Source organism: Acanthopagrus latus, chromosome 5, assembly GCF_904848185.1.
Source record: "Acanthopagrus latus isolate v.2019 chromosome 5, fAcaLat1.1, whole genome shotgun sequence".
Taxonomy (NCBI): Eukaryota; Metazoa; Chordata; class Actinopteri; order Spariformes; family Sparidae; genus Acanthopagrus; species Acanthopagrus latus.
In genome coordinates, this window is record NC_051043.1 from 23,712,582 (window position 1) to 23,830,809 (window position 118,228).

At 43.8% G+C, this 118,228-nt stretch overlaps 3 protein-coding genes and 1 long non-coding RNA gene across 15 annotated transcripts in view; 3 read left to right on the forward strand and 1 right to left on the reverse strand.

Moving 5' to 3' along the window:
* The first annotated feature begins 347 nt into the window (after positions 1 to 347).
* Positions 348 to 55,982, forward strand: ptch1 (patched 1). Of its 3 annotated transcripts, none has more exons than XM_037098730.1 (24): positions 348 to 539; positions 4,752 to 4,944; positions 20,310 to 20,499; positions 21,364 to 21,433; positions 21,556 to 21,647; positions 23,230 to 23,428; positions 23,572 to 23,693; positions 26,419 to 26,566; positions 28,572 to 28,703; positions 28,878 to 29,033; positions 29,897 to 29,995; positions 31,161 to 31,286; positions 34,710 to 34,828; positions 35,402 to 36,086; positions 37,007 to 37,316; positions 38,520 to 38,662; positions 43,362 to 43,545; positions 45,478 to 45,758; positions 47,574 to 47,711; positions 47,880 to 48,022; positions 51,949 to 52,048; positions 52,181 to 52,537; positions 52,622 to 53,168; positions 53,269 to 55,982. In XM_037098730.1, the coding sequence occupies exons 1-23, from the start codon at positions 537 to 539 to the stop codon at positions 53,165 to 53,167; spliced, it is 4,536 nt and encodes a 1,511-aa protein (XP_036954625.1). In that variant the 5' UTR covers positions 348 to 536; the 3' UTR covers position 53,168; positions 53,269 to 55,982. The 3 variants fall into 3 exon arrangements, with proteins under 3 accessions (XP_036954625.1, XP_036954627.1, XP_036954624.1); XM_037098729.1 differs by lacking the exon at positions 348 to 539 and adding an exon at positions 576 to 3,128; XM_037098732.1 differs by lacking the exons at positions 348 to 539; positions 52,181 to 52,537; positions 52,622 to 53,168; positions 53,269 to 55,982 and adding exons at positions 573 to 3,128; positions 51,507 to 51,542.
* A 4,764-nt stretch (positions 55,983 to 60,746) lies between these two features.
* On the forward strand, positions 60,747 to 62,348 carry LOC119019831. The gene is made up of 2 exons (XR_005075164.1): positions 60,747 to 61,467; positions 62,111 to 62,348. It is a non-coding gene; the product is annotated as an uncharacterized LOC119019831 (long non-coding RNA).
* An 11,044-nt stretch (positions 62,349 to 73,392) lies between these two features.
* On the forward strand, positions 73,393 to 102,565 carry fancc (FA complementation group C). Of its 4 annotated transcripts, none has more exons than XM_037099350.1 (15): positions 73,396 to 73,554; positions 75,929 to 76,159; positions 81,258 to 81,345; positions 81,504 to 81,598; positions 87,479 to 87,586; positions 87,691 to 87,755; positions 88,301 to 88,465; positions 88,591 to 88,747; positions 92,930 to 92,985; positions 93,113 to 93,212; positions 94,807 to 94,882; positions 97,112 to 97,220; positions 99,544 to 99,718; positions 100,834 to 101,049; positions 101,630 to 102,565. In XM_037099350.1, exons 2-15 carry the CDS (start codon positions 75,962 to 75,964, stop codon positions 101,780 to 101,782), a joined length of 1,761 nt encoding a protein of 586 aa, XP_036955245.1. In that variant the 5' UTR covers positions 73,396 to 73,554; positions 75,929 to 75,961; the 3' UTR covers positions 101,783 to 102,565. The 4 variants fall into 4 exon arrangements, with proteins under 4 accessions (XP_036955248.1, XP_036955245.1, XP_036955246.1 ...); XM_037099351.1 differs by having other exon boundaries at positions 88,301 to 88,460; positions 88,586 to 88,747; XM_037099352.1 differs by having other exon boundaries at positions 73,401 to 73,537.
* A 492-nt stretch (positions 102,566 to 103,057) lies between these two features.
* LOC119019843 (aminopeptidase O (putative)) overlaps positions 103,058 to 118,228 on the reverse strand; it is a 76,421-nt gene continuing 61,250 nt past the window's right edge. For all 7 annotated transcript variants that reach the window (XM_037098763.1, XM_037098760.1, XM_037098761.1 and 4 more), the window contains 4 exons: positions 117,192 to 117,308; positions 111,877 to 111,963; positions 111,603 to 111,751; positions 103,058 to 103,709 (listed from right to left, as the gene is read on the reverse strand). In XM_037098763.1, coding sequence (XP_036954658.1) covers positions 111,611 to 111,751; positions 111,877 to 111,963; positions 117,192 to 117,308 — 345 coding nt within the window. In that variant the 3' untranslated portion in view covers positions 103,058 to 103,709; positions 111,603 to 111,610. The remainder of the gene's footprint in view (positions 103,710 to 111,602; positions 111,752 to 111,876; positions 111,964 to 117,191; positions 117,309 to 118,228) is intronic.

Genomic DNA, 118,228 nt, shown 5'->3' on the forward strand with positions numbered 1-118,228 from the left:
TCTGGTCTCAGCATGTAGCTAAATGTGAGCGTGCACTTATCTGCACACTGCATGTGCATGCGCACCTGTGCACACACAGGTGTGTGTTTTATAACAAAGGTGTTGTTGCGCAATGTGTAAATCTCTCTCTCTCTCTCTCTTTCTGTGTGTGTGTGTGTGTGTGTGTGTGTGTGTGTGTCACTCTCTGACCCGGACACGGGATGCTGCTGTGCATGAGTTGGTACCGTTTACAATTTTTAAGGCTAATCACGTGACGGAGTCAGAGCGTCCTGCCTACGGAGCGAACGGGACCACCCACGTGGCCCGAGAGGGAGCAGCCATGTAATTGTGAGTGAACCTTTCTTTTTTTTTTTTCCTTTCCTCGACACAGAGCAGGATGCCCGCGACCAAGACGGATTACGATGCGCCTTTTTTTTCTCTCCTCGCAACAATAAAGCAGTTCTTTTTATCTTCATCATAACTGACACGTTGCGGACTCGGCGGGGGGCGGATATCACGGATTTGTTCGGGAACAGCTCTCCCCACCTGGACCGAAGATGGTAAGTGCGCGGCTGGCAGCCAGACGAGTCGTTTGGCTGCCGGGCTCGGGACGGCTCAGGTGTGAAGTCTGGGCTGCTGAGAGACGAAGAGACTGTGGTCCATCAAGTGGCGGCACGGGCTAATTACCACTCAGCTCCTATTGTTGTGTTATAACCGCTTTATTCTCCATATTCGCTAGGCTTTGTTTACTGAAGGTGAATGAGGTGAAATTAGCTTGTTAATGGGCAAAAGTTTAAATTCTGGCCAGAATGTTTATCTTTGTCATTTTTATTTTAAAGATGGAAAGGACCAATAGAAAGGAGAATGTCGTTTTGAACATATTCGAATACGTTTATGTCTATTTGTTTAACCTGGCAAACATTTAATTCCCTGTCAGTGCGCTTGTTTTTCTGCAAGACTTGGCGCAGGTAACAAAATCGTCATGCAAAACAGTCATCAAATCAATCTTATCCGACTACTGCATTAGGGGACCTGATCAAGGAAGAGTGAGGGGACATGGTGTGACAGCATGATAACCCCATATAGATGAATAATGGTAAAGATATTGGTGAAAATCACAAGTCTGCGTGGCTGAATTTCAGGACTCCGAGTTTACATCTTTAGGTGCGTAATTGCGCGGAGATTGCATCTTGGGCTTTCGTCTCTGCAGCTGGTCCACGAGGAATATATAGGTTACTGTGTGAGGTTCTGTATTTTTCAAGTACATACACGCACAATTGTGATAGTGTGACCCTGTACAATAAAAGGCTCTGTCAATTTATTACGAAGCCAACAAAGAGGAAAAGTAAGCGTTTCCATGCGTAATTGCGGGTAAATCACACACCTTTAATCCACTGCGATTCAAGAAGGTCACTAATACCTTACTTGTAGTTGTTTGTGAATAATATTTTTGCATCTTATATGTTATAAATAGTTTGAGATGTGAGTGGGGGTGGGCAAAACTAAATTACAAGTTGAGCTTTTATTGAGAGAAGTGATCAGTTTAAAGGTGCAATCCGTAGTTTTGGGGAAAGACATTTTATTCAGAAGACAAAGATCTTCATTGACCGACTTTTTTAAAATGTCAAAACAAACTAAATAATAACAAAAACCCTCTTTGTTTCATGCCTGAATACACTTAATAATTAAACTTAAACCTTAAAAGACCACTCAATTTCATCCTGTGTTACTTTGTTTATATTTGGCGGACCCTGCCACCTTTCTATCGGCTGGGGACCGTATTTTCCTCTGAGAATAGCTTGTTTAATGATGTGTGGATAAAATAAATATTTCGGAGTTTGTGTTATTACCTCATTAATATTGTAAATATTAAAAGTCTGACTTTTAATTCCTCCTCCAAAACTACACAATGCCCCTCTAACCATAACTTTGATTACTGAAATCCAATTACATTTTAAATTCATTCATTCAGTCATTGGCCCAATGATCAGAATTTACAAAAAGAAAAACAAAACACCACTCGTTATTTTTCAACTGCCCTGCACGAGGAGCAGCCTACTCACTACAATGAGTGTGACATTGTAACACCACCGCGCCGTAGGACCTCCCCTTGAACCGCTGTAATTTGAGGCTCAACTACCACCATGATGGTGGTGGTAGGGAAAAAAAAAAATCAAAGTTAAAAACTGCAGTTCTGACATTCCACGGCCCCTTCCGACGCACAGACCGTGCACCTCGCCTCAGACTTCCAGCTCGTCTCGGCGCTTCTGTCCAGCGACGGGACTCGGTGCGGAAACCCAAAACACCAAACGCGTCGAGCGGGTTTGGCTCTCAGCGAGCCTCCCCTGAAGTTGGAGATGCATACATGAGGTCCCTCGGCCTGGGTGGTCTCTCTCTACTTTAGTGAGCTGTTGCTAAGCAGCTAATAATAGTCGTGTTTGCTGAGTAATTTTTGCCCTTCTGGAACCAATCAGATGCAAGAAAGTCCTGCAATCTGACAGCCCCAGAGGCGGGATCTCGAGTCCTTTTTTTTTTTTTTCGATTTTCACCCCTCCTCCTTCTCTGCCTCCAAATGGAGAGAGGTCTTTTTCTCCTCTTCTATTGAATCTCAGAGTTGGCCGTGACGCGCGGCCCAGGGGAAGACCACATAGATCTCACCAGAATGCTACGACCCATCGAGGTTTCCTACCCGACGACTTGTGTATGGGAATCGCTTTGCGCACGTCGCTTTTTGAGAGAAACACACTTTTTTTAAGAGGCACGGTGAATGCGGTGAGAGCGGTGGAGACCTCCGGATCGCGAAATGTTGGGATGGAAGGCGCAGACTTTGACTCGCCGTCTCCAACAGGAGTATGAAGTCCTACTTCGCGGGTGTGAGATCTCCGAGAGTGAAACTTTGTTGCCTTGGGATATCGCTACACGCTTTCGGGGAGATACTATAAAGTGGGAAACGGTAACCATCTCGCAGTCCCCGCAACATGGCCTCGGCTGCTAATGCGCCCTCCGAGCAGGAAAACAGAGACCCCGATCGGCCGAGGATAACGCGGAGGAACAGGGGGGACTATACCCGCAGCACACCGCTGGATTTGGAGTATTTGCAGCGGCCGAGCTACTGCGATGCGGGCTTCGCTCTGGAGCAAATAACCGAGGTGCTTATTTGTCATCTTTGCCTTTGGGGGGGAAAAATTAGCTTTTTTAAAGATCTTGGTTTCATTGTGTTCACCGACCAAGAAAGTGGCCAGAAACTATGTCCAGTCGCTGCTAGGTAACGGGACGGGCTGGGCGAGGGGGACGCAGGGGTAAGGCAAGGTTGTAGCGAGCCCGAGAGTTGTTTTTGTTTCGCTTCGTGCACCATTCACACTCCTCCGGCGCGACCGGCTTCTGTTTGTGTGTGTGTGTGTGTGTGTGTGTGTGTGTGTGTGTGTGTGTGTGTGTGTGTGTGTGTGTGTGTGTGTGTGTGTGTTAGTTTTTTCTTCGTGGATCCGTGTTGGGGTTTTGGTTGCATTTGTATTTGCAAAACACACAGCCGGCTCGATCGTCTCCCCCCCTCCCTCCCTCCAAACATCCCCGACACTCTTAACGGTGCGAGACGGGGCAGAACATGGAGCCCTCGGTCACAGGCGAGCACCGCCGCTCGCTGCCTCCCAACATCCAGCCACTGCATAAAAAAAAGTTTTAAGAACCAAAAATAAAAAGGGTTTGCATGACAGGATCTGATCTACTGAAGAGGGTGAGGAGAGAGAAGAAGAATGAAAATCCATGTGGCTGCCCCTCTTCCCCTCACAGATACTGTGAGTCCCCCCGTGATGGCTCCTCCGATCCCCCATCGAGGCCGGAACACACGGGCTGCTGCCGGACGGGGAGTGGAGTGGTGGTGGTGCCGCCGGTGGTGGCATTTGTGGGTTTTTCACCACATGCATGCACCTTTTCAGGGTATTTAACATCATGGTTTGATGTGTGGGGTGGTGCGTAGGGGGGGGGGTGGGTGGGTTAATGTAGTCAGCTTCAATGACAGATTACACTGCCTCCCTAAGTATATGTGGACTTTTATTAAGGTATCCTGCAGGATCTTTGGACCCTGCAGGCTATATTTTGTGCATGTGGACGTCTGTGTTTGAGACGCAAAGGGAGGCTTATTATCGCAGAGGCCACCCACTATATAATTCTGCCTTGACAGCTGCCCTCCCTTGTACTTTACTTCCATCCACTCCGGAGGTTCAGCTGCAGACCCATTTTGGAGACGTTTCAGCACCAGAGTGTCAGTCAGTCAGCCTGCCCTGCCTCGTCTTTAACGTCTCCATGACTTCTGGCTGTAGCAGTGAAATGACAGACGTGCATCAGGAGGCTGTGTGTGTGTGTGTGGTGCCCTGCAGGGGAGATGGAGATATCTTCCTCCTGCATGTATCCTGCTAAGGTTACAGTTTATACATGTTACTGATATGACAGAACCTGTGGCTCTCGCTCCAGGCAGTCCTCAGCGGTTCCTTGGCGGTCATCCGGGCAGATGTGTGTCTTTCATTCAATCGCAGGTTGGCGCGGCGAGACTGTGGATGTGTTTTTGTTATTTTGATCACAGCCCCCCCCCCCTCCCCCTCGGAGATTGACACTGTTTGACATGAGCACACCGGGACCACCGGTGGTGTGTCTTTTGCCTGTGTAAACTTTCTTCTCTTATAACCCCCCTGCAGATCTACCTGGCCAGGTAAGTGCTTTTTGCATGTGATGTTGTGTTGCAGCAGATCAGTAACATCAGGACTCTTGTCTCATCATAGGGGAAGGCGACTGGGAGGAAAGCACCTCTATGGCTGAGAGCGAAGTTCCAGAGACTTTTATTTAGGCTGGGCTGTTACATACAAAAGAACTGCGGAAAGTTTTTGGTTGTGGGCCTCATGATTTTCGGAGCTTTCGCTGTGGGCTTACGGGCAGCTAATTTGGAGACGGACGTGGAGAAACTGTGGGTGGAAGGTAAGTCAAGCTCACTTATTATTGACTGTATTCCTTGTCTGTGTTGTTCCCTCTCTAAAGTTTTTGATATTGCATGTTTTGGAAGGAGCACACACTGGAAAAGGGGGAGTTGTTGGTGGGTGCTGTTAAAACAAGCCAGGGGGATTGTTTATTGTTTAGACCCTTGGCGAGAGGCCAAATGAAACTTGTAAACAATTAAATTCATTCCGTTTATTACATCCACGCAGCTTCTCAAAACTGTATCGGATGCACACACGAGATGTGCAGGAGGTGACTGTGACTGTGCGCTGCAAAGGTGGTAATTAAGTTCATAAGCAGCTTTTGGGGGAGAGGAAATTTTTGTCAAAGCCGCCATTTTGTGAGAGAGTGTGTGAGCGAGTGTGTGCGAGTGTGTGTGTGTGTGTGTCTGCCTGCCCCCAGCAGTTGAATGCTCGGAGGCTGTGTGTGGTCCCGTTTTGGACAGCTCTCAACTTTCCAAAAAGATTTGTCTCCGGCTGCAGGGAAAAAGCGGAGCGAGGACGGGAACTGGTGTTTTCTGCGGAGCGAGGGTGGGGGGGAGGCTGCTCACTTGTTGTTTTTGTCAGAAGCGACTTATGAAAAAATTTTGAAGGGCAAGAAAGGGAACCGAGCGTATGGGTGGTGCTGTGGTGGTGGGGGTTAAGGGGAAGGGGCTGTGCTTTTTTCCCTTTCCCTTTGATCCGCATTCCTGCACTTGGGGCTAGAGTTGGCTGCAGGAGTCATGAATGGAGGAGCAGATTTTTGGTGCTGAGTTATTGAGTAGTATTTTTTATTATATATATATATATATATATATAAGAAAACCCGATGTGTGTTTGTGGCTGGTTGATGTTGTCACATTTGTGCGGCTACCTTTTTCCCATCTCTCCCGCTCTCCCCTCAAAAACAAAAGACGTGCGGCTCATGAGATCAGACTTGAGAGCAGAGCGGGTCCTGTGCAGATCAAACGCCCCCCACCTCCTCACCGGGTTGGCTGTTCTCTCCTTGCGTGCTGCTGCAGGGGTCTGACAGACAGCGTGTTGGTCTGATCTGCGGCGCAGGCGCAGTTGGCAGCGGGGTTTAGGCTGAGGGGAGCCTCTTTAGCACGGGGCTCCTGATTGGAGTTGGAGGAGCACACTGTTTTTTTTTACATCCTTCTTTTTTCGCATGTCAGGCCACAGTCACGTGTGCCACAGAGAGGGGGCACCTCATGAAAACTGAACGGTAACGGCGAAGGTAGATTAAGAATTCGAAGGACGTAACCTTGCGCCCTGGTAACTTATGATTAACTTTATTTACTCCTCCATGTCACAGTGCCCTTCGGAGAGCTCCTCTGGAAACATTGCATTCAGTCATATTTTGGCAAACCTGTTATTTTGGAGCTTTCGAGCATGCAGCAGAGAGTCATGCTGTCGCAGTTGTTGGAGTCTCTGTGGATGCTTCTCCAGTGTGAGAGAAAGTTGCCGTTCCATGAGATTTCTATCATCATAAATACTTTTTTTTAGTTGAAGTACCATGTCAGCACCTTCTTGTGCACGCCAAGATTAAAACACTGTTTCCACTCGAGTTGAATCAAAGTCATCTGCACATAACTGATGCTTTCGTTGTTGTGTAGCCTTTAGTTTTTTTGGGCATCAGTGTTTTGGCGCAGCTTTATGTCGAACCTGACACGCAGCTGAACCGAGACCAGTGACCTCTAGTAGACGTCTACGCTGTGGGCTCGTGCACACAGACCTACGCTGACAAAGAGCCTGGGCCGCGGTGGTTTCCTAGGTCCCCGGTACATGAGGGGATCCAGATGTTGATAGGGAGAGATCTGTTTGTTTAGATTAGACTGCACAGCTGAGGGATAGATTAGTTCTGCCTGGACCGTGGAACGCTGTGCTGGGCCGTGCTGGGGGACTGGCCCATCGTCTGAGAGGAAAAAAGGAGAGAGGAGGAGAGGACAGAGCTGGCTGTTTATGTTTCATTTGGAACTGCCCTCCGCAGGCGACCCGTGGACGACCCCGCCTGGAAGCTGTGTGGCCCGTTGACGCACTCGCATGCACATCCACACACCACAACACGCCCAGCTCGCGTCGGACCCCCCCCCCGCCCGATTCAAGAGCATTTTATTGTAATTTTTTTTTTCATCCGTGATCTCGTAGTGTGTCTGTCGTCACCTGCTCTCCGGTCTCCGGACCACCATTAGCCGCGCACCAGAGCCGGCTCGTGTGTTTATTCTGCACGCCGTCACGTGCCGCAGCTTTCGCAGGGATCGTCTCCTCTCACACAGTGCTCACTCAGCTCTGTTTATAAACACTCAGACACAGGAAGTTCTGTTCATTAGACAAAGCGACAGAGACCAATGGGGAGTGAGATGGCGTGCCTGCTCAAAGAGGCGATTGTGGCGACCTGCACAGCGGCGGAGGGGTTGGGAGGGCGTTGTGTTTTGCTCAACATTTCAGGAATGATTGTCGTATTTTTTCGTTTTCCCACCTCGTATTTAGGGCATATCTCATCCACACACTGTAGATAACCGCCGTGTGTATGTCCACTGTGACGCTGACAGGAAATTATTAGCTCGGACAGGAAGTTGTAGTATTGTGCGCTCCTATCGCCACACAAACGTGGCTCGCTGCCCTCTTTGTGCTTCCCCTCGATACCCGTGTTCAACTCCGCATACGTCCTCAGTTTCGAACGGCAGATGATTCCAGATGATCTTGCGCTGATTAACTGTAAGCCACGTACAGCGAGCGGAGACCAGAAGAAAAGAATAAGACCCCTTCAAAGGTTCTCCTGGCCACAAATGGAAAACGGAGCCATCCCTTGGCATTCTGGGTTAAGGCAAACATAGGCCAAATTGTAAAGAAAATAGCAGCACCGGCTGCCCCTAATTAAAACAGTATCGCGTAAACATTGGTCTTCCTGTAGGACGGCCCCTCACTCTTTCGCTCTGTTTCCATGCTGAGAGAGGGGCTGGAGATGTGGCGGCGGTTGAGGGGCTGCGATGATGGGCAAAGGAGGGTACAGGCAGGAAAGGTCAGGCTCTGGGCTGGAGGTTGAAGTTTAAACTGGGGGTTAAGCAGATGAGATGGAGCTGGAGTGTAACCTGGCGCTGGGTTGTTGTTCCGTCTATAGGTTGAGCATAGAGCGGAGTGCAGAGGAAGTCTTCATGTGTTTTCGTGGAGCTACACTGAGAAACGTGAGTGATTTGAGTTGGAATAAGTTTACGGCATGGACCGGGGCACAGGGTTTTGGGTCGGAGTCTCAAGGCCACAGACTGAGGGAGAGGCCCCTGGGTTCTGGAGCACTTTCTTGGGGGACATAAGTGTAGAGGCCAGGGGCCTATGGGGGTAGACCCCTGGGACCCTGAGGTCATCTCGTAGGGGCCCACGCTATTTAAAACCTCACCTGATACTCACCCTGTGGCCTGGGTGCAGAGTGAAGACTCACAGCAGAGGGAGGTGGTGGGTGGGGTGGGGTGGGGTAGGGGGTTGGTTGGGGGGGTGATAGGAGTGGAAGAAATGCAGCAGAGGTCGCAGCTGTCACCAAGCCTTGTTTGTGTCCTGGATATTTTCACGTGTATGCCTGTGTGCATGCATCTCATGAGCCAGATGTTGGTAGCTGGAGTGTGTGCATCGCTCTCCTGTGTCAGGGTTCCATGTATGATTCTGTGTTTAACCTTTTTGACATCGGTCCTCCAGCAGAGGGCAGTGAATCTGACATCATTTGTGCTCTAATCTCTGGATCACTGTGTAATGATAACTCTTAATAAAAGATTTTTTTAAAAAAAAGCTGAATCCTTCATTAGTGCGGGACATTATTCCAGATTTAATGACTTGATAAATGTCGAATTAACTCCCCGAATGTTCGAGATTTAACGGCTGAGGTTTGACAGCTTATCCGTGATATCAACGTTGTCACTGTTAAAATGGAGCCAATCCATGTTTGTTAGAATCCCGAGCCTGATTTAAGGTCTCAGAATCCGGCCCCTCCCTCCCCCTTGCATGTCTGTTTTGTATCTAGTGTGATTAAGAGCTGAGTTGACAGAGTTGGTGGTTGTTTTGTTGTTTTGCTGGTAATGGCAGCGGGGAGAAGGGGAGCGGTATAATGTATAAAGTGCATGCGGAAGAAGCCTCGACATCCTTTCTTGTGGACTAGGACGAGGAGGAGGAGTGCCCCGAAATGTGGCGTCTCCACTGAGAGGATTGTGGTTTTGCATGATTGAATTATCCAGCTTTTTTGATGCGCATGGGAGCGCTGATACATGCACACACACACACATTCACATGTGCAGAGAGTTTTTGGTTCTGTGAATGAGGAGGTGGTTGACCAGGGCTGGCATGGCAGGCTATTTTGATGGGCCTTCTTTTTTCTTTTTTGTTGCTATTTTCTCTCCTTCATCTTCCATCCTTTTCATCTGTTTTCCTCCTCTTACTCTCCTCCTCTCCTCTCCTCTCCTCTCGCTCACGCTCTATCTCCCGCCGCTTTCATTCGGCAGCCGCAAGTAATCACATACGCAAAACGCGCCCACACCCAATCACTTTTCCTTGTTTGCGCAGAATACGCTGCATAGAGTCATCCGTCTCTCTCCCTCCATCTAACGTGAGCATGAACACACACACACACACACACACCTTTTTGCTTTCCTTCCAAACTGGACTCAATTAAGTTTGTGTTTATCAGTTTCACTACAAACAGGATTAAACCTCTATAGAAGGAATAACATTCCAGCGTGTTGTGTTAAACTTTACGAGTTGATGAAAAGTGCAGGCAAGCTGGTGAGGGATTTAGTGTGGGGAAACATTGCGCCTCTGGTACTGTACACAGACTTACAGCGCTGTTTTCTCAAGCGGCTCTCCCCTCGCTTGAAGGCCGTTTTGTGTATATTAGCCCGTACTTGGCGAAAGCAAAAAATGCAAAATAACTTTTTTCGTGTGTGCGCCTGCCTGCGTGTGTGTGCTCCCCCATTCACAAACGACATCCTGAGATGCCTCCAAGCTCTCTGTTTACATTTTGCATTCTTTCAGGCGCTCTTATTCAAAAACCAGAGCCCTGCGAATGACCGACCACAGGAGACTGTGGAGAGAATTACCCTCCCCCTTCTACCTCCTTCTCTCTCTCTCTCTCTCTCTCTCTCTCTCTCTCTCTCTCTCTCTCTCTCTCTCTCTCTCTCTCTCTCTCTCTCTCTCCTATCCCTCTCTTTTCCTCTCTGCCAGAAAGGTCCCTCTCTTTTACCCGAGCCCCCCACCCTCACCCCTACCTCCTCCTCCTTCTCCTTCTCCACCACTCCCCCGTCCCTGGCTGAAGAGAGTGGCCTCAGAATGCCAGATGTATTACAGAGTGAGCCACGGCAATGTAAACACTCAGCCCTGCCATGAGAGCAGGGTGGTCTGGCCTCCCTCCTTCCCTTCCCTCCCCTCCTATCCCTCCCTCCCCTCTTCCCCTTTCCTCTCTTCCCTCCCTCACAGCACTGACTGCCAGAGGGGTGGAGAAAGTACAAAACAGCAGAGGGGAGAGTGTGTGTGTGTGTGTGTGTGTGTGTGTGTGTGTGTGTGTGTGTGTGTGTGTGTTGGAGGGGGGTGTAAACGGAGCAAGGAAAGAAGCAGGAGCATAGTAGCTGTAGTGTGTTTGTGTTTTGGCTGCGGGTGCCTACCGTACAACCAGGAGAGAGATTGCGGTGCGGAGTGATGCTTTTCAGGCTTACAGCACCGAGAATTTTTTCAGTGCAAACACGCCATCAACATCTCAAATTGTGTGTGTCGCTGGTGTTTTATTATATTTTTTTTTCAGCCCCTCTGGCACGCACGGGTTACATACGTAGCGGTATAGTTCATTGCAATTCCTGCGGCGCAACGTCACCGAAAGAAAATCTGGCAGCGACGGCGATTACACAAGTACCACACATGCACACACGCAAAGGCATAAAGATAGAGAGATATAAAACGTTTCCTCTCTCGGATGATTGAGGGTGTTCGGAGCCTCCAGATTGAGTCAGTATGCGTCAGAGACGACCAGTCTCAGACCGCCCGGCGAGTCTGACTGAGGTCACAGGAACGCTTGTTTTTTTGACACAGCAGGTTGTTGTGTTGCGAAGTGCAGCGGGGCCCGACGGGTGTCTCTCCTTCCCTGTCACCGTGTCATTGTTCTCTCTGTTTGCACGTTGAAAAAGAGATGAGCATCTGTGCACTGGATTCAAACTTCACTGGATGGAAAAAGGCATTGTTTCAACCCCTCCGGGTCGTCATCAGGCGCGCTGCCCAAAATATCGCCTTTTTCAGTTCAGATTTTTTAGTTTGAGTCTAGTTTTCTAGCTCGACGGTAGACTAGGTTTCAGTAGCACTTGGTCAGATTCTCAGGCTTGATTGCTTGTCAGTATTTTTAATTTAAAGCTCCTCATATTGATCATTTTACATTGGCAATGGCTCAAATTGTGTGACATGAAAGTGGTAGCTAGAAAGTGACAAACCCACAAAGAATTATTACCCAGCACTTGAGCGTCTTTGAGCTCAGTGTTTTGGTTTTCTGGCTCGCAGCTTTGCTGTCTTATATTGCTGTCGCCGCTCTCGCCAGTGCAGTTTTCAGCCATGGCGTGCTGCTCCTTCAGCAAACGACCTCGGATAAAACCTGCCGCTCACTGCCTCCCCGACAACAGGCAGCAGACAAAGTTAGCGACCAGCTGATTAACAAAGCGGAGCATTTACTGTCTAGAGATCTGGATAATTCCCCGAGGAGTTGGCGGATACCAAAAAATAGCTTTAACTTTTAACTAGTAAGGTTGTAGAAAAATGACGATGGCGATTCGTTCTGCCACTGGACTGGGCTCTATGTTCTGCCTTTATGCATCCAAAACAGGAAGAGGCGTTGTTTTGCCCAGTTGCGGTCCCCAGGCAACTGTCGGACAACTGGAATATCTGTGGAAACTTTACGCTGCAAAAACCTAAGAACCTTGCTGATGGAAGAGGCAGAGAAGGCGAAGAGGGAGAGCGATAGAAACCGAGGTAGAACAAGAATGAACAGACAGGCATTCGCTCGATGAAGAGCGCCGGTGTTATTGCAAAGGTTGTTCTCCCGATACCTGGTCCCAGTGACCACGACATTCTAAGTGCAAAGGTAGCTATAGGAAATTAAAGCAAGAATGAACTTCTTTTGTCCATTCTCTCCCTCTCTCTCCCTCTCTCTCTCTCTCCCTCTCTCTCTCTCTCTTTCTTCTGTTCCACACTTCGGAATGTGTGATTTTGGGATACCTGGAATCACGGGGCCATCTTTCCAGGAAATGACAGAGAGATGGCTGGTTGAGATTGGCTGTTCAAGCTCATGTCACGGTCTGCTATGGCTGGGCCGTGGGCCAATCACAGGGCAGTATAATGCAGCGGGGGGGAGATGGCTCACCTGGCTTACATTGGACAGGCACCGGCAGGAGAGATAGGACGAGATTTTTTTTCCCCCTTTCCAATGGAACTGTAGCTAATTGATGAGGTGATGCAAGGTTTTTATTTTTTTTTCATGCATTTTTAGAGGGTTTCATATGTTGCAGCAGCATCAGATCTCACACATCTCTCTCGGTCTCATGCACCATTAATACATTCTTTTTTCTTGAGTATTTTTAATTGAACCACAACCACTACTCACATGCATGCACATGCTACAAGCACACTTTCTGTCAGTATTTTCTTGCCCTACTACTCTTTCCACTGCTCTGAGAATCCATTGGCATTGAATAGAATTTCTTTTTTTTTTTTTTTTTTGGGGTGGTGGAGGTGGGGGGTTGGGAGGGGAAAGTGGGACCTGAATGAAGGCAGCAACGTGGAAGAATCTGCCCATTGAGGAGTGTGTGAATATACACCTCGGGCCCAGGGGAAGCTGCATTGGGAGCCAGCCGACTGCTAAATACACCCATTTTAGGGGCTGCAGGGGCCGGACAGGTGATTAGCATAATCAGGGGCGAGGGGAGCCATACATATGGTAATGCTGGAGTTGGGGGGTGAGGGTTGGTGGTATGGGTGGGGGTTCGGAGAGGGGTGGGGGCGCAGGGGTTGGCAGCTGGGGTGTCACATTTGTGTCAGGGGTCGGGGTTCTCGGGGGGGTGTCGCTGCGTGAGGGGACACTCTCTGCTCCAGCTGCACGTCAGAGCACCTCCGCTCCCTGTTTCTTATCTTCTCCCTCTCCTTTCTATCAGCCCTCTCGCTTCTACCCTATTCTCTCGGAGTCTCACACTCTCTTACCTTGCTCGGTGCACCCTTCCTCTGTGTGGGAGCCCCCAGCCCTCCTCTTTGAGAGCTGAAAGGAGAGGGAAAGAGAGAGAAAGAGAGAGAGTGAGGGAAGGAGGGGGCTCGCCGTGGGTCAGACAGGGTCTCAGCTCTCAGTGAGGCCTTTCATCACATATTTGTGGCTGTGTGCACACCTGCATTGCAGAGCCCGCATTCAAAACTACTATTACTGCTTTGCATACCGCTGTGTATGGTGCCACCACAACCAATGAAACATGTACTTCGACTACTTTCGCCACTGCTGCTGCATCCGAGAGAGAGCGAATGCAAAGCACCCTATAAAAGCAGTTAAAAATGAGTGGACTCCTAAGAATATTCACACATGGGAATTCGAATGTTTAACAAATACTGAAATATCCCAAATGAAGACAAAACATTAACATAACAACACACAACAAAAACAATAAATGAAATCGAGCCTCGAGCTCTGCTTACAAAAGCTGCATGTAAACACTGTGGGCAATATCAAGATCAGCAAAAATGATCGAGGTCATGTCTGCATTGATAAAGTCCAGAAGATAAAATGTGTTCAGTGTGAGGATAACCAAGAAAATTCAGTAGTATAGCTAACGTGGGAAGCTTATAGACAGCAAATGCATTGAGATTGATTCTTCATAGATTTCAAGAAACCACATTGGTCAAGCGTAACCCATCATTTTCCTTGGTTTCTTGCTGTTTATTTTCATGCGATTTGACTGAAAAAAAAAAAACATGTACTTGCAACGTTATCCCTGTTAACAATCATTTAGGTAATGTGTTTGATGAAATGAAATCAAAACGTATTATTGGATGCACCCAAATGAAGTGCTGTCGATGTGAAAAAAGTTTGTCTGGAGCCCCGATTCATTAGTGAAAGTGGAAAAAACCCAAAGTTTGATCTGGGCAATCAAACTTTGAAAATGCCAAAGTCACGCTCTTGCTCTTCAACTAATGCAATCCAGCAGACGATAAAAGGCTCGGGATATTCTCCTGATACCAGAAAACGTGAAAGACGTCCAAGTTGTAAGACAAATTCTGTAAACAATTCAAGCTGATTGTTTCTTTCAAAAGCTGTGGTACATTACATTTTGTTTTTAAGCAATTATTGAATATTCATAATTAGCAGTGACAGATGCAGCTCATCAATTGTTGACATTCTCCCAGATCTCGCGCAGGACAATCAAGATGCAGCAGCAGTAATGTAACGCGGCAGACTCCCAGATGGAGTTAGGGACAGACACAAAGTGACAGCAGATGGTAGAAGGTAGAAGCAGATGAGTGTTGGAGGAAGGCAACAGGTGGGTTCTTCTAAGTGATCAAAGCTTTTGTCAGGTGATTGGCAACAGCAGCTGAGTAGAAGATGAGCAGGAAGGAGGTGGTGACATGAGGAGAGGACTCTAGTGTGGGAAACCTAACTGGAACAGACTGAGCAGGGAGTAAATAAGGCCCAATGAGAGGCGTTTGAGAAAAAGATGCCACTTAGATTTGTCATAACACAAATGCATCATTAGTTTATCTTCTGCACATTCTTCTCTAACTTCAAACATCACCTGGATATCTGATTTCCTTTATGAATATACTGTATCTGTTTGAGTGAGGTTGTGATACTTGCTTTGGAAAAGTGGTACTTGAAAGACATGACTGCTCATGAGGACCAAGATTTGACCGATTGAATGATGGCTTTATCAGGGCTGATACTGATTATAAGTAATGGAGTAGATCACTCATATTTGGTTATATACAAATATGCAAACATACGTTCACAGTGACAGTGAAAGTCCTTTTTTCCTTCTTTTTCTTTCCAGCACAAAAAAACAGACTGCGATGATCAGAAAAATGTTGGTAATCGGCCAGACCCCCTAATCAGTCAGTCCTTATTTATAACAAAGGAAATGCATCTCGACTTTCATTGCTAAAGCTCATAAGTAACTTTGAAATCAGTCTTCGCAGAAGCAGCTGTGTTCGATTTTCCATACGAAGCCTTTAATTTCAGGGTTTGTTTTTTTTTAAACAAAGAAACGATGGAACTTCTCTCTCAACATTTGTGTTATCTGAAAACAGTCATGTGAAAATACGCATCGTTAAAGCAGCGTTATTATTTTCACATATCACTCATGTGAAAGGTAATAGGGACAAATACTGATAATACATTTGCAGTAAAGACAAGTTGTAGTAGAACAACCCGTGAAGGAATGTAAGTGACCACAATTTACCCAAGCACGGTACATAAATACTATTGTGAGGTACTTTACTTCAGCATTTCCATTTTTTGCTACTTTATACTTCCACTCTTTTACATTTATTTGCGAATAAAGCTTAGTTACTAGTTACTTTGCAAACTTATATTGTTCAGTGTAAAAGGCTACTTGTGATGTGTAAACAATCAGATGGTGGAATGATGACTACAGACAGAAAGATTGGGCATCAGAGCATTGATTTGAATGTATTTACTGATACCAGTACTTGTGCTTCAAAGTCACGTGTAATTTAGAATAAAGTTGGGAATGATCTGATCTAATTTCAATATTTTGTACCATTACTGATACAATTCTATCATCGGATATGGAACCGACTTCACCGATCCACCTGCCACTCCAGATTCAGTCGTCCATAGCCAAAATGTGTAGCACACTTAAATGTATTAATTAATCAATAATTAAGCACTGCTACAAAGATATCTAACAGGCTCCATATTTTTGTTTTTCATAGTTTCCTCGAATTCTACGTTGGAAGTACAAGGCCGAGCTTGTCCTCGACCATTAACCTGCTTTAACATAACAGGACACTGAGTGAGCTACCAGTTGTCTAACTCAACACATCCTTAGATAGATACTCTAGTCTTGAATGCAGAAGAGCAAGACAGCGACTGGTTGGAGTACCGGCTGGTATCCAGATTCAGGTATCAGAATTTGATCAGCTTTTTTCGTATGTGTTGACTTGACAAGTCGCTTCCTTGAAGAAGCTTTTTGGAGTTTCTGGGAATGTTCTACCAGACTGGATCCTCGCGTCGCTGTCCTGCGTCGTCCTCCTCGTCCCTCTGGCGGTGTAGAGGCCTCAGGGTATGGGAGGTTGCTTTAGTAGACTTGGTGGTAGAGCGATGACCTGGTTTTGGGGGGCTTCCTCCTCACCACAGGGGGTCCCTGCTGAGAGGGGACTTAATCCAGCTAATCCTCTCTCTGCACACACACAAGCACACACACAAAGATGTGTTTAGCCACATGCAAGTACATACAGTATATTCACATATGCACACTTGAGGTCCTGCACAGTAACGGATCTCTTTTGGCGGCAGTGAAAGTGACGGGGGGCTTCAGACTGGAAGGAGGGAAGCACTATTTTTTATGATTGATCAGTTATATATGTGGATATATTCAAGTATACATGCACTGCTTTTTTGTTTCTGTACAGTACAGTATGAGTAATATGTGTATGTGTATGTTTTTAGTAGCCATATCACACTGGAGAGTTGTAGGAGTTGTTTGCCGCCGGTGGTGTGTGTTTTCCTTGAAAGTGCGGGATGCTTCCGTTGTCAGGCGTGAGAGATGTGCAGGGGTGGGGCCATGCTGTTGTGTGTGTGTGTTGCATGGAAAAGGGAGAAAGTTGGCGAGGGGAAGGGGGGGTGGGCTGGCTTTGACAGAGGGGCTGGGCTGATTGCCATCATGATCTGGCCAATCACAGCGTAGAGCTGAATAGAGCAAAGAGAGAGAAAACGAGAGTATAAAGAGGAGGGGGAGTTCTGGACTGAAAGGAGGGAGGGGGTGATGTCAGTTCCTTAGAAACCTACTTTCTCTCCTTTCGTCCCCACCGCCCCCCGTTCCCCTACTTTGAGAATAGGGGGGACCAGGGGTTAATGTTATGCAACACACTGAATACCCGCACTGAGCGCTCCAATACAGTGACACATATAGTCTTGCCTTCTTCTTCTTCTTCGGTTCTGTGCAGGTCTGTTTTTAAGAAAGTGCTTAGATTTATAGTTTGTAGCGGTAATGCTTACGAATATATACAGATATAACACACATGCACAGGTGGTCGTACACGTGACCCCGCTCCCCACAGGTGCAGTATAGGACAGTTGGCTGGTAGAGGGCAGTGCTGACATGACTGATTCACAACTGCACTGATTAACCTGAAGATTAATTTTCTTGATTGATTTATCAGTTGTTTGCTCTATGAAGTGTCAGACTGATAAATGCCCATCACATGTTGCAAGACATGTGATGGGCACATGTTGTTCCAAGTTGGCATTCGTGTTGTTTGGTGCCTAAATCAAAGTCTGCTTAATTTGCACAGAAGACAAAGAAAAAAACAGCAAACGCCGACATTTGAGAAAACTGAAACCGCTGATGGTATTTACATTACTGTGATAGACTATTTTTATCTCTTTGAATGATAGTGTTGTGAAGGAATTGTTTTGATGGCACATCTTCCCGTGAGGGGGTCGGACCCTGGCAGTAAAATGCCTTTTTTGTGTCACGAAGGGACAGGCACTTTGAATGGTAACACGTGGATATAGTCTGCTATTGGCAGGCTTATACCAACAGCATACGTCCCGTGGGTCGGCATACTGTAGGTTAATATAATTGCATTTCTGGCCATATTTCAGAGCAATTGAGCCATTTTCAGGTCTTATTTGGGCTGTGGTGACCGGTGATCAGGTGGGCATTGTGTATGTGAATAACCCAAAGAATAGTTAACAACCACAATACATTTGTTGAAATAGAAGAAAGTGATGTCGAGTGAGGAGTGAGTGACAAAACGGAGCCGGTATGGGAAGCATGTAAAAGTCAGTGACACTTTGTTTTAGGTCACAGCAGCTGAGGCTGGAGCGGGACACCTCCAAGATATCAACACATGCCGGGGTCAACCAGTTTTCTTAGGGGAAGGAATATGGGAATATGTGTCATTGAAGAAACACAGCTGTGTGTACACACACACTCACACGCACATGCTCGCACGTACACCAGTGCGCTCGCACACACTCGCACACATTTTCTTGGTCCAGCTGGGGTGTTAATTTCACCCCGAGGCTGCGCGAGTGTTGACCCCAAAACGCTGTAACCTCGTGAAGTGTGGAATTCTCTAAGCCCGAGGCCGTGATGTGCTGTTTCCTGTAGAGAGAGAGTACATTCCTTTGACTTGTCCCATTCCTCACTGCTCGCTGTAAACTCATGGTCTTTGGGTGGCAGTCCACAATGTGGAATGTGTTCAAAACAGACAGCGAGTCCTTTCTACACTCGTCCCCCCCTTTTTTTTACCAATCAATCTTCCCTCGTCTCCTCGCACACGTAGAAGCTGAAAATCGATGCGTCCATTGCCCCACAATCGTGTTCCCATTTCTCCTCTTGGCACTCTAGCCAAGCCTCGGGGCTAGCTTTGCCTCTGAGCGCTGAGTGTACCAGACAAGTTGACTTGTTAGTGCACTGTCAGTGTGCGTAGGGTCTAAATCAGTTCCATGCGTGCTCTTCTGCAGGCAGGGCTGGTGTAACGTAGCCGTGTAGCTGGCCTAGCAGTGGAAAGCATGTCGCTCCGGTTAGCCTGGGCCTGCTATTAATGATGAGTATTATAAACATGCCTTCAGACAGGATCAGATGGGAATGCCGTTTGGGTCCAGAAAAAAAGAAATCAAGTGTGTTTTCCTAATGCCCCAAGACATGGCCCCCTCCCTCCCTGTTCCATTGGTCTGACTGGGTGGTCCGGCTCAGCAGAACAGGCATGCTTATGTTCAACTTTAATGCCATTACAATGGGCTGAAAATATTCAATCTATGCCTGCTGTTGCACGAATCGAGCGGAATTGTTAAATTGGATTAAGGCATGATAAAATGTTACAGATTTTTCACACAGTCGGCTCTCTCACTGGGCATTTTTCCGTGTTGTGTGTGTGTTTGTGTGAGCGCGCGTGTGTGTGTGAGCAAGGGAAAAGAAGATGACTATAAATTGCCCAAGCTTTCACTGAGCTTTCAGTCACTGATGATTGAAGGGCTCTGCTTGTAAATCAGACAAAGATACACTGAACCGAGGGACGCGCCTGCAGACGCACGCACACAAAACTTTCATATGGCTTCACATTTTTGAGATTCATTCGTTTCATCTTGTGTCTGACTGAAAATGTAAGACTTTGTCCGCGCTTGCATGACTGCAGTTGCCTGCATTTGTTCGTGTGTGTTTGAGAGAGGGACTTTGCCAGACTTGCCTCGGCTGTACCGGGGTGGAGCGGGGCAGCTAAAGGGCCTGAAAGGCTGCTTTTGTAGCTCGGGCTAGCTGAGAAGCTCAGAGCGCACGCACAGGGCTTAGTCCCACCACGATACTGGGAGCGAAGCCTGGAAGAGAGCCTCCCTCTCTTTATCAAACACACACACACACACACACACACGAACTGTCGCTCACATATGCAGTCAATGTGGTCTGGCGCTGCCGACTTGTTAGCAAATTTGAGTAGAAACGCTGAGCTTGTTTTAGCGAGAGGTGGATTTGTTGAGGTGAAGTCGCTGCTGTGGATTCAAAGGAGGCCGGGTTGTTTGGCGTTGTAGCGGTACAAGCTCACTGTTAGCGGAGTGCTTTTGTTCAAGATACAAGTCCGATAGTGCGGTGGCCAGGCTGGGACGACTTTGGGTCTGCTTTGCACAGAGGATCACTTCTTGAGCCGCAGATGTTTCAGCGCATGATGCTGCTCGTGTGTTTGAGTGATACAGCTGTGTTCAGGCTGTCTTACCTTCTGTATTGGGGAAAAAGATATTTGTACCTGTGATAAATATATTCTTTTTATTAAAGGTTTTTCATGTATTAACTGAAGTAAATTTAGCTTTTGAAGCGCATATTCAAGGCCAGCCATGTAGCTGATTCCTCTTTGATTGACTTTGGGGCATTTTCTCTCCATTTTTCTCTGACCTGTCAGCAAACTGTTGAATGAGGAATTTATTCACCACAAAATGTGTCAGTTAGTAGCAGAAACACAACTTTTGTGTACATGTTGTCATGAAACCTGAGTTAAAATATGCTTACACCTGAAAAAAGGTATGTTTTGGGGTTAAACATGTTAACACAATGAGCCCTGAATAATCAAATATACATATGCAATGTGTGTGGATATATGCACAGAGGGTGAAGTTATGCAGCAGGTACGCTCCTCTTTCTGCAGTTGGTGGGCGTGTGAACCAGGAGCTGAGGTACACGCGACAGAAGATAGGCGAGGAGGCCATGTTTAACCCTCAGCTGATGATCCAGACGCCGCGGGAGGAGGGAGCCAATGTTCTAACGGTGGAGGCTCTCCTGCAGCACCTGGAGTCAGCTCTCCGAGCCAGCAGAGTTCATGTTTACCTATATAACAGGTAACGAAATGTTTCGTGTCTAAATGTGTCCCAGTCTGTATTTAAGCGTCATGTTTTCCATTTCTGGACAATTAGAGTCAATTTCTTCCTCCAAAACAAAATTGTGTCAACGGGCAGGTTAATTACAAATAAACACCAACTAAAGCCGAGCAGTGAATATGCGAATCTTGTGTCAATTTTTCCACAGAGTCAACATTTGTGACTTTTGAGTTAGTTTTTTGTGGCGTTGTTGTATTGCATTGCTCTATATGTCTGATTCAGGGTTCGTACAAAGTCTTGAAAGTTAGAAAAATGCTTCATTGGAACTGTTTCTTTTAAAGGTATGAATCCATTTGAATATAATCTGCAATATAATAGGGTTTTTCGTGTAACTCATGTAAACAATCGCTAAATCAGACCAAAACATTTCAAGTCTTTAAAATGAATCAGTCCCATCGTCATATTTGCTTGTCCCCTCCTGATATATCTCACCAGATACGTGGCGGAGCAGGCCAGAGAATTACAAAATGTACAATCGTAGTTGATATAAATTGATAAAGTAAACACATTGATGATAGATGCTGATTGCTGTGGGTATAAAGGATTTTATTATGTGCAGTTAATCACATCTGTGGTAGCTGAATGTGATGATAAAGAGTCCTTGTAACTTCAAAGTTCTTGAGTTTCACTCTGTAACAATATTTTCTCCATTCCATCTATGTCAATTATGCTGGATATACAGATATATAGCATACCTGTACATCATGTATCCAGCTTTATTCTTGCTAGCATGACCTTATAATGATGAAAGATATTTTATCATATATAATCGATCAATTCTTTGAAAAGAAACTGAATGGAAACTCCTTTGTTCTCCTTTTTCAGACAATGGAAATTAGAAGACTTATGCTACAAATCAGGAGAACTAGTCACAGAAACTCATGTTATGAATCAGGTAAGATGCAAATGTTTTTCTCACTCTCATGTTGAATTTACTTTTTTTTTTCTCTGTATATGCTTGCTGTTGTCAATGTGTGTCAACCCTGCTGTGTGTGGTCATGTTGTTTGTCCAATTAGATCATAGAAGAGCTACATCCCTGCCTCATCATCACCCCTTTGGACTGTTTCTGGGAGGGAGCCAAGCTCCAGTCTGGAATGGTCTATCTCCCGTAAGCACACGAAACTCCTTTTTTTTCTCTTTTTTTTAGTGGACAGAATCTGCATTTTATGATGTGTCATCACAATTGCAACACGGCCAACACTATATCATCAGTTTGACTGCTGTCTCTCAAACGTGTGTTCAGATGTAGTTAGAAATGAACCTTAATGGGCACATGTGGGGCTTTCCTCTTTGATTAAAGTGAGGTTAAGGAATTAGTGTATATGTGAACAGAATTTTGTTCTCAAGAGAGAGATGTTGAGGAAAAGGAGGATCTCTGGATCTTGTTTTTGCCCCTTTCGTAGAGGCGGCCCGAACACGCTCAACCCATCCAAAGACACACCACAGAGGAACAAGAGTGTGTGTGTGTGTATGTGCATGTTAGTGTGAGTGTGTGTGTGTCCTGAACTCGTCCCCTCTGAAGGCTCTATTGTAGTGGTTGCTGGCATGCGTATCGCTGGCGATAGTTTCTCTCCAGCCCTGGGCCTCACACCATTGTCTGGCCCTTCTGTTGCTAATGGCCTGCTGCTACAGTAATACTCAGCAGACCTTTACCTCCACAAGTGTGTGTGCATGCACATAGTGTGCGCCATTGCCATCAGTGCACACATGTGTTTTGTCGACGTGTGAAGGTGCATCAGCTCGAGCCTGGTTCATCGGAGTATGTGAATGTGTGTGTGTGTGTGTGTCTGTATGTGTGTGTGTGCATTGCCCGTTGGTCTCAGATGGTAAATAAGGTTTTTACTATGTTCTGGTTGGGAGGCTGGGAATAATAACCCAAGCCTGGTTAAGCACATACAATGTGGTCTGAATGACAGAGGGAGAGAGAGAGATTCAGAGAAAGAGAGACTGGAATGTGTGAGGCGAAGGGAGACAAGGACCGGTTCGGAGCAGGAATTCAGAACTGTGCCGTTGCATGATGGGAACTGGACTCCATTTATTGTGTTCCATCACCTAGCAAGAAAGAAGAGATCATTTTGTGCTCTCGAAAAATGTGGCCGTTTGGTGAGGTAAAGATTTGGAGGCGGTCCCAGCCAAACTTCTGACAAGTGTTGATCTTCTTTGAACACTTTACAGTTCTGTTAACGACTGGAGTGTCTGATAAAACAGGTTTCATTCAATGTTACATTGTGGGTAGTGTAAGCATCTGGTTGGGACAGCGGTCTAATATTGCACTCCTGTAACACTGCTGGACTCATTAGGGACAGTTTAAAAACACTTGATCAAATCGATCTGCCAGAGCCAGAGATACCGCCTTTTTTTATTCCACGCACTCTTTTTTCTTTTCAAAACCTTGTGTCAACATTACCCACAATGCAACTTGGCCACTGAGGGACATCCCTGGAGATTATTTATAAGATTACTGTGGTTCCTCTGGTTTTCTCTTCTGTATAAGTTTGGCACACTTGTTTTTTTTTAGTACAGTCATGTTATTGCCAATAAGAAGGATGGCTTCTATGTGTGATAAAAGTAGTAACAGACTTTTTCTGAAAATACACTTGAAAAGTGCCCGTAAACAGAAACATGGGAACCTCAAAGCATTATTAAAGTCACAGTTTAACACTACCCTTTGTTTGATTTGAACTACACAGAGGTAAAGCCCCTCTCCAGTGGACCAACTTTGACCCGAAGGAGTTCCTCGAGGACTTGCGAAAGGCAAACTTCCCCGTGGAAAGCTTCGAGGACATGTTGGAGAAGGCAGACGTCGGACACGGGTACATGGACAGACCGTGTCTGAACCCCGCTGACCCCGACTGCCCCCTCACCGCGCCCAATAAGAACTCAACTAAGGTAAGGGCTCGAAGTTTTTGGCTGTTGAAATATCTATGTACACAATGTTGCAATGTTGATAGGTTTTGGTAAAACATCAAGCCTTTAGTTTGAAGCGAGCTGCTGACAGTTATTTTTCTCGCCTGTTGCTTTTATTGCACCAGCCATTTGACGTGGCGCGGGCCCTGAGTGGCGGCTGCCATGGTCTGTCCAGGAAGTACATGCACTGGCAGGAGGAACTGATCGTAGGAGGGACCACCAAGAACGGCAGCGGACCCCTGCTCAGGTAACATACCCACACTTACACATACACACCCTCATAAACACTGCTGTGATCACTGCAGGGCTTATTCTGGAAAGAGTGTGTGTTTTTTGTTCTTTTATGCTCCCCGAAAGCGGCGCATGCATGCGTGCGTGTGCGCTGTGTGCTGTAAATCTTGCAGTCATTAGCAGATTCCAGTGAAATCTTAGAGCTCCAGCTGTTCCTGCTCAGCTCTGGCTGCTCTGCTTGGACACTACCTACTCACACACACACACACACACACGCACACACACACACACACACACACACACACACACGTGCACAGAGTGATCTATTGCTTGGCTAGTTTGTCCAAATATACAGTGGTTTTGGGGTACATGGACTTAATTCCAGCTCAAGTACCAGGACAAAGCTTATAGATTATGTTGTATACCCGTGGATATATAGTATACACTGTTTTGTGTGTGAATAAGCTGTTTGCCTTCCATGATAGGACACACAGTATTCAGTCATCTATGCTATGAGACACATAAAAATATTATGTTTTATATGTAAATATGAAAACATGAAACACACACAGGAATTTAAAACATGAACATTTTATTAAGCAACAAGAAGCTGCACAAATTATCCAACACTTTGTTCACGGACCACTTACTTTAATGTGAAATTACCGTTTTTGGGTGGTGCACGCACATGCATGTGATACACACAAAGGCAAACCCCCCCACCTCACACGCGCATTCACACACATACCGGTCACAGAGTACAGTGGGGTGCGTTGTTTGTTTTGCGGTCGTGTTTTTTCCTGGCAAAGTTGGGTCATTAGGGTGTCTGTGCGTGCCTGCCTGCCTGTTTGTGTGTGTGTGTGTGTGTGTGTGTGCGTGTGTGTGTGTGTGTGTCTGTGTGAACATGTGTGTATGCGGCTTGGTTTGCTCTATCCGTCGGGCTGTTACTGCTGGCACTCAGTTTCTACATCTTGTTTGCTAACTGCCACCATTACCGTGATTATCACCGCATTACAGGCATCACATTCATAGAGGGAACAACTAGCAAATGTCTGGTCCTTCGCTTCGTAAAATTTGACGATTTGAGATCACACGTGGCTGAGTCGACCAGTGTTTCTGGAGCTGCAATCTGTTCCAGGGTTATTCCTTAATGACTGATCGGCTGTATTTCTTTACAGCCTTCATCGTGTTCTCACCGGGACTGTCTTTTGAATTCTTCAGCACACAAAATCTGTCAGGACATGATCAGGAGTTTTATAGATTGGGACCAGATGTCCGTTATTTTTTTATGGGATCAGATTCTTCGTTTGCCACTAAGCTAATCCAGTCTATACGTTTTCTGAAATCCAATTTTTCGGCCATTTTAACATGATTTGTTTGATTTGGAATAAGAACAAGAGACAGCACAGCCGTCCAATGTAAAAGGTACAACAACAACAACACTGTTATCCAGCTCTGCCTGTTTCTTTGGATGCCTTCCGATGCCATATCTTGTGATTGCAAGGAGCATCAGCAGTAATGTAGTAATGCACCTGAGAGGTATCAACCTGAAGGTCCTAGCGGAGGATTAGAACAATTTACACATTCAGCCAAATATTTCAGTTCACTTTGTTACAGATTAGAAAGGTTATTTGTATGTTAGGGATATTTGGGGCTTGGGCGTCCAGAATAGTCGCACCCTGGAGCCCTGCACACACACAGATCTGATACTAAAAACCTGGAGTTAGTAAATGCATCAGCTTTATCGCCTTGTCTTGTTTCCCCAACTGCTGTAAAAGTGAAAGGAGTCACCCCTGAAGCGGGCTGGTAGCAACCCTGTCCATTACCCGGGTTACTACGTATGGTTCAAAGGGTACCATACCGAAAGCATGTTGGTGGAAGCACAACTCAAGTGAGGAGCTGAGATCAACAGGGAAATGCCTTCTCCACTCCACTATATCATTTGTGTGATTCCACTGCTGCTAATGTGTGATAGCTCTGTGAATTATGTTTTTTTTTCCAAGTGTTTTAACAGGGTTAGGGTTACTGGTCTGTTATTATGAGGAGATTATTCTGGACATTTTTCATTGTTTTCTTTCATCAGATAGACTAAACTATTCATCTGTTGATCGGAATACCATCACCAGAGTAATTGAAGTGAAAACAATGGTTGTGTGTAGCCCCAGCATCAAAACTGTAGGCGGCTGAAACGAGTGGATGTTTGTGTTGTGTGGTGTATGAGGCAAGTCTCATGGCTGTGGGCATCTGTGTTCTTGGCTCGAACATTCACGTCAGATGGAACAATATTATTCCTATGCAGCAGGTGTGCCTAACACACCATTGTTTATGATGTCTGAGGTCCAATACGCCCCGGGCGCTGTGGTTTGGATGTATTTCTTTTTCACTCTTTCTTTAGTGGTTAAATTAGCAGCCTCTCTGTGTTGGGTTAGAAATTAGGGGAATTTTTTTCCTTCTTCTTTGGGTTGATGAGTTTAAGACTTTAAGACCAATTTTCCTGCTTCTCCTGCCGTAGTTCTAATAACCAGAGCGTTTAATGCTCGTAGTTTGTCTTGTACGTTTTAAAATATAAGCTTCTTCAATGTCATCAGCTCATCAACGCATCGCCTTGTTGATCTTCTTGTGTAAACATAACGCATCACTCCTTTCATCCTTCTTCTCCCTCTTTCGTCTTTTCCTCCCCTTTTCTCCTCCCTTACACCCTGCCACACTCCCCCCCACCCCTTTCCTTCCCTCCTCTCCAGTGCCCAGGCCTTACAGACCATGTTCCAGCTGATGACTCCCAAGCAGATGTTCGAGCACTTTCGGGCCTACCACGAGGTTTCTCAGATCAACTGGAATGAAGAGAAGGCTGCAGCTATACTGGAAGCCTGGCAGAGGAGATACGCTGAGGTGAGGGCCAAAACACTCGAGAAACGGGAGAGGGAGAGAGAGAGAGAGAGAGAGAGAGATCCAGAAAAGAGGGCAAGGAAAGAGAAAAGCGAAAAGAAATCTACTCTAAATCCTCTGCAACCACATTGTAAATCACCGGCCGGAGACAGGTGAACATGGAAAGGCCCCATCCAAAAGCCGGGGCCCCTGATAGATACTAGAACCACTGTTGGTGTGTGGTAAAGGGCTAAAGCTCTCCTCTCACTGCTCTGCAGAGAGGAGCAATCAAGAAACAGGGTGAGCATGTCTGGAATACATTAAGGGAGTGCTGGATCTCTCTCTCTCTCTCTCTCTCTCTCTCTCTCTCTCTCTCTCTCTCTCTCTCTCTCTCTCTCTCTCTCTCTCTCTCTAGCGCGTGTACAAACACTCACGCAAACACACACTCAAACGTTCACACACAATCGCTTTCCCAGCTGTGGCCCCATTGGTGGCTCATGTGTGACATCATCTGGTCTTTGTTTTGGGGGCCCCAACCTCTGTTCGACATGGTGTGACCTTGTGTGTGTGTGTGTGCATGTGTGTGTGCTTGTGAGTGTGCACCATTCATCTTGAGGCCCGGCAGATCACTGATAGAAAAGAGGTGCGATTCCCCCCCATCCAAATACAGTGTTTTTATCAATGGAAAACAGAAAAGATGCCAAATATTGTTAACTGCGTGCATGTGTGTGTGTGTGTGTGTGTGTGTGTGTGTGTGTGTGTGTGTGTGTGTGTGTGTGTGTGTGTGTGTGTGTGTGTGTGCATGCGTGCGCGTTCTGCACGATTAGGCGTGTCTGCGAGAATAGTATGTGCGTGCATGTCGGTATGTGCCGGACACATGTGCGAGTTCACACGTGGGTGCGAGTGTGTGTGTGATCTAGTGCGTGTTTCCTAATGTGTGTCAGCCAGCATTGCTCCCAACTGAGCTGTAACTGCAGTTCAATGTTGAAGCCATCTGTCTGCCCCGAGATAGTGAGAGAGGGAGAGGATGGGTCATGGTACTGTCTGCAGATTCTCCCAAATACCTCCCGCTGCAGAGGCAGAGGCTCGTTACTCAGGGCTGTGATCGGCCTCTGCTGGGTGAGATGTACTTACTCTACACCCGGTGTTGTTACACGTTATTTATTACATGGGCTGGAAAAGAGGCAGCCATAGAGGAAGGATCATGTAAGTGGAAGGCGCGATAATACGAGGCTCGATTGCACGTTCTGCTGGAAATCAGGCAGTTTGCAAGGGTCAGTCATACTTAATTCACATTAGAAACCCACCAACACCCAGTAACATATGGCTTTTGCCTTCAGTGTGAATGTGTATAAACTCACCCTGCAGCAGTCACAGGTATTTATCGGCTCCAGCTTCAATATGCTGTGATTTGAACAGAACACCCAGGGGTACACGCTAATATTCGCTCCTGTTCAGGCTCGATGTCCGGATGTGTGTAGACGTTAAGGCTTCTGGCTTGTTGATACTTATTAATTTGTCTCTTGTCAGGCAGTGCATGAATATCATTCAGTCAGTGCAGAGTTTGAAAGAGAGATTGAATTCAAAGATATTAAAAAGTTTTTCATGGCCTGCATGTTTGTCTGCTGCCTGGTCGGTGCTGGGCATGTGCGGCTCTTATCAGAGATGATTATCAGCTATGGAAAAAACCAGTGCGTCTCATTAAAAATTTACTTTACGTCGACCGAATGCAATCAGATTATGTAGCTGTTTGATCTGCTGCTTTCTACAGTTCTTTTCAATTTCTGGCACATTTGTGATGAAAAATGTGACACACAAGGTGAACAAAACAAGAAAAACATCTCCAGGCAAGGACCTTAGCTGGTTTTCATAGAGCAAATTAAAAAGGAAGCTTAAATTTACTGAGTGCTTAAACTATATCTTCAAGAACTGATTCGGTTCACTTCTGTATTGATCTTTCACTTTTCTCCAGTCACATTTAATGTAACTTCCTTCCCCCTCTGCCTCTCTCTGTGTGTCTCTCTTGCAGGCGGTGCTGCAGAGTGTTGCAGCAAATTCATCTCAGAAGGTCTTGTCTTTCACTACCACCACTCTGGAAGACATCCTCAAGTCTTTCTCTGACATCAGCGTCATCCGTGTGGCCAGTGGATACCTGCTGATGGTGAGAGCAGAGCCAGGGAAAAAAGGAAAACGTTCTATTTGTCAAGTGCATTTTGTTAACAGCTTTAAGCCTGAAGTGGATGTAGTTAGCAGTCGAAAAGAGGAAGTTTAATGGCTTTCGAACCCGACAGGTTGATTAATAGACAGATTGCTTGTGTGCTATTTTTGTAACCAGCTGGCCTATGCGTGTCTGACCATGCTGCGGTGGGACTGTGCCAAGTCTCAGGGGGCTGTGGGGCTGGCAGGTGTCCTGCTGGTGACATTGTCTGTGGCAGCTGGCCTGGGCCTCTGCTCCCTCCTGGGCATCTCCTTCAATGCTGCAACCACACAGGTAACACCACACACACACACACACACACACACATCGACAGCTGCCCTCGTCTGTCACTTAGTAAAGGTCAGGATCTACTAATTCAAACTAATAAGACACTAAACATCAGCAAGTGACCCGTTTTATATGGACAGTCTGTTGGGCAAAATAACATTTCAATAGAAGAACATTTAATTTTCAGATTATATAATTGCAAAATCTATGTTATAGGCCCACCTCTTTGATGCCTATGAGGATCTTATGTTAAGTATTATATTAACATGTATTTATTTCCCAAAAGAAGTCAAAGATCTCACTTTGATTTCATCACTAATGAATCTGCCAATTATTTTCATGATTACTAAATTAACTGCTCAGTTCATAAATGTAAGTGAAGTAAAGTGATGTTAGAAACCAACAGACTCTTCATTTTGCGATCACAAATGACAAAAAAAAGCTGCAAATCCTTCCGTTTAATTAGCTGGAACCAGTGTTTTTACTTGGAAATTGACTGAAACAATCAATCAGTTACTAAAATATTTGACAGTCTAATTGACTTATCGTGCAGCTCTAATGTAGAATGTCAAAAGGAAAGATTTACATCAATAAAAGTGTCTACAACTGGCAAAATGTTTGGATTAAAGACCAGCCAGGGTGATGAGTCCCACCAAATTTGGATTTTAACGCTGCAAACACATTTCATTCAGCACAATTACTTTAAATGTTGATTACTCTGCCATTATTTTCAAATGTAAAATGTGAAAAAATGATCACTTCCGACCTAAACTGTGACAGAAGTACATTTAACATTTAACGTACCCAACTAAACACCACTGAAACACTTTCCCTGGCCCAAGTTCACAGAGTCTGTCTGTGTGGAACAGGTGCTACCCTTCTTGGCTCTGGGCGTCGGAGTGGACGATGTTTTCCTCCTCGCTCATGCCTTCAGCGAGACCGGTCAGAACAAGAGGATCCCATTCGAGGTGAGGCCAACATCCCACGCTTGCCCGTTCTTCACTATGCTTGACACACACACACACACACACACACCCTCCCTGTCTTATCTCCTCCATAGAGGAATGTGTGAAAGCCTGTCTCTGCCTGTGATGTAGCATCAAACAAGCCATGTGCCACACACTCGGCCCACATATCCGAGCAGTGCTCCATATTAAAAATGTTGCTTTTGAAAACACAAAGTAGATGATTATATAGTGTTTCATTTGACGGAACAACCCAACCTCAGATACCTTTCCCTCTGCTTCACACACTTCAATGAATATTAAGTCTTCGGACTAAATATGTGCTTTATGAGTTGTTATTAAACACTTTAGAGCTCAGATTTGTGTATTCTTATCAACTCATTGTCTACATTGTCACAATATCAAGAAAAATGTCCCTACAAACAGATTGAGGCACGTACAGGTTTGAACGCAACAAAAAGGGAAAATAAAGTGTACGTCTCTAGAATCTCATGAGGCTATATGTGTGTGTGTGTGTGTGTGTGTGTTTTGTTTGCACAGGGTAACTTTTCACCTCCACAGTGGGGAAAACACAGGCATGTATTTGCTTGTGTTTGTTTTCCCCTGCTCTCCTCCCCTCAGAGCCTTTGTCTCTATGCCTCCCTCATCCCCCAGCTTCCTTTGTGTGGCTGAGATGAAAACTAAACAGAGCCGAACCTGATCTCTCCTGTCTGATATGCACACACACACACACACATAAACACACAGATGGACACGCCTGCAAACACACTCCCTGTGTGGTCCTGCACGTCCTCAAATCTTCACACGATTGCCGACAAAAACTTCCAGGGGGATGTTTGCGTTGCTCACCGCCGCTCTGTTTTTGCGTATTTCAAAGATTGAATCAGTCAATCGGTGGCGATGTGAAAAGCCTATTTGTGCCGTTCAGTTCCTTTTTTCCTTTCCAAGTTTGCTTTCTGTTCTTCAAACAGAAGTAGACAGGCCCAGCTGGATGAGAGCACTTCAGGGCCTTCAAAAAAGAAAACGCTGCAATCACTGTCAATCACATCAGTGTTGTGATCATTGTACGCCGTCTCAAGTATTACACGTTCGCCTTCGGCTACAGTCGGATCAAAAGAGTCGAGTTTCAGTGCTTTTGCTTTTATCTGCCTCTCTCGTCTCTCGTCAGGATCGTACGGGCGAGTGTCTGAAGAGGACCGGGGCCAGCGTGGCTCTCACCTCCATCAGCAACGTCACAGCATTCTTCATGGCCGCCCTCATCCCCATCCCAGCGCTCAGAGCCTTTTCCCTACAGGTATGTCCGGCAGTGTTTGTGTGTGTGTGTGTGTGTGTGTGTGTGTGTGTGTGTGTGTGTGTGTGTGTGTGTGTGTGTGTGTGTGTGTGTGTGTGTGTGTGTGTGTGTGTGTGTGTGTTTGTGTGTGAGAGAGAGTTCAGTCGTGTGCGGCCTCACTCTCTCTCACTAATAGTCCTGTTCCAGTCCTCATTGGCTCCAGATTTCTCCAGACCGTTGTTTTATTGATTTCATTCATCAAACTGAAAGTCTGTGTGTGTGTGTGCATGTGTGTGTGTGTGAGAGAAAGAGAGAGAGAGAGAGAGGAGTGTGTGTTTTGTTAAATCCATCCAGCCCTCTCCCTCCCTCTTTGAGGCTGTTTAGTGGTGGGCCCGGTGTCTGTCCAGATTGTGGCTGAGGTCCATGTAACTGAATCCCTCTGTCCGTATGTGTGTGTGTGTGTGCGTGCGTATCCTCATGCTCTTATATATGCGTGTGTGTGTGAGTGCAGGAGAGTTGTAGTATCTGTGTGGGAGGTTTGAAAAGCACCGGTCGAGCTGGGTTTTTTTCGTGTGTGCGTGTCCCAATCTGCGTGTGTGTGTAAAGGTGGTGGGGGGATCCAGAGGGGGAGCGCTGACTTCTCTAACATCTGTCAGTAATTATAGACGTCACCAGGAACAGTGAAAACTGGGACAGAACGAGACGTCTGTCAGTCTGACAAAATGCTTCCAATAAACCACTGAATTGTTAATTCATGGAGACGCTCGAGCTCAGCCGCGGTGACTCAGCCTGCGAGGAGGAGACAGTGTCAGATTTTTTTGTTTTAAAAGCCTCCGCTGGCTCCTGTGTTAGAAGTGTGAAGCAAGATAGTGGAACATAAATGCAAAAACTGAATTGAAACAGTCGAGTCAATGGGGCAGTTTGATACAGTAAAGGATGGAAAACACAATCATTAAACAAATAAAATAGAAAATATATGTAGGTGCTCGTCATACCGAACACTTACAAGAGGTACTGGTTGAAATCTGCCCCATCAAATGGAAAAAGTAGTAGTGGTTGTTTGACGCTTGCTATGGATAAAACCGCCAAACTTTGTAACAGCAGAGTTGTTGTATCCCTCGATTAGAAGTGTGTCCCCATTCTGAGGGTCATATAGAATGGGGACACCCTACCCCCAGGTGTGAACACGCAAAATGGAGTGGGTGCGCTGGGACTGAGCCACGGTTTGATTATGAAGGAAGGCTGCTGTCAGTACAGTGGATGCACTGTTCATAGTCGTGGTGCTGCAACCATCACATCAGATGCTTTTAGCATCTCACCAAATTTGTCTTTGTCAGAAATGTTTTGGTTTCAGCTCTCTGTGTTTGTTACTATCTACGCTTTCCGAAATACCACTTCTTAGGTGCCCATGAGCAAAGCTGCAGAGGTGTATGAAGCAAATTCTTACTTATGACATGTGATGACCAGAAGTTAATTGTGTAGTCCTGTTTCAGAGGCTTTCTCTTCTGATTCTCTTACTACATTCTGGGAGAATAACATTGAAAGCTTGCAACTGGTCATCTACCAACAGCTGGGATGCTAAAGTTGTCTTTTGGAAACAAACACAAGTTAAAAGTTCAACAGGAAAGTTGATATGAAGACTAGAATTTAGTTTTTGCGGTTACATAAGTGACGTTTGTATGGTAAGTACTCTGTACACTGCTGTAGTTGAGCAAAATGGTGATCCCGCTCTCGCTTTCTCTCTCTCTCTCTCTCTCTCACCCTCCCTCCTCTTTACTCTCTTTCTCACACACCTACACACACACACACACACACACACACCCACATAGTGAGGCAAGATGTCGCCACAGTGAGTACGATATTAGCATGTGTGGATAGATGGCTTTAGTACAGCGGGTCTGTCAAACATGATCCATTTACCCCATGGGTCTAATCCATGCAGCGCCGCTTAATACACACACATGCACACACACACACACCACACACACACACACATGCACATAGCATGCATTCTTTACACTTGTGGTTTTTTGTGACTGGTGGAGGGCAGGCTCGCAGCGAGGCAGACGATCATGCTGATACCTATCTTTTTTTTTTATTATGGAACACACACGTCCCGACCACAATCGCTGGTACTCATGCGTGCAGGGATGTGCGTTATCGCGTGCGTGCGTGTCTCTTTATCACCATTAACAACTTCCTGCGGTCGACTCCTCCATGGACTCATCTCCTTCTCTCTCTCACTTATTCTTTTCCTTCCATCGGTATTGACAAAAAAAAAACGAAACAAAAAAAACGGGAATCTTGCCCGGATAACAACACGAAAAACACACACAGGAACACACACATTCATGCGCGGAGGACAGATGTGATGATAAATCTTCTCACTCTGGGGTCAGCTAGCGGTCGCTATGCGTGTGTGTCTGTGTGTGAGTGCTGTAGTCATACTGTATCTGTCTGGACGTTAGTGGGCCAATTGAGAATTAATTGTTCTCATCTCCTCGCAGAGCTTTCTTCTCTCTTTTCTCTCACATTATTTCTCTCACTTGATGACTGAGTAGTGAGCTGAGGAATGAGGGAGGGCGAGGAAGTGTGTGTGTGTGTGTGTGTGTGTATGTGTGTGTGTGCGTGTGCGTGTGTGTGTGTGTGTATGTATGTGTGTCTGTTTGGTGTTAAGGTGTGGTTTAAGTAGGAGGCTACACAGTTTTTTTTAAGCTGGCAGTAGATGCATGTGTGTATGTGTGAGTGTGTAAGGGGTGTGTGTTGTCTGTACAGCCACAGCGCCTGCTCATCACCTCAGGCCCCGCGGGCCTCCGGCTCCTTGGGTGGTCTGGCAAACACACAAGATTGTGTGCGTGTGTGTGTGTGTCTGCATGTGTGTAGTGGTCTGGCAACTACGCAAGATCCAGATTGTACTCTGGGCAGGGCCCCAACCTTACCCCGAACCCCCACCCTCTGCTCCAGTGCACCAACTTCAAATACTTAACCACAACACTGTACTGGCTTCTATTACACACACACACACACACACACACACACACACACACATACACACACACATCTTGCCTTTTCCCTGCACACTCAGTGTTTTTGTCTTGAAAGGAATTGAAAATGTGTTGAAAGGCAATTTTTTCCTCGACGCCAGCTTATTCAGATCGTGTTATTTTAAGAGTATATTTAAGACTTCCTCGTGTTTGTGTTAAGAGACAGTAATTCTTTGAGGCCGTGCAACATCTTCACAATCGTTTTGCTATTTGGAACTTGTGCACGGATGGAAGTGCGGGAATATTTATAGAGAAATACTTTTCGTTACGTTGGAAAAAAATGTCCTTTGTTTTTCTTTTTTTCTGTTTTCATTGGATTTGAATCCTTTACATAGCTGCATACTGGACAGCACCAACCGCTTTTTTCCATAGGTAGCATCGTGTTTTCTGTGTTTCCTTCCAGGCCGCAGTCGTGGTAGTGTTCAACTTCGCCATGGTGCTGCTCATCTTCCCCGCCATCCTCAGCATGGACCTCTACCGACGAGAAGACAGACGTTTCGACATTTTCTGCTGCTTCTACAGGTGCGCTCACACCTACAGACACGTCCTGTTGTTTTCTGATGAAGCTCATTCATCTGCTGCTCATTAAGTCTTCCTTTTTTACGTGTTCCTCTGATCTCTGATCTGGCAGCGAATGACTGTAAAGCACACAGTTATCTCTTGAGATATCTCCACCTCAATCCCCCTAAGTCAAAACCTAATTACTGTTTAAGCTCTCTGTTTTTGTCTGGCTGCTCAGTTGTCTGACTGTCTGTTTATCTGTCACAGTCTTTATTAAACTCTGCCTGTCTGCCTGCCAGTTCGGGCATGCTTTCTGGCACGGCGATCGTACAGATGTGCACACACACTATTAAATTCCCTTGTTGCGTCTCAGCTTTATATTTTTTCATGCTGCTGGCAAAGATAAAGAAGATTCACAATATTTTTTTTAACAGATTTAATGCACTTGACCTTGAAAATGTAGACGTATTTCTGCAGAGGCTTTTCAAGTATAGTACAACCTCGAAAGTTTTGATTTCTTCAACTGATGTTTTAGCAAATCTGATGATTTTCATGTTCCACAATCTGACACTCTCCCACTGCTTATCTCCTCAGCCCGTGTGCCAATCGCGTGATCCAAATCGAGCCTCATGCGTACCTCGATGGGGCGGACGGGAGTCGCTACAGCCCTCCCCCGTCCTACCACACCCCTCCGCCCTCATATCGCACGCCTCCCCCGAGCTACAGCAGCCCCCCTCCCTCCTACAGCAGCCACGGCTTTGCCCAGCAGACCCAGATCACCATGCAGTCCACAGTGCAGCTGAGGACAGAGTACGACCCCCGCACTCAGGCCTTCTACACCACCGCCGAGCCCAGATCCCAGATCTCTGTGCAGCCCATCAACCCAGCACCGACGAGGGGCAACCCCAACAGCGACTATTACAGCAGCAACGCCGGCGGCAGCAGAAGCGGCAGCAGCAATCACGGCAATCTCAACAACAACAACAGCGGGAGCAGAGGTAATGGGGGATCTCGAGGCTCTGCCACCTTCTCCCATCACCATCCTGCACCTCCTTCTGCACCTGCCCCAACCTCAAGCGCCAGCTCAGTTCCTCAGGGAGACGCGGCCTCAACGACCGGCCAGAGCCCAGAGAACAACAGCTCCACCCGGGACCTGCTGTCCCAGTACGGAGAAGGCTCGCTGGGCCTGCGCTGCCTCGAGCCTCCCTGCTCCCGCTGGACCCTGGCCTCGTTTGCTGAGAGGCACTACGCTCCATTCCTCCTGAAGCCCACCACCAAGGTGAGTGTGGGTGTTTGCGGAAAAGAGAGTCAGAGAACAAGAGGGGGGAAAGCTTCTCGGTGAGGTCAGAGCGCCTGTGCTGACTCACTGTGGTGATAATTTGAATGGGAGGATTAGTCACCAACGCGAATAGTAGGAGGAAATCTCGGGTGGGATTGTGGTTGCGTCCTATCTGAGTCACACACAAGTATGCACACACACTCAGACAGTTTGATCTCAGTCCTGTGGGTGGCCTGCACTTGACATTATTAGAAAAACTTAGTGGTTTCATTACACTGTCAGATGTTTTTCCACTTATTGCTTCATGACTTGAAGGAAAGTTCTCTATTACAGCCCACATTTTACTTTCTTATTATTGGCCATGATGACAACATCAACAAAAGACTAACAGGGCAACGATCACTGTGTGCACGCACGTTAAAGCAGAGCCAGGAAGCCTGTAAACTTTTGATAACAGCTTTTTCCTTGTTTATGTCTTCTGATAAAAATTGGCTGATCTTGGAGTTTGTCTAAAACCTGCAAAACCTGCAACGTCTGAATGCTTGTGCTCCTTGCAGTGTCAGTACGGCTTGATGGTATTTTAAATGTAGACTTAAATTCCACCTGTGCAGCTTTTGAAATATGTTACTGAAATGTGCCTAAGATCATGCAATTTATCCAACTTTTTTTGTCTTCACTCATTCAGAAAAAAAGGATTAACCTACTGGTCTGGCTGATTGTTGGATCTAGTATTCCACATATCCGTTATCAGTCTTATATCAGCTTATAACCATTATGGTACTAGAGTCTGAATTTAAACGTGTCGTTTAAAGTCAGAATATGCAGCATCGCCTTAAGTAGTAATTATTGCAAGCTGAGGCCGTCCTGCCGTCACCCTGTTGCAATGATTTGATTGATGAAGCTTCATCTTCTGTCTCCAGATGGTTGTGATCGGGCTGTTCCTCTGCCTGCTGGGTGTCAGCTTATACGGGACCACCCAGGTGAGGGACGGCCTGGAGCTGACGGACATCGTGCCCAGGGAGACCAGCGAGTACGACTTCATCGGCGCCCAGTTCAAGTTCTTCTCCTTCTACAACATGTATGTGGTGACGCAGCGGGCCGACTACGCCCAGAACCAGCCTCTGCTGCACCAGCTCCACCAGAGGTTTCACACCATCCGCTACGTGCTGAAGGAGGACAACGGACAGCTGCCCCACATGTGGCTGCACTACTTGAGGGACTGGCTGCAAGGTAGATAAAAGCTTGACGTGTCAGTATTGGCAGTAACGATATAATTGAGATTTATTCTGAGATCACTTCAGTCTATGCAACACTGGTGTCATGGACAGATTTTGTTAGTAATACCTCATTTAACATCGCTATTCAAGATAGTTCAGGCATGGGAATAATTGACTTTGTCATGAAACAGTTTTGAGATCACATTTTTCGTCCATGTTTTGACATGAATCTGTAGGAAAGAAGATGTCGGGCGGGAGTTCAGAAGTAGGTGGGACTGCGAAATGTACACTGACAGTAGCCTGATTAAAATCACTTGTGTCTTCCGTAAGTGGGGCTGATAGAGGAGGACGGAGCGGGAGGCCATGTTTTTTTTTTGTCTGCTTGGCAGCATACAGCATGTGGGTGTAGATGTAGTCGGATGTAGTTTTGCTAGTTTCTGCCCTTTTTAATGAAAATCTTTTACACGAAAACGTTAAACATCGTTAAATGGATTCCGTATGACAGCAGGGGCTCACTCTGAGATGTTTGCTGACAGGCCCTGAGCATCTTAAAGTGCCGCTGAAGAGGAATATTGTCTCCCGCACGTCAACCCAATCCAAGAATGGGTCAGGTTTTTTGGGGGCGAGGGAGGCGCGCACGCTGACTCGCCCCCGATGATAACACACATTGTGCGAGTCTGTGTGTGAGCCGGCTGGGAGCCACACAGAGAGTGTGTGGGTGAGAGAGAGAGAGAGAGAGAGAGAACTGTGTCTGATATTGCTCTCTGCAATGGTGGGACAAATTGGAGCCAGACAGGCCAAGGAACGAGACCCAAAACAACATCTCCCACAGACGGACCACAGCGTGGGCCTTGGGGGAGAGCTGAGAGGAGGGGAGTCATGCACATATGGATCAGAAGTGGAGGGGTATAGAGACAAAGACACATGTTGCTGATATATTCCCTAATGATCGCTTTGAATCGAAAGCAGCAGATTTTTTTAGGCTTTTGAAGTCTCGTTTGGTGGTTGGAGGATAAAACTGAGTGGTCTTATTAAATCAATCAGGCTTATTACAGGGTTAGTGTTAGGTTGCGGTGTTGTGTTATGCTGGGTTGCCTTGTGTTGTGTGTCCTCTCCGTGTAAGGGCGATGCAGAGGGAGAATGAATGTAACAGTGGACGTAACCTTTCCAAACACCCGCGTCTAACCAATCTGCGTTTGTTGTGCTTTTCCTGCAGGTCTCCAGCAGGCGTTCGACAAGGACTGGGAGGCCGGCCGCATCACCCTCAACAGCTACAGGAACGGCTCTGACGATGGCGTCCTGGCGTACAAGCTTCTGGTGCAGACGGGACGCAGGGACAAGCCCATCAACTTTAACCAGGTAACACTCTGGATATGAGCCTGGTTACTGTTCCCACAATTAGAATGAAAAAGAATGAATTTTTGAGATTATCCAGTTGGTATTCAGTTGATTATTTGGTCAAAAACATCAAGGCGATGAATGATATTATGAAAGAATTCCCATAGGGCATGACACCCAGTGCCTATCTGTTTATTCCCACTGAGTGTGCGATCGCCGCTGGAAGAGCCACACAAGGCTTAAAAACTGTCATCTCTCAATCCCTCTTCTTTACCCCCCCCCCGCCCCCCGCGTCTGTCTTCATCTTCTGTCTGTGATGACTTTACCGAGCCCAGGAATTTAAAGCTCTCGCCGGGGCTGCAGCCCGCCTCTGAAAAACCTATTAACTCTTCATTTAAACCATTTGTCCCACTCAGTAGTGCTGTGTGTGAGATGTGCACACACACGGAGCCTTGACAGCGAGATGTCTGAGCATCAAGCCTGTCAGTTTGATTCTCTGTCAGTGATTCCAGACACAGTTTCGTAGTATGAATACTTGGAAGGCTTAAAAGAAAACTCCTGCACGTCCCAGTGGGACTATAAATAATTAGCCTGTATTCTGCAGCCCTGCGGTAAATAACGATTAGCACAGTCGAAATGAACTGGTGTCGCTATGAAGTACATTTATGAAAACAATTTACAGCATATTTGTTGCATAATTTGACGAATGATGAATTTGAGCTAGTTGGCTCCATGGTGCAGCCGAGTGAGTTAGTAGTGTGTCGATAGTGTGTCAAATGCACATTGACGACATTGAAAAATCAGGGCTCTCCGAAAGTAAGTCGATAGTTGCGATCATAAACTGCAATGGCAGTGGTAGATTGCATACCTTCGCCAAGGCTCACCAGTCCCCTTTTAAATAACAGTCGCCTAAATTCACTTGTTTTTTTCATCAAGATCCATTAATACCGTAGTTTGAAATGTCACAGAAAGTGAGCAAAAAAGTCTCGGATCCTCGACCCTTTATCCAGATCCACACCAGAAGTTAATGGGGTCTGTTCTGGGCTGAGACGCCTCCTCCATCCAACTTTAGTGGAAATCCATTCATTACTTTCTGAGTAATCCCAGTAGCACATGGACACGGGGACAAACAATAACCCCCTTGGTGATAGTAAAAAAAGAATCCACAGCATCATGTAAAAGTTGTGTATTATGTAACATATTACAACAAGCTGTTTACATTACATGCACAACAAATGCCTGAACCTGGTATTTGCTCTTGTAATTTGCCCATTGTGGCTTGGAAGTCTGTGCGCACATGACTTCTGTTTGGAAAGATCACCCAGGTTTCATCACGCGTTCTAAACAGAGCTACGAGAAGTGCATGGCATTGTGTTTCCACAAAAGGTTCCGCCTGCGCTGGAGCTGTTGACATCGTGCCTAAGCCGGAGTCAGAAGAAGGAAAATAAAAGCGCAGTGTACAACAGAGTCACTGTAATCTTAATCATCTGACACACTCCAGTTCAGCTTTTAAAGTGAGGCCTGTCTCCACTGTGGAACTGGAGGAGTGTTTGACATTCAACAATGACATACAGGAAGCGAGCGAGCCGATAAGGTCTCAGAAGGGGGTCCAGAAAAGAACTTACTGGAAGTTCCGCTCAAGTCTCTCTATGTCAGCAGACGGACGCCAATCAGCTGATAATGAGAAAGAGTGAAGGATAAGCAGGAGGAAATGAGGGGAAACGTTGGGTTTTTTGGGAGCTGGGGGAAAGTTGCACAGCTTCAGCAGGGCACCGCAGACCGCTGTTAGTGTAGTATCACCTCCAGAAAACAACATACATGGATGCACGGCTGCATTCTTTGGCAGGAGGCAGCGAAGACGGAAGATAAGGCGCTGGAGAAATATAAAAACAAAATTCTTGGCCAGGATTTGTGCAAACACAAAACAAGCCGCACGCTTTTCAGCGCTGAGATCGTTTTCCTCAAGAATAATTAATGTTGACATGTAGCTCCACTGTGTTCTGGTGCTGTATTTGTGTTTGCAATTTATAGTGTATGGTCTGTGTTCAAGTCGTGCATGTCGCTTTTCCCCCCTCAGTCCACCCATAGCCGTTTGTTGTGTAGACCATTTCTCTTCCCAACGTGCTCCACTGCAGCAGCACGATACTCTTCCCATCCCTTCCACCAGCCCTGCAGGAAGTCAGAGGCAGTCCTGGTGTGCGGCCCTGTGACATCACTTCCTGTGCCTGTGAGGGAAGTGTATTTGCCGTGGGGCGTGGGGGCCGCCGGCAGAGCTGCCTGGGCTTCCTGTGACAGCTTGAAGACATACAGTTGTTGCGTATCCCGCTGTTAAATTCAATCCAGATCCTCTGGAATCCGCCTTGCATCCCCCCCCTCCCCTCCTCACAGACTCCTGCTTGCACTACCACTCTCTCTCTGTCTCCCCCCCTCTCTTTCTTTCCCTCCCTCCGTGCTCCTCTGCTGTGTCCTCTTTCAATGAGGGGAGCTGAAACACGTGGGTTTTCTTTGAGGCAGCTCCGTGTGTGCATTTGTATGTTTTCAGTGTGCGTCCTGCTTTTGTTTGTTGTGCGTGCAACTTCGCTGCAGTAGCTGTCTTTTGTGCGTGTGTGCGCCTTGAAATGAGGACCAGATCTTTTCCAACCCTGGCAAATTGCAAGCGAGATGTTTTATTTTGATATGCCACTCCATGGATCTGTGCAGAGGTGTTCTTGCCTTTGATCTGTCGCTGCTAACATTTCTCTCCGTGCTGGGCGACCATTCGTTCCTTATGGCCTTATGTCTGGGAGTCATATGGGCACTGTGTGTGTGTGTGTGTGTGTGTGTGTGTGTGTGTGTGTGTGTGTGTGTGTGTGTGTGTGTGTGTGTGTGTGTGTGTGGTTTGAAAATGGAAAGATAAAGCTTTGGAGGAGGAGGCGGGCATGGAGAGAAGGAAAGGGGTAGAAAGTGCTAAAGGGAGGCCGTGCTAAAGCTATCAAGAGCACTTTTCTTCTCAGGCCTGGGTTGGTCTGTGGCGCCGGGCATTCTGGGTACCCGTAGGGGTCAGGAGAAGCAAGTGTGAGCAACATTTGTACAGATGTTGTGTTATTTTTATAGCTCTCCTCCATTTGCTGGGTGGCATTTCCTTCAGTGTTAACAACCAGGTTAACTGCACACAGACGCGCTCAGGGACTCCAGCCAATTTTTTTATTGTTACGCTAACTCAAGCAATTTTTTTTTCCCCTCCCCACCCCCCCATCACCAAAAAAAAAAAAAAAAAAAGCCCCACTCCTTTCTTCATCCACCTAACCCCATGAGTCCGGCTTCACTCCCGAAAACCTCTCCCTGCCTCCATGAAGGAGGGATTTATGTTTCCTAGAAGGGAGAGTGGCAGAGCGGTGCGCAGTAATGGTTTTACCTCCCGAGAGGTAAGCGAGGCTGGGCTGCAGTCCTCTGTTTCCACATGGGAAGGCGAGACAGCCATTCTTGTCTACCTGCTGACCACAATGCTCGCGGCGAAATCCACCAACCGAAACAGAGTTTGGGAACAATTTGCAAGAAAGACAGAAACACTCTGCAAATGTGGGTGGATGTCAGGAGTTTTGCTCAGAGCTAGCAGAGTCTCTGTGACATATATTTTTTTTTTTACAACCCAGCCATGCTAGCAGCCCTGTGATGCCGTACTTTAGCTAAATGTGTACCGTGTTCACATAACAGGAATACTGACAGGAATCTCAATCGTCGCCAAAGTTATTGCAGTTCATCCTCAGGGGGATGCAAACGTCTTCACCAAATTTCATAGCCGATCAACCAAAAGCTGTTGAGAACTGTTGTGAGCTGTTTCACTCCATAAACACACATTTCAACCTCATGTTGGTGCAGGAACCAAAGTCAGGGGACCACCAAAGACATCAGGGTTCATCCTCTAAGCACCATCAATGTCTGTATGAAGAAGTGTCTGTATCCACTAGTTGTTGTGATCACGCTGGACCCTCATAATCCGGCATTTAAGCAACAGCACAGTCACCAGATTGTCCCTCATACCATAAATATCAATATATTGGTACACTTCACAGTGTTGGCATTAAGAGGACATTTATCTTCTGCTGCTGCTTCTTGACAGAAAAGTGCTGCAAGGCTTCCTTCATAAATTTATTCAGAGCGGTCAGAACGTCGGGCCCGAGGTTGGCCAGCCAATATCTACTGTATGTAAAGGGAGAAGCTGATTCAACATTTTCCATGTTTTAATGTGGCATGATAATTCTGGGAAGCTGTGATGAGAAGTACGGGAATTTTCAGAAAGGCGACCAGTGTTTGACTTGTTGATTTTTCTTTGGTTGGAAAGAGAGAGAGGGACTAATATTTGACTCTTATTTTGAAAGCTGCTCCGTTCTCTTGCACTCATGCGTGTGTATAAATAAGCATTTCTGTGGTCGGCTCACCTGTAGAATGTTTTGGTTGAACATGTCCTATTTCCACAATACCTTTTCGTGTCCAACGGCAGCAGTGCGATTTCCAACGCAAGCTCCACCTGATTTTTTTTATCTTAATTGCATTTTTTTTTCCCATTCACTTCTTATTCCATTTACAAATTTCCAATATGTGGCGCGGCCTAATAAAAATGACGGATGTCATTTTTCCCTCTGAAGTGCGTGCAATTATGTGTCAGAATGTCGTGTTTTATTAAAATATAACTGATGTATGTGGAACCATCATTCATTTGTCTCCTCTCCTGGTTTTGCAGCTGACTCGTCAGAGGCTGGTGGATGCAGACGGCATCATAAACCCCGGGGCTTTCTACATCTACCTAACCGCCTGGGTCAGCAATGATCCTGTGGCGTACGCCGCCTCGCAGGCCAACATTCGCCCACACCCTCCCGAGTGGCTCCACGACCGTACCGACTCCATGCCCGAGACACGCCTCAGCAGTAAGTCAACACACTACGCAAAATATGCTAGAATAAAAAAAGCAGGAAAAAAACAAGATGCCTTTTACAGTAATGGAGTGGACTTTTGCTTCAACGCAAGGAAGGAAATCTCAGTAATAATGTTTGCTCTGACAAATGAAGCTAATTTGGAATGTTAAAGTTCAAACCTGCTTCTCGCTGCAGTTCAACAAATTGCATTTACTCGCTGCTGACTGAAATCTGAAGCCAAACTTTTGTGGGGTTCACTGGTCTTGGCTGAGACTTTTTTTTTCAGGTTCCACAAGGCGGCTGCTACATGTGAGCAGTGTTTACCTCTTGTGGTTTGAGTTATTGCTCCTTGTCTGCCTCTTAGCTTTAAGTGAGGTAGTAGACTTTACTATACCACTGCGGTGTGTGAGTGTGTGTGTGTGTGCGTGTGCGTGTGCGTGTGTGTGTGTGTGTGTGTGTGTGTGTGTGTGTGTGTGTGTGTGTGTGTGTGTGTGGGTGCGAGCGTTTGTGTATGTGTGAGCTCAGGTTGCAAGGCTGAGGACCAAGACATGGCTCGCTGTGGTTCCTCTAATGGTGCCTGTGGTGAATGCTATAATCCCGACTACCATGGGGCCCAAGCATCACACACACATACACATACACACACACACGCACATTATTAAAACTCAGTGACCCCAAACACTACACACACCCTGTTCTCATTTCCCCGCCACACACACAGACTGTAACTCACATAAAAAAAAAAAGTACAGTCATGTTGTTGTTTGATTCTAGCCTGTGATTTGGTACAAGTCAGGAAGTGCTCCACGGGGGAGGAAAATGATTGGATAACAAGGAGAGACTGGGTTTGGGTGGGAAGCACAATTGGATAACAAGCAGGAAGTCCTTTACGGGGGGGAATATGATTGGATAAGCAGCGTGAAGTGCTTGGCTGTGCGGGAGTCCCCCGGAGCAGATCTGTGTTGGCCGAGAGCCAACTGGTGTCCTAATGGAAATTTATAGTTGAGATTATAATGGGCCAAACCATGTTAGCAAGTGCTCCTGTCTGACCCTGCAGGCACTGTGGAATACACACACACACTCACACCAACTCCAGACGGTCCGAAAACAAGTAATTTTAAGGAGAAAGATCAGTGGATAGCGAGTTTGATGTGGTGTCTCAGAGCAAGTTCGATCTGCCACACGCAGCAATGTGCCGCTAATTACTCTGCAAGCAAAAGAAATCTGAATGAATATGCCATTTTGTCAGCACCAAGTATGACTTCATAGCAGAGTGACGGGCAGGTATGCGTGTTTATGCATCTATATTATGCTTTATGTGGCAGCGCTAACTTAAGGGTGTGGTAATGGCGGCGATTCTGACATTGTAATTACCGTGAATCAACGTTAGCTCTGACACTCTGCTGTGTCTGGAACTGATAGGCCCTCATTAGCCAGGCTGGGCCACGGAGCGGCTGGGTTGAGTCAATGGAGCTCTGTTTCATGCTGCTCCGCCCACCCCCACCCCACACACAGACACACACACACACACACACACACACACACGCACGCTCGGCCACAGATGTAGCTGCTCTTGGACCATGGTTGGATTAGGGAGGAAAAGCCTTGATAGTGGTGGTTTGGCTGAGGAGCCTGAAATTATTTCTGCAGATACACCAAATGTTTAGAAGGTAACGCTTGTTAATCAGAATGGACAAATTTCATTTGCAGATGTCATCATTGCCATTGTTGATTTATCTGATTACCCCCTTAATGTTCCTCAGTAATCCGCTTCTCTGAATTAAAGTTGCATCGTCTCGCAAAAGCCCATGTGCCTTCTGAGGCCCCCGAAGTTCAAAATCATCATGAATTGCTGCATAATGTCTAATAAAGAATGATGTGACGATAACAGCTGAAAGTTATCTTCCAACAAATCGACCTTTCTCTCATTGTCTCTCCATCCAGTCCCGGCTGCTGAGCCCATCGAATACGCACAGTTCCCCTTCTACCTCAACGGGCTCCGGGAGACGCCACAGTTTGTGGAGGCCATCGAGAGCGTGCGGGCCATCTGCAGCAACTACAGCCGACAAGGCCTGCCCTCCTACCCCAACGGCTACCCTTTCCTGTTCTGGGAACAGTATGTTAGTCTGCGCCACTGGCTCCTGCTGTCCATCAGTGTCGTGCTCGCCTGCACCTTCCTGGTCTGTGCCCTCTTCCTGCTCAACCCGTGGACAGCCGGCATCATAGTGAGTGCTTCGAACCGTGATATGATGAACCCGCCCACTCTTTCTTGCCCTTTATAGGTGTAATATATTGCTGGTTATAAAGGTTAATAGACTACGCTATACAAATAGGCCAACTCCTTAATGAAAAAAACCCAACATTCAGTTATTAAAAAATCGCTTTTCCTGCTCTCCTCCCTCTTATTTCCTGGTTTTTATGTGTGGTCTTCTCAGGCATCTCGGAGAGCAGAGAGTTGGACATGAGAAGGGGCTGCTGTGTGTTATTGTAGCCCCAGTCACCAGTGTTTATCTTGTGCTGTTTTGTTAGGGCCAGTCTGTTTAGTCTAGTCCAACACTCCCAGACACCAATGCTGAAATAAATGGGCAGAGGACACAAAGTTGCTCAGGCAACTTGCTCCCACTCTAAACCTATTTAAAAAAAAAAGTTTGATTTTATTTCCATCCTGCACACTGCTCCTCTCCCCCTTCCTCACACAAGTTTCCAAGGCTACATGCAAACACGCAACGCACGCACACACACATGCACTTTGTGCACACGTGCAGATATGTATATATTCACACACATGCAGTTTGAACGTGTAAACACGCAGGTACATAATTCACACAGAAACACATACACAGGGTGCTCTGGTTTTTCTCTCTGGTGGGTTGTATTTTACGACAGGCAGCGGCCAGGCCACCCGAGCCCTTAAACAGAGGAGGAGGGGACCTCGTGTTCATCTTTCAGGCTTTACTAGCGCGATCAAAAGACAAGTTATGGAGAGGCGTCGAGTTTAACCATTTGGTCTTTCCAGGAGCAGACCACCGCCAGCCCAACAACGTCAGAAGCTCTCAGCTACTTGCCCAGAAATCCATCTTAACCACATTCACAGAGGCCTGTTTTAAACCTCATGCCTTGTGTTTAGTATTATACAGATGTTTCTATTCCATTTGATATGGACTGTTGTTCACATTTGGCATCACAACCGCATTTACAGTGCCTGCTTATGATCTGGCTTCCCTGTCATGGGATATCTAGAAGTACAAAGTCTACCATGATCTTAGATGAGTTTATTTCCCTGAAAGTCCCTAAATGCGATCAGGACCAAACTTTCTTTCAATATATCTGTCCACTTCTGATCAGAGCGCCCCAAGATGCACTTGAAAGTGTAACCCACCCTCATGGACACATGCACATACTTGCTTATTGTATAGACACCCACCTCCCTCCCCTGCCCACCTCAGCCCTCTTCAAAGGATTCGGGCCCCATGTAACCGGACACCTGTCAGCTGATAATGGCATTTTCTCCCGGCTCCTGTCCCACTCCGGACATGCACACACACATATTTAACACACATGTATGATCACTATTTAACACATCAATACGATGGAGATCCTCCTGTATTATGTCCTTCATCGGTCTTGTGTATATTTAAGGAGCAGGTCAACTGTAAATCTAGTTCATCATAGAACAATAAAGACGAAGATTATTTCCTTTTAAGGTCATTTCATCCACGGTTATTGCGCATGTTTTTCAGCTCTGTCAGCTGGCAAATGTGTTTTATAATACCAGGTTGGTCGGTATTTTCTTACCACTTTGCAAAGAAGGTTTTATCATTGTCTTTTTGGCTCAAACACAGAATGAAAATAACACATTTGTGACATGAAAACTCTACAGGAAATAATGTATTTCCCTCCAAAAGTTTTCTGCAAAAAGGAAGAATGGCTATTTTTCTTTTATAAATCGGCTATACCGTCCCAACTGCCTGATTAGATGTATAAAAACACTTTATCACTCAGCTTTGTTTCTAACAGAAGCTCCTCCTCTCCCCCTTCAGGTGTTGGTGCTTTCTCTCATGACTGTGGAGCTGTTTGGCTTCATGGGGCTGATGGGAATCAAGCTGAGCGCCGTTCCTGTGGTCATCCTCATCGCTTCTGTCGGCATTGGAGTGGAGTTCACCGTCCATGTGGCCCTGGTAGGTCACCTGTAAAATTATTTTCAGCGGTAATCCAAAATCTGAAAAATGTGGCCTTTTTCACGGCAGTGCTAACTTCTGGTTTGGCTACAAGAGCACTCATTGTCTATCGTTAATTTTGTTTTTCCTCGTTGAATGAAACATGTATGATGTTTGTGTGTGTTGTAGGCATTCCTGACAGCCATAGGGGATCGTCACAAGCGGGCAGTGCTGGCACTGGAGCACATGTTTGCTCCAGTGCTCGATGGAGCCTTCTCCACCTTATTAGGTGTCCTGATGCTCGCTGGCTCAGAGTTTGACTTCATCGTCAGGTGAGTGCGGACACCAAACCTCATAAAAAAAAATGCTGCTTTCATTTAGCGGAATATATAAGCACACACATAGGTTATCCTGTGGCGTCTGTGTGGCGTCAGTAGACCGTTGAGACCGTGCCTCAACCTGTATGTCACACAGGAATCTACCTGGGACACCAATCATGCATGAAGGCTCTTCGCTTTCTTCCTCAGTTCCCTCCCTCAATCTCTTTCTCATCTTCCACCCACATCTTCATTTCATGTCCTCTCTCTTTAAACCTCATCCCTTTTCCAGCTACCAGTGACATACCTGTTTTTTTTTTTTTTTCTTTCTGGGGGATTGCTCTCTGAGAAACGTCATAAACGAGGCCTTTATCTTCATCCACCCTCCTCTCTCCCCCCCTTGTGTCTTTTCTTTCATCCTCCTCTTCTCCCCCCATAGTGTCTCTCATGCCTGAAATTTTAGGGGAAACCAGGGGAAGGATGAAGAGTTGAAGGTCAGGAGAAAAAGAGAAGAGAGTGGATGGAGCGGCAGAGGGGGAAGCAGAGTGAAAGTGCGTGGGGGTGAGGGGGAGCAGAAAAAAGTCTTCTGGCTTTTGTAATCTCCTTCAGCCAGTTTAACTGCCCTCACTAGACATTTATAAGCATGGGAAGGAGTAACGGGGTGGGGGGGCAAGAGGGCAGTTGTGGAAAGACAGGAGAAGTGGAAATTAAAGCAGACACACTGTGGGGGCTCTGCATCGGTGGCTCCTTTTTATAAAAGAAAAAGACAGAAAGGTAGCGACCAGCTGCCGCACGAGGGAGGAAAATTAATGATTCTATACATTCTCGAGGCCCGCAGTCTTATGAGAAGTTTCCAGTGAGCTCAGTGAATAACTTAAAAGTGGCCGAGGTAGCTGTGTAATTCTGTCGACATGCTCCTTTAAGAAAAGGGAGCACTGAAATCCATGTGATCTGCAACCACACAAACTCTGTCATGTGCACAGGCCTTGCGCTCACACATACACCCCCCGACAGTAACACACCAACCTGCTCCCCGACCTTGTAATCATGGGGGTCAATGATGGCGTGCCTGCCAGTGAGAGCACACACACACATGCACACGCACAAACACACACACACTCTGAGACACACATACAAACACACACAAGCACAGGGAGGCCTATAGACCTTCTCTCCTCACCTCCAGTGGTGTGCTCTGGTTTCTGGCTCGGTCCCGGGCCTCCATTTAAAGGTTCTGCTGTTGTCTGAGCAAACAAAGCTGCGGCCCAAGACGGCGCAATAACAACAGGCCCGGCTCGTATTTTTCTGCTTGCGCCGAAAGAAATGGTTCCCCGTCTTTCCCCCCGTCAGCCCTGTGAATGTTTTCACTCTAAACAGCCCAGCGGGGCACTCGGCCCGGTATGTGGGCCGCACGCGTGCATGAGTACGTGTGTGTGCATATACGTGGGTACAAAGGTGACGTGGCGTTTACCCCTCCTGGTGTGTATGGAAATGCTAAACGTAGTGATGACACAGTTACTTCAGTTCCACTTATAGAAACAGTTCTGATAATCTAATTCAAGTGAGTGAAAGAGGGTTGGGCAGGCTGGAAAGACTGTATATTGTATGTATGTATGATGTGTGTGTGTGTGTGTGTGTGTGTGTGTGTGTGTGTGTGTGTGTGTGTGGATTGACTCCCTCTGTTGTAAAGCTAAATCATGGGTCCTTACATTCAGGACCCATTTACCACCATGGGCGCCAAGTTTAAAATTAAATTTGGCATGTTTTTTTTCTTTTTAGTTTGTAATATATCAGCACATTTCAAGTCAAACATAACATATACATTTCTATTGATTGCCAGTACTTCCACCATAATCATGGCCAGTGCTAAGTGCCCCTGTGGGGCTTTGGGTACACATGTGCTGGCTCGGCTTGACTCGGTTTTCATCAGCGCACCATCTCCATTAGAACAGGGCTACCTGCCTGAGGGACAGTCTTTAACTAATGACACCCTGGTCTTGAGAAGTGGTCAGTGAAGCGGCTGCACAGTGCTGATCATGTCCTTTCTGTCACTGTTCTTCAGTGTCTTCTTGAAGTCACCCTCCCGCACAGGTACCTTAGGACTTTTTTTGCAAGTTGAACCTGCTTGGAAAACGGCAGTTGCTGTATACATCAGGGTTGTGACTTCAAAGTGGGAAACAATGAGAAATCGTAGATCCTTGTGTGTTTGTATAACTTATGAAGAGGATTTTTTTTCAAGTGTCCTGGAACTGATTCCTTAAGCGACAATCGGTCTGTATCCAGTGTACCGTCGGCTTAGAAAAATGTCTTGTCATTGGATACCAATGGGTTCACAACCCAAGAAGTTAATCTCACCGGCGTCAGTGAGCCAATAAACATGCAGCCTGCTCGTTGTGCCAATATCTAATCGCACTGGTGATTGGCTGCTTCTAGGCTTGCAGGAAAAAGACGAGGTTACAACCAGAGACATGGCTCACCACCTGTATGTGTAAAATTGATATCATAAAATTGGTATTGTTAAAGTATCACACTGGTGTCTTCGCATAGCCCAGTCTAGTTTGGAGCAGCAGAAGTGTGTCTCCATACTAGCGCTCCCAACTTATCTTAAGAGCTAAGTTCCCACAATCAGGCAGAGTGTACCGGTATTGTGAAGGGGAGGCCACCCATGCTCGGAAGACGAGGACCAGCTTGCCTCACTTGTGGTTCCTCTGTACAATGTCTGCCTCCATGCGCACACACACACACACACACACACACACTGATATAAACACACGTGCGCACATTAGTTAGTGCCGGAGTCCGGAGTCAGGCGAAGGGGTTTCATGGTTCATCAATGCGTCCTTGATAACCTGAGAGCTTCCACTGGAGGACCAAGAGAGGAGGAAAGCCGTCCCTAATGAAGGGAGCCGGATTGGTGCGAGAGGAGGGGAGGGTTGGGCGGATTTAGAGTGGAGATTGGGGGGTCTTACCTGATACATTGGAGATTTAATTAGACGGAGGGGATTGCAGAGTGGCCGGGAATTTCACAGGGGCTTAGCTGGAAAGGAGGGAGAGAGAAGCGAGGCAGAGGAGAGGGAGAAAAGAAATGAAAGAGAGGGAGAGAGAAAGGCCAGGGAGGGGTGGCACTCCGAGGGTCCCCTTCTCTTCTTCCTAGACTAAATTGTTTAAATTCTATACCCTTCACTTCATTTGTTTGCCTCTCCCTCTCTCTTTTTTAGAGCTGGAGAGGAGAGAGAGGCCCCTGTCCTCTTGTGCCCCCCCCCCCCCCCACTCCTCCCTCCAACGTCCCCCTCACTCGCCTCTCCTCTCCTCCCCCCTTCCTTACCCCCCCCCACCCCTTCACATTCCTCACTGCTTTGTTTTCTCCATGTTTGCTTATACACCACACACCCAAGAGAGAGTACCCTCCCCCCCCCACCCTTCCCTCCCATGCCTTTGAATTAACCAGCTCTGGCTAATTATGCTTCCCCTTTTCTTTTCTCTCTGCGGCTTCTTTAAGACTAACCCTCTTTGGCAGGACTTAGAAACACACAAGGTACATTTCTGTTTTGCTTCTCCAAACCACAGTGCATGCCTGCCTGTCTGTGGGGGGTTTACATATATATGCGCATGTGTGTGTTTGGGGAGTGGCCGGGTGTCTTTGTTGGATGTATTATTTTCGGGCATGTGTAATGGTTGATCTTGCACATGTCTCCCCACGTCTAAACCTCTGTGGTTTGCGCAGGTATTTTATTTGTCTCTCCGCCTGCTCTGTTTCTCTTCTTGTCCGTCTGTGTTGGTGGGTTTTCTTTTGTTATTTTTTTCCAGCTATAGAAATATTTCAATTGTATCGTGGTCTCGTTTGCAATATCTGGTATTTTTACTCACACATACTGTGTGTTAAATGTTTATTGAGATTAAAGTTTATTCCCTATATTCAACCTATTTTGTGTGTGTTGCAGGTATTTCTTTGCAGTGTTGGCCATCCTAACAGTTCTTGGAGTGCTCAATGGATTGGTCCTTCTCCCAGTATTACTGTCATACTTTGGGCCCTACCCAGAGGTAAGATCTAAAAAAACACAACTGCAAGAAAGTGGAGTGTGAAGTTGTCAGTATTGTTCTTCTCCAGCTCGTGATAAGAAAGGCTCCTCTGTGGAGTTACTCTCTGATGCCCTCTCCATTTTCACCCCTCAGGTGACTCCAGTCGATGGCCGTAGCCGGCTGCCCACCCCGTCCCCGGAGGCCCCTCCTCACGTGGTCCACTTCTCGGTCCGTCCTCACCACACCACCACGGCCACCACCACCTCTGGTGCAGCTTCGGACTCATCGGACTCGGAGTACAGCTCTAACACCACAGTATCTGGTATCAGTCAGGAGCTGCAGAACTATAACCTGCCCTCACACAGAGGACAAACTCGAGCGGAGGCGCAGCAGTACCACCTCCAGACCAGCAGGGGCAGAGCAGCCAGGACAGAGGAGGAAAGGAGAGCAGGATCCGGGCATAGACGCTCAGCTAGACAGCCTGATCCTCCAGCCTATACCATGTCCTCGGTAAGAGATATTACCCGATATGTTCCAAGTATGATAATCTATTTCTTCTTCTAGAAAACAATATCTTATTGTCTTGCTCTACAGTCTGTCCCCTCTCAGGGTTGTGATTCTGGGCCCCAGCCCAGGGCTACTCAGCGCAACAGCAGGGACCCCAAGACCCAGCTGCACTGGCAGGTCCCACCCCCAGCCCGCCCGCGCATGGACGCTTTTGAAACTGCTACTGAGGCTGGGGGCCATTATGGCTCACACTGCCATAGAGAACACTCAGCAGGCCACAGGGCCCGCTCTTCCCACAACCCACAGCCTAATCACCACCTCCCGCACCACCAACCCAACCCCACCCCGTATTGCCAACCCATCACCACGGTAACGGCGTCAGCCTCCGTCACTGTCGCTGTCCACCCAGCCCCCTTGTCCAACCAGAGCCCCCCAGCTTCCTCTTACCCAGGATACACTGCAACAGACAGTTACTGCCAATCAGGGCCAGAGGAGCCAGAGCCTGTCTTCCAGGACCCACATGTGCCACTGGACACCCACACGGGGGCCAGAGGAGACAAGGTGGAGGCCATGGAGCTTCAAGATTTGGAGTTTGAGGCAGCTGAGAGCAACAGTGGCAGACGGGCAAGCTGAGGTGAGCTCTCTACTGCATCAGTAGACACATAAGTAGTCCTTATGGAGAAGTTTGTTTCATCATAAAGTGCTGACAATACAATCTTCATTTTTGTCACCAGTTGTGGAGAACGGAAGTACAACGGCCAAAGATGGACTCCTCTGTATTACCAAGCAGCTGACCTGGCCCAGCGCAGCTCAGCCCAGCATAGCCCAGCCCGGCTCGCCCCCGGCCCCAAGCAGCGAGAAACTCGCCAGTGTTGCCGTCATGGTGCTCATTCTTACTGTAACCCAGTGGACTATTGTCTTAGATTTATCTATATTTAAAAGATGTATACATATGTAAATATGAACAAAAAGTAGCTATAATTTTAGGAGCTGTACAACTCCTCATGTTAACAGACTGGGGCTGCCATTTTATATGGTGTGTGTGCGTGTGTGTGTGCGTGTTTGAGAAAGAGAGATAGATCTCTGATTACTGTTCACTCATCTGTGGATCTGTGCCATTAGGAAGCTTCATCTAGACGAACATACCTGTCAGCATTCACTGTTGCTGCTCAAAAGATTTTTTAAAATAATATACATTTATAACTCTATGCAAATGTCTCTTTAAACAAAAGAAGTGATCTGTCTACATATATGTTTGTTTGTGTGTGTGTGTACGTGCGTGTGTGTGTGTGTGTGTGTGTGTGTAGGGCTGTATGATGTGAAACAGCCCCATTATCTTCTGGCTCCTACATCAGATTCATCCTCAGAACAGACTAACATTTACACTCATTTTAAAACATGAGGGAAATTGTTAGAATTATCAAACAGGGCAATGGTATATATGTGTGTGCGCGCGTTCGTGTGTGTGTTTATTATTGTATAAAGGTACGCATGTTAAACTATTAATTTTTTATCACAAACCTGTGGTAGTTATGAAACAATTACTGTTTAACTTGACACGCTATGCGTGCTATTTAAGACGAGCAGATATGAAGAAATTTTAAAAGCTGTTTTTTTTTTGTTTTTGTTTGTTTTGTTGTCTTGTAGTTCTCGCCTCTGCATTGGAACCTGTTTCTGCTCTCAGCTTTGTATCACTGTCTGTCAGGCTGCTCTCTGGTCGTATTTTACTGTAAGAGGTTATGTATTGTTTAACCCTAGCAGGCTCAAAACAGTTTTCTGTCTTGTATTCTGACGTACAAGCAGTGAACCCACCTCAGAAACTCACTTCGCCATTACAGGGACATTCACATTACTGATTCTGGAACAGGGTCAAACACGGGGCACTAACTCTTGTACCCTAAGTGGCTGGTGTCTAGTGGATAAGCTAAAGCTCAGACTGTATACTGTACAACCTGATTCAACATGGCACTTGACTGCATTTACACTTCATTCACAGGAATATCTCTCCTCAAGTAGCTTTTCTTTTAAATTTCTGTCCAACCAATAAGCTAGCCCACGCAGCCTGCTAAGGGCTAAGCCCTATATGGCCTGACAATGTGCTCTGTGTGTGTCTCTATGTATTTGTGTGTTTAAACATTTATGTGTGTGTGTGTGTGTGGTAGTCCATCCTCTTAAAGACAACTGGCCCCAATTTGGCCTCAGCTGTCCCCACTGACCTCAGCTAATAAAAATCAAAACATAACTGCATGACAGTAATTGGACGCCCCCCCTTCAACTGCCAAATGGCACAGCTCAGAGCCTCAGGGGTCAAAGTTCACGCTGCCAGTCCCTCTCTTTACCAGCAATGGCCAGTTCATATCTGCATGTCTGTCTATGTCTGCAGGCAAACCTGTAACCCCCCCCCCCTTCTCCTTCTCAGTTCCAGACCCAGGCCCCTTTGACCCCATCCACACCTCCGCTTTTACACTCTCACTTCCTGTCGAACAGTGTAGCTCTTCCCAGAAGCCTTTGCAGCCTTCCTCCTTCTGTCCACCATGTTACGTTAGCTGCTTGCATGAAATAGGTTGTTCTGTTGTTTTGTTGTTTTTGTTTTGTTTTTTTCGTTCTTGTGTTTTTTCTCCCAATGTCACATTGGCAGTAGTGGAGAGAATCATAGCTGGCAACTGTTTTTATTCATTTTTTTAAATGTTTTTTTTTTCTTTGTTCTGTTTTGTTTTGTTTTCAACGTTCAATTGCGATATTTATATTTTTGTAATATAAAAATATGTTATTTTCCTTCATCATTGTCGTGATGCCAGTGGATAACAAATGCAGGGATTTTTATGTCTATTGAAAAAAAAAACACTATTACAGTTTTAATGTTTTTACATTAATGGAGTTTGATCTGTATAAAGTGCTTACTAATGTTAAATAGGAAAAAAAAGAGTATATAACATTTTACACTACAGGTCTCATCATAGCTCTTAGAGGATTTTAAAAGGAAAAAAAAAATCAGTGGTTCTTCCAGACTGTCATTTTGGTCTCAGTTGGCGTGGATGTATGCTGTTTTCAGTTACAAAGATAAATGTATGCCATATAATTTATTTATATGAAAATTTATTTTTGTAGTGTACATAGTAGTTGTCAAGGTATTTGACAGAAGTATATTTTTAAAGAGTTTATATGTAATGATATACCATAACAGAAAAACCTTAAGGTGCACACTTTCACTGCTAACTGTCTTGTGAGACAACATCGACACCTCCCCTTCAGTATTATGTTCCGATCCTTGGAGAGAGAGACAGCTGTTTCTATGGGTTTGTCAAAGGCTAGCCATGAAAGTAGAAAATTGTACTAGCTCTCTAAATATTAATGTTCAAACACTGATAGAATTCTAACAAATAAAAATATTATAACTTATTTGTCTCTTTGTTCATAACTTTAATAAATGGAAACTTAAAAAAGATGACTTTGGTCTGATTGTGAGTTGATTTGTTTCGAATGTGTTTTGTGCTTAAAGGCACAGTTTGACATTTTTTGGGGAAAAAAAATGCTTATTTGCTTTCTAGCAGAGTTGGATGAGAAGCTACACTTTTATGTCTCCATGGTAAATAAGAAGCTGCCACCAGCAGCCAGTTAGCTTAGCTTAGCACAAAGAATGAGAAGAGGAGAAACATCTAGCTCGGCTCTGTCTAAAGTTTAAGATACAAGTCTACCAGCATGTCTACAGCTCACTACTTAACATGTAATATCTACTCAACATCTGTATTTTGTTGCAGTGTTACAGGCAGTCATGGACATTTACTGAAGTACTTTTGAGGTGTTGGTATTTCCACTGCAATAAATATTGAGGCAAATATTGTTATTTTATTTATACCACTACATTTGTTTGACATTATTTACTAGTTTTTTACATTTTTACAAATATTTATTTTACTAGAAATTACAGGAAAATAAGAGAAATGGGAAAAACGTGATTCCAATCAACAGAAAAATGCTGAATATCAGATGTAATAATTGTCCAGGCCTATAATTGGTCAACCCCAAGTATACAGTATGTACAATACAGTAAAAATATGTTTAATTTACTTGCTTCTACTTCTGATACTTCAGTATATTTATTGTCAGATAATTACTTCAGATACTCTGTATATTTAATATCTGATACTCAAAGACTTCACTTTTACTCATTTACTACTTACAGAATGTAATAGATTACTTCTATGGTTAAGTGTTTAGTGTCAAGCCAATGAGATGCAACGTGTTAATCAGTGAGCTTTAGAGTTGCAGATTTTGTTACCTGTGTCACACTATACCTTTAACTTCCAGTTTGAAAAATTCCCCATACTACTGACATGCACATTATCTTATATCCCTGAGCTGGTTTCATCATATGATCGTCATAGTTAATGCTGCTCCAGAACCGTCACTGCAACTAATCTAGTTTTTTTTTTCTCCAACAGCTTGTTCTGAACTCGGACAACAGTAGTCATCCTCCATGCAAGTCAAAATATTTCTGGGATTCCCTATTAAGCATAGTTAACAGGTAAACATGACCTTTCTCCTCCCACCCTCCTCCCTCCTTCCCTCTGTCGTGTCCTGCAGTGTAAAAACTCTGACATCTGGTCTGGAGCCCTGCAGCCCTCCCCAACAGCCCACCCAGCTCCGCCCCTGCACCCCCCACCTCCACTCCCTGTTCGGTATGATTTTGATTGACAGCTTTATAGACTGCAAGGAAATTGGTTGTAGTTACAATACAGCTGGCCTGTTCGGAGTAATGAAAAAGGGCATGTGGCCTTGAGCTCGCTGCACTGATGGTGAGAGAGGGAGAGCGCCTTGTCAGCTGCATGGGTGGCAGCTATTTATTCTCATTTTCGAGAGCTGTAAGAGAAAGTCTCAAGTCTCGGCCACAAGGCAGGAAATGCGCAATTAAAGCACCTTGATCAGTATCCAATAAAACCTTACGCATCGCGACATGTTGCGCGGTGCAGACGGACACTATCTTTGGCAAACGCCTTTTCTGTTGTTCCTGACAACAAACACAGGGTCAGTTTTCCAAAGCCACAAACTCAACCTGAACCTCAAGGAGGCTGAGGAACTCGCTGACCCTGGATCAGCGGTCTGAGGCAGGCTGTAGGCATGTCATTATCTTTTAAAGCCAATAAAGGAACACTACTCTGCAGCATGCTGTCCAACCAGTGCAAAGACTCAGACTGACGTCCTGCAAATGACAGGGTGTGTTTGGAAAGCTGGGTGGCAGGGTGTCGTGTGTCAGGTTTTTCTTTTCTAACTGGACTTGACATTTTTAGCATGCTGCTTGATGACAAAACAGAGCAAAGGCAGAGGCTCCTGCAGGTGTCGCCCATTGCAGATCTTAATGTGGCACCCAAAAGTGTAAAATTCAGCATTGCTGAAGGGTGAACTTTGTGTGACCACCCCATGGTTGTTTGCGGATGACATGGTTCATTGAGTTCTTATTTTCCTGGGATAAGGATAAGTTCAGCCGAAAATAAAAATTAAGTCGTTATCTACACAAGCCCTTAAAAAAACATACACTGGTCCAAGTGTCTGGAAGCCCAGAAAACCCAAATTAATTTAAAAAGACGTTATTTAAACCCTCGACCCACGGGCGAGCTCGTGGAAACCCACTTCAGAAGGAGTGCGTGCTCACACTTTTAGCTTGGCAGCCACAGTGAAGATTTTGACTTTAAAGGTGCAAAATGGAAGAACTGGCCAGATGTTGCTCAGCATATTACCAGAGTATCAGCCAACTGCTGGAAACTGTAGCTAGTCGTTAGCTAGTTGGCTCAGTTAGCTGCGCATCAAGTAGTTCAGAATGGGAGCTTGAAGTACCAGAGGAGTGCTGGTGCTCACACAGCTAGGACAGGAAGTTTGGACCGGGACGGGCAAAGGCTAGTCGGTTAGCATGCTAACTTCAGTCGATACCTCTACAACACAAAACGTTGACCCCATAATATAAAAACTGTTTATTCTTCACATTCCGTTGATCATTTTATTTCATTCTTGCATACCGCACCTTTAAAAAGAACACAAATCATGTCTTTTCAGAATTTTGAAGTCCTTCCAGCGACTTGGAGTTCTATGGAGCCATTTTATGTGTGTTTTTCCGTCGATAAGGAGAATACTGCAACACTGTTGTGGACCGCGAAAACTCACCTTACTTGAGTAGATAACAACTGAACTTTCATTTTTGGGTGAACTCATCATTAAATGTGGCGCTCGTGAAAGCTAATTGAGAATTGATCAAAACCAGATAACAGTGTCTGAAGCATTGCTGAAAGGGGGAAATATGTGAGACCGTCCCGTGGGTTTCTGTTGGCGACACGGTTCGTTGAGTTTTTACGCTCTTAAGGTCTCCATGCCAGCACTCCCCTCACTTGCTGGAGAACCCTGGGTCACCAAACCAACACACCCCCCTCCTCCGGCCCTGGTTTACCCTTTAGCCCCCACTCACCTCTAGCCTCCTCAAAAAACACATACAAATATGCAACCGTGCACACACACATGCACACATCACATACTGTGAAGAGTGCTTCAGTGAACCTAACAAGCTCCAGGTTGTTAATGAATGAGGGTTTCCGGTACCTGTCCTCCAAACAGAAGTTGGGGGTGGAGGGGGTGGAGGGAGAGAGAGATGGAGGGACGACAAAAGAGGAATAGAGAGGAGGCAATTAAGAAGTTCCTTCTCTCCTGGACTAATGGACTGTTCCGCTGTGGCTCTCTGCCCAGGCTGGGCGACAATGGAGCGGATACATACTATACATCAAAGCTTTTTTTCACTCTGCCCCCATTCATTCACTTCTTTTTTTTTAATTTTCCTTTCTCCCTTCCCTCATACCTACATGTGCAAAGGGAATTATGTAAAAGAACATTACTGATTCCTCTGCTCCAGTCCTTCTTTTTCCTCCATCTGCCCCCCCCCTCCCTCCCTCCCTCTTTCCATCCCTCACTCCTTCCCTGAAAGGCTTGTCCATCGTCACCTGCCGGCAGAGCTAAACCCTCTGAGTGTATACTCTACATGAATGATTGCTCTGTTGACATGACTGCATGGGACACACACAAAACACACACATGCACCCCTGCCAGACCCAGGGTCAGATTTACACATTCTTTATAAAACTGGAGTTTAAGAATAAATCTGCAGGAAGCATCACACGGTGTGTTGATACAACTCTAGATCCAGACAAATGAGGGTTTTACCTTTGAGGCCTTACAGACACCTTGAAAACCATTCAACTTTGGTTGCTTCTGTGTGTGTGTGTGTCCAACAATATGCGTATGAACGAGAACAGTTTGCCAGATTGACGTCAAAGCTGCAAGAGATTTCCAAACACCATCAGGTGAATAAGAACTGTACGTCTCAGATTGTAAATATTAACCTGATCATACTTACTATGACTTTAACTGTGAAGGCTAAATATTAATGACAAATGGATCTTATGTTTGTTGTGGAGATTGAGTAGTGAAGACCAGCACCACTCGTAATGTAAAATATGAAATATAAACCTAGAACCAGGAGATGGTTAGTTTAACTTGTCCAGCTCTATCAACAGATGACAAAATGTGACTTTCAGCACCTTTAAATTTGACATTAACTCCACATAAAACCACCAGAGCACAAATTATAGTCACATTTTTCTGTCCAAATCTGACAGCGTGCGAAAGAGGTGTAACTGAGTCCACACATATTTGTGCAGAACTGGAGCTACATCCAGGCAGTGACTGCTGGTGACGTGACTGACAACCGACCAAACCCTGGACGTCATTTCTAAATTTTATTCCAATCCTGGCCTCAAGTTTGTGTTTTTGCATGAATGGAACGAGATAAAAATGTGGAAAATAGGTTCTGTTGGGCAAATATTATTTTGCACATCTTCGCGGTCTCTCCCTGCCTCCAGTCTTCGTGCTGAGATGAGCTACACTGCTGAAGACAAGTGCCCATGAAAGTGGGATTGATCTTCACTTATCTCTTGGCAACTGAATGAACTTATTTCCCTGAAAACTATTCTTTAAAAAAAATGTTTACATCGACTCCAAGGCAGAAAAATAGCAATTATGATGTCACGTGGGACAGTTCTGCAGGGGCTCTGACGTCATAACAACGTACATGTCTCTATTATCTATTCTATTCGGTTCTATTCTGTCAGACAGTCTCTAGGTGGGTGGTTTTGGGCGGGTGTTCAGTCCCACCCAGGGACCAGTTTGACTTGGCTGGCTGTTTTATCTCCCACAGAGGGAGTGCGTTCTTCCTACAAGACCGATCCAGAAGAATGTGAGGTCCAAGTCCCCAGTGGCCGGACTTACATAAGCTGAGTGTTAAAGTCCTATTCTGCAGGCTGCAGTGGTGAATAACAAGAAAATAGCCCTTATGAGAATGACATGTGAGAAATATGCTCGGCATTTGATATACTGGAGAGAGAGCGGTGATGCGCGGTCATCGGGGAGCAAATTCTGCGCTGGGTTTTCCTAGCGTTGTATGAGGGAGGCCAGCATCTGTCTTCTCCCTCTTTCTCTAAGTCTCTCTTAGTTTTAAAGTTGGAATTCAGCCTTCTTGGAATCAGATATCCAACGACGAGAGAACATTAGATCAGATTAGATTAAGATCATTGAGGAGGACGTGTTCAGAGAAAGTTATAAGATATGTGTGTGGAAGCTGCCTTTGAAATACAGTGGGTGCGCACCACATTTTTAAAAACCTATTTACATTTTAACTATTTATGTGACAGCTCTTGTCATTCCCTAATGACTTGACCCCTCAAGTTACTGATGCATCAAGGAGAAGAAAAACAGCCCAGCTGCCAGGATATAATGTTAGCAGTTAACATGATTACAGCCAACAAGGCTGCCAAATGACCAACCAAACTTCGGTACCAGTGGATATTTTAAGGACACCTGGGCATATTTCCATCCCTGATCATGGCGATCAAAAAAAGGTATTTTAAGTTAAACAATTATGTTTTCCTAACCCTAACCAAGTGGTTTTTGTGCCCAAACCTGAGAAGAGCATAAGCGCATTGCTGTGACAAGATAGAAATAGAAAATTCAGCCCAAGCAAAAGGGCAAACATAAAAAGTTGCAACATAAAGATATGTTCAGTTTGAATTTACCTGTGGTTTTGTAGGAAAGCACTTAGCTGACATTTATTCTTGCAAAGGGGTTGAAAAATACAGTTCCAGAGCCTCTCGTAGCCGCCTTTAGCTCGTAGCTAACATGCACTTGCATGTGAGCATAGCTGGGTAGCAAAACAAGAAAACAACAAAGCTCAGATAACAGCAAATACAAGGGGAGTGTGACTGAATTCGCTGCTCAGGATGCCATTGTTCCACATCTTTATATGGAAATAGTTGCTGTATTAATGGTTAGAATTCTCATATAGGCTATAGAACCTTTAATCTCAGCCTCAAAGAGTAGTTATGTGGCTTTTCAACATATGGTTGCATTCCAAAATGGATATATAACATTTTGGATCAGAACAACATATTCCACAGCCATGCATTCTTTCATTCATCCATGAAATGACTGACTGTTCTCCATAAAAACCTTTTGTTGAACACATTTTCTTACACTCTACGACAGCTCTCCAGGAATCTTCTTAGAGAAAGGGGGAGAGAAGAAGAGCGAAGGAGACGGAGCTGCCTGGAGGTCCAAAACAGCGAGGGGAACCACATCCAATTCTTGGAAACAGCTGACATGATTCACTATGCATTCAGCAGCTTTCAAAGGCTTCTGCTGCATGAGAGGTCCATCAGCGGAGCCAGAGATCGTATCTCTCTCATAGTCTGCTGAAGAAAGCTCAAGAAATTTGCCAGAATTATTATTACTGTTGGCTGTTGTCGCTGCATTCAGACAAACTCACCAAACGAAATGCTTATGTACAGTCATTTGTAGTATTTTACTCCCACAGCCTTTTATTTCTTCCATACGGTGCAGGCTCAGCCCTCAGCCTTGAGACTCAAGACCTGAAACAAGCAGTTTAATTTCAGTGTAGTCAGAAAGAGTGGATGCCTCACCGAGGATGGATAGAAAGAGAAAGTGAGCGAGTGACAATTAAGTAAAAGGTGTAATCAAGTCATTGAGAATAGGCAAAGAAAAGTTTGGGAGTGAAGACAGATGGAAAATGGAGGGAGGACGAGAGTGAAGGGGGGGGTTAGAGGATGGTTGATGGTGGATGGGAGTAGCCGTATGAGAGTAATTAAAATGACTGATGTTGTTTACTCCCATTTCCCCTCGCATCATTTATTCTGTGGAGGTGGAAAACCCACCCACTCGTTCTCTGTGTTACAGACGAGTGCTACGGAGCATTGCCAAGCCATGTCATAATCTCCCCTCTTCCGCTAACACTGGAAGCATTTATCCTGCCCTCGGCTTCTCTCTTTCCACCCTCCTTCACTTCAACTCTGCTTCCATCAGGCTTCGCTCCCATTTTTGTCCTTTTCTCCGATTTCTGCTTGCCGTTGTTGCGAGCCGATCGCCCTCGCTGCTCCCTCTTTTCCGTTCCTTTTGTTTTCATTACTGCTGTGTTGACACGGCCGTGTGTGACTGCTGTGATTGGGCCAAGCACATGTAAGATGTTAGCATGATGTACGGCCGTTTACACTGAAGATGACAAACTGAGGTTGGATGCTGTCATCCTTTCTTCCTTTTGTTTAATATAGCCCTGGTGGCATGCATGCATGCACACACGCCAGATGAACACACACCACCCACCTCTTTGTTGAAACTATGCTGTTTGTGTTTGCCAGCAAACATGCAACAATGTATGGAAACAGATGCGTCATCTTAAGACGCAGAGGGGGGGAGGACAGAGGAGGGTAAGAGAGAGACAGAAAGAAACCCGCAGCTAAATATTTTCATCTGTGTCTGGGAGTGTTGAGTGAATTTCTCGCTCGCTTCTGCAAAAGCCAAACAAAACTGGAGCATGTGATTTCACATGTCTCTAACACTTTCAGAGGACAGTTTTAACTGCGGGTCATGAAGGAAGCCAAAGGAGTACGAATTGCTAAAAAGTACAGTAAAAAGTTGAGGAGGGTCTTTCCTTGTTGACGATGGTAAACACTTTGGAATTCACTAATGATCTGCCCATTCACAAAGACGAGAGGAGAGAGATTTTTTTTTTCTTCCTCCATCTGTGCTTATTGATTCTGGCACCATGACAGATGCCTAATGAGAAACAGGGCTGGAGGAGAGCTCTGAGGACCCCAGGGGGAGGCTCAGTCTGAATCGACGCACAGACACACACATACACACACTGATAGCTTTACATGCAGATATGAGCACGCACATTCATGCCCGACGTGTGTATGGTATAGCAGAGAGGATGATGCAGTAGATATTGTTGATGCTCACTGGCCTCTAACACTGACACTGTCCAGAGCTCTTTAAAGTTCTTTTTTCCAGATGTGAATGAAGATATAAGTTTCAATACTCCGTCGCCATATCAGTATGAGTCTTGTTAGGCTCGGTTAGGAAAGGCTAAACAAATCGGAGACAAACCAGTCAGAGAAAAGTTGAATGTCACTCAGTAGAGTGCATACTGTACCTATGCCAAGGCCCTGCTGTCCCCTTCTGTACTCATTTTCATCAAGAGTAATGCTTCAATCCTTGAAAAATTAACAAAAATGACAAAATCTTGCTATATTAAAGAAAGTGAGGAAAGAAATTCCTGGATCCGCCCCTTTATCCAGGTCCCCACCAACAGTTAAAACGTGGTCTAGTATGAGCCGGAACCATCCTCCATCCAAGTTTCATGGAAATTGGTTTAGTTGTTTTTGCATAATCCTGCTGACAAATCAACCAACAAATGTACAATAACCATATAAAGATACACAAAACTGAATGCATTTGGACGCTCCTGCTCTCAAATTGCTCCTTAAGTCAGCATTTCAGATTCACAAAACTTGGGAGGTTGCATAAAATGATTTCTATCACGCAGCTGTTTACACTGACATCACTGCTTTTCACATATTTCCTGTATTACTGGTGATTAATTTACTTAATTGATTCTGTTTATTCCAAGAGTCCATACAGTGAAGGCTGAAAACTGTACAAGTAAAAGTAAGAAAAACTCACTTAATGTAAATGTTTCTTGATTTCTTGACAGACTCGCCCCCCCGACTAGGTTCGAGAGTACAACACTGACACACACACACACACACAGAAACATCTGAAACAGCTCAAATAAGCAGGAGTGCTGAGTTATTTTCTTTCATATCTTGATGCGTGTCATATATTTACTCAGATTACAAGGAGTATCTGTTTCGCCACTGATGAACCAATGCAAGCCTCTGGGTCTGTAAACCTACCCTCACACACACACACACACACACACACACACACACACGTGCACTCACGCTCAAACTTAAACAGAGACATGATTGGAGTCGAAGCTGTCGAAGAAGGATTTTAGAGCAGGAAGTGTGTAATTATCGTGGACAGAGGGGCAGATAGATGGATGTGTGTGTGTTTAACACTCCCCCTCAATTTCCCTGCAATCTACTGGACTAATAGAAAGCAGGTGTGTATGTGTATGTGTGTGTGTGTGAGTGCATGTGTATGTGTTTCTGTGCATTGAATGTGATTGTATGAATACACATAGGTATATGTGAGTGATACAGTATGTCACGGTAAAAGGGGGACACACAGTTCTGGTATCGGGTTATTGAACTTGGGCGATGAATGAGTGACAGGAACAAAGTTGCGCTGGGGGCCGACTCACTGCTTTTTTTCTGGTCAAGTGGAGCCATCAGGGGCCCAGTTTAGCCAGAAGTGAGTCTTTCATTTGAAATAGTACAAACTGTGTCCCTTTTTTGCTTTAATGTTCATTAAACTTGTAGTCTGCAAGTGATAATTCACATATTAATGAGAAAGAGACCAAAACTTTTCTCTGTTCACTGCAGTTAGAAATGTAGATACAGAACTATTTTCTAAAGTACGGTTCCTACTTGACGTTGATTGCACGGACATGCTGGTCCCAGCCAACTCCTGATGCTGAACCACTGCTGGTAGTCTGTCCAACACCTGATCCTGGTCCCCAGTCAGTGGTCCGGCCAGTACCGGCTACAGACCCTTAGTCATCCATCCCTGCTGACCAGTAGCCAGACCTCCAGCTGCCCACTTCTGGCCCTGGTGGCATTTTCAACATATGTTTGTGAATGAATACTACCAGTAAGTTATTTTTTTAATTTGCTCGTGTAAGAGACAATTAAAAGTTTAGCTTAGCTTAGAGGTTAGATGCGCACAGCTGGAGTTTTATTGTCAGTGATTTTCCTACTGACTGATTGCAAATGTGGAGTCTCAGCTGGTTCTCTTCTTACTGGTTGATTACCAGACTGTGGCAGGCAGCTGTGTTATATGTAACCATCTGTAATCAGAGGGAGGACCAGATTAACCGGTGGAACCACACAACCACACACACACACACACACACACATTTAGAAAGCCTGTGTGTGTGTGTGTGTGTGTGTGTGTGTGTGTGTGTAAATCTGTCATTTATTTCATATGTAAAATACACATTTTAAACTAGATATAAACAGTTTTCTAATAGCGTTTTGTGATTGTGCATGTGCAGTCCACAATAAAAGTGTGGTGTGGGTCTGTCTGTGTGTGTGCGTGCCGGTGTGTACAGGCTTATGCACGCGGTGCTGTTTCACATTGGTCACAGAAACTCTCTCCCTTTCTCGGCCAATCCCCAGCTTCCTCTCCAAGCAGTAAGGAAACATGTTTTAAAAATGCCTGGAATTGCCATAGAGAGTGTGACTACATGTGTGTTTGTGGGGGGAAAAAAGGGAGAAAAGGCTGCATTAAATATGTGAATTGCTGTAAAGTCGTATGGTTCCGTGTGTTCTACCTTTCCGGACCTCGATGTGATTCACTTATATGTGAAAAAAAAGGGTTATGTAAGATAAGATCTGTTCCTCCAGGCAGGATTTTTACACACATCTTCTGTGACTGCTCACATCAGACATTATAAGGCAGCTCAGGCCAGGCAGGTCGTGATTTCCTTTTAAGGCTCCTCTCTGTTGCATTTTTATATTCTGCTTTCATATGTCTTATTCTGTCGTTCTGGTCGAATGCAGTAACGGTGATAACACAGTAACGGAAACCAAGAAGACAACTACAGACAGAGGATGATAACAACATAGTAAAACTTAAATAATTCTTGATCACCACATATCTGCCAACAATAAATTGCTGATCAATCTTTGGATTGTTGTCTGATTTAGACTAACTGGTGTCAGCCGTGACCTCCCCAGAACTGTTGGGATTCTGCATGCGTCCTACTTTTGGTCACAAAACATCCAAAAGAGCAAGGAAATGGGCAATATTTTTCCTCTTTTGGACACAATGATTAAATTACATTTCCTACTGAAGATACTGTAACCTCAAGAGTCACCTGTTAGTCAGCTGTATTACTCAGTCTTGTACCTTGAGCATGTTTCACTAAATACAACAATATTGTTGCTGTTGCTTTTATGATTTAACTGCAAAGTTTTTACCTCCGTCAGTGAGTGGATCTTAACTCCCACTACTCTATACTGTATGCTGTTCATAAAGTAACTGAAATAAATGGATGGATATGCAAAAGACCACCATTAAGTTTTAGGTTTGGGCCTCCGGGGAAAAAAAAATTAGGCGCCCTTGTTTAAATGCTGTCGTTCTGGTTACCGTCTCTTCAAATTGACTCATTTTCTGACATTTTCTATCACGAACACTGTTCAGCGTCAAACCTTATCTGACATTAACTGCTGCCGAACTTAACAACTGACTTAAATCAACACGCAAAGGCACGCTCGAGCGAATACAGACGCACGCACACACAGGAAGACCTCCAAAAAACATCTCCTATAAACTTTGTGTGAGAGACAAATCCATTTGCGAGGGAGAGCTGGCCCCTGTCTTGAGACACCTCCGACAGCGCTTCCTTTCTCCTCTGAAAAGTGCTCTTTCTCTCTCTCTGTCTCTCCCCTCGTCCTCCTCTCCATCTCGGTGCCCCTCTTCCTCTCTCCTAACAGCCAGACATTCAGAGCTAAGCCCAAACGGATCCGAAGATTTTTAACGGCACATTCCTCTGCTTTAATTTGAAAGTCTCCTTCCTTCTCTCCCCCCCTCAGTCGCTTCGACTGTCCCCAGGCTGAGGGACTGCCACTTCATCCACGCAAACACCAGAGCAATGAGGAGCTGACTCAGACACATGAATGTATGAGTGTTTTTAAAAGCAGATGCTGGTTCAGAGTGATGGAGAAGTGTTTGATGGCTTCCATGGGGAGGTAGACTTTAATGAAAAAAGGGAGAAATGATACTGACGAAGGGATGACAAGAGGATACGTCGACGTGTGGTCAGAGAATGCAGGAAACCATCATGCAAGACTGGCATAATAGACTTTTGCTTTAAAGGATTGAGTGACATCTGGAGATGAGGCAGCAGATTGCAACCAACTGAACACCCTTCGTCTCAACCTCTCCTATAGTAGAGACATGAAAGGCATTTTTTAGAGACAGCTTTTTGGTTTGTCCATTCTGGGATACTGTATAAATATGGCAGCACAACATAGTGAACTTCTTTGGTAAACGATCTGCTCCCTCTGTAGGAAAAAAAAGGGTCATTCTAAGGTAATGAAAACACAATGAGCCTTAATATGAGGCTGTTAGACACTAATGGAAACATAATTATGAATAATATATGACATTTCTGCCAATAGACACACTGCTTAATCCCGACACACTGGACCTTTGAAATAGCTAATGCACTCCCAATAACAGTAAACAGATGCTGCCACTCACTCGCATTTGTGATCTTTAATCAAATTCCTTATTTTTCATACTGGAGCAATTGTCAGGAATCAGAAACAAAACAATATTTCAGTGGAAACAAATACTGAGAAATACAAATGGGGTTCACAAACCTTGCTGTAAGTGACAAAACAGACATTTGGTGCCAAGACAAGATAAGAAGGTCAGCTGCTCTGTTAGTAAAAGTGAACTACCAGTCCAAGCACACTGAATTTAACACAGTGTCATCACTTCAGCTCCATTTCATTGTTCAGGATGAGTTGAAGGCAACACCAGCACCACTTCCACCAAGAATCGAACTCCTCTTTTTGGTCTTTGTGACCGAGATGACGAGCTTTTTCATTAAATCAACACAGAGGTGATAAGTGTGTGCTGTTCACTGGAGTCTCATTTTCATCGTTGGTCAGCCGGTATTACACTGGCATTTACAGAGTTTTCTGAATTGTTCTGGATAGCATGGCCAGAATTAATGAGACACCTGATAAATCATGAAAGATCGAAATTATTATTGCTCTAAATAATGGCCAGCCAAACCATATTTTCCATACTGTTTTTGGTACGAAGACACTTTCACAGTACAACCAAATCCAAAGCTGCTCAGCTTGAAATGGTGCTGTACTCAGCTTTAAGGACAATTTGTTGATTTTTTTTTTTTTTTTTTTTTTGGATCACTTCAAATTGCAACATCAGAAAACTGAGGGAGCAAGAATAATCTCTGCAGTTTTTCTTTAGGCAGGGTACTCAGAGGCATGAATGACCATACATGTACTGAGGAAAGTCAAACTCCAAACTTCAATGTTATTCTTGGTATTTTTTATCTCCATAAACCAACTGTAAAGTAATATCCTATCATTAGTTTTAGCTCATTGTGCTTCTGTTTTGTTCTGAGCTGCACTGAGACAAATTTCTATCAACAGGTTTAGACTCAAAGATTTACAAAAGTGTGTGTGCATGGACATGTTCATAGACTCTAAACAAGTGTAAAAAGCTGCAATGGAAAAAGTAGGTTTTGTGGAACAGTTGATGTGCTTTGGGAAAACACCCAATTGGATGCAACAATCAAAAGACATAGAGCACGCAAACAGAGCTTAATGCTGCTTATCGCAGAGCGCAAAATTTTCCACTCGTGGTAACCAGCAGGAGACACCACACGCACTCACACAGCGGTCCAGGCCATCAAACGGAGCAGCATCGGTGTGTGTGGTGCTCAGAGACAGGCGTCAGGTCACGTAGGGCCACCGCGTCAGAGCCAGGATGGTAATGGCTTTGGTCTGGACCAGAACTGGTAATAGGATTGGTCTGGATCAGAACCGACAAATTTGTCAGCAGCTGTGCAGCTCCTGGTCCCAGAGAGCCCGGGATAAGCTCCAGAGGCTGATACCCAAGCTCCCCACCCGGCTCCATCACTTGCTGGCCAAACCACAAGGTCAAAAAACAACTATACTTCAAAAAATTAGCAATCATGCACTTTGCCTTTTTTTCCCCCCCACATCTATTTACAGAGTGGTTGGGGTAAGGATTTATAATTTTCAGATGTAAACTGGTAACAACTTCCAGCACCACAGTTTGGCCAGAAAGTGTCATTTGGTGCTTGATGTGTTTGTTCTAAATGATCCAGTTGGACAACATGAGATGGATAACAGCACCTGTGAGTTCAAAATTACAATAAAACAAAAAAATACAAAAGCACATGTGGCTCATTAACTGTAATAAGGAAGACAATAAGGAGGTTGGCTTGTTCCAATATCATTCAGTATGCTAAAAAGATAAAATCTCTCTAACTCTTATTAGATAAATACATCTATGCCTATCAGTAAATGTCTTCTTTGTGCTTTAATCTTTAATCTCTGCTGGTACAGTTGCCCAGTTGGCTATGTCAAATTTCTGGCTGTGATCAGGCCTCGCCTCCGAGCATGAAAGCATACACACACATGCACACACACACGCAAACACACTGCGCACACAGACATATGGACGAGTTGCTGCCCCACTGCGTGACAACCCGTCTCCTGGCTCTGTAATAATCACAGAGTAGCAGTACAGTAAAAACACACGTGGTTTACACTACATTTCTCCTAGCATCCATATGTGTGCCCATGCAAGCATGAGCATAGCAGCACACACACGCACAGCCGCAAGGACAAACACACACATAGACACACACACACACACAAAAACATCAGTGTGTGGGTTTCCACTTTGGGCATCAAACCACACTCTCTCAAGTTTTTGCCGTGGTTTTTCTTTCCTTCTCTCTCTCGTTTTTCGAGTATTGCCAGGGACCTTGTTCCAAACCCATATGCTGATGTTTTTACAAGACTTAGACACACACACACGCACACACACATAGAGCAAGCACCCTGCATGTGGAGAGACCTAGCCCTGGTTGACCTACATGTTGGCCCAGGCAGGCGGCCATGCAGGGTGGAGCTGATGGTGAACCTGGGCCAGCGCCTTATGATTTTAACTGCTGCCTTCACTGGACATTTACTGATGGAGACACCAACATAAATATGTTAACCTTGAGGCTCTTTCATCCGACGTCAGGAGCAGTTCTGAAGTTTTTCATAAAATATATATGATTAAAGTTAAGTGCGTGTTTATGTGTGTGTGCATCAGTTTCAGCTCAGCGATCTAAGTTGTACATTATTCGTGTACACTCAAAGACATTTTGAAGCAGATTACAAATAATCTCATGTGAAAAAAGACAATCAATCAATTTTTGACATTTGACTTTGACTTTTGATTGTGGAACTTCACCTTTTGGAAATACTTCATAAATATGTCATTAGGAAATCATCACAAGGATGATGCAAAGGAAATGTTCTTTTCCATTTAAGCCCCAATCAAACAGCCAATAAAATAAAGCCTAATGGACTGCACAAACAAATCTCAGAAAACTAAAAGTGACTGCTAACAGTTTTTAAGCATATGTGGTGGAATATTTTTGAAAGGAAAACTTCAGAAAATTAAAAAGAGCTGCATTACACTGACGTTTGTACCCACAGTTTTCCATGTTCTCTTTGGGACGCTGATGACAAGCACCAAACTAGAGGGGGAATAGCTCGCACACAATTACCGTACGTGCACACACCTGTATATACACACACACACTCCCACCATCTCATGCTCACACATCCACAGGCACCGGGCTTTCCTACCACAGATATTCTGGTGTCTAATGTGGAGCCACAAGACGTCTTTAAACACATTCCCTCGTCTTACAGACTGCACTGCCTCACTGCAACACTCATACTGAGCACACATACAGCACATACCATGGCTTGTGTGGGTATATTGAGCAGTATTCAAGTGGTACAGGCACACATTAACAGTCATCACCACATCTGACCGCGCTCAGACACATGCGCAAGAAGGCATATCTGAGACACAGAAACAAAATGTGTGTGGGTGTGCGTGTGTGTGTGTGTGAGCGCTCTTCAAAGACACACCCACACTTACATGCATATAATCTCTTTCTCATGCAGGCAAATATGTCCACAAGCACACACACACACACACACACACACACACACACACACACACACACACACACACACACACACACACACATGACATGACGTATGTTTAAACAACCGCTTCCTGGTGCAGTGTGCGGGGCTGCTCGGGGTCTGACTGGAGCCTCTGGGCGATTTGTCAGCTTGAGCCAAACACGCTCGGGAACCCCTCAAAGTTTGCTTTTGGTTCCAGAGGGACACACTCCGGACCCCTGAATTCCTGGCCATGGTATGCACTCTGCTTCACCCTCTGGACCCTTACCCCTGAAATGTATGACACACACACACACTCACACCGATGAGAACATCAGCACGCATATGCTGGGAGAAGGTGTAGATTTTCAAAAAGCGCGTAACGCACACACACACACACACACACACACACACACACACACACACACACACACACACACACACACACACACACACACAGAGTTAGGCACACAGCATGCTTATTGTTCCAGGCATTTCTCAATTCCTTATAACCCTTGAACCGGTAATGAGCTGGTGACAGGTTTATCTTAAAACCAGGCCAGCTAGATAAGTCAAACTGTTATTTTAATATTCCAACAAAATGAATGGAAATGTGGATTTATTTTCCCCATTACAAATCCATGATTGTTTGCAAAGCTTGCACATGGAAGAGCTGTGGCTCACATTTAACTGGACTGCATTTTTTTGTGTCCACACCTTTCAAAAATTATGATGCTATTTTTTTTTTCAGAATGCGACAGTTTAATCAGATCATGTTGGTATCTGAATATTAGAAACAATTTTAATACTAATTTTTCAGCAGTATTAATACAACCACACCTGCTGCAATTTCCTTGCTCTCTCTTCTCTCCAACAGTGAGGTGAAATATATAAACAATTTTATACCCTGATTGTTGTCTCAATCCTACATGGTGGCATCAAACGTAGTATTAGTATTGGTAGTACAGGTATTGTGACAACATTATTATATGTATTTCCTGACAATTTGTTAATCCCTGTTATCTCCTCAACAAATTCCAGGGAATCATCTCCATAAGTGATAAAATAGTTTTTTCAACTGAAAACTGCACTTTCGACCAGTTTACATGTATCACATTTTCCAGAAAATGTGACTATTTTCTATATGTTCTATATGTTATATGTCTTATATTCTGTAAGTATTTTACTTTGGGTTAGGGTGTCTCCCATGTCTTTTTTCTGAATGAAAGTATCAATTAATGTGAAAAAGTGTATCATATTAAAGAAAAACAAATAACCATACCTTGCATTGCTTCAGATTTTGTCATCACTTTGTTTTGCAATGTACTGTTAATGTAACAAAAATGTTAACCAGGTCAGGTACAACAAATGATAATGTGGTGGGAAATTTGAAAAAAAAAAAACAAAAAACAAAAAAAAACCCAAAAAACACTTTAACCCAGGCAATGTGTAAAATGAGTATTTACATCAGCGTTTTTCATGTTGTACCATCCCGACAGCCATGGTACTCAACTTCCCAGCATGCACTGCCAGGAGGACGTGCGTGTGGGGGACGTGCCTCTCAGCCAATAGTCTTCCTTCATACACGGAACTCCGACAGAAGAGGGAAGTTCGGATTGTTTAGCTACATCGCGGGATGAAAAAGCTGGTCTTCTTGTCTGAAGAAACTGAATGAAACGGACACAGCTGACTTCTGCTCTGTGAAGATTTTAGTTTGATACCTGTACGTCTTGTTTACATGTAAGTCCGAGTTTGAAACCACTGTCGCCGGCATTTGTACGACTAATTATAACGTGATTAACATGCTAATAACAAGCTAGTAGCTGGAATGACAGTACCTCCTCCTCACAAGATAAATGAAACGCAGTTGTGTTCATGAAGGCGTATCTAGACTGACTCGTACACAGGAGATGTATTTTGTGGTGCCGTTGTTTCTTTACGTTGAGCTGTTTCACACCAAATGGGACTGCAGTAGATTGGAGGAAACACTGGCATCGTGTGGTGAGGTGTAGTTGTTGCACCCGAACCTAGATGAGGTGAAGTCAGCGTGTGTGGGGAGACTTGTCAGGTTTGCTTTGTATCACTTTAATGGTTACAAAGCCGAGGGTCTGTTTACGTGTTTCAAGGTGTTCATGATCGATACTGGATTCATTCGAGGTATTAGATATTGGATCATCATGTTTCTCTGTAGTGTGGACATGCCACCTTGGCTGTTGGGAAGTGATGATGAGGCTGATTGATAAAGGGATTCATTGATTTGCAATTATTTTGATATTCCATGTTTATTTTCAGTAATATTTAATTTTCATGCATTTTTCTTTCTCATATGATGCTTTGGGGTTTGGACGATTGATCAGATAAAAGAAGCAAGGAAATTGGATTTTATGAAGTTGGTTTATTGTTCTCATACAGGATTTTCTGACTCCAATAACCTAGAAATTTAATACCACAATGACAAATTTAACAGCATATCATTTTAGATTTTTATTAAAAAAGAAACATAACGAGGTGTTATGTGTGTTATGTTGTGTGTCATTAACAACAGCTTCTAAGTTAATTTACTTCTCGAGGAGGTGGGGTTATGGGCCACATTTCCAAGAAAACTTGGATGGAGGATGGGTCTCGGCCCAGAATGGACCTCATCAAACTTAGTTTGAGATCCTGATACAGGGACGGATCCAGGATGTTTTTCTCACTTTCTGTAGAGCGTTTTTTGACATGTTTGTTAATTTGGACACTTGACATGTAATAAATGGTGCATTGTAGAAGCAAAATTCTAAAGAACTGTTCCTTTTATCACCATTATTGAGACAACCTTTACATAAGTCTTTATTTAATCCAGGTGTCTTTAAATGTAACATACTGAAGCATACAGAAGTAAATTTGTAGAAAGTGATGTTTAACTGATTTGATTATACAGAAATAATGTCAACAATCTCATAATTGGAACAGCAAACTCACCCTTACCCAAAGTCCACAAACTTAGTTTAACAAATCTTCAAAGATAATATTTGACCAGTCACATCTCGTTCCTGCTCCAGGACGTTTTCAGCCGACGCCAGAGCCGCTGTGGAGTGTGTTTATGTGCACATACATATTTTATGTCTGTGTAATGCGTGTTTGCACTAAAACTTTATGTATATACAGTATATAAGCCTGTGTCTACATGTAACTGTCTGTGTGTGCGTGTGTCTGAGATTGTAGAGATTGTGGGTGAGACTGTCTGCTTCTTAGGTATTCAACGTGCAGTTCTTTTCCACCTCTGAAAACTGAGCCCCCAACACAAGTCAACAAGAGTCGTTTGTTCTTAATTTGGTCGGGCTTTTTTTCCTCCGCGAAAATGAGTATTTATATATTCACATCAGCGAGCCATAGGGGCTTTCCAGCAGAGATGATGGCAAGACATTAAACAAATTGTGTGCAACGAGGTGATCATAAAACACAACCCTGTGGTGTCTCATGCAGGCCTGTCATTATGGCAAAAAAGAACAAATAGACACACACACACACGCCATTTTCAGACTATATACAGACACGAAACACTTCCTAACACGCACCCATGTGATCTGCCCCCCACGTTTTTCTCTCCATCATCATAAAAGGTGAAAAATGTACTGTTTATTTCTCAGTAGGCCTCATGAGTGTGTGACATGGCTTGACTGCCCGGAGCTTAAAAGTATGATTGTATGATTGTGATAATAAGAGCTTAGCATAACCCAATTAACACACCATGCTGCAGTTTATGTCCTGCTTATTATTACTACAATTATTATTGTGTTATCCACTTCTTCTCAAATAGAACATGGGGCCACACATGCACAGTATTAAGCAAAGACCCACATTGGCCAGCTGATGTTATTGGCTGATGTTTGTATATCCAGATATATTTTTTTTGTTTGAGACACACCTCTGCTTTAAAACAGTTATTAAAACAAATCACGTTTGTTATTAAATGTCTTGGCATTTTGATTTGGTACATTGAAATATTATCTGAGGTAAAGATTCTAATGTAGAAATGTTGATATTGACCAATCGTAAAATAAAAGTAAAGTAAAGACAATGTAGGACAGTTGGGTAATCCTTGACGATGGCTTTTTTCTTTGTCATGCTAAAGATCCAAAGTACATCCAACCGGCCAAGCAGCAGAATGTCTCAGCTGCAGCCAGTGATCCAGCTGCAATCAATGGCAGAGCCCCTGTTGAACATCCAGGAGATGCAGGTCTGGCTGGACAAAGCAGTGGCGTGGGGCCAGGCTGACAGCCCAGACACTCAAAGAGACACCTGCCTGCACTTAAACAGACTGAGGGATTTACTCCAGCAACTCCTCACAAATATGAACAACATGGTAAGCTATCGTGAAAAAAAAGTTCTCCTTTTTGTTAACTCTGTCACACTAAGATTTATATTCTCAACAGATTTGTGTAGTTCTGGTTCACGTTTTATTTTCCAGATGCCTGTTACAGCTAATAAAATGGTCAGTATCCACTAAGAGGCCTGTTTTACAGGCTCGACACACCTTATCTAATGAAATAAATGAACAGTTAATCAATTAGGCTACACAGCCATCTGATAAATGAAGCATGAAGTTAATTCAAACTCCAGTACGTCTAAGCACACACCCACACAAAAACATGCACACGCTCACGCTTTGTCCACGCCTGGGCATGAAAAGTCAGTCCAGCGTTGGTTTGGTCCCGCTAACAGAGGCTGCTCTGTGCTGTGCAGAGGCCGTGTATGTCTGGCTGGCAGTGCTGCAGTGTTGAGTTAGTCAGGTAATAGCCGCATTGGGACCTCCAGCGCTAACCTAATGTATCCCTATATCAGGTCCAGCAAATTTGGGAAGGGGGCAGAGGACAGGAGGGGTGCAGGTCTGTGAGATTTCAGTGTTGCTGCGACCTTGCCTCCTTCCAACTTTTGCGCCTTAGCACTCTCTGCCTTGCTGCTTTTTATAACTGATGTTCTCTCACATTTTTCTTTCACTTTATATACTCTTTTTCTCACAGATGAAATCTTTTTCGTGTCAGCCTTACAGTCGTGGTTCTCTTGCCGGTTTTAATTTGGCCCAGTCCATGTGTTTTACTGTAACACTCTGGTGATGGTTAGAATTGCTTTCAGTGTCAGTCTTACTTTCTCTGAACTTTGGCAACTTTTCATGTATTTTTATAGATGAGAACATTGACTCGCCATTAATTTTATCTGTCTGTCTCCTTCTCAGCTAGCGTCATTCTGGGTATATCTCATGCAGAGGTGTCAGCGTCTGTAGGATGATGGAGCGGATACAAAGAATGGGAAAAGAATGGTATAGATTAATTGGGTTGAAATCCTTTTTACTGGCAGTGGACTCATAAAAGACCAGCTGAGGATACCCTGCTTCTTGGCAGCATTTTGCATCCTTTGATGACTTAAGAACTTTCCTGTGGCTTATGCCCTTAGAAATAGTCCTACATATTATTAATTTCCTGGTGTGCACTTGGTTAGAAAAGTGGAGAAGTTTCTCATCTCACACGGAGGCTTGTCACTACAGGGGCAGACACTTCAGGAATGCCTTCATAAAGCATGTTGCACCGCTGGGCAATCACATGTAATCGGTTAGATCAATACCACACATGTCCGTTAAACATGAAGCTGGAGCCACCAACTTGGTACCTGACATTGACATTAAGTCTTGAAACAGAGGAACACAACTAACCTGATTCTGCCTGAACTAAATAATATCCATCTGTCAGCACATCTACAGCTCGCTAATTAAACTATTATATTTCGCCTCTTCTTCTTGAAGCCTTGTCATCACAGTGAGGTTTGCACCCCATGAAGACTGTAAACTGACAGTTTCACACTTCAGTTTTTGTAAGGATTAAACAATTGAGATACAACTTGTTTATCTCAGTTGTAGAGGCGATTGTAAGCAAATTTTGTAATCCTCAGAGAGCCAGGCAAGCAGTTTCAACTTCTTTCCTGTCTCAAGCTTCGTATCGAATAGATAAGTAATAATAAGAGTGGTGTGAGTCTTCTTATTTCACTCTCGGCAAGAAAGCAAATAAGCACATTTCTCAACATGATGAACTATTCCTTTAAAGAGCATTTGCTGGTGTGTGTGTGCATTTTATCATTTTGTTGTACGCCTATAGTCACCATTGAAGACTTTTACAATGGTCGCTGTACTACAGTATTACATCCATCCTCAAAGGAGTTGGTCAGAAAATCCTGCTGCCCCAAGTAGGATAGATGCAGGGTGTGGGGGGGAGCTTGGCGATACGCTCCAGTGTATATTTATGTTCTCACCATAGTAACTCTATTAAATGTTAGGGCTACTCTGATTGTGGTTCAGTGATGTCAGGGACAGAAGTGTTTCCTCATTGTTCTCTTCATCATAGTCCATAAACTTGCCCCATTTGGGTAAGTACATAATCAGTCACTTCTGTCTGAGATGTCGGTCCCTAATCAAGACAAGATACATTGTCTCCAAGCCCATTTACAATTAGAGACAAGGCTGACAAGGCTTTGATGGTGATTTGGCCCCGATAGTCGGTGATAATTACTTTCTGTTGTGAGCGCTCATTGTTACGGGCATTCCTGGAGACACAAAGGAAAGTTCTTATTGTAAATGAACATTCCTGTTTAGTTGCATCAGCGACACACAAATGCACATGTATACTCACACACAACGTTTAGCGGGTGTTGTTGGATTGGTAGGAAGGCTGAGTGTGAGGGCTGCGTTCCAGACAGCACTGGTGGTGTTGTGGGGGGGCACAGTGGGGGCATTTAGAGAAACTTTACTTGGTCTATTACCATTCTGCTTCCCATTAATGGTGATCTCATCCACTTGAGTGAGTCAAGTTAGTCTCTTCGTCTGTTTGATGCTCTTTTTGAACATATAGGCCTAAAGTTACCTATTCTTTTTATCCAGTGCTATACTGAAGCCTTGTTTGCTCACTGCTCTCATTATTTTTGATGAAAGGTGCATAAAGCAAAATTGATACGTATTAGCTCTGCAAAAACGTTGTTCCCCCCCTCTCCATTTTTCCCCGTCCTCTTTCCCCCTAACTTACTAATACTCCTGCAGAAGTGCTAATTGAACATTTTTCTCTTAAAAATTAGTAATATATCTAGAAGATACACTGACACTGGTCTCTGAAACTAACTCTTCTAACCATGCCGATTAAGTGTTTTATAATTCCAGCCAGAAGAGAGGTGTATATATCAGAGCATGTTTTTGTAAATGAGACGAGTGTCAATAACTACATTCATGCTAGTTTTCCACTTTTATCCAGAATAGGACAATATTCTGCAGTGATATGGGTCATTTTTTCAGTTCCAATTAACACATTGTGTGATATGCCAATATTATTAGGGTATTAGGAGCATTCTTCGGACATGTATACATGGGTGTCTCCAGTGGGGTTTGTAACGCAGCTGCGACACACTTTTCTGTTTACAGTCAGCTCTATGTGATGCCAACAGTTTCCAGGGCAGGGGTGGAGACACATGGATGAAAGAAAAGCCTACATTTCTGTCTGAAAGAGGAAACACTCCTAATTTTAAACATTAAGAAAGACCTGATTTTCAGCAGGTTTTTTAGTATACATTAATGTTGCAATGCTGACCTTTTCAAAAAGTTGGTTGAATGAATGGTAGAGGAACGCTGTGTTTGTTCCCAGGGTATGCATAGCTGTATGTAAATAGAAATATGAGTAGAATATATGATTTTAATTAGCCATGTCAACAGCAGAAATCGTGGTAGTGACATACAGTAGGACAAGGAGAGGGAGATGTTCTGAAATCCTCCAGAAATCATATTGTGACATGTGTAATCGTTGTCCCATGTTTTTATATATACTTGGATCATAACAGATCCTTATCATGGAACACCACAGTCTCCACTGTGTGTGTACATGGCAGTGAAGTGAACCAAGTTATCTTCGATTGAGCAACATCGCACTGCTTCAATTACAGCTGGCTTATGTCAGATTTCTTTGTGTGGGATCCTCCCGCCTCAAAGCTGTTCTCTACATTTTAATTAGCGCAGAGGTAAAGTGTATGATATAGTCTGTTTATATGGGATTTAATAGTAAGTAATACTGTAAATCCACATAGAAGTGATTCATGCACACATGTCCAGGCTTGCTTGTAAATTCAAATCATACGTCATCTCTTTGAACTGTTTTCTGTATGTTCCACTGTAGTCATCGTATTGTAAAACATGAAGTGCTCTGTTCTGAAGTATTAAACCAGTGGTGTCCAGACTTTCATCCTCAGGGGGCCAAAACTCAAACTAAATTGCCAGCCATGGGCCAACAGTGAGCGCATGTATTGTTGAGATGCAAAATGGTTCTTAATTGACTGACTTCCTGCACATGTGTCGCTCTGCCTGCCATGCTCAAATCAAGAAGAATCATTTATAATTAGGGGGTCGTACATATTTAAAGAGCATTTTTACCTGACAAAAAATAAACAGCATGAACAGAGATTTATGTTGTAATATCAGGTGGTTGTAGATCCGCTGAACTACCAAACAAGGTTGAACGCTCACCTTGTGTTTGGTTCTTGTTTTAATATTAGCTCCAGTCCCGGATTTAACATGGACTCTATCCTTGTTTGTGCTGTTATTTGTAGTTACTCATGCTAGAGATACTGTAGACAAGAGTCTTTTTTACATTGATTTTAGTGAGCTGCCCTGACATGTTATTGGATCAATCCAAACTTCAAGTCTCAAAAATTACAAGTGAATGTCAAGTAGGATAATCGAATATTTTCAAAAGTGAAATGTCCTGAAAGTCAGGATTAAAGGGTCTTTAATACAGTGTCTGCCCTCACTTGAAACCTTCTGGATGTTTTAATTGGCTGTGAGGTGAAATAAATCATATGGTCTGTTGTTTTGAGCTGGGTAAACAAGCACAGACACACACATACTTAAGCCCTTACAGGTATAGCACCCTCGACCAGAGCCCTGTTCTGCGCTGCGTATCTCTCACTATTGACACCGTGGTGGGAACTATGACATGACCGAAACACAGGAAACAAAGGTGATGCATGAGTAATACACTGTGCACCTGTGGATGTGCCTGCTATTCGACTCAATATCCAAAGTCATTAGGTAGACCTGTGACCGTTTAAAATGTTGTTTGGCACAAGGTTGCTTGGTTAAAAGGATGAAACAACATCGGATTAAACAAGTAAGGAGGTGTTATCAATTTTAATACAGTGTAATGATGAAAACAGGTTTTATTTTTTGGATTGGTTCCACTTTTGTTATGCTTGAGACTGAATATATGCCAGGTGAAAAAAAAATAAAAATAAAAAAATACTGTATGTGCCCTTCACAGAGAGATCTAACTCATTTAAGTTATAAGACCAAGCTGGTGGGATCAAAGGGTGTAAGAGAATACAAAATGAAAACAAAAAGTACACTATTGAATCCATGTTCTCCTTGTTTCGTTGCTTAGAGCTCCACAACAGAGACCATGAAGACGCTGCCCTTCCTAGGCCAGTTTCTTGGCCGACTGTGCTGGAACCCCTGTGTCACTGCTGATGGTGAGTGCCCCCTTACTGGGGAACAGTGAAGGTATCAGACCCAGATAAATGTCTATTGATCATTTTATATTTTATATTAAACCAGAAACCTACCATCCATATAGAGACCACTGAATTGATCTAATCTGCTGTGATTTCTTGTGTCTTGTTGTCTGCAGCTACCAGCAGAAGGTTGTTGTTCCAGTGTCTGTGGGGACTGTACTCAGAGCATCCAGGAAATGCTGTGGAAAGAAAAGCCAACCAGTGGATACGGGTATGGACTGAACTTTTTTAAAAGGGAGGGAAATGATTTGTGATTGCTCTTACGTGCCAACTTCGATCTTTTTATCATCCGCTTCATCTTGGCATGTGCAGCAACTGGCCAACTTTTTTACTTGTCCAAGTAGAAATAGGGCTGAAGGTTTTCTGGGGGGGCTGAATAACCAACAAACTATAAACAACATCCTTAAGGAAAAAAGAAAAAGTAAGAATTGCTGGGTTGACAGGTGTGAATAAAATGCTACCTTGGACTAATAAATCTAGCAACTCACTTCGACAATTGCGAACATCATTTGTCTTGGAGCTAATGATGGAAGGACTCAAGACAGCTCGCTTCCATCTTATCTCTGTCGATAGTTGCATATGCACATAATCCAAATGGCACTTGTGAGAACATGGCAGCTGGTAAAGGCGTTCATGGGCTGAAACACATTGCAAGGTCAGTTCTGACTAAACTGATGGTGGTGCACAGAGATATTAGATATAATCATAACTGAGGGAAGCTTGAAAAGGTGGAGACAAAACCTTATCAGTTTTCATAAATATTTATTGAGAAATCCTGCTACAGTTCCACCAATTTTATAATATAATGTAGTTCTCTTTCAGTCATCCATCATTTGCCTTTTTCGCATATTTGTCAGGCCTGATCTGTTTGGTGTTTATGTCCAGTACGGTGTCCAGATTAGTTCTTGACTATCATCCCTTCATCAAAAATTCCCCAAAAGTATCTGTCTTTGACTGCCTTTGGGCTGCTGAAAAGATTTTCTGTCTAATTTACTTTTAATAGGAGTTCTCTCCAGCCCTCTTTGTCTGCTCTCCGTGGATGATGGATGAGGGAGATTGGGTCTCTTTTAGTCCTAAGCCTTTTGTGCCCAACACTGTAAAACATATTTTGAAAGCAAATTAAAATCGACTGTGTCGCTGCCTCTTGTCACCATAGAAGGATCAGTCTTTATATTATGGTTAGTTGATCTCACTCACTGTGTTTTTTTGAGTCACACACACACACAAAGGAGGGAAAGAGAACAGAGGGAAGAAAAGATTCTGCAATTTTCAACTTTGAGAGGGTTCACACAGATGTCTTATGATAAACAATGTGGAACCTTCACATTTTTGCCAGATTAACTGTGTGTTTGTATTCTTTTGATTAATTTCTCATCTAATAAAACATCTTGCTAATTAAAACGGTGCCTTGAAAGTAAACCTAGAATTTGCCAGATGGTCTTTGACCCATAAGGGGGGAAGCGGAGTACATGTGTGCGAGGTTCAGTCAGTGTCTGCAATATGGCTGTCTGTTTTTGTATGGCTATATATATCTGCATTTGTGCATGTGTGTTTCAAGGATGATGTCTACGAAAGGTGAACCATCATGGCTTTTAAGTTTTTGTACTTTTAGTTAGTTTTATGAATCTCTAAATGTAAAGTTAATTTTACCTTTCTAATTTCTGTGGAAGGGAAACCATGGTAGTATTAAAAGTCTTAGTCCTGTGTCAGTTTTATACATCACGTTTAGGCAACCTCTTCCAGTTTAATTGGTCCACTAAAAGTCTTGGTATTTTGGTCTATTCATTTTGATGGTAATGAAATAGAAATTACATCAACAAATACATACATCAAATATCCCCTTGGTCATAGAGAGTTTCTTTGGTTTGATTAGAATTGGGCATAAGCAGTCGAATGGGGTTTGGACAGGGTATAAAACTCTACCAAGATTTTAATCATTGCCCACAGATTTCACTTGGCACGTCTGTGTTGTGTTATGGCCACGACTGTTGTAGACAATACAATGCTTGTGGTTCCTCCAGGTGCATGCCACGTTTCAGCAGCGTCCAAGAAGATTATTTGACAGAATCAGACAGCAGCCATGTCAAACTGCACAGAGCTGATCGAGCCTGACAGGAAGCCAAACAGTGGAATGGCAAAGTGCATCCAGTCAATAAAAAAGAAAACAAACACCCTGTGAAGATCCAACGATTCACAAATATTACGAATAAACTCACTTTAAACAGAAAAACAATTAAAAAGATAAAATATTAACTATGCAGCCTACTCACCTTTGGTAGAAGCACAAAAATCAAGGAAAAATGTCGAAATAAACACAAGATTAGCAAGCCAGCAACATCAGACGGGCATTACGCTTGCACAGAGCGAGACAGCGTTGGACACATGAGGTTACAAAGAGATGCCCGGTGGCACAAAGGTGTGAACTGTGTTTATTGTCTATAAGTCTGTTCCTTTTTGATGACTCTCCCTCAGACATCGGTTGTGCTCATCTTTCAAACTGTTAAGGCTTAAAGTCTACCATCCACCACCACCAAGTCCAAGTCTTTTACCATCATGTAGTAGTTAACTGGAGTTGAATGCTTCAGCTGCAGCACTGATGGGTTAAAGGGTTCATTGGGTCCGCTCGTTCTAAAATTGCAAGTAGGACACAACCAGATGAAAGTGTCCAAAGATCACAAATACAATAAACCTATTACCGACTCTACAGCTTCTCCCTCATTTTCTTCTTTCTCTGAAGAAGCTTCCAGTCCCCACAAATGACATGAGTGGTGGGGAGCACAAAAAAAAATCCTATTCACCACAGATCATCCCGTCTGGGGGAGCAGGGCAGATGTATGGTTTTAGGCCAGAGATGGTGTGTCTCTGTGTCTCTCCCTGTGTCTGTGTTGTGTTGGGCTGCCTGTCCTGGAATGCAGAATGCATCCTGTTTTCTGTTAGCCCTGTCTGATCTTGCTCCCCAACATTGTTTTCTTGCTGCCTCCATAATAGACTGAGGGTCTGGTGCTAAGTGGCACCTAAATACTGTGTTTGTGTAAGATTGTGCATATTGCTTGCATATGTTTGTGAGTATTTGTGCAAAAACACGTGTTTTACTGCTACTGTATATACTGTTAGCAGCCGCATGTATTTTTTCTCTTGAAATTATGATAGCGTTTTGCCTTTTCTCCCTCTTGTCTTTCCTTCACCCCTCCCTGTCTGTCTCTCCTCTCCACATCTGAGTGTTCCTCTCACTGGAAACGATGAATGCTGGGTACAGCCACATAGCTGCAGGCTATGTCAGATAGTCATTAGCTCAATCGGTCTGTTTCTCCACATCCTGTGCTAGCAGGGGGACCACACAGTGCTGCAGTAACATGGCATGGTCTTTGAGGAGATGACAGATAAGTAAAGCATGAGAGTGTAATATTAGAAGGCCGGAGGATGGACGGTTTGATCGCTTAATCTTTGAGGTATATCTTTACTGACTTGAACGGGGTGAACCACAGGTAGGCCCTGGAGCCACTGTGGCAGCTTTATAGTCTTGAAACATATGTTGGACTCTTTGCTGACATTGGCTGCTGCACTCTGTGTTTTAATTTGGAGATGAAAGTGTCTCTGCAACATTAATGTTTTCATCCTTCTTTTTCCTCTTGGGTGGCATCTCTCTTTCAGTAAATCTGGCTCACTGAAATTATTATTTATATTCCTTTTTTTCTTTCTTTAACTTAATGAATGGTTGGACATTTTAGAAAACATGCTTATTTCTCAGCTTGTTTGTTTACTGCCTGCTGTAACTATTTCTTAGCTACCAAATGTTGTGAGTAGATGCTGCACAGAGTCCTAATTAATGAGCTTTAGAGGTTCTTGCAAACATATTTTTCAACTTTGGACAAAGCCAGGCTAGCTGTCACCCCCTACTATACTTTTATGCAAAGCTAAGCTAATGACCTCATTCATACTTAACACCTCTCATCAAACTCTTGACAATTCAAGTCTTCCCGATCCCATGTTGTAACATCCTTTTATATAATCATGTGTTTCTCAAAGTGGTGAACTTGGTCTCATCCTTGCGTGTGTATGGCTGAGCCTCTTTTGAGGATGCTCCCTTCATACCCAATCATTATAGTATCACCTGTAGCCAATGAGCCTGTTTACCTGTAAAATGTTTTTTGAGAATTCAACAGCTATCCCAGTCTTTTGATGCCCCTGTCCCGACTTGTTTGAACCGTGTTGCTCGTATCAAGAGGCATTTATTGTATTTACAAAAATCTGGGTCAAGTTGATGAGCTAAAACATGACAAGACAAGATTTCCCTTGAGTACAGTCACGTACAGTATGTCAAAAAAGATTGCAAATTGTGTTTTATTTATACTTTACACAGCATCCAAGGTTGTCCTTGTGTGATGTCATCTGGACTAAATATATTTAGACTTTTTATTCAAATTGAAGCGCTTTTTTCTGCTTTTGTTTTTAAAGCCATATTTGAATACAAATGTAAAAAGGATACAACTCTTTCCTCTCTTCCCTTCCGTCTTTTTTGTCTCTGCTGTTTTGACCATCTGAGGCTATACTTGAGTCTTTCATTGGTTTTGGGAGAATTCAATCATGGCTTAGTAATTGTTAACAGGCACCCATCAAAACCAACCCAAGTCTTTGCCTTGTGCATTTTTCTACATCCTCCGTTTTAATTTTAGATTTATGGAGGGATCATTTCTATGGAAGCAGCATGTCCAAGCCCCCAAAGCCAGCTCGGTTGCTGTTTTTCTGTGAGAGAAAGACGGCTTTTGACCTAAAGTATTTGCCATCCATCTATCCATTTGCCCTTCATCCCATTCCTCTGGCGACCACACCCTTTTTTCTCCCTGCTCCAAATGCAGCCGTCGCTGTGCGTTCCAGCTCTCTACCATTCCTTCTAACCAGTCTTCCTTCCTACTCTTATCCCCCAGCCCCACTGTGCCTCCCTACTGAGGGTGGGATAAGTGTGATTGGTTTTGTATGTATTCAATGTGCAGGGTTTGAGGGTGCTCAGATGGTAATGATTGGGGTTGTTTTGTAAGACTGTGTGGAGGGTAAGCATCTTGGCGTGCTGTAGAGCCTGGCCAAAGAAACCACACAGCTCCACCAGCAGCACTGCAGAGCTCCTCTGCCTGGGATTTTGGTTTTTCTCACTCGTTGTTTTTATGTCTTCTCCTTTTTTTGTCACAAGTTGTGCCTCTTTCAATATCTTTCTCTCCTCATCTCCTGTTGGTCTCCTTTTATCTGCCGTTTGAAGGGGATTTGTACTTTTCGTCTTCTCTTGGGTGTTTCTTTGTTTTCAGTTCATCGGAGTTGTAAAAACAGATGTGAGTTGAAGATGTGAGGCCTCGGCTGTTTCTGTTGGATCGCACTTTCCATCATGTACCAGTGAATCAACTTATTGTGGTCAAATAGCGAGTACAAAATCCATCCCCAATTTTTTATCACACTTATGAGGGAATACCAATGGACAAAAAAATCTTGCCAAACACTCAGTTTATTAATCATTTGACCACTGAATGCTGTGTCTTTATTTTTAAGAATGTTGACTGTTTTTCTGAACCTTTTCTTGCTTTCAAATGATCTGAGAAAAAAAACATTTGTCAGTAAAACGTCCTGCAGCGGAAACCGCCAAAGAAAAGTTGACATCCAAAAGATTTGAGAACCATTAATGTAACATTATAACTTACAGTACGAGTCCAGTGTTCCCTCTCTTTGTTCCTTCATTATGTCTCGCTTTTCTCACAGCCGAGCATCAGCTGAGTTTATTAGTCTAGTTTTATCAGTGTATGATGAGGCCCCTTCTGAAAAATGCTTGTAAAACACAGAGGCCCTCTGTAACAAAGAATGCTCATTTCTGAAGTTGCTCATATGCTGTCCATACATTCTCACTTACTGGAATGCCTTCTCTCCACTCATGTGGTTCAAACGATGTGACGCCAACAGAGTCATCCTATATTCCAGTAACTAATTAGCTTTGATGTTATGGATCTTGGGGTTCGGGCAGATTGTGTTAAAGTCTTGTCCACTGTTATAGATATACACATAAAGTAATAATGATAATCTGCTGCACATTGTGATACCCACCCCCCCACAGAAAGTGTTGTGTCAGCTTGCTACAGAGGACGACGATGCTGCAGCGCAGGCGGTAATGAAGAATATGGGTGTCCCACCTGAAGAATACTATCTCAAAGTCCTGAGAAAGGTATTGATCCTTTATTGCTGTTTGCCTGATTTTATCCTGTTTTGACACATACTGTATGTTTATGTTCGATAAATATGCAAAATGGGCTCTTTCGTGCATTTCAGAAGGTGGCACTGCTGCAAGAAAACATTGGGAAGAGCTGTAGTTCTCTGGGTGACATTAATCAAAGGTACAAAAATGCAATTTCACAACATTTTACGTCTTCATATTGCTTCTTCTGTCCAATAAACAAGCCAACACCAGAAGACTTACAGAAGACATTTACTATCATATAGGAGGAGAAAAGCGGCCAATCCTCGCAGAAGCTCAACCTAACTCAGCAATGTAAACATTTGTAGATTATCAAATTGTTGCCAATTACTTTTCTTTTGATAGACTAGTTGATTATTGACTTATTATTGCAGCTGTATTTACAATACTGTACAACAGAGTAAAGCAAACCATCATATAAATAAAGCTGGGACCTGGACATTTTTTGGGTTATTTTTTGAAAACTTTCCCTAAAATGAATCATCTGTCAAAATAGTTGCTGCTTAATTGACCAATTGTTGCAGCTGCCGTACAGTCTCGCCTCCTCAATAGATTAAATCTTCCCTGTCATGATATAGTTAGCATGCAGCGTGGTGTAATGTTTTGAATCAGAACCTAAAAATCTTCGGGGTGACTGAAAAGAAGTTCCTGATAATAAAGAATTTTCTATATGACTCTTCGCAGGTGTTCATGTGACAGCATTCTGGCCACATCAGAGGCTTGCGTCCCCCTGGTTACTTGTCCCGAGGCTGCTCCTCTTATTGGTGCTCTGCTGCAGCAGCCGGTGACTTGTGTCAGGGCAGCACTTAGTGAAGACTTCCTGGATGCTCTGAGCTCTGCCTACCTCAGGTATAGTGAGGGGACATATGAGTGCTGACTTCCTGTTGTGGGTTGTGACATATGTTTCCAAAACCTGTATTGATTGAGTTATGACCAAACACATAATAATATTTGTTTCTGTTCCTTTTTTCCAGCCAGTGCTCGTCTTTGGAGGAGCAGACAGTAATCTCTCTGTGGTATCATAACCTGTCCAGCCTGGAGGAGGCAGTGCTCAGTCAGCTGGAGGATGTTGTCACCAACAAAGGGTCGACACCACAGAGGCTAGAGGAGCAACTGGCACAGTCACTGCTGGTGGGTAGTTTAATGTTATGTGGCAAAAACACAACTTAGAAATCAGATTTGCCAAAAATATGAATTCAGTTCTTGTTCTTGTTCTTGTTATCAACTGAACACTGAACTGATTCCCAATATACAACTTACAATATGTCATTATTGATGTATTTGCTCATTTAGTTAGTTATGTGTTTGAAATGTCAGGAAAAGGTTGAAAACATGCCCATCACCATTCCTCTGAGCTCAAGGTCTTCAAATTGCTTGTTTTGTCAAGTCAACAGTCCAAAACTGAAGGATATTTAGTTTACAGTAATAATAAACATAACACAAGACTAAATATTCAGAAAATGGAGGCTGTGATCTTTGGTATTTTTGCTTGTATAAAAAAAGGCTGAAACAAATAATGAATTATTAAAATGGTTGCAGATTAACTTATTAACTAAAAATGATCAACTAGTCAATTTACGGAATGATAATTTAGGTTCTAGTTTAGATTAAAAGTTACAAGTTATGTCTTGCCAGTGTGCAGTGAAACACATGGTTTACATCTCATATATTTTACCTCATTTATCTCCACCAACAACTATTCTGGCAGCATCTTCATGGGGAGGAAGAAAGAAGGCCAAAACATACTGCACTGTGTTTAGAGAACTGACATTCTGATCAGATCATAAAAGAGCATCTAAAGCACATGAAAAATATCTGACGTCCACCTGTGGTGGTGTTGAGTGACTAATGATGGCCCCGTTTTATTCCTAAAAGAGGGAAATGTTGAGAGTCTTGTACCATTGTACTGTGTTTTTTTTTCTGATACTTCACTGCTGTATGAATTGGCAACATTTCATTCAATTGATTAACTGGTGACATATTCCTGCTGTTAAATGGGTTTGTTATGTACAAAGTTTGACTCATCTGCCCTGAATTATAAAGCCGCACATGAAGAAATCGCTGCGCACTCCATATGTGTTTAGCTCCACTTTTGAAATGCTCCGTAGTTTGAATATAAGGCTGTCAGATTTTATTATGAGGTATGGAGTTGTAATGTTTTCATATGCATAGTTCTTGGATGCGATCCATGGCTTTTTTTTTTTTTTTTTTTTTGGTGGATCTTTATTGACTGTTATTGCCTGGCCAACTCACACCATTTGGCTTTGCACTGCATGCGTCTCACATCATTTGGCTAGCTCTAAACTCCATCTCACATCATTTGGCTTGTGCTACACAGCCTTTACTGTGCTGGGTAAGTACTGAACTCTGTGTCGCTTGAGTCCCTGGCCAGTCCTCACTTCATTTAACCAAAGATCATGCCCCGTTCAAAAGTCAGACGTGATTTTTGAATTATGATTAATAGATTGCTATGACTATTTATTGAAGATGATGTCCTCATTACTACAATGCAATCAGAAAATACCAGCAGTGATTTGTGGCTTTTTATTTTATTGCACAATAACTTAGAGCAAGTCAAACAGAATAGTGCAGCTATGGTCAGAGGCAACTGGAGCTGCAACAATTAATTGATTGATTGTCCACATTTATATTTATTGCCAACTATTTTGATATTTAAACTGGCAATAGACATGTTTCTGTTTCAACATATACTTATAAATAAATGTTAACTGTTCAGTGTAAAGGATATAGAATACTGAAACCAAAAAGGTAAACATTCTCTGATTACAGTTTTCTTGAATGTGAATATTATCTGGTTTCGTTACACAGAACCCTCAGTATCTTTAGATTGTCTTCTTGGGTCCTTGGGTCAATTTTATTCATTTTATTAATTCATTTTCCTAAGGTCACAGACCAAAAAATAGATAGAATATTCAAGAAAATATGGTAACTGAGAGATGAATCAACACTGAAAATGATTGTTAGTTGCAGCCTTAGACAAAGTGTTGCAGCTGTGAGAAGCAAAGATGTCAGTTTGTTTCTGAAACAAGGCGATTCAAGAAAACTCTGAAATTCGATGCAACAATGTCTCCCACAATGTAAAGAGTAATTATTCACTAGTAGTCGTGTGTTAGAAATAGCGAGGAGTAGATTAATCCATGTAGACGTTTTTCTGCAAATTGCTTGTGCCAAATGGTCTTGCCTAGCAACACAATACCTGTTTACCAAGGTTAACTGATTGCTTTGCTTTTGGAAGCTATGAATGTCAGCACAACAAGAATTCACCTGCCTTGCACTAATTTCGGTGAAGTTTGTCAGTTGTGTCACCCCTGTTTTCTCGGAGTGATGGTCCGCTTGAGCCGTGTACATAACAGGATAGAAATCCACACTTTTTCAGTTCCGGAACTGTTCTTGAAAATTAAGACTGCATTTGCTTCTGTCATCTTGAGTTTGTAGGAGCTGCTACGTTGGAAAGAGTAGTTCTATAAACAAATTGATCAAACTCAATATGTCTGTGTGTGTTTTGAGAGTGTACCAGAGAATTACGCTTAACTTCTCTGTCCAGCCAATCATCCATCTCTGATAGACCTCCGTTTTTATCACCTGGCTAGTTCACACACACATGTATGCATGAAAACCCTGACACACATATGCCTCCAGTCGCCGTGCTTTGTTTATGATATTGCATCTGGTATAGCGTGTCCGTCGTTAAGAGGGTGGGAGACATACGTTTAGGTTTCACTTAGCCTTCAGGTTGTTTGGATGTCAGATGTGCGTTTCGCATGTGTGTTAAGTCTGTTGGCGTACACGTGTGCAAGAGCAAAAAAAATAAATAAAATCTAAAGGCGTCTGAGCCGACTGGCTTTTCTCTATCCTCGCCTTGCTTTCACTCGCTTGTTTAAACTGCAATCAAAAATGGGAAACATGAAATTAGGCCCACATTCCTCGTTTTGGCTCGTCCCACCCCCCTGTGATCCAGTGAGAGACACAGGCCCAATAACAATAAACACTCACTTCCTGGGCCTTACTGCCAAAAACAGGATGTTTGTTGTGTGCTGTAATTGACCCTCCTTGAAGTGTTAGTGGTAAGGTATGGAGGAGGACGTTCAAAAAAAAAAAAAAAAAAAAAAATCCATCTGTTTTCACTAGGGGGAACCACGACAGTTCGCACACATGCCTGCACGGCATGTAATCCACATACGCAGAATCGCACTGACATACATAAACAAGCAACTACATTTAAAGAATGTTTTGCTTGATTTAATGCTGTTTTCTGACCTGAGAAGGCACAAAAGAAACTGACATGTCAAAACTGAGGTCGAAACACTTGATTTGAATGATGGAACACTGTAATGACATCATGTAAACGCTAGGTGGGGCTGTTTGTTCTTACTGGCCTCACCAAGACTGAGTGATCTCTTATTATGGCAGTTTTTCAGTTTTACTGTCATGTCATTGTCCGTAACCTGGGGTCACAGGGTGTTGCTGCTGGAGCCAATCCCAGCCTTGTCTCAGGGCGAGGGCAGGGTACTCCCTGGACAAGTCGCCAGCTCATCGCAGGGCCCTCACTGATGAGCAATCCCGGAGGCGGGATTTGAACTAGCAATCTTTCGATCACTAGTCGACCTGCTCTACACCGCTGAGCTACAGCCGCCCCTCAGTTTTACTGAACCAGTTTATAGGTCAAAGGTATATATTAGTCTTCAAGTATTATAATCATTGTAAATAACAGAAATGGCAGGTTTTTAATGGGTTTTGAGTAAATTCAATAAATCAAAAAGCTTGCTAATAACTTATCCTGGCCCTCTTTTTAGTCTCTATTGTATCACTGCAGGATTAAATGCTGTTAAACAGACTACATGTTCCCCCCATAGTGAAGCATATGTCCCTATATAAGAGTGTGTGGGGGCGTGAGAGGGAGAATAATTAGGGACTAGAAGAAATGTAAACATGGAGAGGGAGGCAGACATGAGTAGTACAGCTGTTAAATGTTTGCGCTGGGGCGTTTTAGAATGTGTTAAATCTAAAACACATGATGAGTGTGCATTAGGCAGGGATGAGAGAGTAAGCGAGTGTGGGTGTGTGAGGGAAGGCCTGACAGAGTGGTGAACTGGGTGGTTAGTGGGGAGAGAGTGAGAACAGGGAGGAATCGAGGTGGCTTGGAGGATTGTAGACGATGCAACAGCGACACCCAGTGGTCAGTGTTAACATGCAGGTTTACACCCATGTATTCTTTAATTTGTTCTAATGGAATATGATCGTAGCATCTATGGAGCAGCATGAATTTACAGACACTGTTTTTGTGTGTTTCAGCCTAAAGCCTGTGCTCAGCACTGCTCCATATTCCTGGTTGTGAAAGACATCTTCAGGTGAGACCTCGTGTGTCATGTACGAGTGCCGTGTTTTGGTTGTTATATGTTATGTTATGTTTTGACCACCCGATGTGTGTATTTCTGCAAGAGTGCATGATTACGTCAGCGCCTGTGTGTCTGACAGGTCCATCCTCAAGCAAGCTGAAGGGGTCGAGCCTGTGAAGCATCTTATCCAAACATTTACAAGCTGTTTCCTCAGAGAGCTGGCGCTGCTGCAGAATCAGGTAGGCCTCATATTTTCAACAACGGATATAAATATTTGATACATCAAGAACTGAACAAAGATTTATTTCCATTATCAATTCATTTTAAATTGTATACATTATCAATTAATATATATATAATATATGCTTATTGAGGGCGTTTTTAAGGGCATTATTAGGAACACGGTAAAGAAGACATGTTGTTGGTTTTCTTCAGAGGCCACTGGGTTTGAATACCTGTTCTATTACTCCTCTGTTTTATTGCGGATGTTTGTGTACCAATGTTTTATATGTTGCATTTTATTTTGCTGTGGTTTTGTATGGCTGCTACTTTGGCCAGATCTGTCTTGTTAAGGAGATCTTGAGCTCCATGGGACTTCTTGTTAAAGTAAAGGTGAAATAAGAAATAAATGCATAAAATAGATTCAAAAAATTACTTGTTTTATTTGACCTTCAGTCCAGAACCCAAACATACTAAGTAAAATAAGGAGAAGCAACGTATGAACAACTGTTGTTGGCCATCAGAATCGCTGCCTTTGACTTTTGAGTCTATTTATTCAACAATCAACTGAACTTTGCAGCTCGCTTGTTTTTTTAAATTAAGTCAGTTACACGACTGTCCACGTACTCCTTTTTTTATGTGCAAAAAAGCAGAGATTTTATAGACGATATCAAAAATTAAAGTCAGTGATACTATAAACCGCAGAGACAGCTGTTCTCATCCAGACGCTGTAGTTTTAATGGTATTAATAATCACTTTTGTAAATGGAGGAGTTTAAACACATCCCTCTTTAGACCTTCACCTGCTGTAACACATTCTACAACAAGTTAGTTTACCAAAGATGTCCGTTTACTCTTGCCCACCATTATTGCTAGAAATAAAAGGAGGATTACCTTAATGATTCAAGCTTAGACACGCGCACAGGGAGATCAACAATTACCTCTCGTCTGCGGGCAGGTTCACTTAACATTTGATAAATTTTCCACATTGTTATCTCTTGATCTCCAGCCGGGAGCTAGCTGCTCACTTACTACACACTACAAACACCTCTGCCTTGTCGACACTAGAGACAAATAGCTTTTAAATCATTCATTTGCAGGTGATAAGTTCGTACGAAACACCTGCAATGTGTGGAAACCACTGTGAGCTATTAACACTGATATGTTGCCATGTGCTTTACAACTTTTGTAAAAACGAAATTTTGTCTCCGACATGCGTCCTGTGTGGCTCTAAGGACTAATCTGGCACTCGCATGACCAACATTACTGCCAAAAAGCCAGAAAACAGACGTGTCACGTCCTAGATGTAATGTATCACCTGCTACAGCATTTTGTGAATGTGGCTTTACTCTTTTTCTCCTCTGTTAACCAGTAGATGGCAGTGCTACAGTGTGTTTACAGTGCACTCAGATTTAATGGCTGTAGTCACACTGCACTAAACGCTACCTATTACATGCTACATTAGACATTAGCACCCACTGTATCACCGTTACACAGCCTCCCATTCAAAATGTAATTTTTCAGGCTTTCAGCACACAGTGATATATGAGTTCAGAGTAAGTATGATTTACATCTGTGGAGCTCGGGAAAAAATGTGTGATTTGTGTTGTTTCAGACGAGCATCTCTTTGAAGGCCTTGTTCCCAGAGTCACCTCAGAGTCTGCTGCTTCCTCTCTTGACCCTGCCGTCAGGTCAGTGTGTACATATACGCTCATCTGTGTGTGTTAGTGTTTCTGTGCGTGTGTGTGCTTCTGAATATTTCACTCTGACACAATGCACAAAACCCTGTATTGTAAGAAAAAGTCTGTTCAGGTATTCTTTAACTGAGTGTCAACAGAGTTTTCCTGCTGCAGAATGAATGGGCTCCTGTGTGTCTTGTTCGTGCTAATCAATTATAGTTATTTAACAACTGTGTTAAGTGTTTAACGTTAAATATAAAAGTCGTCGCACTGTGGACCAGAATTTTTAGCTTCTTAAATCTTTCGCTTGAGATTCTCTCTCTTTTTTTTGTGAATAACTGAAACCACTGATCATCTTACACAAGCACAATATGACACCTGTTTATTCTTCTCACTAAGAAGAGTCTATGCATACTGTATAACCTACACTGAATATGTATTACCGATGATTATGTATGGGAATCTTTACTGTTGAATGGAGGCACAGGAGGTGAGTGAAGGGGCACAGCGGTGCGCTGCTTATCAGTGTGTGCCCAGACTGGCCCGTAGGCAGGAATGATTTACATGAATGGGGCCATTTAGGGACACACTGGAGCCCAGCCAGACCTCCGAGTTAATTATTACTGTGTGTGTGTGTGTGTGTGTGTGTGTGTGTGTGTGTGTGTGTGTGTGTGTGTGTGCGTGTGCATGCGTGCGCGTGTGTGTGGTGAAGGGCAATTTTTCACCCCAGACTGAATTGAAATGTTACTGTGAAAAGTAGAGGATTTGAGGTTTTATCATGATTTGTGCTCCCTCTGAAAAAGTAATAAATTAAGACCTTGCATTGCATTGTTAAAACACAGCCTGAGGGGGAAAAACCTGGATCAAGATATCAAGCATGTGAAATATTTGTTAGCGTTTGTTTGTCAATTCAAAGTGTCAGTTCTGTGGGGGTTTTAGTGCAGCATTTGATCTGTGGTAGCAGAAAGTTGTTTTTGACAGAACAATGTGGCGTGTGACGAACACCACTCTGGAACTTTAAGCAGTTAAAAATAATAGCTGGAAAACAGGAAAAAAGTAATTGCAAGTGCTCGCAGTAGATGATCCAGTCCTGCTTGGAAAATACGTGTGCCTGATGTTTGGAAAGTTGTGCAAAATTGTGCTTCTGTTCCCCTCCAGACTAGGGCTCTACTAATATGGCTTTTTCAGGGCCAATACCAATGCAGTTTTTAGAAAGAAAGAAGACTAAAAACCTCTTTTTGGAACTAATATTCATTTGCATTTAAAAAGGAAAATCTGAGTGTCCAAATTTAGAACAATGATAGAAAAAGTGCAATTCATTCAAGTACTGTTCTTAGGTAGAATTTTAAGATAGTATTTTTATTCACTGCCATGTTTTACTTCCACTCCACTACAGTTATTTACCAACTTTAGTCACAAAATACTTTAGTTAGATCGAGGTTATTCATTGTTAATCGGCTGATAATTGTGACATGTTACCAATATTGTTGAGAGGATGCTGCATCAGAGCCAAAGTAAGACATTTTTGAATTGGTTTATTTTATCAGCAATGTGACAGAAAAACACAGTTACTGATAATCGGAAAGATCATGAATTTCGGCCCTGATAACCAGTAGTTGATAATTGGTCTACTCTGGACAGCTGTTCACTTCTTGTGTGTCCTTTATTGGAATTATTTTGCATTTTAACATTAGAATAGTTTGGCATTTTGGGAAAACATGCTTACTGGCTTTCTTGCTGAGAGTTATATGAGAAGACTCATTCCACTCTCATGTGTGGATAGTTGATATGAAAGCTTAGCTTAGCTGAGCTTTAAGACTAGAAACTTGAGGAAGCAGCTGGCCTGGTTCTCATCCAGAGGTATCAAAATCCATTTACCAGCACCTTTACAGCCTCTGTACCCTAATCCTGAGCCAAAAAATGATTCAGAAAAAAGCATTATGTTTTTTTAAATACAAAAATATATCTGATTTCATGATCGTAAATGAGTTTTATATTTTACATATTATATTCGCATTCACAAAACACCAGCAAATGAATTAATAATAATAATTGAAAAAAATGATTTGCAGTTGTAGCTTTATGAAAAACTACATGCTGGAACTGTTTATTGATGTAGTTCCCTTTATGTGGAACTATTCCTTTAAAATCAACTAGATAGCTGGTTTTGAATATTGTGAAAAATAACTGATAAGTATATGTGCAACAAGTTATCATTATTACTGTTATCTGTTCTTGCAGAGATGTCTCAGGAGGCCTGGAGACGTCACCTGAACTGGCTCAGTGGCTCATTACAGAGACTGACAGAGGAGGAAGAGGAGGGAGACGGAGACGGCAGCAGCAGCAGCAAGTAAGAGTGAGGAGGGCTTGCAGAGAGAATGTGTTAATGTGCCTGCTTCCACCACCTTACTGAATGCCTGTGTGGTGTTCCTATTTCCATTAGCTGCTGTTGAGGGGGTGGTTCGTCAGATATTTTCCCCTCGCATCACAGCAGAGAGGTCCTGGTGCACTGCGTGGCTCCTCCAAGCGCTCATTAGAAGCTATTAGCTTGGGAAAAGAGAGAGCTGTGGAGAAAACAAGTGTTGGAAAGCCTTAGAAGAGTGAGAAAAGGAGTGCAGAAGAAGACCCGGAGAAGCAGGGAGGAAGTGGACAGAGGAGATGATATCATGTCAGCATGAAACGGAGAAAGGCAGAGAGTGAGCTGCCTCGGTTAGATGGATTTAGAGAAAAAGCAGATAGAGGATGCAGATGAAAAGCAGAAAGCAGTTGATGACCAAGAGATGGAGACGGCTGACTTGATACCCTCCAGCTGCGGTTTTTAACAGGGCCCATTATCCCTACCACTGCTCCATTCTGGAGCTCCATGCAAAATTCCCAAAACATTGTTCCGAGCCAGCGGTGGGAAAGTAGTATGTTGTGTGTTGCTCCGAGCCGAGATGCAGCTGCCAGAGCCCTGCAGAGGGCTGCTGTTGTTCGTATTTAAGAGCCAAGGGGAAAGAGGGGAGATGAGGAAGAGAGGGTAATTTGAGAGATCCGTATCGCTCTTCTGACTTTGAGTCATAGTCTCGTTGTTGCAGCTCTGGTTTCTGCCTAAATTTCAGTCGATCACATAAGCTTGCCCACTTCTTTTCCACGTTTGAACGACAGATGAATGCTCAGTAGACACCCCAGTTTCTTTTAGGCCTTCAACTAATATTGATTTTATTGTTGTATGTTGTATGTCACAGAAAAGTGAAACATGCCTATCACAGCAGACACATCGGATGTCTTCAAATAACTTATTTTTTCTCCATCTTTACCACAATTAGAATCCCACATAGTACAAAAAATGTTTGCAAACCTTTTTTCTCCTTCATAGTTGTTCATTTCAGCACAGGACAAAAGCATCCAGAAACAAAGGACCGAGACATATTTGCTGTATTTGCATAAAAAACTTGAAAGGCCAATCCATTGTTACATTGACAAGACGTCTCAGCTGCAGTCACACACTCCCTTTTTGCTATCCCACTTTCGCTGCTCTGCCATCCCTCGCTTGTTTCTCGCAGGACTGCCTCCCACATTTTTTGCTGTGATGAGCAAACGCAATGTTAAGTTATTATAAATGTCAACAGGCCGGAGGAGGTGGCATTAGATAGAAGAAAAGTCATCTAGATTCAGGTTAGATTTTGTAGCTAGAGATGTCATTTCATTCTTAAAAAAGAAAAAAAAAGCATAAAACTGATGCTCATCACTTTTTATAAAGGATTTTTTTTTTTTATGGGATGAATGTTACCAGCTGAAAGAGCCAATCACAGCTGCTCCTCAATGGGATGTCACATCTGGGAACAAATGATGAGATTAAAGTCTGATTCTGAATCAGATCTGTATAGAGGCTTTGTCTGTCTCTGATCATCCATTGTTCCTGTCACTAGGGGGGGGCGGGACTAGTATTACTGGCAGCCACTCAGAGTCATGGCTCATTAATAAAGCTCTTACGATGTAAATGACCCCAGACAGCCTGTTCTCAGAGGGTTTGTGTGGCGCCCTAGAAACCAAATTGTTTAAAAAAAACTTTGGCGCAAAAACATCATAGAACAGTAGTCATTTCAATTACTTTTCTGCTATATTGTGACTTTTTTTTTATTGTTTGGACAACTTGAGTGGGAATTATTGGTAGTTTGGGGCTGGAATTGAAGAAGGAGAAAGTTGTACATATTCACACACATTCCTTGGAAAAAGTGAGGCTGGGATGGGTGAGGTGCCAGGAACTAAATCAGACCACCCTTGGCACTGTGAGCCTTATAGACTGGAGAAGCTGGGAACAAACTGAGATTTTCAGCCACATGTTTACATGTGACTGACATTTTACAACTAATCATTCTAGAGACCAAGTTTTGAAAGAGTTTGGGAGCTATGTAAAAATGAAAAATAACCCTTTCCCTCATTAATTTTATCGATTTTTGAAAATATGTGCTTGTTCTGTATGTGATGCCAGCAACACATTTCAAACAAGTTGGCACACGTGTGAAAAAGAGTTGTCTAATGCTCGAAGAACACCTGTTTGGAACATTCTACAGGTAAACAGGCTGACTGGGAACAAGTGTTAATTAGATGGGTCATGGAAGGGGCATCCTCCAGAGGCTCAGCTTTGGCAGCTAATAAGCATTCTTCCTCTTACTCCTCCTGTCCTGTAGGAGGCATCACACAGTGTTTGAGGCCTGGTTCCTGCTGGTTCAGTGTGGCCACTGGGTGCAGGTGGCTGTCCAGCTGCTAGTGACATCAGAGCCTGAGGACTGTGGGCCCCTCCTGTGGCTGCTGACCTTCTACCACCACCCCACCAATCGGTGGCACCACAGAGAACTGCAGCTGGTGAGAATTTCTGCAAAATTGAAATATTTCTATTTATCGAGTTTTTTCCCTTCTCGTTTCTTTTTTCTAGCCATGTTAGCAGTATGGCTCTAGAGATGGAGGTGTTGGTCGGCCAGTTCACAACTTTTTTTTTTTTCTTAACAGAAATATCTCAACAATGATTGGTTGGATTGATCCCTGTAACTTCAGTGATTGCCAAAGTTTTCCAAATACACAACTAATGACGCTCAACTGCTCCAGTTGTACTTTGTGTAACAGCACTTTGTGTGACGACACTTGATGGCAAAAGTTAGAATGATAACGAAGATAAATATTCCTGCTAAACATGTTAGCATTGTCAGTGCATGGTGATGTTAGCACGTAGCTCACAGCACCACTCCTCCCTCTCTCACAGAGCTGCTGTCATGGCTGAAGAATCAAGGTTTTGTTACTTGGTAGCCATTTAATTTTGAAATCTATTTTTACATTTGAATCATGTTCTGTCTCACCACATACTGTTACTGCTCTGCTCTTTTATCACTGCTAAATGGTAAACAACAGCACTGTACCGAAGTTTAGGAGAAGGAGATAGTGTGGATATCATAACTCAACAACATAACAACATGAGTGGCCTTTTTTCTTCTTCTTCTTCTTCTTCTTCTTTTGGCAGGTGAGTTGTCATTTAAAGCCATAGAACAAATACAGAGAAAAAGGAATAACACATTAAAGAATGAATTATGGATGAACCCAGTCCGAGAGTGAGAGAATGAGACAGTGGCGAGGAGAGAGGGAGAGAGAGATACAGATGAGAGAGGGGAGCCGGGTGAAAAGGGTGATGTAGTATTGATTTTTCAGTGAGTGTCTGGCCAGCTGGCCTGAGTTTCATCTCTCTGTCTCCTGTTTGTCCGCCTCCTCTCATAACCCTGGGAGACTCGCTGTCGTCGCCGCCATCTCTCTCCCATTACGACTCTACGTTTGACTCATGGGGTTATCTTTCCTCATCATTTGTGAATTACTATAAAATCTATTGATTTGTATTTGCAGGAAAGATACTTAAAGCGAAGCTTCTTGTTTCCAGTGTGGTCTATAAATAAAGTAAGCTGACCTTAAACCTGTCATGTGACCCATATTTCTAGATGCACGCCAAAGAAGCTTGGGACCACCTACACTCATTTTTCTTGATCTCAGCTCGTCCTCTTCCTGTTGACTGCCTCCAATCACTGGTCTTTCTGCTTTCGTCAACACAACCTCAGCAACCGTCACCGTCTCCATTATTGATCCTCGACCTCTTAGTCAACTTTGCTGTTTTCTCCCAACACTCGTTGAGTGCATCAACGCAGATTTTACAGGCGGTGAGGAAATTATCTGTTTTCTTTACCCTGGAAAATCTGTTGGACTCTGTTGTTTCGACAGTCCTGCAGCATGAGTCTTCCTGCATTTTTGTTCTGCTATGAAAAATAAATATTTGAGACTGGAAGGTAATTTTTGACCTTGGAAATGACAATTGACAAAACACTCTCAGCACTAGTAGCCTTTAGTATAAATATAAATATTTTAGGTCTATGTTGTACACAAAAGGTTCCATTAAAGTGCAAACAGAGAACCTTAAGGGATGTAGTGATGGTGCTGATGTGATGAGTGTTGTTTCAGCTATTAGTCAAACCCGAAGATTGTAGCCAAGAATGAGAAGTTATAGCTTCTGAAAAACAGTGAAATTTAAGGACCATGGCATAAACAGGAACATGCCCTAATTCCTAATATTGGACACCTTATCGGGTGTCATCTGTTACAAATACCATAAGTAATGTCGTGTTTCTTGTTAAAATAATGCCCTTCCAGAAACCAATTTTGTTTCACTGCCCTGTTACGAGCAATAGCCCTATCTTTTTTGTCTTTGTGTGTGTGTGTGTGTGTGTGTGTGTGTCAGTCCAGGTGGTGGATCAGTCTGGTCTGGTTGATGAAGCAGCGTGTGTTCTCAGCTCACTGCGGCCCCGACTAAACGAAGGAAGCCGCTCATCAGACGACTGTAACAGAGTTCATCTCAGGATCAAGGCACTTCAAAACACACTTGTGCATTCGGTATAGAGACCTGCTGAGAGTACACGCACTCTAAAAACAGGTGGGAGTGCATACCCACACACACATTAATGCATATCATCACACCGTAGCAGAGAGTTCATCCTCGGCTCAGGGTTTTTTTCAGGGCACCTTTGCAGAATGACAAATAGCCACGCTTTTGTGTCGACATGCTGCGGTACAATGACAGGAGTGTGTCAAAACAGCCCGACGAGGACAGATTATGTGGAGAGGCTACAATTATATACGCACACACTCGCATAACACAGCTACAAGGCCCACAAGGACACTTGAGCAGTGACAGATCACACAGAAAAGAAGCAGCAGCTCGTACAACATGTCCGAGTCCTCCCACTCATATAATTGTGTGACAATATAAATCCTTCACACTACACGGGCTGACTGAAAGACGTTAAGGTTTGGAGGACGGGACGAGCGTACGCCAGTTATCTCTGCATATTTATTATTCGTGGTAAAATGTGTTTATATGAGAGACATATTCTTGCAGCACTGTGTATATTATACATGTAAATCCTTAAATGTAATGTCAGTTCTTCCTCTGTGAACATTTTCTATTGCCTATTATTTATGAAAAGGAAATGACTTCTGTGTTTTATCCATGATCTTAAGCGTAGACATTTAAATTTGAGAATACTGTGCTGATGCTCCTACATGACGAGTAGTTGACTGCTGCTGGGGCTGGACAGAGATGTGAACAAATGCACATGTATATGTATATCTACCCTTTTATTATGTCTTGGAAAAATTAAAAAAAGAAAATGCTTGGCCTAATTTATCTTTTGTTTTGAATTTGCTACATGATGCGCTTGTTATTATTTAATGTGATTATCACAAAATCCAACTTCAAAAACTTTAAAGAATAAATCCATGATTCAGATTCAGAATAATCTTTAAAGTGTTAAAAAAAAAATTAAAAAAAAAAGATCTTCACCTGTCTAACCTCTGAGAGGGAACATTGTAATGTAGCACCACATCATCGGCTGTCTGTAGGAACATTTCTAATACAGAAACTTAACATCCAATTTTCCTCACTGGATTTGTGAAAGAAAAAAAATATTACTTGGAATCCACTCAACATTTTTTTATGAATACATTACACAGATGATGTTTAATTCAGTAATACAGATGTCTTTGAAATGACAATCTGGCTGTGATATTTGTACCTTAGTTGCATATAAATTCAGTATAAAAGGCATGAGGGACTGACTGATGTTCAGGTTTAACTCCTTCAGTGAAGGATTAAGTTTAAAGAAAAGTCTCGCATTTATGTAAGGAAAACATCATTTTATTTTAATGTCAACATATCAAAGAGTTTTTACACAGATAAACAACATTATTCACCAAGGTTGCTCTGAAAGTTGTCTGTTGTATATTTTCCAGTGTTGACAGGCCAGAATAAAGTCATTTGTTACGTGTTGAAACATGACCTGAAGGTATTTCCAGTCTAAACTTTTAAGAACCATATCGTGGCTTCAGACTAAACAGACATGAACTCACACCTCCGCAGCCACACATGTACAGCAGACTAACTTAAACACAGCAGCTCCAGATCTGAAACGTGACTGTCACTCTCCGTGACATACCTCTTTTACAATGGGTGAAATCATGTCATTTTTCTCTCTTACCACAACAATAATTGCATTTCACAACAACATTGCATTTCACTAGGAACAGCTGGAATCATTATTGGTTCACACACATCAGCTGTTTCTCTAGACTTGAATGAACGGAACTGCTGTGCTCTAAAACTTGCCAGCTGGCCTTGGCTGTAGAGTAAGAGCACAGCCTTCTGGTGTTCACACTGCTGAGCGATTCTGCAGCGTCCCTGCTGCTACAGAGGAAGAGGAGGTGAGCGCTGGACCTCCGTACGCCCCCAGGTGCCAAACTGCTGTTGTCTCCATCTATGGTCAGCAGCCTGGAAGAGGAAGATATGTGCGGATTAGTGCATTTGGAAGACGCCTACATTATCATCTGGCTGAACTGTTGGTATCCACCTGACACCAAGACAAAAACTGAATACAGCGTGTGTTAAGTTCAGACAGATAATCCACATCAGCCGAAGAACCAGACACAATCTTTTTTTTTTTTGTTGCCACGAAAGGTTAAAACCTCTATACCAGCATAGTTTTTGATGTGCATCTCTTTTAGTTTGGTTAGTGAAGACCATCAGGACCTTTACATTGCAAAATTGTGAAATGAACCTCAGTAGTATCCCCTGGTGGACAAAACTGTTGTATGTATCTGTTGCAGGGGAAGGATGAGCCAGCTGAGACCAGCGCCAGCGTGTCGTGGTTGGGTGGTGAGCGGCCTGAACTCCTGTTCCTGCTGAACTGAGCCAGTGGTTCTGTAGGACTGATTATCAGCTCAGTAGGCACAGGAAGCCAAGCCCAAATCCCTCTTTCTCATGAAGCGCTGGCTGGCTATGAACACGCTTCTTTCATCTTGTGCTTGCAGTGTTTGTTGAAAGCAACTCAGGCTGCGTGTCAGGCAGCGTTCCGCTTTACCACACTGTTGTCGGTTCTTGTAAACTGTTCAGCTGGTTGGATCGCACTAACTGACAGACGAGGAGTTGCACTGGTAGAAACCTCTCCACTGTGACGTCAGAGAGACCGCAGCTATCCAAAGTGATTGGTACAGTGTTGACATAAAATAAGGCCACGAGGCTATTTAAAGAGTCCGATCATAAAAGTCCAACTATAAATCCATCACAAATCATGTCCCCGCACCTCCTGTGTGGAGCACGCATACACACACTAAAATTGAACACGTTTCCAACATATTATTTGAAACTGCAAGTACACAGAGCATTAAAGAGACACTCATTCAAGTTTAGTCATGTAAAGAGAAGAAAATGTGGGCGGTGTGGGCAGAATAAGTATATTTTATACAATGTTGCTTTGTCCTTTGATGTGCAGAGCGCCATTTCCCTCCCATTAGACTGTAATAAATCACCTTTTAGATACGCGCTCTGATGGCAATTCCTCTCTTTTACAGGCCTTTGATGGTCATTACTCTTTTAACAGGCCCTAAATATAGGTCTAAAAATGGCAGGCTCCACATGGCCCTCATTTCTAATTCACACATCTGTCCTCGTTTAGTCGCCATTTTGTCGTCGTGAATATAGAGCGCTATAATACCTCCTCGCAGCTCGTGTTCTGATTTTTGCCAAAAAAAGACTGACCGGGTTCTAAAATACATTTTCAGCCATCTGTCTCTGTTTTGATCAGGGAGCGACTGGTCCAGAACAGTATAGCTTTGCATTACAATTAGCCGGTGTTATACAGCAAGTTACTTTTGGTCAGTATTTTAAACTTTAAACAAGTTATTATTCTGGATGTAGTCGGCATTGATGAGAAACTTTGTTCAAAACGTCTATTTTTCTTGGGACATTTTAGACAGACTGAGAGTTATTGATCATTGACTTCACAGAAACCGTTGGCTGTTTGCATTGTTTTGTTTTGTGTTTGAAGCTCATCTCGACTCGATTTGGTTACACTGTGATGCTCGGAACAGAATGTGTGGTGTAACCCAGTCGAGAATTCCTGCGTTTGTAGTTATCAGTGGGTGTTTTACAGGATCGCGGCCTTTTGTTTCTCTCTATCTGAGACAGAATGATAAAAGCTATTCTGATGTAAATCCACAGTAGAAAACACTAAATTGTCTCAATAAATTAAAACTGACATCCCAAAAATGATGGAAATCTCCAAAATCTCTGCAAGATTTCCATCTTGGACGCCACAGTCTTGTTTTCTTTCACAGTGTGGAAATGTGTTGTGTGAGAATCTGCCTGCTTTATGGATCTCTGTATCTCCACTTCCTCGGGCTGAGATTAGATCTGAAATCAATACACATCAGCCAGGGATGCACGGATGGCACTTTTCACTGCCAAAGTGATTTGAAGTTTAAAACGTGAAGCACTTTAAGTGCTGAAGGGATGATTTTGAGTGCTGATTTGCTTTGAGCATGGTCAACCTTTTTCTCATGGAGCTACCCTGCTGTATCTAGGAAACGTTTGTGTTACAGGAACAGTTTGACGTTTGGGAAATATGTTTTCTTGGCTTGAGAGTAAAGAACATAACATCCTGTTGAACCACAACAGGCAAACAAAACAAAACATGTTTATTAATGAATGTAAGAAGTGCTTGTAGGCAGATTTGTTATCTATGGGAAGAGCAGGGCCAGCTGTTTACCCGTTTCCAGTCTGTATGCTTAGCTAAGATAAGCTAACCAGCTGCTGTCAGTATCTAGAGCTAGACTGATAAATGAGCCTGGCCGATATATATCTGATAGAACCTGCTTATAGCAAGTGTGTGTGTCTGCCAATAAGTAACAGGAAATTGCCGTATGGAAAAGCCAGGTTTGAGATCATTTAGATTTGCTCAGGATTTTGGTGGCAGTAAAAAAAAAATTAAGTGATCATATCATCACCTTTAAAACTTTGGCCAATTCCCGTTTTCTTTTTTTTTAAGAACTATGATTAACTGCATATACAAACATTTTTGTAATCCTTTTAATCGATAATTACATTTTATGTTCATAACAAAACACTGACTATCAGATAACTAATGAAAATAACAAGCTGTACTCTGTTTTAACAGCCTCTTGAGTTTGAGTCTGAGAGTTTTTTTGCACCTTCATAAGCATATATACTGTGTTTACCGGTTTATTGGGGACTCTTATTTTGAAAGGATGAAAACAGAAGGAGTCTGGCTGGTAACGTGCTGTAAATAAGATGTGAGGGGAATAAAAAGCTTGCTGCTCTGGTTCAGTAAAGGTGCAATCCATAACCTTGGCTAAAGTGTTTTACTTTCCCCAAGGTGAAACACACGGACAACAAGAGGAGAGAAGGATGTAGCACGACTATAAATGATGGCTTAATGCAGTAAAGTCTCTCACTGACCTAAAAAATATTAAACAAGCTCTCATGTTTTGAGGTAAATGAAATAAAAATCTTATTTAGGGGAGGGCGAGGGGTGTTCAGTAAGTCGCATTCTGCAAATACACCACTAGATGCCTCTTAATCCTTCCTCAGACCTTTTAAGGAGGATGAACATCTATTTTTGGAAAGCTATAATTGTAAGTACAATTAGTACAATACTAACTGTAAACAGCATACTACAACAACATGTACGGAGCACATACTGCCGGAGCTAATGCAGCTATAAGACACAGCGAGCGCCTGCTGTAAGACGAGAAGGGAAACGTGCAAAACGGGACACGGATGATGATGAGGGCGATAATGGCCGCTGCTCCCGGATTGATGAAATATATGTCAGCAGCATTAGGCACGGCTTGGGTCTCCCCAGGCCTCATTAGTACTGGAACTGCCGAGTCTCTCTCCAGAGGTACTTGGCTCTCACCTTTGCAAGAACTACAGAGCACGCAACTGGCATCATCTACAGGATTATCTTTTTCTACTACGTAACTGCGCGGAGACAGAAAAAGAGGGTTGGAAGCGGAGGGCATGGGAGAAAGATGAAAGAAGGAAAGACAAAGCAGGAAGAGAGTAGCGCTGCGCTCATTAGCAACGTTGCGCGGTGTTTTGAATTCGTGAGGAGGTTTGTGCGTTTAATTCTTCTGAGTGAGAGGGTCTCGGCGGTAAAAAAAAGTTTTAAGTGGAGGAGATGAGGTGTATTTAAGACTGAGGTGACACCAAATTGAGGGAAAATGCAGGATGAAGATAAAGGGGAGGAAAAAAAGAGCGAAGTGAGATAAGAGAGAGAAGGGGAAGGTGAGGGAGGACGAAGACTGAAATGTATAAATACGCATTAGAGAATTGAAGCCGCACAAACACACACAGCCTCCACTGTACAAAAAAAAGGGGGGGAGAAGAAAAACTTCAAAGAACATTTCTTCTCTCGCTTTTCTTTCGCGCCGACTCATTCTCTTCCTTTGTTTGCTTGTCTGGTTCATGCTCTCCTCAGGTGCAGAACTTAGCCACTGTGAACAAAGAGGAAATCAATCACTGTTCACCAATCAGCTAAGCTCTGTGCCTGGCTGGAGAGAGGATACAATCCCTGTCTGTCAGGTCGACTGACACGTGCACCCCCACACATGCGCGCGCACACACACACTCTCACATCGAGACCCCTCTGGGCTCCCTCATCAGCCTCAATCCCTCAAACACAATCACTCTTAGATAATCATGTCTTCTTTAGTTTGAAGTTTCTGGGGGAGACGGAAGAGCGTGCATGTGTGTGTGTGTGTGTGTGTGTGTGTGTGTGTGTGCGTGTGTGTGTGGGGCTGTGGTTTCCATGGCAGCCGGCTGGGTCAAGGCTGTGTGGTAATCCCTGGCAATGTGATTTTATCATAAGTCACAAATCAGCACGCCAGGAACCCTCACAGCCCAGACATGAATGAACAAGATCTTCTTCTTTCCGTCTTTCTATTTTTCTCTTTTCCCCCTCCCCACCTTCTTCTTACCGTCCCTGAAGTCTAGCGCTAACCTGCAGGACCCAAGAAATGAAAAAGTCTCTAACTTTCTTTGTTCTTCATCCTTTTTAGCGCGGCCATGAAAGACGGGACCTGTAGATCCCGTCTCCCTCTCGCACTGTTTTCCTTGGTTACCCCTCTCCTCCTCTCCCATTCGCCACGCTCGGCTAACCCGGCGATATGCCCCTCATTAAGCGGATCAAGAGGGATTCCAGAGGCATGTACCGGGGGAAGAAAAGAACGAGGGAGTGAGCAGGGAGGCAGGGATCAAAAAAAAAAAAAGGACAGGGAGAGACCACCCTTCTGCTTTTTTAAAGGGTTGTGCTTTTTAGATTTAAACACACAGAGCAGAGAGCGCGCCTTGACAGACATGTTGTTTTCAGTTAAAACCCTCTCAGCCCGCCTCAGCCTAATCCCACTGTACTACGGGGTCCGTGTGTGAGGGTCTGCAAGGGTACGTGGAGGGCTGCTCTGCTTAAGGGGGAGAACACAAACTGAGCAGTAAAACACGAATCCGTCTCCCCACAGAGCGATATGAAAAAGCGGTGAAGAGGTTGGTTCATCCATCATTTTAATTGGAGAGAGATCTGGACCTGAGCTCGGTTGACCGGCGTGATGCATTGATGTTTACAGAGGCTCGGTATGGTTCAGTCCAAAGGGAAGCAATAGTAAAAGTTAGGATATTAATCTCTAAATGCTTCTTCTCTTCTTCTATTCTTTTAGGTGTCTTTGCGGCCCCATTTCGTTCCTCCTGTACTTGTGGTGGTGCTCCACAGGGAGATGTAGTGAGGGAGTGAAGGATGATGACAAAAGATCTGCGGGCACAGACAGATAGGCGCTATATACGTGTGTGTGTGTGTGTGTGTGTGTGTGTGTGTGTGTGTGTGTTTCAGGGAGATTTATCAGGACTGAGCCAGATGCCGAGCACTTGTCTAGAAAGCCTTTCACATCCTGTGCAAATGCATAAAGCTGTCCGCGTGTGCGTCTGAGGGTGTGCGTGTGTGTGTCTGAAGATAAAAGCCCGTCTTGTAGAGGCTCGGTCACGGCCTGAAAAGGGATTTAGCGCTGTAAGTCACTCAGGTTGATGGGGACAAGTGTTTAGCGGCACCTCTTGACGCAGCCCGTGTTGACCAAGGTCACAGACGTCTTGTTTGACCGGATCTTCACTGAGTTGGGGGGTCACAAGATAACAACACAGCTGGCTGATTTCAGAAGCTAATTGGACCTTGATCTTAAGGCTGAGGGTTAAGTCAACATGCTGGGTTGTAAGAACTAATACTTGCCACTGGCTCAATGGTCTCACCATCTCTAACATTGGAAGTAACTGTGCAGAAGGGATGGATGTTCCCTGGGGGAAATATTGAAGAAATATTCCTCCGGCTCTTCTAATATTAGTCGTTCCTAACACAGCTCTGTTTAAGACAACTGTGTGAATATGAACTGACTGATGTTAATCTTAAGCTAAATTTTTAACTCTACGTTGAAACTAACTTAAACATTATCACATTCAAACGACCTCTTAAATTTGTGGATTGTAAGACACAGTTTGGCCGATTTTGAATCTGTTGTCCCCAACCAGTTTCAACAATCATCAATTTTCTGAGAAAGTTGCAATAACTGTGGGTATTTTTTTAAATGGGAGATGTCTGGATTTGTGATTAAAAGAGAGCATGGCGGCATCAATCAAAGTTTGTCAATATCGTAATCAGAATCTGAATCATCATCAGGGAGAACCACCCCACAGACATACTGATTAGACAGAAATGCAGTCAGTTGCCTGTTTTAGCTTCTCAAATTTTAAATTGATCATTAGACTGAAAAATCAGCAGCCACACAGGCTTTATGAATCACATTTTTAAGGCTTTTTTGAGTGTTAAACCCTAAAAGGCAGACAAGGCATTAACAGTAGTCCATTATCAATGCTTTGGGTTAGAATTTGGGGACGAATACTGACCCAAAGCATCTGTATTTGACTACCTGGGAATGAAACTAAACAATCAATCATCCATCTTTCTCCAGTATCCCCTCCTGTACCTTTAAATAATAACAAAGGATGTTTCCTTCTTTAGTTTTGATTGTTGCATAGTTAGTCAAAAATATTTTCTAGGATCCAATTTTTCATGTGCTTTTTCATGTACTCGCCACGATTCCAGTTTGGGACCTTTAGCATACATTTGTAATCATCACTCCCTCACCGACTTCTCTTCACAAATCTATAGCATTCAATCCATAGCATACTACTGTGTTGTTTAAAATCTTTGAAGAATAGTTGGGATACTACAATGCAGCTGAACTACTGAGCCAAGATCTGTTTAATTGCCGGCTCATTATTCAAAGGTTAGTGTTGGTAATAGCAGGACTGTTATGAAAAGATCAGCAGCTTCAAAGAGACCCGTCTTCACTCCCCTCCTCCCTTCCGCTCTCCCTCTTCCTCCCTTTTCTTTCTGTTGAAACCATAAATTTCTCTCTTCCCTGCATTTAGTGTGAGACCAATAAACCCCTCACCGCTCTGAATTGTCAAAAAGCTCAGCAGCTGACACACACACACACACACCCAGTATAAAAATCACCCCACATTGAGCAGAGACGTGTCCCGAGCCCCACAGAAAACGCTCGCTGACCCGTTCTCTCCCTTTTTTCTCTCTCCCCTTTCTCGTTTGTTTGAGGAACACATTCCCGAATTCCTTCACTGACGAACACATCCTGATGGCGCTGCTGTGAAACCACGGAAAAGGCCCCATTCTGAGTCCACAAACACCCGCACACTCGCACACACACACACACACACACACACACACACACACTAACTGGGCTCAGGGAGGAATGTGAAGTATAGGTAGCCAAGTGACTCAAGTGTGTACTGTCTGCTAGTGCAGATGGAATCCGGATCAATTCAACACAAAGCTTTCCTTGTACGGTCGCCAGTTCAGACTAAAAGGTCAGGCATGAGATAGAAATATCATCTTTGATTTGTATAAATACTGAGGAGGAATTATAATATTGTTACATGATTAGATGATACAGAATATTTGAGAAATACTCTGAAATGTTTTGTCATACTGATATGTTTTTGGTTCTTCTCTCCAGAGTAGAATCCAACAGCCAGTTGAAAAGATTTTAAACTAAACTGAAGCAGCTGAACACCTACACAAATCTATTTTTACATCTTTGATCTGGCTTGTTAGCAGACCTGATGATGTCATTTCTACCCATTTTCAGTGCCACTGGGAGCAGGTAAAGTTATAATGAATTTTGCAAAGATTTCAGAAAGAACAAAAGAAGACTAAAATGTTTTCTTTTGATCCATTTTGCATCTGACACACAACATGGTCGGCACTCATTTTTCATTGATGAAATACTAAGAAAGAGACTTCACCTCCATCGTCACAGCACCATCTCCTCCACCACTCTGCGTGCCGATTGGTCCATTTCCTCCTGGACCAATGAGAGGCAGCGACAGGCCAGAGCCTGCTGCTCAGGATCCTCTTGAACCATCAGCTCCCCATACAGATACACACCCATGGCCTGGAACACACACAAACACACTCAATCAGACTTTTTTTTTAAACTTAAAAATTAACTTTACGAAAAGGCGTCTGTCTGATTAAATCAGAGTTCCGAAAAATGTTTGAAGATTTCGTTGTATTTACTTGGTCATGAACTAGAAAGTGTTCCACGTCTCCGTAAGCCTGACTGTATGCATGTTTGACCACCAGCTCACACCAGCGATGTCGCACCTGGAAGTCAAAAACAGAGGAAAAAATACAACAACTGTTAATGCAAAGAGAAAACACAAAGAGGTGGCCAGGTAGCCTTTTCAGACCGAAGTGTGTTGTTTATTTATGTTTTTATTAGACTTCTTGAATGTGGCGGACTAGCTGCTAACATATCTACCAATTTTAAAATAACGGCACTTGCCTGTATAAGTAACACAAGTGTTTGTGATCTAAGTTTATTTTGTTCATCCAAAGCAGACTGATCTGAACACATTAAAGCCTTAGCAACGTATACATATCCTGGTTACAGTGCAATTAGAGGGATAATACTAATAATAAAAACAATAAATAAATAATGTCATCAATTAGTTCTTCAAAAATCTGCCCTTGCAGACATTTTATTCTTTGCCAGTGAACTCACATTAATGTGATCAGATCTCCCTCAGTTGCAGTAACAAAAGACAAACAGCTCATCTGACAAGCCGAGAGACAAAGCCGCTCGTCTGACAATGAATAAATTCATCCAGAATCGGAGGATTAACAGACGTGAACTTTGTCTTAGAAAAGGAGGCCATCTCGATCTAAAGTTCATGTTTAAAAGTTCTATTTAATTCTTCTGTCTGTGTGTGTGTTCGGTGTGTTCAGTGTGTGTGTGTGTGTGAGTGTATTTTTACTGTATGTTTGCATGTGTGTGAGAGCTAATGCCTGGCCTTTCTCCCAGAGGATCAATAGGAGCTCTGTTGCCGAGGTTACAGGAGAGATCAGAGACTGGCTCTGTCCCCGCCTCAGCCATCATCCTTCATCATCCACTATGGGCGTGCACGTCCGCCCGTGCACGTGCGTCAATATACGCGGCACATGTGTACACGGATACGCTCTCGTGTAGGAGACAGACAGGAGCATGATAAAAGAGACAGAAGAGTGATAAAAAAGATCCAGATGAAAAATCTTTTAAAGCACTGTCACTTCTTTAAAGCCTGACAGTTTCACTTGGCTGCTTTTTTTTGTGGGTATTTCAATCTCCTCTATAACTATCTCCACACACTCAGGATGATAAACTAGTCCTCTGGAGAGTACAGTGACCAAGTGTGGGTTTTTTTTTTTGGTGATTGATTCTATTTCAACAGCTCAAGCTTTGGGCATTTTCACAGTGCTCGTTCGGATATTCATTTTGAGGATGTGCACTAAAAAGGGGCCAAATGGATCTACCTGAGCTCCGTGTGAATGTGAGCACACTCTTAATAGGAGTTTTTTCGCTTTGATTGCAGTGCCGTCCTTCCGCCTGTTTATGCAGCATGAGAATGGAGACTGAGCGACGCTCCATTTACAAAATTTAAATCCTCGCATTACTCCTGCAACCTACTAAATAAACATGAGTTTAAGTGGTCTCAGAGGGGCTTTTCTAGTTCCTCTTCCAACAAAATATAAAATCTTCTTTTTCCTGTACATTCTCTGCTTCTGTTTTTTTCTCTGCGAGGCTCCAAAGAAACCCAAACCGGACATGACAGAAAGCAAAAGGGTATAAGGTAAAGAGTGTGACATGCACAGGAATAAGGATATATGTGTGTCTGTATTCAAAAGTGTGTGTACAGTATGTGTATCCTGTGGTGCCAGCCCTGCCCTTCTGGCCTGCGTAGCCCCAGCAGCTGTTCTTTGCACTGGGTTACATTCCTGGGGAGAGCCCTGGGGCAGAGCAGCTGCCTGGTGCACCTCTCCTTACCCTCTTTTTTTTTTTTTTTTTTAACTCCGTTTCCTCTCGCTGGGCCCCTCTCTCAGACAGTACATGCAATAACACAGTGACATTCCTTCATTTATTACTGCACCTCTGCCCCTCCTTCACCCTTCAGCACCAACGCCACATACATATAATGATGCTTCAACACATGTATAAAGGCTTACAAACTTAATCTCTACTGTGTCTTCAAGTCCATTTTCAGTCTATGTGCACTGGAGGCTTCAAAGTTTCCATATCACACTTGCGTATGCCGCTGAATATTGGACCTGGATCGGCTTCAAAACTATTTGTGATATCACCAATAATGCTTAGACTGCAGGCCCGACTCTTAAAATAAGATTTTCAGCAATGAATGTAAAAACAGCTTTCAGTGTCAGTCATCTCAAAGTAAGTAATCTTAAAAACGTGACAGACGTTACAGCAGCCTGGACATGTCAACATACCGTATACCAGCAAAGGGACCCAAACACAGCCTCATAAACTGTGAACAACAATAAAATAAAAACAGAACAGAACAGCACGAAATTTTTGAGCTAAAGCTGTTTTTCACCAGTTCTGTCTTTCATCTAGGGCTGCAAGTAATAATTATTTTCATTATTGACTGATTTGCTGGTTGATTTTACGATTCATTTTGGTCTCTTAAAATGTCAGAAAGTAGTGAGCCGGCCACTTTAAACTGCTTGTTTGGTACAATTTACAATCAAGACAATAAAAGCGACAAAAAAGCCATTAATCAGTTACCAAATAATGCCAATTATTTAAGGAAAAAAAGTCTTACTTCTCTGATTCCAGCTTAATAAATGTGAAATATTTTTGCTTTTGGGCCTCATTGACAGCAAACTAAATATCTGAGGATGTCAAATTTGGCTTGGGGGAAAACATTTTTGTCAACATTTTTCTGACCAAACAACTAATCGATCAATCAAGAAACAATCAATAATTGTTAGTTGAAGCCCTATCCATTACACAATCATTATTCTTTGTTTAGTGGCATCTATTTGAAATGAAAGGGGATCCCTTCCTCTGTGATGCCTCTTGAGGTTTTTTCATATTTTTCCCATTAGAGATTTTTTTGGCTTTTCTTGTTCACTTCAGAAGCCATTTTTGTTTCCAGTCTGTGAAGCCCACAGAGACTGTCACTGCGATGAAAGGCTACACAAATAAACTCAGATTGACTATTTTCTCAGACACTCCTAGGTTTATTTACTCATAATGCCTCTTTTGCCTCTTTTTGTTTTCTGCACATGTGGAAGCAGACTTGATGTGGTCGAGTCAAGTCTCCGGTCACCGGAGGAGTGAACCTAACCTGGGCTCAGACAACAGACAATGTGTCCCTGTGTGCTTGACCGGCAGATGGCCTTCGACACACACACAAGCATACATGTACTCGCTCACAAAATCACACACATGCACACACATGTGCACACATGCATGCACATGCACATGCACAAAGAGAGGCACACAAGTATCTCACATCACATGAGGCTCATGGGAAAAGTCATGCTCTCTCTCTCATACATGCGAACACATGCTCTGGCTCACACACGTATTCATGGTCACTCACACCGTTCACAAAGCCGTCCTGGCTGCACGCACACTTCCAGTCCGCCACATATTTCCTTTCACTACACACACACACAGGCTTGAGCTTGCACGCCAGTCTTCGCTGCATCTTTAACCCAGAGACTTCTTTGTCACTTTCACTTCACTGTGTACTACCATGTTAGATGTCTCTGTATTCAGCAACAGGTGGTGAAATATATATGCAACAGCATGCCATGCTTCTGTCATCTGGTTAAGCTGTGGTAGTATGAACGCAGCTTATAAAATGGATTGATAAAATTGATTAAAACAGCAAATCAGGAAAGTCTGCCATCGACGTAGTATGAAATCGTCATTAGCAGACTTGCAGCAGATTTTTACTCTATGCAAACTGATAATACGGTTCTATTTTTGGGTGGACAATCTGTCGTGTTTTGTCCTATCTGGATGTGTATTGCTTACTGCTCTTTAGAAGCCACGGGAATCATTCCTCTAATCCAATGTCCATCGACTCTGAAAAGCTCACATCCTCTATGAGGTAAACAGCAAGGGGCTACAGAGGCATAATTACGCTCAGCCTTGTATTTATCATCAATCCTTCTGAAGAGGATGTAGTGTCGGACAAAGAAAAGCTGAGTGAGAAGAGACAGACAGGGAGCGAAAGAAAAGAGAAAGAGAACAAATGGGCAAATTCATAAGGAGAGACGTAGGTGATTAACCTCTCCTGAATGAGATTACCAACATTAGGACAGGACCATTGCCTCCAGACAGGTGCGTGCAGGTGTGTGTATGTTTGCGAGAGGGAGAAAGTGAGAGAGTGTGTGTTTCCATGCATGACTATGTGCATAATGGCCCTGTGTATTTTTAGCAGAGGCTAAAAGTTTTTCCTGGAAATTGCAGATGAGAATCTGATTTCATCTGCCAGGAAGAGGCCTGAACATAAAGCTGGACCCGAGGCTCGACGCAAAGTGGCCTTGGCTTGTAACTGCGAGGCTAATAAGGGAGTTAAAGGAAACCTATTGTGCTTTCTCAGTTTTCTTTTTCCTTTCTTTCAGTGTGTTGCATATGTTCTTGTGTAAAAGGTCTTGAAAGTGAAAAAGCCCAAAGACCACAGCAACGGGAGCTCTTCTCTCCAACAGAAAACACTGAAATGTCAGCAGTCTCAGCTTTAATTCTGTGACATCACACTATGCCACCATGTCATACATTCGCATAATTGCCTATATTCATGGTAGAAATTAAGATGACTGGAAGCTGAAAACACAACAGAGCCGACTGGAGACACGGCTCAGGCTTGTGTGAGCTGACCAATCAGAGCAGACTGGGTGTTCAAGAAGGGGTTTTAAAGAGACAGGAACTAAAACTGAGCATTTTAGTTGGAGGGGGAACACAGAGCTGCTGCCATGGACAGTATGTGAATACAATAACCATTTAGCCAACATCTGAGCCCTATTACATACATTACTGCCCGAACAAAACAGCTCATATAATTAATAAGAAACTTGTAAAGAACTAAATATGTATCAAATTGTTCTTTTCAAGACGAGCCATGTGTTAACGACAAAGGTTAGTGTGGACGGTTTATGGGCTGTGCCGCAGCTGTGTTTTCACACTCCTGTACTGAGAGGCGGCGCTGTACAGTAAGAGCTCCTCAGCCGCCAACACACACAGCTGCAGAGCACAAACACGCACACACACGTACTCACAAACATCGTTAATAGTACCATTAAGGAACTTCGTGCAGTACTAAAACATGAAGCGAATACTTGTGGGATTTAGTCAGTAATGGTGGCTGTAAAGAAGAGAGATGCTATTACAGCAGAATTTACTACACATTACTAAGCGGCGCGCCTTGGGATGGAAAGGCGGAGGAAACCTTCTACTTTCTTATAATTGGGAGGAGATTATAGAGCTTGGGATGCATACGCTCACTTGTTCGAGCATGTGTGTGTGGGTGTGTGTGTGGTCTTACCTCGGCGTCTTGACTCTGTAGGTCGTAGGTTCTCTGCAGAGCGCGCACCGTTGACACGCTCAGCTCCTCTTCCTCGAGCAGAAGCTCCAAAAGCATCACGAGCTGCTCCGATGTCACCTGAGGAGGCAAAACAATTCATAAGATTAATAGAGTTCCCTTATAAAATCCACCGAGACACATTATTGGACTTTATGAGCAGAAAAAGTCACATCTCCGTACACCAGCAGCTTCAAACTACTAAACTAGCAAAATTATAAACAGATTGCCTGCTGTGAGTCTTCTCTCAGACAAATTTAAATTTCATTTTGTGTTCGGTGCTGGGGAAGGCTTGATGGAAAAAAAAACAACACACCAATATAAGTCAGGTAATTAATGCAGCCTTTCAAACAGAGGAAACGGTGGCATAATAAAACAGAGCTGAGATGGCAATTAAATAAATATGGTAAACCAAGTGACTCTGCTACAACTGGGAAATATTACAAAATAGGCAAAAGAGGACAGATGAAGGGAAAATATTAGAAATTCGAATCAAGGGCAGAGACAGAAGTGAAACAAAGCAATGAAGTTGTCTTTTTTTGATACAGCTGTATTGAAGAGATACAAAGAGAGAAGCGGTGGTAAGGGACACACACTGCTGAATAAAAAGAAAAAAAATCTTTCAGAACATTTATTCTTTGTAGGTTGTAAAAAGACATTTATGAAATCCCTGATTGCAGCAATGTCGGAGTCTTGAAGAAAAGAAGCAAGGGTTTTCACTGTTGCTTCTTCAGGGTGCATAAACGATCATCTTATCCTGAAGTAAACCTAAGGAAAACAAGCTGTTTTATTCTAGTGACTAACATCTTCAGGGATGGCAGGGAACTCAGCGGTGAGTTTTAGGTGATCATTCTGGGGGATGGATGTGGGCAGCGATATGAGAGAGCGACTTCCTCCCCTGGAGAGAGCTGTGCCCAGCCTTGCCTCGCCTCTCTCGTGCATACCCAGCACTCCCATCCACACTTTTCTCTGTGGTCCCAGTCTGGGACACAATTAATGGC

Excerpts from the sequence above, each read along its gene's own strand:
- ptch1 (XM_037098729.1), top strand. The coding sequence starts at position 2,958 with ATGGCCTCGGCTGCTAATGCGCCCTCCGAGCAGGAAAACAGAGACCCC. Across the intron at positions 37,317-38,519 it reads CTTGAGGGACTGGCTGCAAG|GTCTCCAGCAGGCGTTCGAC; the intron begins GTAGATAAAAGC and ends CTTTTCCTGCAG. Across the intron at positions 45,759-47,573 it reads CGTGGACAGCCGGCATCATA|GTGTTGGTGCTTTCTCTCAT; the intron begins GTGAGTGCTTCG and ends CTCCCCCTTCAG.
- fancc (XM_037099350.1), top strand. The coding sequence starts at position 75,962 with ATGTCTCAGCTGCAGCCAGTGATCCAGCTGCAATCAATGGCAGAGCCC. Across the intron at positions 87,587-87,690 it reads ATCTCAAAGTCCTGAGAAAG|AAGGTGGCACTGCTGCAAGA; the intron begins GTATTGATCCTT and ends CGTGCATTTCAG. Across the intron at positions 101,050-101,629 it reads CAACGCAGATTTTACAGGCG|GTGGTGGATCAGTCTGGTCT; the intron begins GTGAGGAAATTA and ends GTGTCAGTCCAG.